A 144,179-nucleotide genomic window follows, 5' to 3' on the forward strand; every position below is an offset into this window, starting at 1 on the left:
TAGAAATAGAGCACGGCACAGTGGGCTCGTAAACACAGTCAAGATTACATGTAAAAGCTAACTATCAAGCGTATGATAACGCGTTATTTATAATTGAAGGTGCTATAACTGATTCCTAAATTCTACGCTGCCAAACAGACATGTAAATCTCCACGTCCTGAGATCTAGCAGTATGGTAATCATGACAAATAAATCTATGGAGTGGTGGCTATTCGATTTGGTTCACGGATTGATCCACAAGTGTTAGCACACCTCCGGAGATTGAGGATCTTGCCACGCAAAACTTCACGTGGGAAAAACAGAGACGTGCCACCGCAAAACTCTTGGTTTGACCACTCCTTTGACCGTCTTTGACCATGGCTGTTTGTGAGTGACTCGGCTGAACCAAGGGGACACGCTCCATGTACATGTCATTTGCAGCTTGCCCATGTGGCCGGATTCTCCATTGGACACCTGTAACATAGTCTTCAACAAAATGGTTGCGGAAACTTGAGCTGACTGCGGAAAGTGACAAGTTTTCACAGCTGATTGAACAAAAATCTAAATCAAACAGCAGTCACAAACATAGTTAGAAAACCATTTTATAAGCTCTTTTTAAACTAATATGCAATGATTTGACAGCTTGGTGGGTCAAGTAAATGGAAAAGAAGGTTGAAAAGGTATATAGGGAAGATGCAAGTTTGGGACTCAACATACCCCACTGTGAAGGTGTTGCATGTCCTCATGCAACCAAAATTTTAGTCACTCCCCTTTAATCCATATGTTCTGAAGCCTCTGTTAGGACATCTAGTCCTCTTTTCTTCTTTCTTGGTGCTACCACCATCCTGGGTTTCTTTATCAGACATCTGAATTTGAGATTGATCAATTCTCTACTCAACTTTCTGCACTTTTCCTTTAGTTTCTTGTTCTTCTTTTGCCATAGTCCCAAATGAAGCATAGTATTATCATGAATAATTTTATCTACTTTGCTCTGCCCCTTAAGTGCTTCATTTTCTTGCTTGATATGCATGTTTAGAACCTCTAATTCAAACACCTCTTGCTTTAAGGATTGAACTTGTGCATCTGGTGTCATGTGGGGCAGAGTGGTACTCGGGCCTGCAGCTGTCTTTTCTAAAGATTCAAGGTAGTCATACACCTCCTGTTGACTGGGATCTATTTCGGGTGTTTTTCTTGGACTAACTTCAAAGTGTTGTGGAGGAGGAGGACTGCTTTCTAGCTCTGGCCGAGAAGGGCTTTCATCAACATGTGGAGGACTAGTTTCAATACTTGGCTGAGGACGAGGTGGACTACGGCCAACTGGAGGTTTCTCGGGTGTTTCCCCACCCAATTCAATGAAGTGGGGCCGTTTTACTTGTGTTTTACTCCCCCTTACTCTAAGCCTGTTGCTTCTTCTCAAATACGGTGGACTAGTACTCCCTTCTTCTATGCCCTGTTTTCCTTTCTCCTTCTTCTTTGCTATATCAGCATGTTCTTGAAGATGCACTAATCTCTCAGACAATGTTTGATAGTCCTCTTCTATAGATGGCTCAGGTGATTGATAGACTTCTTCTATGTTTCTTTTGCCTTTCAATTTTCTCTGTTTCTTGTCCTTAGTTCTGTTCTCTTTTTCTTTTTGACCAACTTCTTGAGTTTCGTTAGTAGGAGAGTCTTGGACTATGGCACTCTTTTCTTTTCTCCTACTCCTTCTCGGTGTCTTTGGTGTACTACTTTCATATGCCTCAAATGGCTCTTGAAAGTAATTTCTTATTAAGAATTGTTCCCAGGTATCTTTGTTTTTCTTCAGTTGGTCTTCAATGAGAATCTTTACAAGTCCATGATGATATAGATGAGGTTCTATATTTCCTATGTGCTTTTGGACTGTGATACTCATCTTTTTCAAACTCAGCAATAAGAAATAAGGCAAATTAAGAGTTTGACTCTCTAAGAAGTTCATCAACAATCTAGCATGGTACATGTACATGGAACCAAAACGTCCTTCGCAAGTGATAAACTTTTGGATAACTAACAGCAGGCTGGCCCATTCTTCTTTCAATGCATGAACAGGAATTCCTTTTGTAAACACAGTGATGTCCATACCTGGGTTTCGTAGCATAATTCTCCATGCCTGTTTGTCCACGCTTTTTTTTTAAAACCATCACTCACCTTCCTGGGGTAAGCCTATGGCAGTTGCTACTGTTTTTTCAGCGACCGTGAGCTTTAAGTCTCTAATTTCCACCATCTGGCCATCAAAAGACCGTGCAAAGGCTTTGGTTACCTCTTTATCATGGCCCTTAAATTTTTGGATAAAGCATAACCATTTTGCTTTCTTTAGCAAATATTTTGCTTGAGGGTAACCTTCTAAATATTTAGGTCCTTCTGGTTCTACCCTTAGCAATCGTCCCATTCCTTCCTCTGTTTTGAATTTCAACTGAAAATTCAATTGCGGGTGAGGGTTTAGCAGAGGGAAGGTGGCTCAGTTGCAGGGTTTATGGCAAAATACAATGGCTGCACTCGGTAGATGGATAGCAGGTAACGGGAGTGCTTTGGAATTACAGGTGGAACAGAGGATGAGCAGTCATAGTGAGTTCACAAGATGAAGTGCAGACGTATGTGAAGAAGATGGTCTTAATAGAATGGTAAGGGAATGGAGTGAAGTCGAGATTTTGAATTAAATGGCTACGTACGAAATGTTACACGTTTTAATGAATCGCTACGGAGAATGTGGTGGAGAGGAGCCATAATGAGATAGGTCACATATCATGATTACATGTGGTGAATGAAAGTGCAGTCGACTATGAGTTTAAACCCGAAAATCAATCATGAGACCGTTAAGAAATGAATGCATGGTGTGCGGAATAATATCGTGGGATGGTAGTGGGTAATGGAGCTATCGTGATGATCATTGCACATAGTAGAGCTTTTATGGTTTGACAACTATGCATAATCGTGACTTTAATTGCTATTTGAAAAAAAAAATTGCTCATACCTTTGGAAACCTTGTCATTTGTTGCTCATTAGCTTTTAACCAACTGCTCTCCATTGATGTCTAGAGATGATCCATGTCTTCATAGCATATGCTCAATCACACCTGCATTTCCATGATTATTGCACTAACATTTTGACTGTGGATTTTAAAAACAGAGTGGTGGCTGCGAAAACTGCTTCTGGCTGCGGAAACTGCTACTAGCTGCGGAAACTGACACAACACCCACTTAGCTGAACAAAGATAGTTAGATAATAACTAACTGAGTGAAAATGGTCCTGAAAGGGACATTTATTGATGAAATGGAATGAAATGAATGAAATGGAGTGAGATGAAGTGGAGTGAAGTGAAATGAAAATGAGATGGAGATGGAGTGGAATGGCAAATGAGGTGGAGTGAAGATGGAAAAAGAAGGAGAGAAGATTTTTTTTTTTTGGAAAATATAGAGTGTCAGGTGTCCCTGATTTTCACTCTACATTTTCTGTATAAGACCGCCAATCTTTGATTGGTTTTCAGTCTTATACAATTATTATTATTATTATTATTATTATTTTATTTATTTTTAACTGAAAGAAACAAAGGCTAGGCTGGTGGGGAAGGATTCTTCTTCACCAGCCTTATTGCAAAATTCTCTTGAAACATTTTGACAAATTCCTCTTTTGAGACTGGCTTATGATAAATTTTCAATTGGTGGCCATTAACAATGAGAGGAGTTTGAAATTCATCAATGGTCTTGATTCTCACCACTCCATTGCTAAAGACTTTGTCAATCTCATATGGCCCAAGCCAATGGGTCTGAAATTTACCTTTGAAGTCTTTAAACTTGGAATCAAATAGTAGTGCCCAATCTCCCTCTTGAAACTTTTTCTCTTTGATGTATCTGTCATGCCACTTAGCTCTTTGATGTTGAACTAGATCAGTTCTTAAAATTGCTTCTTTCCTGATCTCATCTAGCTCATTCAGCTGCTCCATTTAGTGCTTTTGGGCTTCTGATAGATTCATCCCCAACTGAACTGCCATCTTGAAAGTCTTGACTTGAAATTCAATGGGGAGCAGGACTTATTTCCCATAAACAAGTTCATAGGGAGAATGTCCTGTTGTATTCCTCCATGTAGTTCTGTAGGCCCACAAGGCTTCAGGAAGCCTTTATGCCCAATCTCTTCTGTGTAGATGGACAGTTTTGGTGATGATGCTCTCAAGAACTTTGTTTGTAGACTCCACTTGGCCATTTTCTTGCGGATGGTAAGGAGTAGATTTTTTGTGCTTGATTTTGTATTCTTCCATCAGCTTCTCCATCAAGTTAGATGTAAATTGACTTCCCTGATCTGTCATAATTTCTCTTGAGACACCAAAACGAGTAAAAATATCCTCATAAAGAAAATTAACAACTGAATTTTCAGTGGCAGAAGGCAATGCTTTGGCTTCTACCCATTTAGTAACATAATCAGTGCATACCAATATATACTTCTTCTGTTTAGATGGCGGATTAATGGGTCCAATAAAATCTAAAGCCCATTTTTCAAAGGGTTCGATGAGTACCTGTGGTTGTAATGGCATTTCATTTGAAAGAGTCGGTCTCCCAACTCTTTGGCAGCTGTCACACCTTCTGACATATTGTTTTGTATCTTTGAAGAGGGAAGGCCAATAATATCCTAAAGAAAGGATTTTATAGGCCGTCCTTTTGTCAGCAAAGTGTCCACCGCATGGTTCATCATGACATGCCTTGAGGATGTCAGGCATTTCATCTTCTCGAACACATCTTCTGATCACACAATCTAGCCCTGTTTTAAACAATTCGTTAGAAATCCATGAATAATTCGAACTCTACTGAATAATTCTTCTTTTTTCACTAGGAAATAAATGTCGAGGTAGCTTCCCTGTAACCAAATAGTTAGCAATATCTGCATACCAAGGAGTCTTAGTAGTTACTGCAAATAAATATTCATCTGGAAACTTATCCTCTACAGGAGAATCTTCGTTAGTATTTTGGATCCTAGACAAGAAATCAGCTACTGTATTTTGTTTCCCTGGTCTATCCAACACAGTAATATTGAATTCTTGTAAAAGTAAGAGCCATCTTGTAACTCTGCCATTAGTAACAGGTTTTTTCATTAGATATCTAATTGCATAATGGTCAGTATGAACAAAAGTTTCATAGCCTGTTATATAATGTCTAAACTTATTGATTGCATGAACAATAGCTAAGAACTCTTTTTCAGTCACAATATAGTTCAACTCAGTGGGAGTCAAATTTTTACTGGTGTAGTAAATGGCATAAGGAACTAAATCCTTTTGACCCAACACAGCTCCTAGAGCTCTATCTGAAGCATCTGTAGAAATATGGAAAGGAAGTTTCCAATTTGGCCCTCTCAAAATGGGTGCTTCAGATATTTTTGTTTTCAAAGTTTCAAATGCAGATTGACAATCAGGATCCCATTTGAATTCACAGTCTTTTGTAAGTAATTTGAAGAGTGGAGATGCTATTTTGGTGAAGTTTTCGATAAATATTCTATAGTATCCAGTAAATCCAAGAAAACTTATAACATCCTTTTGACAATTTGGAATAGGCAACTTGGAGATGACTTCAACTTTTGATCTATCAACTTTAATCCCATCCCTTGGAATATGATGTCCCAAAACAATACCTTTAGTAAACATCATAAAGCATTTTTCATGACTCAATGAAAGGTTTGTTTCTTTACACCTTATAAGGACTTTTTCCAAATTCTCTAATGCCTCTTCAAATGAATTACCATAAACTATAAAATCATCCATATAAACCTCTACACAATCATGGATTAGATCAGAAAAGATTCCTAGTACTGCCCTTTGAAATGTTGCGGGTGCATTACATAATCCAAAAGGAAGTACTCGGTAAGAAAAAGTTCCCCATAGACAGGTAAATGTGGTATTATCTTGATCTTCAGGTGCTACCTGAATCTGATTATAGCCACTAAAACCATCCAAAAATGAAAAATACTTTTTGCCTGCTAAAGTATCTAATACCTGATCGATAAAGGGTAAAGGAAAGTGATCCTTCAAAGTTGTTTTGTTCAATTCCCTGTAATCAATGCATACCCTCCATTTACCATTCTTTTTAGGTACTATAACCAAAGGAGAAACCCATCGGCTATCTGAAATTGGATAAATGAAGTTGACATTGAGTAGTTTTTGAAGCTCTTCTTTCACTATCTCCCTAATGTTTGGATTCATCCTTCTCTGAGGTTGTCTGATTGGTCTACTGTTTTCCTCGATATAGATGTGATGAATGCAAGTCTTAGGGTCAATACCTTTCATATCGGTATACTCCCATGCAAATGCAGTAGAATGTTTTTGCAAAATTTTGGTTAGCTCTCCCTGTTGTGATTTTTCCAAGTTTTTGTTGATATTCAATGTTTTACCTGGAAAGATCTCAATGGCGGAACTACCAAACTCTTCCATAGAGAAAAGAGACATTTGTCTAGATGATAGATACTCAATGTCAGAATCTAACTGAAATTGTGTGTGGTCATATTCTGAAGATGTTTCAAATTTTTATAATGTCTTCAGAATTTGACTATCTTCACTGATTTCAGAAATGGTAAAGATAGGTTGTATAGTATCCTCATCATCAACCCACTCATTATCTCCTATTTCTGTAATTGCTTTTGCTGGATGATACAGATTGAATTTCTTTGTCGAATTACCATCAGAAATATACATATCCCCAGATCTACAACTGATAAAAGCATCAGCTGTGGCTATCCAAGGTCTTCCTAAGATGAGAGGGTGTCCTCCTAAATTACTCTTGGGAGTTAAAATCATGAAATCTACTGGATATTACCAAGAATCTAAGGAGACCGAAATGTCTTCTAATACACCATCTGGTTTGATAATTGATCGATCTGCAAGTTGCAGTAAAGTAGGTGTAAAAAGGAGATTAGGAAGTTTTAGTTGTTCCATAGTCTGTCTACTCATAATGTTGATAGCAGCCCCTAAATCAATCAAAGTATTTGGAATTTCTACCCCATTGATATGTGTTTTGACAATTGGACTACCGGGATCTACATACTTCTGCATAGTAATTTTTCCCATCATGATATCTGCAATTTTTCCTACCAGGTGGATTCTTCTTGTATCTCTCGGTTTCCTTCCTGGTATTTTAAGACTCAACTTCTTTATTGTTTTTGCTAGAATAGGAATCTCTCTAATGGCTTGTAACAAGGGAATCTTGATACAAACATTCTTTAATACATCTAGAAAATCATAGTCAGGCAACAAGATTTGTTTTTCCACCCCTTTGTCAATTTGTAATATTTCATGAAAATGAGGTGTGGATGAAGATGCAGATTTCTCAACTATAGGAGTTGTGGGGATTGACTCTTTTTCTTTTTCTTTTCGAGTGCTTGGGTTTTGAAGAGATGCTTCAGAACCTTTATTGGCTTCAAGAGAATCTTCCTCATAAATGCTTTGCTTTTGAGCATCTATAGAAGGCTTATCTAAAACTCTACCAGATCTGAGTTGTACATCATTGAGAGGAACAATCATATAGGTAGGAAATTGTTGTCCTTCTACCATGTAAACATTTTGAGGGTTTTTATTGTTGGGGTTCGGCAATGGCTGGGAAGGTAGTTGATTTGTCTTCTGTTGGAATGGAAGCAAGAGTTGAGAATTTGTATTCTGTTGAGAAGGTTGTTGTTGTTGTGGAAATGGCAATGATAGTTGTGGATTTTGATTTGGAAGTTGTGGAGCTTGTTGATTTTGAAAAGATGGAGGATATTGATAAAATTGAGCAAATCTCCCATGAGGATTTTGCATACCTTGTACCTATGATTGAAAAGGATTTTGAGGTTGGGACCAAGGTTGTTGCCAAGGATTCCAATTTGGTGGGGGTTGAAAGTTCATAGAGTTATTAAACCCTTGATTTTGTTGCCCCTGCCAAGGTCTCCTTGCAACAAAACAGAGAGACTCAATTGAATTTGGATCTTCTTGAAAGACAGCTTTGAGCCCAGGAATTGAAGGAAAATCCTTGGTCTCATGGTTTTCTGAACAAATCACACATGTTTCTACAACTTTTGCATCCAAGTGACATTCCCTTAGAGCATGTTTCTTTCTACATTTTGGGCAAAATATGGCCAAAGCTTCAGCTTCTGCTTTCTGCTTGTTTTGTATTTTAAGGGTGTCTAGTTGCTCACTAAGACTCCCTAAGATATCAGTTTTTAATTCATCAAGCATGTTGCCAATCTCAACCCTACTTACTGATCCAGTTGCAGATTTGTTTGCTCTAATGAGAGAAGGATCTCTAGGCCCTTTTCCAGTTTTAGATTTTCCCCTTGAGAGATGGACACATAGCTCTGCTATATCATGAAGTGGAAGTTGAGATATATCTCCTTTTCCCATCATGTTCAAAATATCTATCCATTCATCTCTAATGGCTTTTAATAGAAGGGCTTTCAAGGTTTCCTCATCTAAGTTATTCATTTTTTCTCTTTTCAGGTTGTATTGAAATCTTTCAAGTAAATCCTCCAAGTTTTCATCTTCTCTTTGCACCATTTTGAATACCTCATCCTTGTGATTGGTGGGCATACAATAGTCTAGGTATCTATCCAAAAATGTTTGTTTCATATCATTCCAAGTCCTAATGGATTGAGTGACTAATCCCATGAACCATTTCAAAGCAGCTCCTTTCAATGTTGAAGGAAACAATTTGAGTTTTTGAGAGTCTTCCAGATAATCATAAGTTCGACACACGACTTCAAACTCAAATAGAAATGTTTCAGGATCCTCATTTCTTAACCCGTGAAAGTTTGGGATGACAGATGGTGAGATGTTTTTCATCGTTTCTCGAGAATCCTCATCAACTATAGGAAATCCGAATGAGTTATCTCCATCCATATTTCCCCCATTGTTACCTCTACCTCCTCCATTGTTTCCTCCTCCTCCTCTACCTCTACCTCTACCAAATCCGTTTACTACTTCCTCTGTCATGATAGTTTCCTCAAAGACTTCAGAGTACTCTGGTTCCTCTACTAATGGCGAACGAGGAGGAATTTCCCCCTCTTCTTCTTCAAGTGATTCTACTTCTTCAATTACAATGTGTTTTCCTGTAGAAGTAAAGAAAGGGTCTTTTCCTATTCAGATTCGATGGATGGTGTGGGAGAGTCTCCTAATTCAACTACTGCCTCTTGAATTCCAGGAATCCTAAGGCTAGGAGTGTGAGTTGGAGATGATGGAGGTGTCTCTTGTCTATTACTTGAAAGTAGATGGAGTTGTCAAAATCAAACTCTTGACCCTAGCTAAAAACCTTCCCTTAAAATCTCTTGCTCTATGCATGTCATTTTTTTTATTATTTTTCTTCAAGTCGGGCTAATAATTCTCTTTCTGATCTTCCAGATCACTCTAGGTGAAAGAAGAGAGCATACTCAAGAAATTATTAAACTAATAACTCTCTCTTTTCTGATCCTCCAGATCACACTAGGTGCAAGAGGAGAGCATGCTTTGAGAAGTTATCAATTTTTCCTTCCTTGAAATTTTCTTGTCTTTTTTTTTTAATAAATTGGCTACCTAGTTTCACTTCCCCGGCAACAGCGCCAAAATGTTTGGTCAATTTAGTGTGTCATAAATTTCTATTTAAAATTTCAATCCGAGAGTCGTAAACTGTTGAAGTGAAGTGCACTGTATATGCAAGATAACCGATTTCTTAGTTCTTTGTCGTTTTTGAGTTTTTGGTTTGTTTTTGGGTTTATCTTCTGTGGATTCCCTAATGTGAGATGGCAGAATTGAAGGTCAAGTATGGATGGTAATGGTGATTTCTACAATGATTTTCCAAACTTTAATGTTCTCAAAAAGAAGGTTTCAAACTGGCTGTGATGAAATCAATTCTCAAAAGAAAATAAAAATGTACCAAAACAGTGAACTAGTGACAATGAAGCCCAGTATCCTTACTGCTGTATAAAAAGAAAATAAAAACTGAACTCAAAGCAATTCAAAAACTGAAAGCAAAGCAAACTAAATCACACTACTTCAACCCATATTCTGACCCTTCACCTTTCAACTCGCTCTGGCTATAGGAAGTAATCATAAACAAGTTGAGCAATATGATATCTAAATTGCAGGAAATGAAATTGCAAAAATGAAACTAAGATGTAACTACTCATTCATATTTCAATTCATGAAAATAACATAAGTAATTTAATCACTAACTTGCAGGAAAGTAAACTAAATCATATTACATCAAGTAATATTCTGATTCCTCACTATTTGAGTCGCTTGGCTATAGGAAGGAAAACATAAACAAATGAGTAATATGATATCTAAGTTGCAGAAAAGTAAATAAGCAAGGCAAAACTGAAAGAAATGACAATGTTGGAATTAAAACTCAGTAAATGAATCAGCAGAAAGGACAAGACGATCTCATGTCATTAGTCATTAAAACTATGTAATTTGCCCGGGCTGCCTACAAGAACCTGAAAGAAAAATACTGATCAGCTAGCAATCATGAGAAAGCATAAAAGAAAAGATGAATAGCAGTTAGTATAAATATCAGGACAGCGTAATATATACAAGCAAATGATTATAAAAGCAATAACATAATGAAAGCAAGTAAGAAACTATACAGTAAATACAGAGCCTTGGTGTACAGGGGCCCTCTGCAACCTCGGCCAATCAATACTCAGTCACAAATTGAACTTAAGAATGTTGTCTTCTCATATATTAAAGTGCAGTCAAAACATAGAAATAGAGCACGACACAGTGGGCTCGTAAACACAGTCAAGATTACATGTAAAAGCTAACTATCAAGCGTATGATAACGCGTTATTTATAACTGAAGGTGCTATAACTGATTCCTAAATTCTACGCTGCCAAACAGACACGTAAATCTCCACATCCTGAGATCTAACAGTATGGTAATCATTACAAATAAATCTATGGAGTGGTGGCTATTCGATTTGGTTCACGGATTGATCCACAGGTGTTAGCACACCTCCAAAGATTGAGGATCTTGCCACGCAAAACTTCACGTGGGAAAAACATAGCCAGTGCCACCACAAAACTCTTGGTTTGACCACTCCTTTGACCGTCTTTGACCATGGTTGTTTTTGAGTGATTCGGCTGAACCAAGGGGACACGCTCCATGTACATTTCATTTGCAGCTTGCCCATGTGGCCGGATTCTCCATTGGACACTTGTAACATAGTCTTCAACAAAATGGCTTCGGAAACTTGAGCTGGCTGCGAAAAGTGACAAGTTTCCGCAGCTGATTGAACAAAAATCTAAATCAAACAGCGGTCACAAACATAGTTAGGAAACCATTTTATAAGCTCTTTTTAAACTAATATGCAATGATTTGACAGCTTGGTGGGTCAAGTAAATGGAAAAGAAGGTTGAAAAGGTATATAGGGAAGATGCAAGTTTGGGACTCAACACATTGCATGCACATTAGACCACAAAGCAAAATATCCAAGTCTAACTCATCTCATAAGAAAACTATAATCAAAAGTATGTAATAAGTTGTGAGAATAGTTGGTTTGACTAAGCTAGGAGGTGAATTAAGGCCCATATAATTACCCAATGATGAGGCTCATCATCACCCCCGTACTGAAAGTGTTGCTCATCTTCTGAGCAACTTAGTCAATGTCCATGTCCTTCATCGCTCTGGTAGCCTCTTTGACATCCCATGCCTCTGTTGTGGTCTCTTCTTTTTGTGCATAGAAGCTTTCTTTCCTCTCTACTTCTTCCCATTGCCTCTTTTCCTCTTCTTCTTTTCTCCCTTCTAGCATTCCTAGTAGTAGTGGTGGACTTAGTTTTAGGCCTATCCAATTGACCTTCAACCTTTGCACTAATTGCTTATACATAGGTGTCCTATTGAGAGCCTCTCTCAACTTTTCAGGGGAGTGATATTCTCTGATCTTCAAGTTGTGTGGCAGTGTGTTCCGTCTCCTGAAGCAGGCATGTATACTATCATCTCCTAGCAGCCTAAACATATCCTCAAAATGTGAAATTGCTTGCTCTTGGGAAGCAAGATATTTAGGTGCGAGCTCAGGATCATTTGCAATTAGCTTATGGGTGTTGATTAGGGCCTTGGGATTTTATTGTTCAGCTGTGATGAAAAGAGGTTCATTTTGCTCTCTGGCCAATATTCTTTTCATCTCTGTAGCCCTTGACTCCTCATGGTTCATCCATGATGCCAAAGCCATTAATTGCATATCTCCTAGCTCGGCATTAGGATCCCAAACATTCTTGTCTGTGAGGGCCTTGTTGTGCAAGTAAAATTCAACCATTTTGGCCCTATCCTCTAGTGTACTTTGATCACAAATATCAATAAACTACCTGTAGTCCTGAAATGGCATGGTGCCCCTTTGTGCTAGTGTTTTAATCTGAAATTGCAGCCATTGTTCTCTGAGGTAAAGAGCATAGGATTTAGCTGGCATCCTACACTGGATGGCCTCCAAGGAGAGGCTGGCCATACATGCTAGTTGGTTTTCCCTTTCCTGCAGCTGTCCTCTCAGCCATGCATTTTCCCTCTCAAGTTGATCTCTCATTATTTCTTCTTTGTCTCTTAAGCCACTTAGTTCTTTGTTTTTCTTATCTTCTTACTCTTATTGTTCTTTCTCCTCTCCATCAGTTTCTTCCTTCGTTTCTTTCTTTGTTTCAACATCATCATCCTTCTCTTCTCCTCCTTCTTCTGTTACATCATGTTCCTCTGTATTAGTTTCTTCTTCTTTCATCTCATCCCCATCTAGCTCTGTATCTTCTTCTTTTTGTTTTGCCTCCTCCTTACTGACAGAAGGACTAACATCATGGGTGAGGGTTTTGTTGTCATTCTCTACTGGTAAGTCTCTGAAGACTGACCATGTTATAGGGATCCTGAGGTTTTGGAGGGCATCCTCAATGAGAATCGTGATCAACCCATGGTGAGCCAATTGTTGGGACTTTCCTTCCTTTACTTTGTTGCTGGAGTCTATGAGTGATTGCATCAAGAAATAGGGTATGTTGAGTCTTTGGTGAACTGGTGTTTCTACCCCAAATCTTAATTCTTCAGGCATTCTAAAATGGTAGCTATAAACAACACTGCACTGACCCTCACATGAGATATATTTGATGAGTTGGTAACCTACCTCACTCCATGGGTATGGCAGACTGTCCCTCCTTACTCCATTTTTATCCTTTGTGGGTTCTTCACCTTCTAAAAAGAATTTCCTTTTTGCCACCTCACTGTCTGCTTTGTCTTCTTTTCTCCATGGAATTCCTAGGGGAAGTGTGGTGACCCTACTGATGAGCTCTGGGGTGAGATCTATAGTGATCCCTCTAACTATAACAATGGCATGGATTTTGTTGTGTGGAGTGAGGGAATGAGCAAATTCTTGAGCCACCTCATCATCATACCTTGTGAATTTTTCGTAAAACCCCATCCATTAGTGTCTTATAAAGATTTCAAGCACTTGGGGGTGTTGTTGTATCCTCACAGTATTTGTGGGTTCTCTCCTATTAAACCCTCCTGTCATCTTACTTGTGAGGCTTGAGGAGGAAATGAGAGGTTTGACATAAAAAAAATTAATATTCAGGAGAAAACAGAGTTTCTTGTGTATGTAATGTTAGGACTCTGGACACCACATAGCTCCACAATGGTATGATATTGTCCACTTTGGGCCTAAGCCCTCATGGATTTGTTTTTGCGCTTTACCCCAAAAGGCCTCATACCAATGGATATATTTGTCCATCCTTGTATACCCATGATCCTCCCCACTTCTAGTCAATGTGGGACTTTGGTCGTATACCCAACAATCCTCCCCTCGAACAAAGGACCATCAAGCCTCCCCTAAAATGATTATCCATCCGTCCACTCTCTACCAACCAGGATTCTCCGCTCCAATGTGTTGGAAGCAGACGCCTTACATGGAAGCACCACCTGCCTCGAGAGCTGGCTCTATCCCAAGTCAACTCCTCTTCACCGTGTTGGGACCAGGACACATCCATGAAGAATCCGGAGCACACAGCCTTTCTAACCGAGCTCATCCACGGATCCCATCGTGATATTACCGAGGCCCACCACCTTCGTTCAGCATTCCGAGGATTCATCCACTTGGCTAACTTCAGGGCATGGCTCTGATACCACTTGTTAGGACTCTGGACACCACATATCTCCACAATGGTATGATATTGTCCACTTTGGGCCTAAGCCCTCATGGATTTGTTTTTGGGCTTTACCCCAAAAGGCCTCATACCAATGGAGATATTTGTCCATCCTTATATACCCATGATCCTCCCCACTTCTAGTCAATGTGGGACTTTGGTCGTATACCCGACATGTAATTCACCTCTCGCGATTGTTATACCCACTAGCTTTTAGAGCATTTCTAGTTCGTTTTCTTGTAAATGGGGATGGATTTTTAGATCCTACCTATTTAGAATGGTGGCAGTGGACAATTCTCGTGATATTCCCTCTTGAACCCTTCTCTACCTATCTTGTAGATTGCATTTGTGTATCTTGTAGACTACTCTTGTAGGAATTCTTGTGCATGCTCCTGTAGAAATTCTCTTGCAAAACAATGGATCCTTGCTTTCGGTGGGTGGCCAGAGTTATGAGAGCGACTTGCGTGAGGGAGTTTTGAGGAGGTGGAATGCATGAATGCATGCAAACGATGTTTTGTTTCCCTTTATGGCTTTTCAGGGTGAGGTTCCTCGTAATCAGCTCCCACCTCATAGATCCGTAGTTAACCACTTCTTGTCCTACTCCTCCTCTATCTTTGAGTTGACTGCGGCCACATGTGAGAGGACACTCGGTTTTGTATGTGATGACTGAACGAAAGTGGCCAAGTTAACTGGCCACCTTTTCACTTATAAACCAACTACCTCGTAACCTTTACAACTTTTGATCAAATTATGCATATGAGCGAGTGAGTGGGATATTTACCTGTGGTCTCGATGCCACACTGCAGTTGTCGAAGATCAGATATGTTGCATTGTTTATTTGTTGCATGGTAATTCTTCTTCCTCCTCTGCTGTCTAGAGCTCCTGGATCATCCTAGTGAAGACTTGTAGCTGATGATTGATATTCTGTGGGATAGGCTGCTATAGGAATACATGGGATCCTGTAGAAAACACAGTCTTCACCTAAATAGAAGCAATGGAGTGGAAAACGATAGAAATGATGGAGTGATGCATGGTAAGGAGTGGAGGAGATGGATATGTGTGAGGCAGGGTGCCCTTTAGATCCTCTTTTTTCTCCTTGACTATCTTTCTCGTCCACCTGCAAATAAAAATTACATCTTTTTATCACTTTTTTTATTTTTTTTCCCTTTTTTTTGAAAAACACCTAGGCTGCCTCAGAGAGGTTTTCACCCTAGATGTGTAGAAATTTTGAATAATATGACACTTATTCACTGAGATTATCCTGATTATACACTATTGCGGAATACATGCATAATACATAATCTCCTCTACGTTGATCATAAATTTTGCGGAATTAAAAACAATGGAACATCAATCGCATGTGCACATTAACACAGTATGTAACCCAGGGAAAGCATACAACTGAAAACCCCCAACTATCTATATATTATAATGATTGAGAACATGTAACAATACATAGTACAATACTCCTCGCAAGTACTCAGTACTATCTCCACATGTTACACACAAAACTAGCTCAGATCTGAATCAATAACAAGTTCAAATCTCCTTCGTTGCTTGCCTCCCTCCACTGCGCAATCCTGCTTGAGAATAGATGAGAATGGCTGATCCACACTCGTTATACCTTGTGTTGCACTGCGCAATCCTCATTGGCAATACTCAATCCATTTATTGTGCAAATCTCATGCACAACTATAGTCACAACTGACAGCTGTCTTTCCCTTTCACTCACCTCTAACACCTGTCTCCACTGAACTGTCCATGCACTGAGTTAACTGATGTATTCTTTAGTTGATTTATGAGTTAATAATTAGTGAATTAATTAATAATTAATTCACACAACTCATCACTAGTGTATTCTTTAGTTAGACTAAATACAACTAATTCAACCAAGTCAAACTGAACACAACTCCATCAACTCCTCAATCAACTCCACCAAAACTCAACCACTTGAGTTCTAACTAAATTCCATCATGCAATAGCTCAACTAACCCATAGGAAAAGCGTATTTCCTTCTGGCAGTTGCATGTGCCACATCCGTAGCTCGAACTGAAGTGCTCCAAGAGAATAAGATAATGTTTATAGTCCAAATATTATTAAGAGCTAATAATATTTGATTGTTCTATATTTAGACTGGTAGTCTAAAAACAGACTCCGCCCATATGTCTAAAAATAGAAGTCCATCTATTTTTACCAACATGACCAATCATCCACAAATAACATCCTACAACTCATAGACCATGATCCATATGTCTAAAAATAGACTTTGCGCCAAAAATAGCCTGCGGGCCCACTTAGTGAAGGCGACTCCTTTCCACTAAGCTCCATCATCTTGTTGCATTTTCAACGCTCCCTCTCAAAAAGATATGGATTATCTACAACCCCTATCCTGCCTCGGTGGTATTCGAATTTGCTCCTGGTGAGCGCCTTCGTCAAGATATTAGCATCCTGATCCTCCGTTGGAATGTATGAAAGTAACATGATTCTCCGCTACACACAATCTCTGATATGATGGTACCTGATGTCAATGTGCTTAGATCTATCATGAAATATTGGATTAGCCGAGAGTTTAATGCAACTCTGGTTATCACAATAAATCACAATAGGCTCCAAGTGTGACCCGAACAACCCAACCAGGATCTTCCTCATCCATATAGCCTCGCATGCAGCCAAACTTGTTGCCATATACTCGGCCTCTTCTGAACTGAGTGCCACGGATCTCTACTTCCTGTTGTAGCAAGAAACTGTTTTCAACCCGATACTGAAGATCCCTCTAGATGTGCTCTTTCTGTCCGTTGGGCTCCCTGCCCAATCTGCATCCGTGAAGCCACATAGCTTCACCTCATCCTCCTGTCTGTACCACAATCCATATCCCGATGTGCCTCTGAGATAACGCAATACATGCTTGCCTGCCTTCTAGAAGAGCTTGGTTGGCTTAACCATAGCTTGTGAAAGCTGGTTAACAGCATAGCATATATCGGGTCGTGTATTGACCAGATACATAAGCGACCCCACCAACTGTCGATAAACAGTGGCATCCACTACCTCCGCTGAAGTAGCATCCTCCTTCCTCCAACCTCCAGGAAGAGGAGTATTAACAGGCTTGCAGCCATGCATGTTGAACTTCTCCAGTATCTCCCGGGCATACTTACCCTGAGAAACAAATAGTCCATCACTGTGCTGCCAAATTTCCAATCCCAGAAATAATGAAGGAGGCCCATGTCCTTCATCTCAAACTCGTTAGCAAGATCATCCTTGCATGAAAGTATCAACAACTCATCTCCTGTCAAAATCAAATCATCTACATAAAGTACAATGATAAGCAACTTACCCTCCACCACAATCTGGTATAGGTTAGGATCTGCCTCACTCTTGGAGAATCCAAGTCCGGTGAAATAATTGTCTATCACTGTGTACCAAGCATGTGGTGCTTGTTTCAACCCATACAACGCTCTCTTGAGCCTGCACACATGCGACTCGCTACTGAAGATCTCAAAACCTTCAAGCTGCTCTATGTACGCCTCTCGACAATAACTTCGTTGAGGAACGCAGTCTTCACATCCATCTGATGAATGTGCCACCCCATCTGCGCTGAGAGAGCAAGAATCGTCCGTATGGAAGAATACCTTGTGACAGGTGCAAAGGTCTCCTCATAATCGATCCCCTCTATCTGTGAAAATCCTAGGGCAACAAATCTTGCCTTGTACTTTTCCACACTCCCGTCAGCTGCCTGCTTCACTTTGTAGATCCATCTCGAACCCACCACTGAATTCCACTCCGGTCTTGGGACAATCTCCCATGCACTGTTTCTGACAACCGAATCATACTCTTCCACCATGGCATCTACCCATGCGGGATCCTCCATAGCTTCCTCGAAAGAGGATGGCTCAGTCACGACACATTTGCTCACAAGAGCCATGTATCCAGTGTACCGATCAGAGGACTGTCTCTGTCTGCGTTGAGTTGTAGGTGGTCCTATAACCGTCTCTGCATCTTGAGCCAATCGCTCAGCTTTTGTAATGAGCCTTCGCCCTCTGATGGTTGGTGCTGCATGAGTGGTCTCTTCCACTCCATGAACTTCGTCCTGTGGCTGATCCACATCCTGAAGCTCATCCTTAGGAACTAATAGCTCCTCATCTGCATGCAAGTGTGGCTCCCTCTCAAGCGAACACTTCATAGCTTTCTCTTCTTGAAATTTGATATCTTGTCGCACAACAGTCTTGCGACTGTCTGGCAAATACACACGATAGTTGTGGGGCGTATTAGTGTACCCCACAAATATCCCAACCTCTGCGGTCGGTTCTAGCTTCTTCCTGGCATCCTTCGTCACATGCATGTAAACGTTAAAACCAAAAATCCTCAAATGAGAAAATATCAGGCCTCTTACCAGAATAAGTCTCCTCGGGTGTACTCATGCCAAGTATCCTGTGAGGACAATGGTTCTACACATATACTGCAGTATTGCATGCTTCTGCCCACAAGGGAAGGGGTAGGCCCTAATCATGCAACATCGCACGTGCAGCACCCACGATCGTTCTGTTCTTCCGCTCAGCAACCCCGTTCTGCTGTGGGTTATGGGGAGCTATGAGCTCTCTTCGAATCCCTTCTGCGCTGCAGAAGTCCTTGAACTCGCCAGAGATGAATTCACCACCATCGTCGCTCCTAAGAGCCTTCACCTTCCCTGATTCCTCCTCGACCTGTGCTTTGAACTCACAGAACTTTGAGTATGTCTCACTCTTCTTCTGCATGAAGAAGATCCAACACTTTCGAGAGAAATCATCAACAAAGATCACATAGTACCTGTGCTTTGCTGTTGAAGCTACTGAGAAAGGTCCACACACGTCTGTGTGAACTCTCTTAAGGATCGTCGTGGCGTGACTATCCTTCTCGTGAAAGGTGGCTTTCACAAATTTTCCCAAAGTACATCCCTTGCACTGATCTGAGTGCGCAAGAGTGCCTTTAGGAAGCCCAGTAGTAATCTGCTCCAGTATCTTCAAGGCTCCATGGTGAAGATGGCCCAATCTTCTGTGCCACAGCTCGCCATCATCCCGGCTCACCAATCCTTCTACCTTGCATGCCATTGCTGCGCAGCCATCTACATGCAACTGATAAAGGTTCCTGACTCGAACCCCTATCTTCCGGGTTTCTCCAGTTGTCTTACTGCGTAGGAAAGCCTTTCCCTCGCTGAAAACAACATCATATCCCTTGTCTTCTAACATCGCCATAGAGATAAGATTCTTCTTCAATCCTGGAACATGCATCACTTCCTTCAATACGAAGGGTTTACCAGACTCCCTCTCAAAGGAAATGGTACCGATACCGGTCGCACTGTATCTACCATCATCGCCCATCTCGATGTGCACTCCAAGATCTTTCTCCTCCAGATCAGAAAACAAATCTCGATCTCTTGTCATGTGAAAAGACGCACCATTGTCCAAGAACCATACCGATCCCATCACACTTGATACCAAGCATGCGATCGACGAAAAATCCAACTCAAATTGCGAGGATAAGGCCTCTCCCGCTGCAGATCCAGCAGCTTGCTTATTTTTCTTCTTCTATGGACAATTTGTGGCATAATGTTCATGCTGGTGACAGTGAAAGCACTTCACCTTGGACATGTCTTGCTTATTTCCTTTCACACCGGAATAAGAAGCTTTCTTGTTCTTCCCCTTCTTTTCTTTGGCAGCCAAGGCGCAATTTTCTTCATCAATTGCCTTTGATGAAGTTTCGTCCCTGGTATTCCGCCTGATCTCCTCTTGCACAAGATCTGACCAAAGTCTCTCCCATCCTGGCAATTTCTCCCGACCATTGACAGAGTCCTGATAGGAATGCCAACTCTTCCGAAGACCAAGGAGAGCCAAGCTCACCAAGTCCTCATCCTCGACAGTCACCCCCACACTTCCTAGCTCATCCTGGCATTGGGTGAACTTCGTGAGATACTTGGGTATACTATCGCCTTTCTCACACTTAATGTTTCTGAGTTTATCTTTGAGTGCCAACTTCCTCTGGTCACTCTTTCTTTGGAATAACTATGTCAACGCTTTCCACATCAAGTATGGAGAAGCCTTTCCATGCAGGTTGGACACAATGTGATCCTTCACGCCCTCCAACAGAATCCTTCGACACTTTGTCTTCTTTTGCCAAGCATCAACGTGAGCAGCATCAGTAGGCTTTGGGACCTCAACATCTATGAACTCCTTCAGCGCATTGTCATCTAACACCGCCTCCATCCTGTCTTTCCATGCAATATAATTCGAGTTGCCCTCAAGAGCATACTCCAATCGTAATCCGTTGAAAGACATTTCAACTTTGACACCAAGAAAACACTGCTGCAAATTCGAATTCCACCAGCTCAAAACTCAACCGCTTCTGATCTAAAATTCGTGAGAACAAAGTCTTTCTCGTACATAGATTGACTGTATGGGCATTCACCAGATATCTCACCTTCCAAAAGAAGGATGAATCCAGAGGCTACCTGGCCCGATTACAGACTCTGCCTGAAGAAATAAAATGTAAACACTTTCTGAATAATAGATTTGATGATCAACTCTGCTCTGATACCATATAGAAATTTTGAATAATATGACACTTATTCACAAAGATTATCCTGATTATACACTATTGCGGAATACATGCATAATACATAATCTCCTCTACGTTGATCATAAATTTTGCGGAATTAAAAACAATGAAACATCAATCGCATGCGCACATTAACACAGTATGTAACCCGGGGAAAGCATACAGCTGAAAACCCCCAACTATCTGTATATTATAATGATTGAGAACATGTAACAATACATAGTACAATACTCCTCGCAAGTACTCAGTACTATCTCCACCTGTTACACACAAAACTAGCTCAGATCTGAATCAATCACAGGTTCAAATCTCCTCCGCTGCTTGCCTGCCTCCACTGCGCAATCCTGCTTGAGAATAGATGAGAATGGCTGATCCAAACTTGTTATACCTTGTGTTGCACTGCACAATCCTCATTGGCAATACTCAATCCACTGATTGTGCAAATCTCATGCGCAACTATAGTCACAACTGATAGCTGTCTTGCCCTTTCACTCACCTCTAACACCTGTCTCCACTGAACTGTCCATGCACTAAGTTAACTGACGTATTCTTTAGTTGATTTATGAGTCAATAATTAGTGAATTAATTAATAATTAATTCACACAAATCATCACTAGTGTATTCTTTAGTTAGACTAAATACAACTAGTTCAACCAAGTCAAACTGAACACAACTCCATCAACTCTTCAATCAACTCCACCAAAACTCAACCACTTGAGTTCTAACTAAAGTCCATCATGCAATAGCTCAACTAACCCATTGGAAAAGCGTATTTCCTTCTGGCAGCTGCATGTGCCACATCCGTAGCTCGAACTGAAGTGCTCCAAGAGAATAAGATAATGTTTATAGTCCAAATATTATTAAGAGCTAATAATATTTGACTATTCTATATTTAGACTAGCAGTCTAAAAATAGACTCCGCCCATATGTCTAAAAATAGAAGTCCATCTATTTTTACCAACATGACCAATCATTCACAAATAGCATCCTGCAACTCATAGACCATGATCCATATGTCTAAAAATAGACTTTGCGCCAAAAATAGCCTGCGGGCCCACTTAGTGAATGCGACTCCTTTCCACTAAGCTCCATCATCTTGTTGCATTTTCAACAAGATGTTTGCCCTGGGCGCCTCAATGAAGGTTTTCACCCAGGGATATTCTTATTCTTTTCATTTTTTTCACATTGGGCCGCCTCACGAGGTTTTCAACCCAAATATGGGACCCTCTACTTTTGAGGAGGTGGGACCCTTTGGATGATTGCTATTTTGTTTGGGTTCACCTGTAGTCCTTGTTGGGATATTGAATGACCTAGCATGATCCCTTTAGTCATTAAGAATTCACATTTTTCTAGACTGAGAGACAGGTTCATTTCAATGCATTTGTGCAATACTTTGCCTAGGTTAGTTAGGGCTTCTTGAAAATCACAGCCATAAGGTGTAAAATCATCCATATAGATTTCCACTACATCATGTACTAATTCAACAAAAATACTCAAGACTGCTCTCTGGAAAGTGGCAGGAGCATTGCATAGGCCAAAAGGAAGGACCCTATAGGAAAAAGTACCCCAAGGACATGTGAATGTGGTCTTATCCTGGTCTTTTGGGCAGATTTGGATTTGGTTATACCCACTGAATCCATCTAGGAAAGAAAATAACTTCTTCCTTGCCAATCCATATAGCACTTGGTCAATGAAGGGCAGGCGAAAATGATCCTTCTTTGTGGCTTTGTTCAACTCCCTATAATCTACACAAATCCTCCACTTACCATTTTTCTTGGGAACTAACTCTAAAGGAGAGACCCACTCACTGTCAAAGATAGGGTAAATGAATTCTGCATCTAGTAGTTTTTGCAGTTCCTCTTTGACTATATCTTAAGAGTTGGATTCATCCTCCTTTGTGGTTTCCTGACTGGCTTGCAACCTTCTTTGATGTATATGTGGTGAGTACACGTTGAGGGGTGTACTCAGTGTGTACTCCCTTCATTTCTTTATAACTCCAAGCGAAGGCTTCTAGATTTTCTCTCAACATGTTGCATAACTTTTCCTCTTCAAGAGCAGAAAGAGATGGATTAATTTTTAAAGTTTTCTCTGGGCCAAATTCTATGGTTTTGACACAGATTGGGTTGGAATTGGCCAAGCATAAGTCAATTGGATGATTGTTTTGGGTTTCCTTTACTTCTTCTTCTAATGGTAACAAACTAGGAATTGGACTTTAGAGCAGGTGTTCAATTAAGTCATCGTCATCTTGTTGTCCTCCTCCTATGGTTGCTTCCAAAGCATAAAGTTGGGTTGAATAAGCCTCATCTTCTTCCTCCTCCTCCAACCATAAAGGTAAATCATGCTCTAGAGAAGGTTGAGCAAGAGGGTATAGGACTAACTGCTTGGACATGTGCCCATTCTTGATGGTCATATTCTAGCTCTACAGCTAATGTAAGCATCAGCTGTGGCCAACCATGGCCTCCCAAGGATGAGAAGGTAACCAATAAGCTTAGCCTTAGGCTGGAGAACTAGGAAATCTGCAGGGTACTCCTAGGAGTCAATGGAGACCATCACATCCTCCACAATTCCCTCAGGGGTGATTGTGGAACAGTCTGCAAGTTGCAACACTGTTGTGGTCTTCCTCAATGCCCCTTGGAGGTTGAACTTGAGCATGGTGTCCTTGGTCATCACATTAATTGCAGCCCCAAGATCAATTAGAGTGTGTGGAACAATGGTGCCATTGATGTGCACATCTACTACAAGGCTTCCAAGGTCCAAATATTTTGGACATATTACTTGCCCCAGCATTAAGTTAGACAGCTGCCCAATGAAATTAATGGTAGGGGCATCTCTTTTTCTCCTTCCTAGATGCTTGAAGCACTTCCCCTTAATAAATTTATTGTAAATGAGAACATCTTTTATTGCTTGGAGAAGGGGGATCTTTACACAGATTTTTCAATTCTCCCAAAAGTTCAAGTTCTTCTGGGTTAGGCTAGAGTGGTTGGGCTAATCTCTCAAGAAATGGTGGATTTACTTTAAGGTTGCTTTTCTTTCTTTCTTCCTCAACCTCCCTATGTGGAGAGGGAGGTTGGTTATCTAGGAGAATCTCCCAGATCTTAAGTTGATCTCCTGGATTTCTACAACATAAACTGGGTATGATGTCTCTCCATGGTATACTTGTTGAGCTCGCCTATTATTTGGGTTTGGATTTGGTTGGGCAGGCATTTGGGGTTCCTTGGGTGGAGCAGAGTGTAGGAGTTGTGGTTGGGTAAGTGGTGAAGGAAATAGAGCTGGGGCATTGTTGTATTGGGGCCTCCACCCCTAGTGTGGGGTATTCCACTGAGGTTGTGGCTGAACATAAGGTTGAAATGATTGGCTGGCTGGCTGGGAATGATACTGAGATGCATAGGACCAAGGAGGGGGTGTAGATCAAGAAGGATGAGCAGGGGGTCCCCAAGAAGGTATAATTGTGGTTTGGTTGGAGTTGTAATATGCATGGGATGACCCTTGCATACCCTACTGGTGTGGTCTAGGCCCAGGAGGTCTCCTTTGGTTGATGTAACAAAGCTGCTCAGTGACCCCTTTAGCTCCTTGATATACAACTTTGAGTCCAGGTAAAGAAGGGCACTTGTCTATGGAGTGGTTTTCTTCACAAATCGAACAAATCTTAATGCAGTTCAATGGACATTAGTTCTTAGGGTGCCTCCTGGTGCATCTAGGACAAATGATGGCCAAGGCTCTCTCTGCTTCCTCTTGCTTCCTTTTGATGTTCATGGTGTCCAACTCCAAGGCAAGGGTTTGCGGCATCTCACTTTTGAAATCTTCCAACATATTTCCAATTTCACCCTTGATGGATGAGTTGGAAGATGATGTATTGGCCATAGGTTGACTACCCCTACCCTTCTTCCTGGCTGCCCTAGAATGGTTTCTAAAGACAATCTTGATATCCTCATAGGGTAATTGGTATATATCCCCTCATGCTAACAGATGTAAGGTATTCGGAAGATCTTCCTTTACTCCTCTGAGCAGGACCAACTTTAGTGACTCAGGGTCAAGTGTGCACTTGGCCCTTTTGTAACTGAGCTGGAATCTTTCTTCATAGTCTTCTAAGGATTCATCCTAGCCCATGGTCATCATGAAAATCTCTTCTTTAGTATCCTTTGATCTACAATAGTCCCTATATTTGTTGTTAAAAGCCTGCTGCATCTGAGCCCAAGTTATGATGCTATCTCCAGGTAAACCAATGAACCAGCGCAATGCTACATCCTTGAGGGTAGATGGAAACAGTTTTAACTTTTGCTCATCATCTATATAGTCATAAGTTCGGCATATAACAACAAACTCAAATAGGAAAGTGTCAGGGTCCTCTGTGGTCATGCCATGGAAATGAGGTAGAGCAGAGGGGCTTATATGTTGGGTTGTGTTATATTCTTTCCACATAGTTAACAAGGGGTTTGAAGGGCACCCATAACCCCACTTTATGGGGTCCGGGACAACGGCCCGAAATTTTTTGGGTTTTGGACCCTATGTTAGGTTGGGCGGACCCACCTATGGTTTTGTGCATGATTTTCGCACATGCTTTTTGGACGCGATGGTTTTCGGTCCATGGTATTGGACGCAATGGTTTTCAGTCCATGTTATTGGATGCTTCGACATGTATAAATATGTATTGTAACATTGAAAGGAACATAATGAAAAATCACGCTAGTAGTTCCGGTTTTGGGATCCAGGGGAAAATCTCTGTGTATATGTGTTATGATCTCACATTGTTTATTTTCTGTGTTTTAGAATTTGTATGCAGGTAATTTCTGTACGGGGTTAAAACCTACATTTGGTATCAGAGTTGTTTTGGCTTCAAGGGGACGCTTTTGTTGCTGAGGGGTTTCGCTCGGGCCTGTGGTAGACCCTGTTTAGTGGGAGATCTATGAGATCGATTCTGGTGGTGAAAGAAGATGGCGAGCAGTGGAAAGATAGAGATTGAGAAATTTAATGGTCAGAGCTTTGAGTTATGGAGACTCAAAATGGAGGATCTATTGGTGGATAAAGATCAATGGATCGCGGTAGATCCAGGTACTAAACCAATGGGAGTGTCCGATGAAGAATGGAAGAAGTTGGATCGGAAGGCAAAGAGCACAATACGATTGTGTGTCTTAGATTCAGTATTGCTGAATGTATTAGGGGAAGCTACGGCGAAGGCTTTGTGGGATAAGTTAGGGACTTTGTACCAATCTAAGTCTCTGGTGAATAAACTGTTCCTGCAGAAAAAACTGTATAACCTGAGGATGAAAGATGGAGACTCGGTGACAAAGCATCTGAATGCATTTAATACTGTGGTAAGTCAATTAGCATCTATTGATATTAAAATTTCAGATGAAGATAAGTGCATCAGTTTGTTGTGTTGTCTACCAGATTCGTGGGATAGTCTGGTTATTGCAATAGGTAGCAATGCAACTGCCTTGCATTTTGATGAAATAGTCTCATCCTTGCTGACGGATGAGATGAGACGGAAAATTATGAAGAGATAAAATGGTGATGCCTTGTCTGTACGAGGGCGGACCCAGAACATAAACAAAAATAAGTCATCGAATGGGAGATCTAAATCTAAAGGGAGATCTAAATCTCCAGGAAAACCTGTAAAGGTGGTGTGCTGGAAATGTGGAAAGGAAGGGCACTACAAAAGGACTGTAAATCTAAAGCTCTTGACAAAGGAAAGGGATCTGATGAGGCTCCTTCTGCAAAGGCAAAAACCACCTCAGATAAAGGTGGGGATGTGTACTTGGCTTCTTCAAGTACACATGTAGATCACGAGGTATGGTTGATTGACTTAGGTGCATCCTTTCACTTCACTCCCCATAGAGAGTGGTTCTACGAGTATGAGAAATATGATGGTCGTGATGTCTTCTTGGGGGATGACAGGAAAGCTAGAATCGTTGGTTGCAGAAAAGTAAAGTTGAAATTGCAAGGTGGAAGGGTTAGAACGCTTCCAGGTGTTCTACATATTCCTGCATTAGCAAAAAATCTGATTTCTGTTAGCAAGCTGGATGATGCAGGTGTAAAAATAGTGTTCGAGAAGGATACCTGCAAGATGGTTCGAGGAGCACTGGTATTGATGCGGGGAGTTCGGATTGGAACTCTGTACAAGATGAAAGGTAGCACTGTTATTGATGGGTGCAATAGTTCTGTGGTTCCTGAAAGTGGAGCAGAAAATCTAGTGGTCTTTGGAGAGAAGACCATGTTATGGCATCAAAGGCTTGGACATATTGGAGAAAAAGACCTTCGTATACTTCATGGTAAAGGTATGGTAGAAGGTATGAGTAATAGCTCTCTGGATTTTGATTTCTATGAAAATTGTGTAAATGAGAAGCAGAATCGGGTGAGTTTCCTCTCTGGTAGTAAGAGAGCAAAACAAATATTAGAACTTGTGCACAGTGATGTGTTTGGACCTGTGAAGGTTCCATCACTAGGTAAGTCTGTGTACTATGTATCATTTATAGATGACTTCTCATGGAATACATGGATATATTTCCTTAAGAAGAAATTTGAAGTCTTTGACAGGTTTAAAGAATTTAAGGCTCCGGTGGAAAACCAAACAGAGAAGAAGATAAAGGTGTTGAGGATAGATAATGGTGGAGAGTTTTACATGAAGGAATTTGAAGAATTGTGTAAGAAGTGTGGTATAGCACGGCAAAATACTACTCCATATACACCTCAACAAAATGGAGTTGCAGAAAGAATGAATAAGACGTTGATGGAAAGGGTAAGAAGCATGCTCAATGGTGCCGGGTTAGGACAGGAATTCTGGGCAGAGGCGGTAGATACTGCATGTTACCTGGTCAACAGGTCACCTTCATCATCGTTGGAGGATAAGACTCCACAAGAGGTATGGACTGGTAAGAAACCCTCTCTTTCACATCTGAGGGTATTTGGATGTGAGGCATATGTACATGTTCCAAATGAGAAATGAACCAAGTTGGATAGTAAATCTGAAAAGTGCATCTTTATTGGGTATAAGGATGGTTTAAAGGGTTATAAGCTTTGGAACCCAGTCACACAAAAGGTTGTGTACAGCCGAGATGTGGTGTTCAGAGAGGTGAGAGATGTTATTAAACATGAAATCCAACAAAAGGAACCTGAGAAGATAGAGTTTGAGCTAAAGGAGGAAGAATCAGACTCTACAGCAGAGGAGAAATCAGAAGATGAAGAGCCACAAACTCCAAGTATGAGAAGATCAGTTCGAGAAAGAAGGCAGCTTGAAAGGTATAGTCCATCTGCTTTCTGTTCAAATTTTGCTTTATCTATTACTGACGATGATCCCAGAACTGTGAAGGAAGCAGTAGATTCAGAGGATGGAAAACTGTGGAAAGAGGCCATGTTTGATGAAATGGCATCTTTGCACAAAAATGAGGCTTGGGATCTGATGGAGTTGCCGGCTGGAAGAAAACCCATTGGCTGCAAATGGGTGTTCAGAAAGAAGACAAATGCAGAAGGAAAAGTGGAGAAATACAAAGCTCAGTTGGTAGCAAAAGGTTATTCCCAGGTGTCGGGAGTTGATTTTGGTGATATTTTTTCTCCTGTTGCCAAGGTAACTTCTATTAGATTACTTTTATCTGTTGTTGCTGCTTTTGATTTTGAGGTAGAACAAATGGATGTGAAGACAACATTTCTTCACAGGAATCTGGAAGAGGAAATCTACATGAAGCAACTTGAAGGCTTTGTAGCGAAGGGTAAGAAAGAACTGGTATGCAAGTTAAAGAAGTCTCTATATGGGTTAAAACAGTCACCAAGGATGTGGTATCAGAAATTTGATACATTTATACAGGGACTTGGCTTTACTAGAAGCAAAGCAGATCACAGTGTGTATTTTAAATTAATTGGTGACCGTGTTATTTATATGGTCTTGTATGTGGATGATATGTTGCTGGTTGGAAATGACAAAGAAATTATCCAGGATTTGAAGACCCAATTGTCCTCCAAATTCGACATGAAAAATCTTGGTGCTGCAAACTATATTTTGGGCATGGAAATTAAAAGAGATCGGGCAAAGAGGAAGCTCTGGTTAAACCAAAGGAAGTATGTCGAGACAATACTGCAAAGGTTTAATATGCAGGATAGTAAACCGGTGAAGGTTCCTATTCCTGTAGGTGTGAGGTTATCTGCTGAACAATGTCCCAAGACACAAGAAGAGGAAGAGGACATGTCCCGTGTTCCATATGCAAGTGCAATCGGTAGCCTGATGTATGCAATGGTCTGTACTAGACCAGACACTGCACATGCAGTGGGAGTATTGAGCAGGTTTATGTCAAAACCAGGTAAGGAGCATTGGACAACAATGAAGCGGGTTTTCAGGTATTTGCGTGGCACTAGTGATTATGGTTTGTGCTACCAAGGAAGACCAGGATTGGACAGAGTGTTAGATATTCGTGGCTTTGTTGATGCAGACTAGGCTGGAGATCTGGATCAGAGAAGATCTACAAGTGGGTATGTGTTTAACCTATTTGGAGGTGCAGTCAGTTGGACGAGTAAGAAACAATTTGTAGTGGCACTATCAACTATAGAGGCAGAATACATGGCAGCCACTCAAGCAAGCAAGGAAGCAGTTTGGTTGCAGAGAATGTGTTCAAGTATGGGGTTAGTACAGGAAGTTATAAGGATAGACTGTGACGGCCAAAGTGCAATTTTCTTGGCAAAGAACCCTGCATATCATTCAAAGACAAAGCACATTGATATTCAGTATCACTTTGTGAGGGATATTATAGAAGACAAAAAGGTGTTGCTGGTAAAGGTGGACACTTTGAAGAATACTGCAGATGCATTGACAAAATCTGTGAGCTCTGAGAAGTTCTCTTGGTGTAGAGAGACAATGGGCATTTTAGGGCTGGGAAAATGACTAAGCTCTCTTGTGGCCCCCTGTGGAAAGAAAACAAGTGGGAGAATGTTGGGTTGTGTTATATTCTTTCCACATAGTTAACAGGGGGTTTGAAGGGCACCCATAACCCCACTTTATGGCATCCGGGGCATCGCTCCGGAAAATTTTGGTTTTGGACCCTATGTTAGGTTGGGCAGACCCACCTATGGTTTTGTGCATGATTTTCGCACATGTTTTTTGGACACAATGGTTTTGGGTCCATGGTATTGGACGCGATGGTTTTCGGTCCATGGTATTGGATGCTTCGACATGTATAAATATGTATTGTAACATTGAAAGCAACATAATGAAAAATCAAGCTGGTAGTCCCAGTTTTGGGATCCAAGGGAAAATCTCTGTGTATATGTGTTTTATGTGTTATGATCTCGCATTGTTTATTTTCTGTGTTTTAGAATTTGTATGCAGGTAATTTCTGTATGGGGTTAAAACCTACATTATATTCTTCATCTTAGTGTCCCCATTGGTTCCCTGACGGGGAAGACACCTCAACTCTCTCTCTATTCTCTCTGTCATTTTGGTTTTCAACATTGGCTCAGTAGGGATGGGTTCTTCTTCTTCATCTTCCCCTATAGGTTCTTCAAATATGTCAGGTTGCTCACCTAAAGGTTCCTCTAGTTCACATCCACCGAAGAAGAGAGAAGGTTGGATGTTGGATGCAGTGGGGGTATTTGGCAAGAATTTTCCTAAATTGTCCCTATTCCTACGAGGTATGAAAGGAAATGTTTTTGGGTTGTTTTTTGGAAGTTTTTTTTAGCAAGAAAGTATTTTGCAGGAATGAAATTGCTGATTGAATGAAAACTACTGACAGAAAGAAACTACTTGCTAAATTGAAATTCTACTTGTAGAAAACAACTGATAGAAAGAAACTACTTGCATAAAACTACTGACAGAAAGAAATTACTTGCTGAATTGAAATTCTACTTGTAGAAAACAACTGATAGAAAGAAACTACTTGTAGAAAACTACTGACAGAAAGAAACTACTTGCTGAATTGAAATTCTACTTGCAGAATGGAAAGGAAAGCAAATAATGACAAATGAAAGAAAGGAAGCTACTAGATTACTTTTGCAAAAATAAACTAATGGAAGAAAGTTGAAGACTAGAAATAGAAAAAAAGAAAGCAGTCTAGGAATACAAGAAAAGAAAGCAGTACTCACATTCTACTCTGACACCCCCTCGACAACGACGCCAAAAAGTGATGAGCACTAATATTGCAACAAGGACACTGCAACTCCTGGGCTACCAGCGTTACTAATCAACTCGGGGTTCGTACAAACTTGGAGGTGACAATGCTATATGCATAAGTAGAATTGAAGGTCATGCCTGTTGTCACTTGTTCATCTGGTAAGAGACCCCAAGGGTTCCAAGTCAGACTTCTATAGAGTCAGAAGAAGCTTGATTCTTTGATGGAAGAAGAGCAAATCTATTCTAGGAGAGCTATTCTACTGCAGTGATGAAGAAAACAACATGTAATGCTAAATCACACCATATCTTAATTAACCATTTAAACAGCTAAACTAAGTAGAATTGCTAAATCAACACTAACCTAATGCTGCTATCTAAGTTATAGAAGTAAAGAGTATCAAACTAAACTAATGAATAAGCAAAGAAACTAAACGAAAGCTGTTTTTGCGTTTTTAGTTTTTTTGGTAAAATCAAGCATGCAAGGAGTTAAGCGGAAGAGCAAGCGAAGATTGAAATCAGTGAAAGGAGGACGTAACGAAGCAGAAGTGCAGCGGAACCGTTGGATTGATCGGGAACAATATTAATGGGAGATGAGCGACAAAGATCTTATCGCAGAAGATTACGTGAATAGATGGACGAATAAGACTAATCAGAAGATGAATGGCGGAGATCTTATCGTGGGAGGTTTAAGTCAAGAGATGAACGAACAAGACTAATCGGAAGATGAATGGCGGAGATCCTATCGCGGGAGGTTTAAGTCAAGAGATGAACGAACAAGACTAATTGGAAGATGAATGGCGGAGATCCTATCACATGAGATTGAGTGAATAGATGGATGGACAGGATTAACGAAATATGAGCGGCGTAGATCTTATCGTGTAGGTTAAGTGAATCGATGGACAACATGGTTAAATGAAAGATTGAGTCGCAGCAATCTTATTGCGGGGTTTAAGTGAATCGACAGGCAAACATGATTAAGTCACCTAGCGACAGAAGGAAAGAAAATGCGCGGAATGATGGAGCGGGTTTCCGTAGGAGTAAGCAGTTTCTCGTGTGCCCTCAAGGCTGTAAGCGGAATTCCAAATTTTTGCGCGATTAGCCTAACTCGGTGACACGTAGCACGAGAAAACCACTTTTCTCGCGTGCTCTCAGGCGGATAAAGGTCATGCAAGAATCCGTGCAAGATTACGCGATAACCGTTGGATCAAGCGAGGTTGATCAACGGTGGAAATCGGCCAAGCTGGTTAGCGATTGGGTGACGCGATAACCGTTGAATCAAGGGCGCGACAGATCAACGGTGAAGATTTGGAGCGCATAAAGTAGGTGGAAGAATTCATGATAGCTATTGGATCAAGTTAGATAGATCGATGATGGAGATCTGGAGAGCATAAAGTCAAGCGTTGAAATGAATCAGACGGTGATTTGTCAGGTTTGTTGTGGATCGGACAGTAAGGAGATCTATAGGTATAATCTGCTTAAGGCGTGATTTATTGGCTCGCACTTAAGTATTTCGTGCTGAAGGAAATGTGAATATGAGTGAGATCTATTACAGAAAGAGAGTGATTGAAGACGATAACGATGAAATGAACCAAATACTGAATTAAGACAACAAACTCCAAAGCTCATGCAATAACTAGAAATCTAAAACGCAACCAATCTACTCTACCCTGCTGTAATGAAAATGCAGCGACTTAAGCGAATGAACGTTTAAACCATGAATCTATGCGCTAGCATACATGTATAGTAAATAGGAGCCGTAGTTGCTAGGGTTAGGCCCTAACTCAAGAGCTTCAACCCTCTGAGTTAACTCAGTGTTGGCTCAAAACAGAACTCATTCTTATTATCAAAACAATGGATTACATAAAAAACTGTCACAAGTCTTGCAACTTGAAAATAAAAATAGAGTTTTACAATCAAAAGTCTGAATAAAAATTGAATCCTACTGAGGTCCTAGGCCTCTCTACTTATACTTATGAAGTCTCCAACGACTTCCTTAAAATTAGGGACGCTCGGCTCCCAAACTAGAGATAAACTGGTGCTTTGACTTCCACTTGCTCGACTGCCTTCTAGTCCTCATGATTTCGCTGGTTGCACTCTGAGCTGATGAAGGAATATTCGAATGGAGGGGTAGTAAATGAGGAGGATTTCCCTCCTATAATTCCTCTCCCTTGTCCCATTCGAGTTTTGACCAAGATCTTTGCCAAAATGCCTTGTTTTTACCCTTTAATCCTGCATTACATGCACATTAGACCACAAAGCAAAATATCCAACTCTAACTCATCTCATAAGCAAAATATAATCAAAAGTATGCAATAAGTTGTGAGAATAGTTGGTTTGACTAAGCTAGGAGGTGAATTAAGGCCCATATAATTACCCAATGATGAGGCTCATCAATATTATCTTTCCAAAATCAATTTTTTCATTTGTTCCAGGTGGCCTTACCTGCCCGAAAGAAACCAGGTAGCCACCTATCAACATTAAAAAATTTCCAAAATTTAAATAAATCCTTCTCTATCAGTGCAGCAACATTATTTATACTATCTATACTGCATTTCAAGTTTAACAAGTAAAAGCTATTCATCATAAAACTTCAACAAAATGTAGCTGGACCTTTGATTCAATCCTCATCCGAGGATATTACTAGGGCTGGCACTTTGGCACTGGAGCCCAGCATCTCGCTCCTCTTCATATCTTGCAGTGTTTGTTCAATTCTCCCCAGTGCTAAGTTGTTTCGATAAGTTTGGATCTGGACTGCCGCTATCTCCCTGAGGAGTTCTACTCTGATGGGATCCTTCTCCTTGGTGTCCTCCTTTGCCTCTGAACCTTTGCTTGTTGCTTGTTCCCTATTGAGAGTCATAGCCTGGGCCACCACGTTCTTCATGATCTAGTATTGATGGATCGTCTGTCCGAAGAGAGTGTGCCGTCGGTGGGAGTTCCCTAGGTCATGAACCATGTCCTCCTATTATTCCATGAGAATGTCTTGGTTCTTTATGTTGTCATTTAGTTCTCACTCCTAGCCAGCTATTTGACTCGGACCTCCGGTGGGTTCCCTGCCATGCAAGTATCGATGAGGGTTCTCATGTGTTCTCGTCCTGTCTTTCTCCCTCTCTTGCTTTGCTCTCTATTGGGGCCGCTCACCCCCTCAACAATCTTTTTGCCTGTGTCTCTCTTACCCTTCCTGGTCGCCTCTTTTCCATCTCTTGCCATGTTGTCTTCGTAGCTGCTACTGTTTGCTTCTTTATTTTTGCTAGCCTCCACTCTGTACTGGACGTAGTTTGTGGTGAGACCTATCACATAACCATAAAAAGTATCAGTTTGATGTTGTACAGACATCCAAACAATTTTCCATTTACCTGTGCCATGTTTGGTATCCCTTTCAAGGCCGGATTTGAGACTTTTTATGGTTCCTTTTAGCTTTCCCCAACTCGTCTCATGGTTTTGGGTTCTGCTGGCCCTTTCTTCTTTTACCTTCGGGTTATTCTCTCTTCGTCGTCTGTCACTCAGACAACGCGACAAAGGCATCCACACAAGACCGCCACCAGGGTAAACAAAATTACTATTCTGTACTTCGCAGGGAAGCTTGGCCATGGAGAATTTCTCTGAGGGTCTAAACAGCAGGACCCTGGCCCTGTTCTTCGCCGCACCAGGTAAATTTATTCTTCTTCCTCTTTATTCTATGTAACTCTCCATTTTTTCCCTCTGTTTTACCCGAGGAGTTCCCAGTAGGAATCGCAAGGGCCACACTCTCTCGCATTTCATTTCTTGAGGTTACCGTGGTGGAAACCTCTCCATTCCTAGTACCTGCACCATCCTCTCCTAGCCGTAGGCACCACTTGGCCATAGTGAGCTTCCCCATCCTAGTATCCTTACTAGGTTTGCTCGTCTTTCCTCTACTTGCTCCTTTCTCTCTAGGCTCCATCTTCGGCGCCAGGGTTTTCATTCTCTTATCTCTTCTTAAGAAATCTATAATCTTCACCCATCCAGGGTTCCAGGAGTTCCTGGATTCATCCCTACCAGAATCCCTACCTATCCTGGACACTTTTCCTAGTTTTATGAAGAAAGGCATCCTAATTCTTAAGAGGTTCAGGGCCAGAATAGCAACATATCGACTAACAGAGCTGGTTCCGCTGCTATCCCCGGGTGCGTCGTCGTTCCTCGGCCACCTTTCTTCTCTCTTGCTCTCGTTCTCTCCCTCTGCATGCAACTGCCTATTGACTCTTTTCCTTTATGTTTTATTCCCCTTCCCATTATGTCCTTGCACTTCTCTTCCACCTGTCTATCGAATTTACTCCCCGCACTGATCCCTACACCGTCACCTTGGAATGATGACCCTCCGTCCTTTCTCACACTAGCTCTCATTAACTCTCACTTGCTCCCGGTTGCTCTTGCCGCATGTCCTCTTCCCTCGTCCTGCCACTTGCTGGCGTCCTCCTACCCACAATCCCGTTGGCCCCCATGCCATCCTCGCTGTCTTCCTTTCCCATCATAACCGGCCTGCTTTTGGGGTTTGTTCCTTCCTTCCCTGTTTGTCCACCTGCCCTTCCCCTGTTCTTTCCCTCCACTTCTCACTCTTATACCTATCCTTGCACTCGCGTGGACTCTGCCTACCACTTCCCCGCAGGGTTGGAATTTGACGGGCATTTTGCCCGTCAGAGACCAGTTTACCCGTAAAATACGTTGAATTTTTTTAAATAACCGTCTGACCTGACGTGTTGGGAAGGATGCAGAACGTATTTTTGATGGTTAAAGTTTTTTTTTAAAACGTTATTAATATCATATCCTAAGAGTGATGCCTTTCCATTTCAACTTGGAACACTATAATAAATTGATATAATCTTATCAACAAATGAAGTTTAGAAAAAACCCAGATGCTTTAGAGGGCAGTTTCCTCGACTTTATTTTACAGAAATGGTCGGCTGAAATTAAAATTCGTTTGCATCATAAGTTTCGTGATTGTGGTTTCGACAAGACTCGCTGAAAGATATTATTCATGACGATCTTGCTATTCAGAGCTCGGTTATTATTAAGTATTTTAGCTTTTTATAGTTTTTTTGGATTGGAATCAAGTATGGTATCTTTTAAAGAAATTGTAGGAAATTGTAGATTTGTGTGGATTAAATATTTTTATTTTTTTAATGTATAAATTAATTAAGTATATTTAAAAACCTCTCCAATTTTAAATAATTAAAATTTGATAAATATAATTCTTTAAACGGTTTAGGTTTTTTTATGATGTTTTAATTAAAAATATACTTGAAATATATTAAGTGAATTTAGTGAATTGCTTTCTATAAAATTTTAATATTTTTTGTCTTTTTTTTTTTAAATATTGGGAAAAATGATTATAATTCACTGGTGAAATTCACATTGGGGACAATTATCATTGGCAGCTATCCATAATGCACGTTGAATCATCATGGTTTCACTGGCAGCTGTCCATAATTCAGGTTGACTCGTCACGGTTATTATAGAAAAACCACTCCTTAAAATTACCCTACTCCGAGTTCGAGTTTGACTTTCACCCTTACCAAATATCTCTTAGTCTTGGCCTATTAACCTATTTTCTTACATTCCATGAAATCAAACTCTTAGCCTAACAAAAGCAATTTTAAGACATACCATTGAACTAACAAAAATTGTCAACAATTCCAATTTATAAACACAATTTTGCTAAAAATTTGTAAGTGTTTGTATATTTAATGGTTTATGTTTTACTCTATCCATCACCAAAAAGGTGTGTTATTGAAACACATACTTGTTATACATTAAGCGGTTTCAAGTAAAACAAAACCTAATTTATTAATTGTACAATACCATCAGAATGAAACGAGTCTAAAACATCACTAAAAACTATTTTTAAATTTATTAGAATTAATAAATGTAGAAATGGTGTTGAAGAACTCAATTGTAAACATGATAATGTAGATATCTTACCTTGGAAACCTTTTTTGACAAAACCTTCTAGAAATGACCTTTGTTTGGCTCTTTTATAGTTTAGGAATTATTACAAATAGAAATTATAAACTTATAGATAACAATGTGCGTATTTTTATTCCTAGGCTTCACATTCTCAGTCTTTCTCTATTTTCTTTTGTGCCATTAATTTTGCAAGATTTCAATTTTCCATGGGTAAATCTATTTAGGCCCTGATTTCACCTTTCATTGATTTGCTTTCTTGTTGATGAGCTTGATGAGCATGTGAGTGGACCATGCCAATTGAAGAGAGCTTTCAAGTGAATTCGAATATGCACGCACATAGAAAGTGAAACATATTTTTATTAAAGTAGGAATTAGCACAAAAGCACCTAAAGCCTAAGGACACACAACTAGGAAAATGGATTTGAGACCATTCAACAAAGATTATTACCTAGTCTCCTTAAATATATGTCTACAAAACTAAGTGATCAATAAGCATCTAGTCTAATAAAGACTTTATATCAAATAATGTCATATATATATATATATATATATATATATATATATATGTCCACAACACAACAAATTTGGCTTGGTTTGAAATGTTTTGTTTATGATGAGATCTCTTCAGATGCTCAATCTTATTATGACTGAATACGCATACATGTCACCTAGAAGGTATAGGGGGAAGAAAACATATATATTTCGTACTCCTTAGAAGGAATGTCGTTCAATAACTCACAATTCGTTCATTTGATTAGGGTAAGTTGGATTAGAATCTAAGTCCAAATAGTTTCCTTGAAATCCAATGAATATGTATCTACCTCTTATGCAAACATCATTAAATTTCTCACTTGAATGAATCAAACAATCAATCCATGAGTGTGTTAGTGCATCATCGAACATACATAGCTAAAAGAACAAAACCTCTTCCTTGTCACAATAATTTTGGACCACAATCTTGCTTGTTCCCACTTACTCTCCCTCAGTGTATTGGCCACCCACCTTTATTGGATTGTTTGGGCCAGAGGTCTGTCACAGTGTCACCAACTCACCACTCTCTTATGAAAGTTATCCTATGTCACAATATCACCTATGGAACAGTGGAAGTGTTGCTTCGACTACAATCTGCACTAGATATCGAGTGTCTCAACATATCACTTAAAAGATATGAAAGATATGGCTCATGAAGCTTATGAAATACTAAAACACTTTTTATACATTATACTTACTTGACCACAATCTCTCCACGGTGGTCCATCACATTGATTCCATGTGATTATGATCATGGAGAGGATGCAGAGGATAGTCCATCTCATAGTTTTACTTTGTTGGTCATCTTATACGTCCCATAAGAACTCCTTAGTAATATCATGTTATGGCATGTTTGAGTCAAGGACATTTGATTTCAGAGTTGTGGAGATTTTATTGTGAGTGTTCCATATAATTTCAAACCAAATTTCAGAATTCAATAAGTCATTTATGTGTTATGGTAATTTTGTTTTTTCTTTTCATATGATAGATATGTGTTTTTAATGAAACCTTTATTAGTGAAGTATTAATTTATTATCAAAACATCATCTTTGGAAGGGCAAAATTTTAAACATAACGTTTCTTGAAGGACATCATAAAAACTTAAAACGTCAAAAAAAAATTATGCGATGGGTAAAGAGGAATCCAAATTCCAACCCTGCTTCCCCGTCCCATCTCCACTGACCCATGTCCTCCAGGTTGCTACACCTCGATGGGGGGTTAGCAAAGAAAACTAGTTTTTCTTATTTCCCATATGAAATTCAATTTAAATTCAAAAACTTCTCTATTGTGATAACGCTAAAATGTAAAATGCCTCTGTTAAATGTCAAATACCCCAAAAGCGGGCTGTTGGCATCAGTAGAAAGTTTGTAGTGGCAGCGACTTGTAAGTTCATCCAAGCGATCCCTGCGAAACACCAATTTCCTGAATCTTGAAAAACATGTGTAGATTCAGGGTATGATAGTGCGCTGAAGCGGGAAGTTTTCGTTTCTCTCGAAGTACAAACGTTAAAGGGACCTGCCAACACAATGGATTTCAAAGAAAATGCAAGCGAATGAATGACCCTGAAGGTTTTTGGAGAGGCCTTCACCAATGCGTTCAGCAGCGCATACTCTCCGAGCATCGATCAATATCAAGTCCATGGTATACACCACCAAAACCCGGAAAAACTTGTTGCAAGGTAATCCAGATTCCAAAACCCACCGTTTTCAAGTTCAGGCTACCTCGTGTATTACTCTCTCGAAGGAAAATTTGTCGGAGGGTCGAATCCCTGAGAAAGCTACCAATTTAGCATGTGAAAAATCAGATAAACACCGACTAAGGGATTTTGAAGGATCGACATGGAGGAATAATAAAAGGTTTAAGAAGCCCTCCCAGAAGGCCGATCATATCCTTTTAACCAGTCGTGTTCAAGGCTTTCGGGCCGAGATGCTTGAAAATTGCATGAACCCTAATGTTCCTAACCTGAATTCCCTCATCATTGGACTCTGTGACCAACGAAAAGCTGAAGACGCTATACTCTTGTTAGAAAATGTGGAAATTCGAGGGTGTTTTCCCAGTCAGGAGTGTTGTGCTGCGCTGATAAGGGAACTTTGCAGGGCAATGCAGGGTGACAGGGCTTATTGTATTGTGAGTAATGCCTTCAAGAGAAAGCGTAGAGATACTCGATATCTGAACGTTTGTGTCTATGCATTCTGCAAAGCTGGGCAGCTTGAAAAGGCTGAAATGCTTATAGAAGAGAGCATTTATTGGGGTTGTGTTCCGGATATGATAACATATAATTCATTGATTGCAGGGTTTTGTCAGGCTGATCGAGTAGAGGAAGCCCGCCTGATTTTGGATAGAATAAAGGAGGTCGGTTATGTTCCAGATGTTATTAGTTATAATACAGTGATATCTGGTTATAGTAGGAAAGCGATGTTGTCGCATTCGCTGAAAGTTTTCGAAGAAATGGTGCGGAATGGAATCTCTCCAGATGTTTGCAGTTACAATTCCATGATCCATGGTTTCTCCAAGGCTGGTAAATTGGAAGATGCGAACAAGCTTGTGCAAGACATGATGGCAAGAGATCTTGTTCCATGTGATATCACTTATAATATTATACTAAATGGACTCTGCAAGAGCGGTAAGGCATCAGACGCTCTCAGATTGTTCAGGAAATTGAAAGGTCTGGGGTTTTCTCCCAGAATTATCACTTACAATATACTTATTGATGGGCTTTGCAAGGCTGGAAAATCAAATGATTCGCGTAAACTTCTGAAGGAGGTTGAGGAGCGGGGATACGTCCCAACTATTATTACATACACGACAGTAATGAACTGCTGCTTTAGATCAGGAAAGATTGAACAGGGGCTCATGTTGTTTTCGGAGATAAAAAGCAAAGGTTATGCCTGTGATGCTTTTGCATATTGTACAGTAATCACTGGTTTGTCTAAGCTGGGTAAATTTCGAGAAGCTTCTGCTTGTATAGAGCATATGTTGAGCAGAGGCATTGCTTTGGATCTCGTGACATATAATTCCATAATTCACATTTTTTGCAAAGCAGGTGAACTAGAAAGAGCCTTGCGATTGCTATATGATATAGAGTCAAGTGGTTGGATTAGTGATGTTTACACCAACACCATACTCATTAATGGGCTTTGCAAAGCAGGTGATACCGATGCAGCCTATAGGCATTTTGAAGGAATGATAAGAAGGGGCTGTGTCCCAAACGTTGTAACATACAATGCATTGATTGCTGGTTTTTGTAAAGCTGGAAAAGTGGATATTGCAATTGATCTATTCAAAAGGATACAAAAGAAAGATCGTATTACATATACCTCCTTAGTGCACGGGCTTTGCAAAACAGGAAGAGTTCTCTACGCTTACAATGTTTTGCTTAGCTGTTTAAAAAATCATATTACCATTTGTGCTGCAGCACATGATGCAGTTGACGTTGCTCTCTATAAGTCCGGTTATTATCGCGAAGCACGGAAACTAAAATCTGTTATTCGAATGACTAAGATTTTGTAGGGGTAATTTTTTTACTTTGAGTTGGCAAAGCTCAGGGATTGCACATAATTCCGTCCTTGCGAGGCAACCACGTTGTTACAATGTTTGGGAGGTCTGTACTGACTGCTTATGAATTTTCGATAACCATGGTCTGGCTGTTACGATGACGCTCATAGCAGTCTATTAGGCAACCATAAGATGAAATGGTATGCAAGTATATTGCAAAATCCTTTGCTGGTTCCTTTTCCATATGGTACTTTGGATAGTGCCCTTATAAATGTCTTTTTTCACTGCCTTAGAAATTGTGATGTGTCTCTTGTATTAAATTACAAAGGTGAACAGCTTAACATTTTTGCAATATCAATGACAAAGTATGAATAACCAGATCATATTGTTGATATTTCAAACAAAATCAACACTAAACATATGGATTCTTTGCAGATCCATGTATCCCGAGGTGAAGACAATCATGCCAAAAGTTACTCGAGGAATGCTGACATGCTTCAAAACAAGTGGGAAGCTTCAGCCAAATTTAGTGTGGATGCTGACTTCTTTCCTTCAGACTTAATGCGGCATCTATTGAGTTTGCTGACCCTTTTGGGAGAAACTATATACCCAAATGGCTACTTTGTGAATACTGGCTCTGTCTTGCTGGACTTGCTTCTACCTCTGAAGGTGTACCAAATAATTAAATATGAAAGTGGAGTGTTCTATGCCTACTGTGATGTTAATTACCCCTTAACTAGGGAAAGGTGTTTTGCATTGTTGTCCATTCATAATGAAGCAGCGAAGTTTTGAGAAGCAATCAGCATATCTCTTGATTCTATTCAAGTATGGATTTACCTGGGAAATTTCGAATATTCTAGTGGTCAGCTCCACAATGTCATGAAAGCATATGAGGAGGTATGTGAAAATTAATTCTTATCTTGTATAGTCATATAATGGTCCTAGGCAATAAGAAGGTTCAATCATAAAAACTGTTAGGGAATATCATTTTTGGTAGCATGTCTATCATTAAACCTGTGATATATGAGATTGTAAAATTTTAAATAGCAATATCAGGTTAAAAGTGCTCAGTTACATATCATATAATGCTCTATTAAAGCCTCAAAATTGAGTGCTACAGCATGAATAAGAAAATATGACACAAACTTCCGTTTTCAAGACCATGCATATATGTAAGGGAATTATAGCAAGATGCTTCATAGCACTTTGACTGCTGAGTATCTGCGACCTATTAAGAAATTGGATGCCATGTTGCAGTTATGATCTGACTTAATGGCTATTATCGCTTCCTTTTGAGTGACAGCCCCCTTGCAGTGGCACATTGCCCTGCAAGGGCAGACATGTCACATAGGAGAATCAAAGTTTCGCGGGGGCATTACCAACACCTTGATTTCACCAACCAAGTGAGACCCCTTTGAGGAATTTTGAGTCAATAATACCCAGACCTAGAATCCAAAAATTTAGGCTACATGTAAAGTGTATAAAATCCTCCATTTTGGTTTGAGCAGAAAACACAGAAAGAGTGCAAGCAAACTAATACGATCCTGCTAGATATTTGTTTAGTCCAACCAGTCAAAGATTGGTGAGTGTAAATCAAATCCCAGATCATTGACCTCACCAACAAAGTCTCCAAACATCAATTCGATGCAATTTCTTGGAAGAGACAACAAATGCCCATAATTTCAAGATGCACAGAAAGATTGATTTTCGAATACCTTCAAAATTTTCACTGGTTAAAATAAAGGCAGGCAAGGAATCACAAGATAGTGATATATTAAAATAATCACAAGTTATCTGGATCCAAGGCCGCCCCTTAACTAGCTAGGTAGATAGAATTAACTGCAGCTTACAACAAAGCACACTACAGTAACAAGTACAATTGTATAGTAAACCAAGCTAACCTTTTTTTTTTTTCATTTTTTGAATTCTTTGAACATTACTGGGAATATTTGGCAAATGTAAATAAATATTTTGTAAGGATGTGTAGAAAGAATGATTTGGGGGCAAGATTCAATATTTTTAATAAATGATCAGCTGAAGACAAGGAATTATATGTTGGGGATACATTGAAATATTCACAAATGAGCTTTGATCCAGGACCAACCTTAAGTAGTTACCTAGAGAAGGAGTCCACTGTAGTGTACAACAAAAGAGACTAATGTACTAGGGACAATTACATAGAAAACCAAACTAACCTTCTTCATTTTCACTTTGAATTTGTAGAAAAATATAATTCATTTCTTTCACGTGTTTCTTATTTCAATGTTACCATAAAATTTGTTCTAGAACTATTGATTTTTTTAGGTTATAGAGGCAAAATCTTGTGTAGTGCAACAACACGGTGTTAACTTTTAATACCAACTCTAATATATTTTTCCTCAACAATTAATTTATACCCAGAAAATATTTTGCTCAATAAAATTTGGAAACTGTTGGAAAATAATTACACTGGTATTTTTAACTTCAGAAATAAAATTGCAGTGGAAATAAAATAGGAAAATTAACCACAGGAAGAACAAAAATTTCTGCCCAAACAATTTCTCCTTCACTTTATTAAATCTGGAAAATTAGAGCCTTGAACCACAAAGATTACAAAAAATATATGGCACAATTGGAACCTGGGATTCGGTCCACTGGAATTTCAGTCTCTAGAGAAATTCGGCCCTCTAAAGGTTCAGCCACACTAGAAAAGTTTGGCCCTGGAAAACTTTGCTCCTCCTGCAAATCGACCTTCTCCTTCTCCACCTTTGCAGCCCCTTGTGCACTAGGAAACTCGGCCTCTTTATATTTTTGGCCTCCTCTTCAAGCTCAACCTCCCTGAATTTCATTCCTGAAAATTCCTTGCTGCACACCTTTCACTTCTCTTCAGTCATTGAGTCTCTTACTCCTTGAGAAAATCACTCTTTCAATCACAATGTGTCTTTCACCTCTCCTTTAGGCTTATTTTATAATTTCATTAAGCCAAATCCCTAACCCTAATCTCCTAAGTGATGAATGGCTAGAATTAGATCCTAAGCCTCATTTGAGATCTAAGGTAGAGATTAGATCTAAGTCAATTAAATAATTTAATTATTTATTCTTAGAAACTTGGCTTAATTGTCAACATTAATTAAATAAATAATTAATGTACTTTTCATAAGTTTTATTTTTTTGGTTGGCTAACCCATGGAGGGGATTTGAACTGGTGACCTTTTCGCAAGGGGTGCCTTAACAATACTCCTGTTCTCCATCAATTTAAAGTCCCATGGGCAATGTACTAAGAAATTATAATAATCACTTTCTACTCTCAAGCAAGCACCTAAAGTGGCAATCTAACATCTTTTGCATGCTAGACTCCAAGACTATGCAGAAGCACCTGTCCTAGCTAATAACATCAACACATGTAGGGGTTGGATGACATGGATTCAACCATTAATGTACTTTTGTTTCTAGGAAATGTCAGGCAAATTGTTTTTTAGATGTTGAAGCTAGTGGTAGCTTCGAAAGGTCTTCTACATAGGTTTGGTGTCTTAGCATGCGGAAGACATTATTTGTCTCTTCTATGTGCTTGCTTGATGGAGTTAACAATTTATATCTTTTTTCCTAAGTCTAACTTAGGAAAAGTACAATAATTAAAGTCAATTAATTATTGTGGACTACTATTTAAGTGACTTAGAAACAATTTCAACCGTTGATCTCCAAGATTGTTCTAGAAGGGAGATTGGGGTTAGGGATTTGGATTCAATGAAGATTATAAAGGGAGCCTAGCGAGGAGGTGAAGACACAAGTTGTGTGAGTGAGTCATCATTCAGAGAAAGCGATTTTCTCTAAGTGCGAGTGGCTCTGTGGACCAGGAGTGTAGAGAAGGAGAAATGTGAGTGGATTGGATTGAATCCAGGAGGGCCGAGTTGCTAGAGGGAGATTGATTTTATCTGGAGGAGGTTGAGTTGTTGGAGGACCGAGTTTTCCCTAGTGCGCATTAGTGGCATGCAAGGAGGGCGCAGGTCGAGTTGCTGGCAGAGTATTTGGGCCAAGTTCTCCAGGCCGATTTCATCTAGAGGCTAATTTCCTAGAGGCCGAGTTCCTTGGGCCAAATTCATTCTGAGGGAGTTGTGTTACAGGTTCCAGGGTTTTGTATTTTTCCTTATATCTCTGTGGGTCGAAAAACCCGATTTTCCAGATAATTAAATGACGGAGAATTGTTGTGGGTGATTTTATTTTGCAATGTGTGATTGATCTCTTTGGTTTATTTTTCACTACATATATTTAATTCTAGAAGTTAAAAATACTAGTGATTTTATTTTTCAGTGATTCAGTAATTATTTGTGTAAATAAATAAATTGCTGGGGATAAATTAAATTGCCATGAGAAAAAAATTATGGCTGGTATTAGAAATTTAACATGGTATCAAAGCTATCTAGAAGACTTTGAGAGAGAGAGATTTGAGATCACAAGGGTTTGCAACAACGAGTTTTCCCTTTTGTGGTAGCAAAATTATTTTCAAATTTTGGAGCTAGGTTTTGTGGCCGCGGTCGATTTGTGGAGATGGCATCATTAAAATAGTTTGCGATATGAAGACAGGTTGGACGAGGTATCAAATTTTAGTACCTCAAAGGAGCAAATTACCACGATTATGAAGATGAATGGTCTCGGGATCTAGTAGGCAGAGATGTGCAGGTTCCTCCAAATATGAAACTTGCAGCGGAGCTACAAGCATAAGCTTAAAGACATGAAAGCGAGTTGCATAATTTTGGATGGTGCGAGGGATCATATAATTCCTCACATATAAGGGAAGGACATTGGAAGACAAATGTGGGTAGCTCTGATCAATCTTTATCAGAGTACAAATGAGAACAAAAAAATTGTGCAGCAGGAGAATTAAACATCATTAAAATGAATAGATTTGAGACTGTGACATCATATCTCACAAGGGTCCAGCAGTCTCATGATGAGTTTGTAGCTATTGGGGAAACTGTGCATGATTCAGAGCTAGTTAAAGTTCCTCTGAAGGGGTGCGTAAAGCACTTGTACACTTTTGTGTATGGGATTCTTTCTCATCAACAACATCCTGATTGGAGTCGATTATGGGATGAATTTGCCTAGAAGAATACTTGGGAAAACTCATGACCGAAGGATAGCGAAAGGGCGAAAAAGAGAAAAATGAGCTTGCTTTTGTTGCACAAGCGAAAATGGGCAAAGCAAAGGCTGAGCGGAACCAAGGTGGAGGAGGATCTTTATAGAACAAGAAGGAAAAGGACACGAGCAAAGTCAAGTGCTTTGCTTTTCATAAGTTCGGGCATTTTGCCAGTTAGTGTCCAAACAAAAAGAAGGGCAAGGGAAAAATCTGCTACAACAATTACTACGTAGATGGGGGAGATGGCTTAGAAGTTTGAGAAAATTTCTCCTTATTATCTTGCCTTTCTAGAATTGTCACAAGAGGTGTCTAGTTTGTGGATAGTGGAGCATCTCATCATATAACATGATCTTGAGACTTCTTCACCAACATGACCAGGAGGCCCAAAGATGTACATGTGAAGCTTGGTGACAAGGCCAAATATGCAGTCGAGGGAACTAGGAGTATTGAGTTCTAGATGGACTCAGGTGGCATCATGGAGGTGAACGAGGTGTCATATGTACTGGGTTTGGAGAAAAATATCCTTTTAGTTACAGCCATAGAAGACAAAGGACTGGAGGTCAGCTTTACGGGAGGTGTAGTGGCTGTTTGGTCGAAAGGGACTTATTTCAGCAAGAAGAGGGTGGTTGGTAGAAGGGAGAGAGATCTCTATCTATTGAGAGGGCTGTTGAGAAATCTAAGGCATAGTGATTAGGTGTTTTCTCTTTGATGATAACTGCTTGTGAATGCTTTTTACTTCTTTAGATTAGGATCTTTTCTTTCCTTAGATTATTATTGCGTTCTTCTTCATCAAACAACTACCAATGCATAGACAATAAAGAGACAAGAGACACAGAATGTAGGTGATCGACCAGGGCCAAAACCTCTCCCACTGGAGAGGAAAACCCAAACGAATTCTTCTTCTTATAGAGACTTCAATTGATGAATACCAAGACCAAGACCCTTGACCTATTTGCCTCTCTAAGACCAAGTCAACGTACTTCATGTCAAAGTTAACCCTTTGATGATTCAGCTACAATTTCTTCTTCAATGCTTTCACTTCTCCAACACAGATTTGAACTTTTTGGCTTCCTTGACTCTAATCTTCGATCTTCTGCAATGGGCTCTTCTTTCTCGCACGTGTGACAGATTTAGGGTAAATTTTGTCAACAACAATGCATGCATCTCTTAGATAACAATGGTATGTTCTATGCTAAAGACAATTTACTTCAATGTTCCTTTAGCAGCCCAATGACAAATCCAATTATATCCAATAGCAATCACATAAACTTATAAACATTGACAATAAATGTAGATAGAACATAAAATCATATGCATAAGACAAGCCAAGACAAGAGGACACAAGATGTGGCGGATGCCAGGGACAAACTCCAATGTGGGGAAACCCTTTGATCAAATCTTCTTATTATTCTTCAATAGTTCAGCAGAGAGAGAGAGTACAAATATAAGCCCAAAACAGATTTGCCAAATCAGCCCTAACCAGAAAGTCAACGGTGGTCAAAGCTGCCCCAAAACATCCTCCAATCAATAGTCCAATTTGGCATTCAAATCAGCTCAAACTCTTCGGTCAAACCTAGTCAAAGGAGAGAGAAAGTCTGTAGTAATTTTTTGCAGTCAAACCTGAAATCAACGCTGGTCAAACTGTCCCCAAATACCTTGATTTTTGTGCCAATAAATGTAGCCTAGAAAAATCAGAATTTTGGCCCAAAAGCTGAGGTCAACGCTGGTCAAAATCCCCCTTATTAACGCTTTGAAATTTTGGCCTGATCTGCCCAGAAAAACACGGCCTCCTACCACACATGTGAAGTAGAGAGAGAGGGAGCTGCCACACATGCGAAGAAGAGAGATGCCTCCAAATGCTGTACGACCCAATCAAGAGATAGAAGAAGATGTGACGAGATGATGATCAAATGAGGAAAAGGTCTCTCCTATTTATACACTTCGTTGAGGGTGAAAAGACACATCTGTTGGGCTTCATGAGCCTACATTTCACTGGAGCCAACCTTGACAATTTGTCCATAGGAGAAATAAATTCATAATTCAATTTTTGCTTGTTAGAATGAGATGATCTTTATATCAAAATTGTACCTATCTGAAAGAGGAATCCAATGCAATAATCATGTCCATCATATGAGTTTCCCTAAGGTGGAATTCGGCCCTAGTTGCTAATTTTAACACCCTCTCAACTAGGGAGAATTCCACCAGCCAATCCATGATCATGCCAACCAGTCATCCTGTACCTTCATGCCATCACTGCTCTCCTGAACCATGAAGAAATAATGAAGAAGAAGTGATCGAGAGTGTATCATACCACTCTCCATTGACTAAAGTCAGTCCTTAATCCTGGATCAAGTTGTTGAACACCATGCATCCTAGTCATAGGGAGTACAAGAATACATGTTGCGTCCATCGGTAGTGCTATGGTCCCTAACCAACTTTTTCCAACTCATTGACTAGATGAGAGGTACTTCCCATGAGTCCCAGATTCTATGGGTAGGATGTGTGTTGGGGCATCAACAGGAGAAGGTGAACCACTCATCCTGCTCATATGTTGTAGGAGAAGGTGAACCACTCATCCTATGCATATGTCAATTGTAGGGGAAGGACTCACCCTACATGCATGTGTTCGGCTAGGGGAAGGTGAACCACTCACCCTACACATACGTCAACCATAATGGGGTATCATAGGGGAAGGTGAACCACTCACCCGGTATCCAGCGCACCACTAGGGGAAGGTGAACGACTCACCCTATGGTCGCTCATAGCTAGCTCTAAGAAGTACCCCACGCCCCCAAGAGCTCCCAGAGCTCTGGTGTACGACTCATACGAGACCCTCATAAGAGGGTTGTTCCACAACTCCAAGTCTCTCTCGGAAGGTTAAGAATTTGACCTTCCTGAGAGGCTTCATGAGAATGTCAGCAACTTGCTCATCTGTCCTGATGTGTTGGAGCCTAACTGCTCCCTGTTGTACCATATCCCGGATAAAGTGGTACTTGATATCAATGTGCTTGGAGCGGTCGTGGAACACGAGATTCTTTGATAAACGAATCCCACTCTGGTTGTCACAGAAGATCACGGTCGTATCTAGCACGTGCTCAAATAGTTCATTGAAGAGCTTCCTCAACCAGACTGCTTCACAATAGGCCATACTCGCAACAATGTATTTGGCCTCAGTGGTGCTTAGTGCAACCAATTTCTGCTTCCTGCTCATCCAAGACATAGAAGCAGACCCCAAAGAGAAGAAACACCTAGACGTGTTCTTACGATCCACCACACTGCTAGCCCAGTCAACATCTGAATATCCATGTAGCCTCAAATCCCCGACAATGTATCTCAGTCCATAGTGGATAGTGCCCCAAAGATATTTCAAGAGATTCTTGGTAGCGATGCAATGAATGTGATGAGGCTTGACCATCTATTGACTCAATGTGTTCACGACCAAGCATATGTTAGGACATGAGTTGACCAAGAACATTAGTGCTCCCACAAGTTGACGATACTTGGTAGGGTTCGCCAATTCGGGCCCAACAACACGTCCACATAGATTCTTGAAGTTAAGTTCCATCGGAGTAGTCACTGTCAGACCAGGGTAACTCCACATTGAACGAGAGAAAACACTGATTGATTTTATTCATTAGCTAACACATTATTTATACATATACAAAACGGATCAGTTCATCTTCTAGATGACTGTCCAGCTTCACCTCATCCGTTTCAGATTAGGTGTCAACATTCCCCCCCTTAATCTGAAGGGATGTTGGTGAGTCCAAGCATCATTCTGAATCTTTCAAGCTTTTCTCTTCCAAGCGCTTTGGTGAAGATGTCTGCAATTTGCTCGTTTGTGGAACAATGACGGAGATGGATTGTTTTGGCCTCAACATGATGTCGGATCAGATGATATTTAGTATTGATGTGCTTAGTACGATCATGGAACTTTGGGTTCTTGGCCAACTTTATTGTAGATGTGTTATCAATCATGAGTGGAGTTGATTGTATTTGTTTTACCTGCAAATCTTCAAGAATTTTCTTGAGCCACACAATTTCTTTCGTTGCTTCAGCTGCTACCACATATTCTGCTTCTGTTGTGGAATCTGCTGGTACTGATTGTTTGCGTGATCTCCAGGAGACAGCTCCTGATCCAAGACTCATAGCATATCCTGAAGTAGATACCCCAGTTTCTTTGTCTCCATCGAAGTCTGAATCAGAGTATCCAATCAAGTTGAAGTCGTCCACCTGTGTATACTTGATTCCAAGGTCTTGAGTTCCCTTCAAGTACCTTAGAACTCTTTTTGCAGCAGACCAATGTCCTTCACAAGGCTTTTGCATAAACCTTGAGAGGATTCCAATAGCAAATGAAATGTCTGGTCTGGTAGTAGTGAGGTAGATGAGACTTCCTACAAGCTTTCTATACTTTGTTGCATCCTCAAATTCTTTTCCTTCAATAGATGTGAGCTTCAAATTTTGTTCCATTGGAGTAGAAAGGGGATTGCACTTTGTCATGCCAAATCTGTTTAACAAATCTCCAATGTATTTCTTTTGAGAAAGAAATATGGACTTTGGATGTTGGGTTACTTCAATGCCAAGATAGTAATGAACATAGCCCAAATCAGTCATTTCAAAATTTTTTCCTAATTCTTTCTTTATGGATGCAATATAACTTTCATTGTTCCCTGTCATTAAAAGATCATCTACATATACCACAAGATATACAACTGTTTTGCCAACTTTCTTGACAAATAAAGTTGCATCATCAAGATCAAAATGTTTGAAGTTGAGTTTCAGAAGATGCTCAGTTAGTTCTTCATACCAGGCTCGTGGTGCTTGTTTGAGGCCATACAAGGACTTCACAAGTTTGCATACTTTGTGTTCATGTCCTTTCACAACAAATCCTTCAGGCTGGGACATAAAAACATTCTCTTTTAGATCTCTATTCAAGAATGCAGTTTTTACATCCATTTGATGGACTTTCCAACCGTTCTGAGCAACTAGTGCAAAGAGTGTCCGGATGGTGGCCCATTTTGCTGTGGGAGCAAAAGTTTCCTCATAATCGACCCCTTCCTTCTGTGCAAAACCTTTTGCCACAAGCCTAGCTTTGTGCTTGTCAAGTGAGCCATCAGCTTTGTACTTGTTCTTGTAGACCCACTTGCAGCCAATTGGTTTGGTTCCAAATGGAGGATCAACCAGCTTCCAAGTGCCATTCTTTATGAGGGCATCATACTCCTTCTGCATCGCTTCTTTCCATTCATCATGAGAAGCAGCTTCTTTGAAGGAAGTTGGTTCAAAATCTGTAGACAAGTTCAATTCACAATCATAAGTAACATCCATATCAACAGGTGAATTAGAGTTATCTACATCACCTCCATCTTGTCGGTTTGAATTTCTGGTTCCTGTTTTTCCAATTTCATCAGGATGAACACTTTCAAGTGTCTTTGTCAGCCACTTTGGGGGACCTTTCTGAGATGGTCCAGGTTGTTCTGTTGATTGAGTTGGGTCTGAATCAAGATTGAGTCTCCCAATTCTATCAATTACATCACTTAAAGCATCATCCGTTGTTGGAGTGTCATGCAGGGGAGATTGTTCTTCAGAAGGAGATTCCACATGTTGATCTAGTATAGGAATCCCCCCTTCAAGATGTGGAATCTGATTATCAAACTCTTGGAATGATTTCGGTTTTGTGAATCTATCCAAGCGATCAAGTTGCCGCTCAACAACACTGTCTGATTTGGATGATTCAAGAAAAATGACATCTCTAGATAAAACAAACTTTTTATTTACTTCATCATAAAGGCAGTATGCTTTAGATGTGTTTGAATACCCCAGGAAGATACACTTACGACTTCTAGCACCAAGTTTGTTTCTATGTACCTTTGGTATTAAAGCATAACAGGTGGAACCAAATATCCTGAGATGTTTTACTGAAGGAACATGTCCATACCACAATTCATAAGGAGTCTTGTTTCTTATAGCACTAGTGGACATCTATTCTTTATATATGCAGCACATAGAACAGCATCAGCCCAAAACATTGTCTTTACATTTTTGAAGAAAAGCATGGATCGTACCATATTCAAAATTGTTCTGTTCATTCTTTCAGCTACACCATTCTGTTGAGGATTATAAGGCACAGTTGTTTGATGTTTAATCCCATGTTGGCGAAGATAGTGTTCAAATTCATTTGATGTATATTCTTTTCCATTATCAGTGCGAATAGACCCAATATGAGATTGTGCATCATTTTCAATCCACTTATGAAAATTCTTGAATGTTTGAAAAGCATCAGATTTGTTCTTCAATAAGTAAACCCAACACATTCTGGTGTAATCATCAATAAATGTCATGATATATTTATTTCCATTTGCAGAAGAAACAGGCATTGGACCACATAAATCTGAATGAATAAGTTCAAGCTTCCTATGTGCTCTTGAATGTGAATCATGAAAAGACTGTTTGCTGTGCTTTCCTAGAATGCAAGCATCACATTGTTTATGTTTTCTAGGAATTGTAGGCAAACCAGCAACACCATTTTTCTTCAACAAGCGGAGACTATCATAGTTTAAATGTCCAAATCTAGCATGCCATAATAAACTTGATGAAAGTGCACCTTCTTCATGATGAGAAATATATGAGAAATGTTGTGCATGAGCAGAGGTTCCTTGCAGTTTAAGGAGTCTTTCTTCTTCTATACCCCTCATGACAAGTGAGTGGTCAGATGCCTTTCTTACCTCAAGCTTGCCATCAAACATGTGAATGGAGTGACCTTGCTGGCGGATGTGGACCAAGGACAGCAAGTTTCTCTTCAGCTGTGGGAGATATAGAACATGATCCAGAAGAAAGTTTGGAAGACCAGGCAGTTTAAGCCTGATTGTGCCAAGCCCTGATGGCTTGATTTTTGACTGATCTGCAAAGTATACTGCTCCATCAACATTGTCAGTGAAATCTTCAAAGAAATCTCTCCTATGAGTCATATGACAGGTTGCTCCTGAATCAAGCAACCAGTCATTTTTCGAAGAAGCAAGTGAAGCATTAAACAAATCTTCATTTACTCCAATGTTACATTGTGCCTCAATATAGTGAGCGGATTTAGGTGCTTTACCTTTGTCTGTGTCATCAGTTTTACCTTTCTGCTGATTTCTTCTCTGCTCAACCTTGTCCCATGGTAGCTTGCATGTAGAAGCATCATGTGATCCATTTCGTTTGCAGCGAATGCAATGCAGATCTGCCTTTTCTGCTTGAGGATGTCTGCCCCCCCTGCCTCTGAAGTATCTTCCTCTTCCTCTTCGTCCACCTCTTCCTCTTGTAGAATCTTGAGCATGATGCTTTTCTTTATGAGCAAGGCAAACAGTCTCTTCAGAAGATTCAGGGACTGTTTTCTTTCCAAAGGCTTTCTCTCTTTCAGCAAACTTTTTCACAAGAGTGTCAAAGGTTATATCTTTAAGATTTCCATTTGCTTGTAAAGACTCAAGATAGTTAGAGTAGGTAGGATAGAGTGCTTTGAGAAAGGCAATAAGAGAGATATCCAGCTCAACCTTAGTGGATTTAATATCATGCACTATAGACTTTATTTCAGATGCAAGAGTAAGAGGATCATTATTTTTCAGTTCAAGAGTGAAGAGTTTAATCATGAGCTGAACAACTTCAAGTGCAGAATGTGTATCATAGAGTTCTTTCAGCTTTTGTAAAGCTTCAAAGGCAGTGGAATAGGATGAAATATGACGACTTACTTCCTCACTTACGGATGCTGCGATCAATGCAAAGGCTTTGCTGTTCTTGTTTTCCCAAATGGCGAGTTATTTGTCTGATGTGGGCTGCACAGGGTCTCTGTCTTCTTCTCCGACACACACACCTTTCCACAGCTCATTGTAGATGAGGGTGTGTTTTACCATCCGAGACCATTCATAATAGTTCTCCTTGCCAGTGAGAACTATTCCAACCATTGAAATGATTGAATGCATTCTGTAAAAAAAAATATCTCTGCCAAAAACACTTCTGTTGAGAGAAAAAAAATCCTTATATGATAGCATTATGCATTTTATTTTTCTTCTAACATTCCATCAGCATATATATATCACTGCTCACATATATATCACTGTTCAACAAAATGAGGGCGCTCAAATATATATCACTGCTTACATATATCACTGTTCAACAAAATGAGGGCGCTCAAATATATATCACTGCTTACATATATCACTGTTCAACAAAATGAGGGCGCTCAAATATATATCACTGTATCACATGAAAACGCTGCGGTGAGGCCGGATTACATTGATGTGCAGGAGTGGAGCCATGAAAACGCTGTCACCATACCAAGAGTCTTCAATAAAAAAAACCGCAGTCACCATTAAACGCAGTCAACCATATACTACTCTCAACAGCAGATACCATGTATCAGTCTTCAATAAAGAAAACGCAGTCACCATTAAAAAGCAACAATATATCAATACGCAGTCTTCTTGCATCAATACGCAGTCAACCATTAAAATACATCAACGCAGTCTTCTTGCATCAATACGCAGTCAACCATTAAAATACATCAACGCAGTCTTCTTGCATCAATACGCAGTCAACCATTAAAATACATCAACGTAGTCTTCTTGCATAAATACGCAGTCAACCATTAAAAACGCAGTCTTTCATTAGAAACACAGTCACCATTAACACACCATTAACGCAGTCATGAAGGCACCATTAACAGCGCAGTCTTTCATTAGAAACGCAGTCACCATTAACACACCATTAACGCAGTCATGAAGGCACCATTAACGCAGTCATGAAGAAGGCACGTGGAGGCACCATTAACGCAGTCATGAAGATGGCATCAAAACGCAGTGGTCATTAAAATAAGGATGCACGCAGCCAGCATTAAAAAAAACGCAGTCTTCATAAGAACTCAGCCACCATTACAAGGAACACAGTCGCATTTTTTTCTTTTTCTATACAAACGCAGTCTTTATTAAAATACAGTCATGGTTATGACAGCCTCAATACAACAACGCAGTCATAAGAAAAACGCAGTCACCATCAGTTTTGTTTGAATGGAATGAGATAGGTTTTTACCAACAGCAGAAAACGCATCAACGCATAGTTCCACGGACAGAGGGCGCAGTCTCCATGTCAGGACAGAGGGCACAGTCCTCAGCAGTGTCAGGAATCCCTCAGGATGATGCAACGCTCAGCAGGAGTTACACTATTTTGGGACCTGTGCTCTGATACCATGTCAGACCAGGGTAACTCCACATTGAACGAGAGAAAACACTGATTGATTTTATTCATTAGCTAACACATTATTTATACATATACAAAACGGATCAGTTCATCTTCTAGATGACTGTCCAGCTTCACCTCATCCGTTTCGGATTAGGTGTCAACAGTCACGGACTTGCAATCCACCATCCCACGTCTTTCAAGTAGCTTCACAATATATTTTCCTTGAGAAAGGAAAATATCACCTGGCTTTTGCCAGACCTCCAATCCTAGGAAATAATGTATCAGTCCTAGTCCTTCATCTCGAACTCGGAAGCCAACTCCCTCTTGCATTGATGAATGAGAGGGTCATCACCTGTCAGAAAAAGATCATCCACATAAAGGACCAGAATGAGAGATCTGTCCTTTTCAACCTTGAAGTATAGGTTCGGGTCCACATCGCTTCTTGTAAATCCCAGGTTCATAAGATAACTATCGATCCTCTCATACCAAGTCCTAGGGGCTTGCTTCAACCCATAAAGGGCTTTCTTCAACCTGCATATATGTGTCTTACGATCTTGAACCTCGAACCCCTTGGGTTGTTCCACATATACTTCTACCTTAAGTGAACCATGCAAGAAGGCAATTTTGACATCCATCTGATGAAGGTTCCATCCTTGCGATGCAGCAAGGGCTATGATCGAACAGATGGTGGTATATCAGGCAACCGGTGCAAATATCTCATCATAGTCTACTCCTTCCTTTTGAGAGAAGCCTCGAGCTACAAATTTGACCTTGAATTTCTCAGCACTCCCATCAGCTCCGTGTTTGATCTTATAGAGCCATTTCGAAGTGACCACAGACTTATTCTTGGGTCTAGGGACCACATCCTAGACATAATTCTTCATGATCGATTCATACTCTTCGTTCATCGCACCCTTCCAAACCTGTTGCTTCACGACTTCTTCGAATGTACAAGGCTCAGTGATGCAGGAGCATGAAACTTGGAGGGAAAATCTTCAAACTTATTCCAAAAATCCAAAAAAATTTACAAGCAAAGGAGTGGGGTCCTTTAGCCAACAATTTCCATGTTTTTTTAGTTTAAGATAAGGATAGAATTAAGAATAAATCATGCTGTAATAATTGCTTATGGATAAGCTGTAACAAGCTTTATGCATAATTGCTTTAAATCGATCTGTGTAAAAGGCATGCTTTTGGATGGATAAGGACCGAGAGGGCTTATCTATTATTTATAAAATGAAATAACGGGGCCCTCTGAGTTAGAGAGTGCCCGGAAGTATTATCATCTGAGAAAACCTCTCTCTGTGCATCTGAATTGATGGTTCTCTGTTTAGTGGTATTTTTATGCGTGTATCAGTTCGGTTCTTTTCTTCTAAACTTTGTTAATGTTGATTTGGCATTGGTTCTTCTATTATATACTTGATTTAAGCTTGTTGGTGAGTTTTCCTCTTGTATCGACACGCCTGGTTCTCTATTACATGCATGGTTGAGTTCCGTGGAAAAACTCTGTTTACACAAGAATTCTTTGGAAAAGACTTAATCTGGACGTAGTTCCGGACTTGAAATATTATTGTATCTGGTTCATACCTGTATCGGGTCCGAACCTTTATCTCATTGCCGAGTGGGAGTGGGACAGAGTTAAACTGCCGAAGTCCAAAACTCCAACAGTCGGACCCGAAACACTATAGAGAAGAGTTAAAAGGATATCGGGTCCGCAATTGTTATCGCATCGCCAGATCAGAGTGGAGGAGCCTTGCCTTGGGAGCACTGAAGCCGCCGATTGCGACCTCCGATAACACTACGTGTTATCGCGTCGAAAGTAGGAGCTTGGAAGGGCTGACTTAAAGTGCCGATAGTGTTAATTGCGTTCAAACACATAGTTTGAAATATAAAGCGCCGATAGTGTTAATTGCGTTCAAACACAGTTTGAAATATAAAGCGCCGATAGTTAATTCTTTAGAATTAACAATATAGTGATAATAAGGCGCCGATAGTGTATTTCCGTTCCTTTGGAACGAAAGCCCTCCGCCTGTGTGTATAGCGTTTTTAACACATTTTCACTTGTTTTACAGGAACGATAGTCTATTATTATAATTCCTATGGGATTATAATCCCGATAGAGGGAAACAGGCCTATGAAATGATTTGTGCCGATAATAATGGTTGGGATGATAAGAGGCAAACCTCATGAGATAGTCAGTCTAATATTAGATGACTGATACACCTGAAGAAGCAAAAAGAGGAATTCAGCTAGAAATTGAAGAAATTATATCAGGCTTCGGTTGTTTGTCCATATCGCCTGCACCCAGGCCACCATTAGTGGTATCAGAGCAACCAGCTGACATTGAATTGAATCTCAGAAGTAGGAGAAGGAAAGTTACTATGGCTTTCAGAGTTGGAAGAGGACGAGGACGTGGTGGAAGAGGACGGCCTGTTGCAAACGTTGAAGTAATGGAAGCTGTGCAACAGATGCAAGCTAGATTGGATGCATTAACAACAGGCAGAAACATAGATGATGGAGATGTTAGTGAACCTGAGGTTGAAGCTGCAGAGGAGGAAGCTGTAGTAGTTACCCCTGAGATGAGATTCTTCCAGTCAGTGTTGAGATCCATAGCTAGGCCAAAGACCGAGGTTCCAATATATGAAGGAGGACTGAATCCAGAAGAATTGATAGACTGGATTAATGGCATGGAGAAATTCTTCGACTATGAAGAAACAGAAGATGAGAAGAAAGTAAAGTTTGCTGTCACCAAGCTAAAAGGCCATGCAACACTTTGGTGGGATGGTGTGCAGGCAGAAAGAAAGAGACTTGGCAAGCAACCTATCAAGAATTGGAGCAGGATGGTAACAAAGCTAAGAGGTAAGTTTTTACCAAGTAATTATCAACAAACCTTGTTCAGACAAATGCAGAATCTTAGACAGAGGTCTTTGACAGTAAAAGAATACACAAAGGAATTCTACAAGGTAAGCATAAGAGCTGGAGAAGCCCAGGATACAGATGAGAAGGTGGCTAGATATGTGAATGGCCTTAGGATGGACATTCAAGATGAGATAAGTCTACTGTCTCCTAAAACAGTAGAGGAAGCTTATCAGATAGCACTGAAAGCTGAAGAAAAACTCATGAGGAAGCAGTCTGCCAGAGGGAGAGGTACTTTCCGAGGAAGGGGAAGTCAAGGTGGTAGAGGAAGATCTACAACACCTAAAGATGGAGCTAGCAGCAGCTCCACCCAACATGCCCCCACAGGAGGTGATGCAAGAGGCAGAGGGAGAGGAGGCAGAGGAAGAGGAAGAGAAATAAGATGTTACAAATGTAACAAGCTGGGACACAGAGCTTTTGAGTGCCCAGAGAATGTGGGAACAAGCCAGAGGAATGCAATTGTTGCTCCAGTTGAGGGAGAAGCACCAGCAACAATAGTGGCAGAAGAAGAAAATATACCAGAGAGAGGAGAATCTTTTGTAGTTAATAAAGTTTTGCTCAAGCCAGGAGATAGTTGAACCATCACAAAGAAAGACTTTATTCAGAACAGTGTCTAAAGTTCAAGGGAAATGTTGTGAGATGATCATTGATAGTGGCAGCACTGATAATTTGATCTCTACAGAAGTGGTGGAGAAATTGAAGCTGAAGACAATAAAACATCCAACACCTTACAAGGTGTCATGGTTGCAAAAGGGACATCAACTGTTAGTGAATGAACAGTGTGAAGTGGAATTTCAGGTGGGCAAGTATAACGATAAAATTGTATGTGATGTGATGCCAATGGATGTGTCACATATTGCTTGGAAGACCTTGGTAATATGACAGAAAAGCCATGCATGATGGGAAAAGAAACACCCACAAGTTTGGAAAGGATGGTGTCAATCATACGTTGTTGACTCTGCAAGAAGAAGATGTACCAGGAAAGCAGACTGATCCAAAAACTCTGTTATTAGGAGGAATTTGGAAAGGAATACTTGAAGTAGATTGAAGAGAATGAGGTAAATTTTGCTGTAATTTGCAAGCCTAAGGTAATAATGACTTCGACTAAAATTTCTGATTTACCCATTGAAATTCAAGAAATGTTGGAGAAATATTGTGATATTATTGTTAATGATTTGCCAAATGAGTTGCCATCCATTAGAAGAATTAGCCATCATATAGATTTGATTCCTGGAGCTAGTTTGCCTAACAAAGCAGCTTATAGAATGACTCCTACAGAAAATGAAGAGGTTAGGAAGCAGGTGCAAGAATTGCTTGACAAAGGACTGATCAGAGAAAGCTTGAGTCCTTGTGCAGTGCCAACAGTGTTGAGTCCAAAGAAAGATGGAGGCTGGAGAATGTGTATAGATTCAAGAGCCATCAATAAAATCACAATCAGGTATAGATTTCCTTTACCTAGAATTGAAGATTTAATGGATTGCTTGAGTGGAGCAAAGTATTTTTCAAAACTAGATCTTAAAAGTGGGTATCATCAGATAAGGATAAGAGAAGGGGATGAGTGGAAAACTGCTTTTAAGACAAATGAGGGATTGTATGAGTGGAGAGTAATGCCTTTTGGGTTGTCAAATGCACCAAGTATGTTTATGAGGCTCATGAATGAAGTTTTTAAAGATTTTATTGGTAAATTTGTAATAGTATATCTGGATGATATATTAGTTTACAGCAGGTCTAAGGAGGAGCATATGAGGTATTTGAATTATGTATTACAAAGGCTGCAACAGGAGAAATTATCGCTGAATTTGAAGAAGTGTTCATTAATGAAAGAAGAGCTAGTGTAATTGGGTTTTGTTATTTCTGCTGAAGGGCTGAAGATGGATCCAGAGAAGATCAAGGCAATCATGGAGTGGCCTTCACCCAAGAGTGTTTTTGAGGTAATAAGTTTTCATGGTCTGTTATGGGATGAATTCCCCTAGGGTTTTGGGTTGATACCCTAGCAGACCGGAGGTTGTCTATACAAAGAAACACACATTCCATACAGCCATAACGCTAATATAAGCAAACTATGCGATAGAGGGCGTACCTGGGGGTCCTTCGTTTGAGAAGATCCAATTAGGGTCCAAACCCTCTTTGAGTCCCTTTTGCTCCTTTAACCTGCAAAACCATCAATTCAAGAAAGTACAACAGTATATGGACTAAACATCATCAAGAAATCATTTTCATAATATATTGAAAGGTAGTTAGTTATGCAATTAAACAACCATTCATACATGAATCATAACATGGATATCATAAACATGAAGAAGATTTATATCAGGAACAAGGACAAGTGTTTCTTTTATTATAGACAAATAAAGTATAGAAAGGAGTAATTTCACCTGATTCATCATTTCGCAGGCTCCAAGCGGAACCGTCCTCTGGATTCGCCCAATCTCAAGCCTTTAACAAACTCCTTCCATGACTTCATGATATCTCAAATGGTAGATAGACATCAACACACAAGGAAACAAGGGTTTCCTATAAATGGGGGAAGTGCAGGAGGCACAAGGATCTTCAGACCTGGTCAGGGAAATTTCAGCATAATAATCTTTCTCTCTCTTCTCTCCTCCCTTAGGCCTTCCCATTGAAGCCTTTTTATACTTCTCCCAAGGTAGTTGTTTAGTTGGAAATTCGTTGGGAACAGTTGGGCCACGGGCACTAACAGGTAATCAGCAGGTAAAACCCGCGATCTCCGCTCGAAATTAAGGAGTTTTTATTTTTTTTAAGTGTTTTAATACATATATGTGGGTTGGGTATACACCTACCCGCGTATACACGAGTTTAGCTCAGGGCAATGTCGCGTCTAGGGAATAAAACACTGTTTTTTAAATTTTGGACCAGGTCTGGAAGGATGGGTTGCCCTAGGCCATGAGTGCAACATCACAAACATCAAGAGTGATATTTGGAGCTATAACATGGTCTTGCTAGCTTTTATTGAAAATTCATCAAGAATTTTAGTAAGATTAATGCACCTCTTAGTGAGACCATAAAGAAGGACAAACAACCATTTAGATGGACTGCTGAAGCAGAAATTTGTTTTCAGCTGTTAAAGAAGAAAATCACTGAAAAGCCTATTTTGGTTCTACTTGATTTTAGTAAGCCTTTCCAAGTGAAGTGTGATGCCAGCAGAGAAGAAATTGGAGGTGTTTTAAGCCAGGAATATAGACCTATAACCTACTTTAGTGAAAAGCTAAATGATTCCAAAAAGAAGTATTCTTCTTATGACAAGGAGTTCTATGCAAATGTGCAGTCATTGATGAAATGGAGGCATTATCTAATGTCAAAGGAGTTCATACTTTATTCAGATAAGCATGCACTACAATATATTATGCAGCAGCCAAAGCTTAGCCAGAAACATGCCAAATGGGTAGAGTATCTTCAAGGTTTCCATTTTGTTTTGAAGCATATAAATGGCCAATCAAACAAAGTTGCAGATGCCTTAAGTAGGAGGAATGTATTATTTCAAGAGAGTCAAATCCAAGTGTTGGGTTTTGATTTTCTTAAAGAATTGTATGAAACAGATCCAGATTTTAAAGAGGCATTTGAAGCTTGTAAAAATCCTATTTTGATGGATAGGAGTAAATGGTTGGATTACTTCTTATAAGATGGACTGTCGTTTAAGAAAAATCAGCTGTGCATACCACACTGTTATATGAGGGAGAACTTAATCAAAGAGAAACATAGTGGAGGACTTGCAGGACATTTTGGTGTAGAGAAGACTTATGAGCAGTTAAACAGATTTTATTTCTGTTCGAAAATGAAATCTGAAGTGGAGAAGTATGTGAAAACTTGCAAAGTCTGTCAACATGCAAAGGGAAGGAGCCAAAACACAGGTTTGTATATCCCATTACCAATTCCAGATAGGCCTTGGGATATGGTAAGTATGGATTTTGTTTTGGGTTTACCAAAGACTCAAAGAGGCAATGATTCAATTTTTGTTGTAGTGGACAAATTTTCAAAAAATGGCACACTTTATTCCATGTTATAAGATTAGTGATGCTTCTCACATTGCTAATTTGTTTTTTAAGGAGGTTGTACGATTGCATGGGTTGCCTAAGAGTATTGTCTCAGACAGGGATTCCAAATTTGTTGGACATTTCTGGAGGACACTATGGAAGAAGCTGGGAACTAAATTAAGTTTCAGTTCTGCCTATCATCCACAAACTGATGGATAGACTGAAGTTGTGAATAGGAGTTTGGGCAATCTTTTAAGGAGCCTTACTACAGAACATCCAAAGCAATGGGATCAAGTGTTGGCACAAGCTGAATATGCATATAATGACTCACCTAACAGGAGTACAAGATAGAGTCCATTCCATATTGTTTATGGAATGCATCCAAGAGGAGTATCTGAGTTGAGAAATTTGGGAAAAGAAGAGATGAGAAGTGTAGAGGGTGAAGATTTTGCTTCAGAAATGCAAGCAATACATGAACAAGTGAAACAATAGCTGCAGGATAGCAACATCAAGTACAAAACCAGAGCATACATGAGAAGAAGAGAGGTGAACTTTGAAGTTGGAGATCTGGTTTTAGCACATCTCAGAAAGGAGAGGTTTCCAAAGAGGGAGTATAACAAATTGAAGTTGAAAAAAATTGGACAGTGCAGAGTGTTGAGGAAATTTCCTACTAATGCCTATGAGATTGAGTTACCCCCTCATGTTGGAATATCACCAATTTTTAATGTTGCAGACCTATACAAGTATGAAGGTGAAACTGCAGATGATACAACACAAGATCAAGAGACCCAAGAGATTGACTGGGTAAAACAGTTACCCACAACAAAGAATTTGCAGCCAGAAAGAATTCTGGACAAGAAGGTGTTTAAGAAAACAAGGGGACAAGAGTACTTCCAGTGTTTGGTAAAGTGGAAGGATTAGCCAACTGCTGAAGCTACTTGGGTTACAGAAGACATGCTACAGAAACTGGGCAATTCTGTAGATGAACTCATGGACAGGAGCCCATGAAGAATTTTGTCCTCAGGAGTCTGATGCAGGAGCATGAGACTTAGAGGGAAAATCTTCAAACTAATTCCAAAAATTCAAAAAAATCTACATGCAAAGGAGTGGGGTGCTTTAGCTAGAAATTTCCATGTTTTTTTAGTTTAAGATAAGGATAGGATTAATAATAAATCATGCTGTAATAATCGCTTATGGATAAGCTGTAACAAGCTTTATGCATAATTGCTTTAAATCGATCTATGCAAGAGGCATGCTTTTGGATGGATAAGGACCGAGAGGGCTTATCTATTATTTATAAAATGAAATAACGAGACCCTCTGAGTTAGAGAGTGCCCGAAAGTATTATCATCTGAGAAAACCTCTCTCTGTGCATCTGAATTGATGGTTCTCTGTTTACTGGTATTTTTATGCGTGTATTAGTTTGGTTCTTTTCTTCTAAACTTTGTTAATGTTGATTCAACATTGGTTCTTCTATTATATACTTGATTTAAGCTTGTTGGTGAGTTTTCCTCTTGTATCGGCACGCCTGGTTCTCTATTACATGCATTGTTGAGTTCCGCGGTAAAACTCTGTTTACACAGGAATTCTTTGAAAAAGACTTAATCTGGACGTAGTTCCGGACTTGAAATATTATTGAATCTGGTTCATACTCGTATCGGGTCTGAACCTTTATCGCATCGCTGAGTGGGAGTGGGATAGAGTTAAACCGCCGAAGTCCAAAACTCCGACAGCCGGACCCGAAACACTATAGAGAAGAGTTAAAAGGATATCGGGTCTGCGATTGTTATCGCATCGCCAGATCGGAGCAGAGGAGCCTTGCCTTGGGAGCACTGAAGTCGCCGATTGCGACCTCCGATAACACTACGTGTTATCGCGTCAGAAGTAGGAGCTTGGAAGGGCCGATTTAAAGCGCTGATAGTGTTAATTGCGTTCAAATGCATAGTTTGAAATATAAAGCGTCGATAGTTAATTCTTTAGAATTAACAATATAGTGATAATAAAGCCCTCCGCCTATGTGTATAGCGTTTTTAATGCATTTTCATTTGTTTTACAGGAACGATAGTTTATTTTTATAATTCCAATGGGATTATAATCCCGATAGAGGGAAATAGGCCTATGAGATGATTTGTGCCGATAACAAGGGTTGGGGTGATAAGAGGCAAACCTCATGAGACAATGAGTCTAATATTAGATCACTGATACACCTGAAGAAGAAGAAAGAGGAATTCAGCCAGAAATTGAAGAAATTATATCAGGCTTCGGCCGTTTGTCCATATCGCCTGCACCCAGGCCACCACTCAGATTGTACAATAGTACTCATGGCAAATAAGTACCCTTGGTACCTATTCGACTTCTTGCTTTCACGGAATGTCCCTCTCGGTGCAATGTGTTTCTCGGCATCTTCAAGAGTATCTTTAAGCCACAAAGGCCTCTTTCTTGTAGTAGAGGGCTCACAAGGAGGTGGATCAATGGGATCCATCGGTCCTTCAACATTGGGCGTTGGTTCATCAAACGAAGATTCATCTTGCTTTTCTGCATCAGCACCATCATTGGCCTTCCTAGGATAGGAAGATGTTGAATCTTTCTAAGTGCAGAAACTTCATCGAAAGTGACATCATGACTTAATTCCACTTCCCTTTGACTAGGCACATAGATTTTGTATGCCTTCGAAGTTTCACTGTAGCCCACAAATGTTCCTTTCTTCCCAAATGCATCTAGTTTGTTTCTTTTCTCTTTCGGCACATGAAAGTATACGGAACAACCAAAAATTCTAAAATGAGAAACATCAGGTTTCTTACCAATGAATACTTCTTTGGTTGTCTTGAAGTCCAAAGCTTGATGTGGGCATCGGTTTTGGACATACACAATGGTGTTGGCAACTTCTCCCCATAAAAACTTTGGAAGACCTTGATCATGAAGCATAGCCTGGGAAGTTTCAATGATAGTACGATTTTTCCTTTCGGTAACACCATTTTGTTCAGGAGTATATGCGGTGGTAGTCTCCCTCTTAATGCCAACTTCTCTACAATAGTCTTTGAATTCATTAGACTCATATTCGACTCATATTCGGTCCCATTATCGGTTCTCAATATTTTGATCTTCTTCCCTGTTTGATTCTCGACCAAGGCTTTGAAGGAGAGGAACCATTTGAATACTTCGTTCTTCTTCTTTAAGAAATAGATCCATGTCTTGCGAGAGAAGTCATCCACAAAAATAGCATAATACAAATATCCACCCAAAGATGTAACGGGCATCATACTTGATTGATTAGAATGGACCAATTGAAGAATATCAATGGTTTGAGTCTCACTTGAGGAGAATGGTCCCCTTATATGTTTTCCAACTTCACATCCATGACAAACACCTTCACAATTCAAGTTGAATTCGGGCATCCCTGTGACCATCTTCCTTACATTGGGTAAGGCTTTGAAATGAAGGTGAGCAAATCTTCGGTACCATAATTCAGATTGAAGAGAGGTGTCACAAATCATTGTTCCCAATGGACTTCCTCCACCCTGATAGTGACCTTCAACCCTGAATCCTAGAGGGAATGCATCTCTTAGATTCCTTTGCCAAGGACGAACCATCCCATTAGTGAATGACACCTTAAAACCTTTGTTATTGAACCTGTTGTTCCTTCGATTGCCATTTCCCTTGAAGTTGTTGTTGTTATTGTTGTCATCATCTCGTGGAGCATCCTTCTTGTGAGGACACTCTCTAGCGAAGTGGCCAAACTTTTTACAATTTAAGCACCTCCCTTTTCTTCCTTCTATGGATCCCGACTTGAAGCCTTGTCCTTGATTCCTTGGATCAACATTGTTCCTTCTTCTAGAATGAGCGAAGAAGGCAGTAGGATTGTTTCCATTTGAGGGCTTGTCTCGTTCCATCATCCTTATTTCTTCTTGAGTGCATTTGGCCAATAGTTCCTCATATCCCAAAATCTTGTCATTGTTAAGAATGGTAGTGTTGAACACATCCCAATCTCTTGTAAGGCCCCCAAGTGCAATAAGAGAGAGTTCCCGGTCACCAGTGACTTCTCCAATAGATAGAGATCATTCTTGATCTCGGTGATCCTCATGAAGTAGGATTGGATGGATTCTCCTCTATCCATCTTGATGTCTTTCAACTTGTTCTTGAGAAAGAGAATTTGATTTGCATTGTTCACTTTGAACATCCCAACCAGTCTTTCATACATCTCCTTAGATGTTTCCAAATCAGAAATATATGCAACCAAAGGCTTATGAATAGAATCAACAATAATCTTCTTAGCTTTTGTCTCACCTTTCTTGTACTTGGTTTGAACAACAACGGATGCACTTGAAGGAGGCTCAATTATTCTTCCTTTGACATAGTCCATGGCATCATTTTCTTCCAAAGTCAAATCCAAAATCATCTTCCATGCATGATAGTCAAATTTGTCAATGAGCTTGTCCTCGGTTTTGAAGAAAGATGTAGATGTCATTGGCACTAATTCCAAGTCCTTGTCCAACGGCTTCCTTAGTGATTGCTTTGCCACTCTTGTTTGGGCTTTGTCTTCACCTCAACTCTGATACCATGTTAATTTTTGGATAACAATGGTATGTTCTATGCTAAAGACAATTTACTTCAATGTTCCTTTAGCAACCCAATGACAAATCCAATTATATCTAGTAGCAATCACATAAACTTATAAACATTGACAATTAATGTAGATAGAACATAAAATCATATGCATAAGACATGCCAAGACAAGAGGACATAAGATGTGGCAGATGCCAGGGATAAACCCCAATGTGGGGAAACCCTTTGATAAAATCTTCTTATTATTCTTCAATGGTTCAGCAAAGAGAGAGTACAAATATAAGCCCAAAATAGATCTGCCAAATCAGCAGTCAAATCAGCCCTAACCAAAAAGTCAACGGTGGTCAAAGCTGCCCCAAAACATCCTCAAATCAATAGTCCAATTCGACCTTCAAATCAGCTCAAACTCTTCGTTCAAACCCAGTCAAAGGAGAGAAAGTGTGCTATAATTTTCTGTAGTCAAACCTGAAGTCAATGTTGGTCAAATTGTCCCAAATACCTTGATTTTTGTGCCAATAAATGCAGCCTAGAAAAATCAAAATTCTGGCCCAAAAACTGAGGTCAACGCTGGTCAAACTCTCCTTGGTCAACACTCTGAAATTTCGGCCTAATCTGCCCAAAAAAAACTCTGCGTCGTGCCACACGTGTGAAGTAGAGAGAGAAAGGGAGCTGCCACACGTGCGAAGAAGAGAGATGCCTCCAAATGTTGTACGACCCAATCAAGAGAGAGAAGAAGATGTGATGAGATGATGATCAAATGAGGAAAAGGTCTCTCCTATTTATACACTTTGTTGAGGGTGAAAAGACATCTATTGGGCTTCATGAACCTACATTTGACTGGAGCTGACCTTGACAATTTGTCCATAGGAGAAATAAATTCATAATTCCATTCTGCTTGTCAGAATGAGATGATCTTTATATCAATATGTTGAAGAAAATGCAATGAGGTTCGGTCTTCATAATAACATGATCTTTGTAAATGATGTAATAAAAGAAAATAAATTATTTTTGTATGCCTTGCTACATGGGTTTCATGAGCAAGATGTGTCATAGGTCAAAAGACGTCTTCTTGACGTCTTTAGGATTTTATTATTATGTCAAAGAGTCATGTCATGTGTAAAGGAGCTCTTTAAGAGCCTATGTAAAATGTATTCAAGTCAAAGCAGCCCTCCAAGACCAAGACCAATCCTCCATTGGCATGATCAAGAAGTCTGCAAGCAAAACGAAATAGAGATCATCATTGTCGGCTTCAATGAATAAATCAAATATATATTTAAATGGCAGTGGGCTCAACACAAGATCACGTCGGTTCAAAGGATCATGTCGGCTTGCATATATTATGACACAACCACTATAAATACCCATCTAGGGTATCCGCAATTGCAATGGACAGAACTTGCAAACTCTCTCTGAAATTTCGGATATATTAGAAGGAGCAGAGCCGCAGGCATTTTCGGTGAAGGGCTTGACCGCACCTCGGATGGGTATAAGGTGCAGTCAAGCTAGATCTCGGTTGGATAGAGCAGAAGGAACCTCAGATGGATAGATAGTGTCAGCATAAAGATATCTCTGCTCTTTTGGAGGTACAATATTGACATAATAGCTAGCTGCAGTAACAACAGTGATCCTACAGTTGCTATGACAATCTCGGCATACATATATATATCTATTATCTCAGTCACTGTCTCGGTATACATTCTTGGCATAATCTTGACAACCTCGGCATTACAGTGAAGGGTATTCAATCTCAGAAGCAGCCTCGGATAAGGGTTTGGATCTGCCTCTAGTAACCTCGACATTCTCTCCAAGCATAACTTCAGCCTCAACATATCATTGATGGAGTGGATCTAGGTGATATTCCTGTAGCAGTCTCGGCATAATTAACAACAATGAGGTAGGGCTACATTCTTAGCATCACTATATAGAAGATCTTTTCATATACCATCTCGACATTCAGATCTATAATGATATTAATGTTCAAGTTAGACGTAGCATATGATCACTGTATATATTGATATCAAGGAATGATCTCTGTGATATATAGTCTTATGATAGTTATAGGATCATGAGTCTTGATCTCGATATAACTCTCTGAATGGTGGTATAAAAGATGATCTCACAAATTTGATCTCAGTGGCACTGATGTGAATATACATCAATGATGATCTCAGCGAAAGGAACAACAAGTGAAGATGCAACAGTAGGGTGTTGACATAAGCCTGGTAGCAGTGATGATGATGATCTCAACATTGGCAGAGTAAGGGATTGATGTCTTGGTCTTGGAGAGGCAGAATGTGTCAAGGGTCATGGTCTTGGTATTCTTCAATTGGAATCTCTATAAGAAGAATTTTGTGCGGGTTTTCCTCTCCAAGAGGGAGAGGTTTTGGCCCTGGCAGAAAGCCAAATATTTGTGTTCTTGTCTCTTTTGTTTTTGGTAGCAGTTTGATGAAGTAAACACTCACACTAATAATGAATGGAAGATCAAGTTAAGATTATTTTTTTTAAATACTTCAGAAATTGTTATCAAGATAAGAAGAATCCACTTAACTCTGTATGCCCTAGATTCTTCAACATGGTATCAGAGCGATTGGTTAAACAGTCAAGGAAAAGGGAAAAAAAGAGACATGTAGGGATCAAGTTTTGAAGCAGAGCATCAAAGCAAGAAAGATCTAAACCCTAGATCAAAGGATCAACCTACAACAACAGTAACAAGGGTTACTGTCTATATCAACAAGAGACTTTGTCTCAAGTAATCATCATCTAATTGCCTCAAGATCAAGGCAGCCTGGAGGATCTTAAAATTGAAGCCTACACCTTCTTGAAACCCTAGGAAGCAGTTTACAATAGCAAGGGTTTTTGGATATCAATGGTAACACACTTGCAATCACAAGTCGATGTTGCATTCTACCCAATTATATCAGTAGTTTGTTGATATATCAATGAAGATGGCTCGAAGGGAAGGAAGGCAGTCTGCCTATCACAGATCTCAACCAAAGGAAGCATCAACACACCTACTCCAACATGATCAAGGTGAACATTTTATCTTCACATCTCAAGTAAGTATTTTTTCATTAATTATTTTTGAAATGACTTCATTGCAAGAAGATCTATATGTTGTATGGGTCGCTAAAGGTTCTTGCATAGAATAAGGAGGATTATCATTATCCTTAGAGAAGTCAGAACATCAAGGTCTCCTTTGAAGTCATAAGAACTAGTAGGGTTCTATGAAACAAGAAAGGAGACATAGGTAGAATTCAAGAAGTACTATAGGACATACTCTCTGAAATAAAGTACAGAAGGAATGAAGGAACATCTTCAAGAGGTCTCAATTAAGAGATCTAGAAAAATGATGGATAGATGATCATCATTAATAAGCAAGGTGACAAATGTCCATAAACAAGAAAGTTACCTCAATCAGTAGTCTTTGTTCCCTATGTCAGATAGAGAAAGGCAAGCTAATAGGTCACATATAAGTGCAGATAAGTAAAAGGTTGTTAAGACTAAACAATACTATGGAAGAGAAGCTCATATCGTTGGAAGGATGGAGAAAGTTGAAGAAAGGATCAGGGAAAGAGGGAATAATAGATCTCCATTATGAATGAGATGCTGTCCCTCTCAAAGGGATCCTATTAGAAGTCCTTGCAGATATGAACATAGTAAGAAGATGCATCATGGCATCTTGGAAGTAAGAGCTCGTATGAAATCATGAAGAACATAGATCTTGGGAATCTCGTTGTACATGGTAGGAGAGGAAAAGTTCATCCAGGTCAAAGGAAACATTTTCCAGATGGGGATATACTAGATCATGAAGGATCTCTGATAGAGATTTCAATGGAGGATCTCCGAGTCGGAAAGGCAACAAATGTTTCAGCAGAAATTCCAACTCTTGGATCTCATGAGATGGTGGTTCAATGACATGAAGAATGAAGCAGATCAAGGGATTGAAGAACTGTTCAATCAAGGAAGCTGTTGAAAGATACCTAAAGAAAAATAAGGTATGTATGATTATAATTGTATTTGTATTTGATGTTGTGATGTCATGTTCTGTGGTTGCAGATAAAATGGATCAAGCATGATCAAGAAGAAAAAGATCTCTCCCTCTGAAAGGATGCAGAAAGACAGACTAGATGAAATCAACATAATATGTCCTCATAATGTAGTATGAGGTAGTTGATGACCATTGAAGAACTATGAGAGTTCCTGGGAATAAAAGACATGAGGATGAAAGAGATCGTGAGACATGCAACAATGACGAAGGCAATCAACGTCTAGAGGATCAAGAAGACTTGACTAGGAAACCTCCCAGAATGATGAGTAGAATTTGATGGTGTTAAAATTGGCAACTAGGGCCAAACTCCATGCGGGTCATCTTATTTATGGCCGCTGATATTTTTCGTGGATTCCTCTCGTCGAGAGGTGTAGGATTGATCTAAAGATCATGCGATTTTGACATGTATTCCTGGAGATATGAATTTATTTGTGTTATGGGACAATTCATCAAGGTCGGCCAGCAACCAAATTGCCCCCACTTGTGCTCAACGTTTTAGTATAAAAAGAGGTGGCTTGCAAGTCATTTGTACACACACTTCTTGTGATCTCTTCCTCTCCACTTGTCTTTGGGTTTTGGTGGGAGGAGAGATCCTAAGAGACAACGCTGCCCTAATGGAGAAGGCTCTACGCTATCATAGGAGATGCCCTAGAAGGCTCTACGTTGTCATGGAGGACAACCCTTATCTCAGCCACAAAGAAGCCCTAACGCTGCCCTATGGAGAAGCCCTAACATAACCTATGAAGAGGTATACGCAGTCAAGAAGGGCAGCGATGTAAGCCCTCAACACAGCCTAGAAAAGGGTCTCTACCCTAGATGGATGCCCTAGAACCTTAACGCAGTCTATGGAAGAATGAAAGCTCTGAAATTGCCCTAACCGCAGCAAGAGAGGGAGGCTCTAAGATAGCGTGGAGGAGGCCTGAGTTCCTCAATGGAGGTCGAGTTAATTGCTGGAGCAGTAGCTTGTTTTTGGGTCACTTTGGTGGAGGCCTAGAGGCTGTCTTGGATGTCGCAGACTGTTCTTGAGGGCCGAAGACATGAGGAACTATTTCGTGGGGTTAGAACCCTTGGAAAGGGCTACCGCAACAAGGGATAGGCTTGTTGTAGCAAGCCGTCGTCCCTTATACACCTACAGGTCTACGCAAAGGCTAATAAGGAGGGCATAAGGGCTAGTTGTAATTGCTGGGGTATAACAAGCCAACGTGTGGTTTAGAAACGCTGGAGAAGGGTGATCGTAGCCTTGGGACAGATGTTTGAAGGCTGTCCAAACAATTGTTAGAATGCCCTTACTAGTCCAGCAGTGTGGCAATCAGAGAATCCCTTAATAGTGAACTGATGTAAGTGTAGCAACATGATATAATAAGGTGCAACATGTTGAATGTTGCAGCATGATGAAGGGCATAATGATGAAATGATGAGTGCAACACAAATGTAACAAAGTGCAACACAGTAATGATGAATGCTGCAATGAGATGCAGCATGAGGTGTAGTAGTATGATGTATTGCAACAACAACAAGGTGCAACAAGCACATTGGGACAACAATATGGTACTTGGTGCAGCAAGTACACAAAGCAGCAATGGTGCAGCAAGCACATGGGTGACAACATGGTGCAACAGTGGCGCAAGGTACAACAATGCAAAACACTAGGACAATAGTGCAACATAAGATGCAGCAGTATGATGTGTACAGCATGGTCATAAGGTCCAACATTGTGATGATGGGTGCAGCATGGTGCAACATGGTGAGGTGCAGCATGATGATGAGATGTAGCACTATGATAGGTGAAGGAGTCACCTTGGAGAATTAGTTGAAGCAACATGTCTTCAATTGATCTCATGTATCATATTCTTAGAGATGATCTATGCTCTTATCTAGATAAGTGAAAGTGTTGACTTCTGTTGTATATGTATTATCTCTCTCTCTCTCTCTACTAAACTATTGAAGAACATACAAGAAGAATTGATCAAGGGTTTCCCCACATTGGGGTTTGTCCCTGGCTAGCACCACATCTTGCGTCCTCTTGTCTTGGCTTGTCTTCTGCGATTTATATTTATGTTCTATCTACAATTTACTTTAATGCTGATTGCTAATTTGGAAAAGATATTGAGCTAACTGTGAAAATTGAAATAAATTGCTCTAAGCATAGAACATACCTAAAATTAACAGATGGAAGTCTGAAAAGATGAGGACCCTTGACAACAGATATCATTGGGAGATGTGTCAACATAGATGCAGGATAATTGATGCCTGCAAAAAGATGTCACTGAAAGAAGGCCATCACCAAAAAGCTATGTTACACAAGTTTTCGGTACGTGGGTACTTCTGATACACAGGAACGAGTATCTGGCACGACTAGAAGTATTGCCCAAATTTACAGGAAACGTCAAGTTGGGAGCGATAATAATATAATATATTAAAATTTAATATATATTTAAAATAAAAATAAAATAATTAATTTATTTCCATCCAAAACTTGCCAATCAAATTCCATCTTGCAAAGAAATATGTAAACGATTAAACTTTGAAAAACTGCCAAAAAAAATCAAAATATTAATCCATCAACAATTTCTCAATCAAATTCCTTCCGAGCAAAGAAACATGAAAAACTCCCAAACCGGAAAAAGGTTTGTTATTACTTCATTACTAGGTGATTTCATGCAACCCTATATGTTAAGTCACTGGTTCAATTCTTCGCCCTTGATGCAATGTTACCAATATTATATATATGACATCTAATTATAATAGAGATAAGAAAAAATAAAATATATATAATAGTAATTAAAAAAATTAAAACAATAGAGTTTAAATCCAATGTTATTTTAAAAAGAGTTTGTATAATAAAATTATAAATTTCCAAGTTAATATATATTTTATACTTAAATAAATATGAAAATTAAATTAAAAAATGTTTTTTTAATAATATTTATATTTCATAATTTCAACTATTTTTCTTTTCTTTAGTATTCCATCTTTTGTCCATTCAGCTCGAGCGATAATGATGGTTTTGCCAGTGGCCGACAATCTTCCTAAATTCTTTTATATCCATCCGCCATCCGCGTATATGAGGAGAATGAATAGCTTTCCAATGACAAAGATCAGGATTGGCCAGGCGCCTCATCTTCATTTGGATAGAAGGGATTTCCATAAACGGGTTGTTTCTCTTAGTTCCAGACCCATATCCAGATCTAAACCCAGCGACATACCCTTCCCTTTGCACAGTTCCATCAGTTTAAGCAGCACCCAAGCTGGTAACATCAAATACACCTAAGTTTGCACTTATTCATTGCAGTGAAGCTCCCAAAACATCAAAAATTGGTTGCAGTGAAGCTCCCGAAAAGCTCCAAAGTACCCGTTGAAGCTCCCGACAGTTTTGGAGCGTTTCCGATCAGCGCCAAAGCTCCCAGGAGCGGGGGAGCTTCGGGTACGTACTCTCCAATGCCTGGGAGCGGTACCTGTGCAACTATGCCAAAAAGGTAATATGTGATTTGTTTTTGGTGTCTGACCTCTTGGAAAAGTCTGGGTATGTGTGCAGGATCTTGGAATGGAGAGTTGTGAAGGATGCCACAACTATGTGATCTAGAGCAATCATTGTTAAAGAAAAGTGGAGACAAATTAGCTTATGAAGGAAGCCACAGATGTAAAGCCAAGGAGGACACTTTCCGAGAAAGAAGGAATGACATGATGGATAGCTGAACCCTACACGTGAAGAAATCGATGACATCGATATCGTGGATCGTCAGTCAACTTGAAGACCCTATAAAGTACTGATGATAGGGTCCCTATGTAAGAGGGAGCTCTGGGAAGTTCCTATGAGCAAATGAACTCAAGCAAGTTTTTAAGTAAAGAGAAACTCAAAACTCGTCCCTAATTAAGAGGGAGAGTCAGACACGACATTCTTGTCTTCAGTTTGGAAGAAAGAATGGAGGATTGTGTAATCATTTGGCATCCGACACTCTTTGAAGATGTGGTAGGGCATCCAAGACAAGAGTGGGCAAGAGGACCGATATTCTTGAGGGCTGGGAACCCAAGATGAGAATAGTCCTAGTAGGGCATACTCGGAGAACACCCGGGTGGGTATGACCCTAAGAGAGACAATGATGATCTGTGTCTATTAGTCATTGGTCTCGCCAACATTATGCTCTGATCTGAGTGAGAGATGGAGGTGTTAGTCAAGGCCTTGCTATATAGAAACAATGTTGGTTGAAATGATGCTATAACATTTGGATTGCAATTTCGATTCTTCTTATGAGAAATTCTTCAGATTGAGAATGACCAAGTACCATTATGAATACCTCCTTAGTTAAGAGGGAATGTTGAAGAAAATGTAACTAGGTTCGGTCTTCATACTAACATGATCTTTGTAAATGATGTAATAAAAGAGAATAAATTATTTTTGTATGCCTTGCTACATGGGTTTCATGAGCAAGATATGTCATAGGTCAAAAGACTTCTTCTTGACGTCTTTAGGATTTTATTATTATGTCAAAGGGTCATCTCATGTGTAAAGGAGCTCTTTAAGAGCTTATGTAAAATGTATTTAAGTCAAAGCAGCCCTCCAAGACCAAGAACAATCCTCTATTGGCATGATCAAGAAGTCTGCAAGAAAAATGAAATAGAGATCATCATTGTTGGCTTCAATGAATAAATTAAATATATATTTAAATGGCACATCGGCTCAACACAAGGTCATGTCGGTTCAGAGGTTCACGTTGGCCTGCATATATGACACAACCACTATGAATACCCGTCTAGGGTATCCATAATTGCAATGGACAGAACTCGCAAACTCTCTTTGAAATTTTGCATATACTAGAAGGAGCAGAGCCGCAAGCATTTTTGGTGAAGGGCTTGACTGCACCTCGGATGGGTATAAGGTGCAGTCAAGCTAGATCTCGGTTGGATAGAGCAGAAGGAACCTCAAATGGATAGATAGTCTCAGCATAAAGATATCTCTGCTCTTCCGGAGGTACAATATTGACATAATAACTAGCCGCAGTAACAACAATGATCCTACAGTTGCTATGACAATTTCGGCATACATACATATATCTATTATCTCAGTCATTGTCTTGGTATACATTCTCGACATAATCATGACAACCTCGGCATTACAGTGAAGGGTATTCAATCTCAGAAGAAACCTCGGATAAGGGTTTGGATCTGCCTCTAGTAACCTCGCCATTCTCTCCAAGCATAACTTCAATCTCGACATATCATTGATGGAGTGGATCTAGGTGATATTCTTGTAGCAGTCTCGACATAATGAACAACAGTGAAGTAGGGCTACATTCTTAGCATCACTGTATAGAAGATCTTTTCATATACCATCTCGACATTCAGATCTGTAATGATATTAACGTTCAAGTTAGACGTAGCATATGATCACTGTATATATTGATATCAAGGAATGATCTCTGTGATATACAGTCTTATGATATTTATAGGATCATGAGTCCTGATCTTGATATAAAAGATGATCTCACAAATTTGATCTCAGTGGCATTGATGTGAATATACATCAATGATGATCTCAACGAAAGGAACAAGAAGTGAAGATGCAACAGTAGGGTGTTGACATAAGCCCGGTAGCAGTGATGATGATGATCTCAACATTGGTAGAGTAAGGGATTGATATCTTGGTCTTGGAGAGGCAGAATGTGTCAAGGGTCATGGCCTTGGTATTCTTCAATTGGAATCTCTATAAGAATAATTTTGTGCGGGTTTTCCTATCCAAGAGGGAGAGGTTTTGGCCCTGGTAGAAAGCCAAATATTTGTGTTCTTGTCTCTTTGTGTTTGGTAGCAGTTTGATGAAGTAAACACACACACTAATAATGAATGGAAGATCAAGCTAAGATTAATTGTTTAAATACTTCACAAATTGTTTTCAAGATAAGAAGAATCCACTTAATTCTGTATGCTCTAGATTCTTCAACACAATATTGTACCTCTCCAAAAGAGGAATCCAATGCAATAATCATATCCATCATATGAGCTATCCTAAGGTGGAATTTGGCCCTAGTTGCTAATTTTAATAGACTTCAATTAACGAATACCAAGACCAAGATCCTTGACCTATTTGCCTCTCTGAGACCAAGTCAACTTACTTCAAGTCAAAGTTAACCCTTTGATGATTCAACTGCAATTCTTCTTCAATGCTTTCACTTCTCCAACACAGATCTGAACTTTTCGGCCCCCTTGACTATAATCTTTTGCCTTCTGCAGTGGACTCTTCTTTCTCGCACGTGTGACAGAGTTAGGGTAAATTCTATCCTTTATTTGTTTGCTTAACTAGAGAGGATCTCTATGTTTACTTTGCATGAAGTATAGATAAGTTTCTTGCCTTAACTCGGATTCTTGAGGTTCTGCGATTTTGGCTTCTATGCAATGTGTATGCCCTAACTCTTCCTCACACGTGTGACAGACTTTGCCCAAAACAGACCTGTGATTTCTTCGATTTCCCTTCGATCTTGATCTCTTCTTTGCTTGGATATATGGCTTCTATTGACCCTTTGATCGAACTCTTTGCACCTTTCTTATTCAGATTGCCTTTATCGACAAACTTGTTCTCAAATGGAGGTTGAGCTGCCTATTTATAGTGGTTTCCCATGAAATCAGCTGACTTGATTTGGAGACTAGGTGACATGCCTTTTGGAGATCATCTTGAGGTCGACTTCTTGGAGGAGCTTGAGCTTGGTCTTGACTCATATACAAATGTAACATGCCCAAGAAGTGTCCTTTATACATTACATTGACTTAATTTGACTTTTATGACTTGATGACAAAACCTAAAGGCTCACGAGTCACAATGGAAACCTTAACTAAAATAAAATTTCTTGATCATGAAACCCATGTTTTTGTTAGAAAATGTAACTATGTTATGTCTTCAATAATGTACTTGAGTCATTATGTAACGTGCTTGTCAAAAGAATAAAGAAGATTTTTTATTATTGTAACAATGACTTATTAAAGCATGGGTTTCATGTTTGGGTCATCATTATATTAGTCAAATTCCGCATTGTGGACTCCTAGGATTAATATTGAGTTTATAGAGTCATTGTACATTCGAAGAGACCCTTCTTGGGCTTTCGGATCATGTAAAATATTTTGTATCAAGTCAAATATGAATTATGTACCCTCCACATCATGTCAGTCTAAGAGAGATCAAGTCGGCCTAAGGACCCTCATTCGACCCACAAGAAGCCTATATATACAAGGAGGTCAAAGTCATTTGAAGCATTCACTCTCAAGCAAGTTCGATATCTCAAGAAGAGCTGGAGAAGTGCGAATTTTGTTGCCGGGAGGTCGAAAGAAGTGCAAGTTTGGGGAAGTCTATAGAGAGGAAGAAAATTGAACTTTTGGTGCCTCTCTCTCTCTTTTTCGTGGTTTGGGTTGGGAGATCAAAGTCTCCTAAATTTTCGCTGTTGCTGGAAGTTGCATGTTGCCGGAAGCTGCTGGAAGGGGTCGAAGATTTGGGCGGCTGACATAGTGTGGAGGGAAAGTCTGGTCTCGGTCTAGGGTAAGGCATCTCAAAGAATACTATTGAAAGGAAGGATTATCTTGACTGGGTTTTCCCATTGAGGGAGGTTTTGCCCTGGCATGTGCCTATATCTCGTGTCTCTTGTTTTTGATCTTCATACACATATAATATGGTAATTGCTTGAGGAAAGATAAGATAATAAAGAAGTAAAAGAAGCCAACACACTCATGAGTAATTATCAAGAAAGGAGAATCAAACCCTAATATAATATCTTTGATTTTCCAACAGGTTCAAGCATTACAAAAATATTATCTTCTTTACATCAATTACATAAAATCACAATTACACATGTCATTATGAACACTGAACCTAGTTACACTTTTCAACACTCCCTCTGAATTAGGGAGGTATTCATAATCCATACAAGGTACTTGGACATTATCAATATGAATAATTCTCATAAGAAGAGTTGGATTGGTAACCTATCTGTATAACATCATATCAACTAACATTGTCACATAGCAAGGCCTTGACTAACAACTCTATATCTCTACAAGATCTGAGCTCAATGCTGGTGAGACCAATGATGTATAGACACCCTCATCATTGTCTCTCTCGGAACATACACTACTAGGGTTCTCAAGGTGTGTTCCACTAGGACTATTCTTATCTTGGATTCCTAGTCCTCGAAGAATATTGGTCCTCTACGACTACTCTTATCTTTGATGCCCTAACTCATCCTCAAAGTGCATTGGATGCCAGATGTTTACCCAATCCTCCATTCTGTCTTCCCAAGTGAAGACAAGAATGATGCCTCTATCTCTCCCCCTTAACTAGGGAGGATATATCTATTCCAATGAAGGAATGTACTCATTCCTACGGAAGGAATGTACCTAAGCGCCCTCTTGGCTTAGGAATTTGCTTCCAAGTTTTTACCAAGTTAGAAACTTGTTTTCCAGGCTCACCCTTAGCTGGGGACCTACAACTGTTCCTTAGGTGGAGATGATGGGACAACCAATTGCTTGAAGAACTCCTCAGGATGTCATGAACTTCTTTTCTTTATTCAAGAGTCTTCATGTTTTGGGACTTCTTCGTAGGGCACAAACCATCCATCACTTTCATCCATGAGTTAGTCATGTCATTATTCATTTCATCGGAAAGTGATCCATCAGTTCATATTTGGCCTTCCTTCATGCCATGCTGCCTTCTTCATGCCATGTTTCCTTAAGGATCTTTCATCCTACTACATTGAAATCAATGGTGGAAGATATCCATAGATCTTCCCTTGGAAGCCCTGCATAAGCCCATCCAGATATCATTCAAAAATAAAGGAATGAACATTAAATCAAAATTACCTTTGTGATGGTCTTTCATCATGACATCTTCTAGTTTGCATCAACATCCTGCATACACATTGACACATCTCCAAAAGATATATATTGTCAAGGGTCTCTTTCTTTTTCAGACTTCATTAAAGTCTTCATATCTTGCATGGAGATACCTAGTCAAATCTCTCAGTCCTCAGATGTTGATTGCCTTTTTCCATAGTTGCATATTTCATGATCTCTTGCTTTCTTCTTCACATATTTCCTTCTAGGAACTTTCAGTCATAGTTTGTCCAATTTTGTCAACCTCATATTATATGAGGACATATCATGTTGATTTCATCTAAACAATATGTGACCCATGCCTTCCTGCATCCTTTCAAGGGAGGAGATCCTTTCTTTTGATTGTGCTTTCTAGATAGAGAATTGATCCATGTTACTTGCTGCCACGTGACATGACTCTACAGTATTGAATACAAGCATACCTACCTCATTTTCCTTTAGCTCATCTTAGACTTCCCTTCAGCAACTTCCTTGATTGAAGGAACTCCAATCCCTTGATCTGCTTCACCTCTTTTGTCATCATACAATCATCTCATGAATGCCACAAGTTGGAATTCTTGGTGAAACCCTTTCTTCCTTTTGATTGGTGAACCTTCATACGAAGATTTCAATAGAGGATCTTGAGTATCCTTATCCAACAAATGTTTCCTTTTGACTGATGTATGATGAGATTTGTACTAGATGACTTTTTCTTCCTTTTCCCATAAGTACCACTTATGTTATTAATGAGGTTTCCAAGAGCTATATCCTTCCATGGGTGACTGCCTTAGACTTCAACTATCTTTCATGCTTCTCTATGATGATGTCACGAGCTCTTGCTTTTAATGCTTTTATGATGCCATGATGCATCTTATCATTTTCCTTAGTGATTCATGATAGCCATATCTTACAACAGAAAACTTGAAAACAAGAACTTGAAAAGAACTAGGCGAGGAAAACTATCTCAATCATAGTAGAGATCTCCTACTTCCTCTTTCTTGAACTTCTTCTTTTCAGCTTCCTCCACTTCTTTGGTGATATGGGCTTCTTCTATACCTATTTTGTTATTGTCCTTCTTGAGCTTAGGACAATCTCTTTTATAATGCCTTTTTTCTTGACATCCATAGCATTGAATCTTAGCCATGTTCCTTCTCTTTTTCAGAGGACCAGATTTCCCAGATTTTCCTCTTCTTTTTGTCATAATAGCATATGCTTGATTTTGATCACTTGATCCCACATCAATTTTAGCCTTCAACCTAGTTTCTTCAATCTTACATAATGACCATAGATCTTGGAATGGAGTAGCTTCTTTCTTCCCATAGATGCTTGAAGTAAAGTTACCCCATTCCTCTGGTAGTGCATTTAGTACTACAGTGGTCATCTCCTTATCAGACATTACTTCTCCCAGATCTTGAAGTTGATCCCTTATTTCAGATATCCTCATAAAGTATGAGGCTATTCCTTCTTCTTTTGATATCCTTAGCTTGTAGAGTTATTGCCTTAGAGAGATAACTTCTCCTGCAGTGCTTACAGAAAATAACTCTACCAATTTGTCATATATTTCTTTTGAGGTGTCAAGTTTAGATACATATGGAATGAGGGGATCCTTGATGGATTCTATGAGAATCCTTTGAGCCCTCACTTCCCCTTTCATAAACTTTGCAAGTGCTTGAGCATATTCTTTTGCTGGTTTGGTGATAGATCCTTTGACATGATCCATAACCTCATTTTCAATGAGATTCAAATCTGTCCTCTTCTTCCATGCAAGATAGTTTGAAGCCCCAACCAATTTGTTGCTTTCCTTGCAAAAAGACATTTTGACAGATTCAGACATAAATATACTTACTTGAGAAGATGCTTCTTCCACTTGATGCCTCCTTGAATTTGATGATAATATAGATGATAGAGAATTTCTCCTTGATGAAGATAAATCTCTTCAAGAGTGATCCTTGACTCCACAAAGAAGGAGATCACTTTAGATCCTTTGATGGTGATGTCCTTGTTGATGATGATCAATGATGACTTCTTGATGATGTCTTCAATGGTAAGGACCTTGCTTCAACGAGAGGGAGATCGCCTTAGAATCTTGATGACAATGTCCTTGGTCTTGCTTCTCTAGAAAGGAACTTGATGAATAAGTCCTTGAGCTTGAGTAGGGTCTTTGAGGTCTCTTGAGATGACTTGAGGATTCCAAGACTTCTTTCTGGTGTAGACTTCTTCTTTGATCTAGGGTTTTGATACTTCTTTTGTAGATCTTGACTACAAAATGATCTTCTAGATTCGCTTTGATGCCTTCCTCGAGATTTGATCCTTGAGTGTCCCTTGATAAGATGCCCTTCCTTGACTTGTCACTTTAGCTCTGATACCATGTTGAGAAATCTAGGGCATAACAATAAGGTGATTTCACTTTGATGATAATTGCTTGTGAATGCTTTTTACTTCTTTAGATTAAGATCTTTTCTTTCCTTAGATTATTATTGCGTTCTTCTTCATCAAACAACTACCAATGCATAAACAATAAAGAGACAAGAGATACAGAATGTAGGCTATCAACCAGGGCCAAAACCTCTCCCACTTGAGAGGAAAACCCAAATGAATTCTTCTTCTTATAGAGACTTCAATTGACGAATACCAAGACCAAGACCCTTGACCTATTTGCCTCTCCAAGACCAAGTCGACATACTTCAAGTCAAAGTTAACCCTTTTATGATTTAGCTACAATTTCTTCTTCAATGCTTTTACTTCTCCAACACAGATCTAAACTTTTCGGCCTCCTTGACTGTAATCTTCGGCCTTTTGCAGTGGACTCTTCTTTCTCGCACATGTGACAAATTTAGAGTAAATTCTGTCCTTTATTTCTTTGCTTAACTAGAGAGGATCTCTATGTTAACTTGGCATGAAGTATACATTAGTTCTTGCCTTAACTCAGATTCTCGAATTTATGCCATTTTGGCTTCTTTGCAATATGTGTATGCCCTAACTCTTCCCTGCACGTGTGACAAACTTTGCCCAGAATAGACCCGTAATTTCTTCGATTTTCCCTTCGATCTTGATCTCTTTCCTTCGCTTGGATATATGGCTTCTATTGACCCTTTGATCGATCTTCTTCGCACCTTTCTTACTCAGATTGCCTTGACCGAAAAACTTGTTCTCAAATGGAGGCCGAGCTGCCTATTTATAGTGGTTTCCCATGAAATAAGCCGACTTGATTTGGAGACTAGGCCGACGTGCCTTTTGGAGATCATCTTGAGGCCGACTTCTTGGAGGAGCTTGAGCTTGGTCTTGGAGGGCCTTTTTACTTTTTCATTGACTCATATACAGATGTAACATGCCCAAGAAGGGTCCTTCATACATGACATTGACTCAATTTGACTTTTATGACGATGACAAAAACTAAAGGCTTACAATGGGAACCTTAACTAAAATAAAATTTCTTGATCATGAAACCCATGATTCAAGCATTACAAAAATAATTTTATTTTCTTCTTTACATCAATCACATTAAATCACAATCACACATGTCATTATGAAGACTGAACCCAGTTACACTTTTCAACAAGGGCAGTCGATGAAAGCTGTCATTCATGATAGTGACAACCAAAGCGAGATTTCCCATAGAAGGATGGGACATTGACATTGCAAAGCTCTTCCTATGATGTAGAGGATGGTGATTGGGTTTCTAGAGATCTAGGTGGAGCAGGATGGAGTGTGTAAAGGGTGTGTGCTTGGCAAGTAGGCCAAGGCTGCGTATCATCATAGCGAGACTAGGTCTAAGGGAGTGCTATACATGGTGCATTCAGATATTTGTGGTCCTATGTCTGTGACGTCGATCACAGAGTCCTTATACTTTGCAATGTTCATAGATGATTATTCCAGGGAAACGTGGATCTACTTCTGGAAGACCAAGGATGAGGTCTTCGATTGATTTCAGGAGTTCAAAGCTCTTGTGAATAACCAAATTGGAAGGAAGATTAAGGTGTTGAGATCAAATAATGGTGGTGAGTAGATTGTTGAAGAATCTAGGGCAAACATAATTAAAGAGATTCTTCTTAACATGATAAAAATTTGAGAAGTGTTTTTACAATTTATCTTAGCTTGATCTTCTTTTCATTATCAGTGTGTGTGTTTACTTCATCAAACTGCTACCAAAAACAAAGAGACAAGAACACAAGATATTTGGCTTTTTGCCAGGGCCAAAACCTCTCCCTCTTGGAGAGGAAAACCCGCACACAATTCTTCTTATAGAGTTTCCAATTGACGAATACCAAGACCATGACCCTTGACCTGCTACGCCACTCCAAGACCAAGACACCAATCCTCTTCTTCGTCATTGCTGAGATCATCATCTTCGCTGCACCTCTAAGGTCATCACTATTGCACCACCAAAAATTTCATTACTGCTGCAACACTATTGCTGCACCTTCACCTAGGTCTTCAACATAGCAACGAGCTCTTCTTAGGCATGAATAAGAGCTGTACTGAGGTCACTGTTACATCACTGTTATATCACTGATATCTTTATTGGAACACCATTGAAACCATGATTGCATCTGTGCTGAGATCATGACTGTATCTAGAATGTAAGAGTGTCACTATGAGATTCTTTCATTATCATTGTGATGATCCTTCCTTCTTATTATGCCGAGACTGTAATAGTCACTGCTTCTTATTATGCCGAGACTGTGATGGTTACTGCCCCTTCTCATTATACCAAGACTGTGATGGTTACTGCCCCTTCTCATTATACCAAGACTGTGATTTTCTTCTTGCATTGAGGTCTTCATGATGCCTTCGAGTATGCTGGGACAGAGTATTCTCTATACCGAGATCCTTATCATTCTATTTGTGTCGAGACTGCAATCTTCGATTCACAGGTATGCCAAGAATGTAACTAACACAGAACTCATTGCATCCTTCTATCATGCGTACTTTAGATCCCTGTGATCATGCGTATTACCATGTGATAGAGTTAGACTAGCCCGAGTTTCTATCTGCACCTTATACCCATCCAAGGTTGCAGTCAAACCCGAGTTCTGTCCTCCTTTGATGCAGATCTCTGCCCTTATACCCATCCGAAATTTCAGAGGAAAAATGCGAGTTCTGTCTTATATTGCGGATATCCTAGCCACCTATTTATAGTGGTGTGTCCTCCCAAAATAAGTCGACTTGAACACATGAACCGACATGTCTATTAATTGGGCCGACATGACATTTAAATATATATTTAATTCAATTTTGAGGTCGACATGATGATCTCTTTGTCGATTTGCTTGCAGACTTCTTGTGCTTGCTTTTGGAGGCTTGAGCTTGGTCTTGGAGGGCTGCTTTTAGGCTTGAATACATTTTACATAGGCTCATGAAGAGCTCCTTCATACATGACTTGACTCTTTGACATATTAATAAATCCTAAAGACATCAAGAAGAAGTCTTTTGACTTATGACACTTCTTGCTCATGAAACCCATGTAGCAAGGCATACAAAATAAATTTATTCTCTTTTATTACATCATTTACATCAGTCATAATTACAAGTCATTATGAAGACCGAAACTAGTTACACTTTTCTTCAACATATATCTCCAAGGAGTTCCTGGAGTTTTGCAGGGAAGCAGGGATTAAGAAGGAGCTCATAGTACCTTACAACCCTCAGCAAAATGGGGTTGCTGAGAGGAAAAATAGGACCATCATGGAGGCAATGAGGGCAATGATCTATGATCAAGAGTTGCCTATGTTTTTGTTGGTGGAGGCATGCAATACAACTGTGTACTTGCAAAATAGTAGTCCTCATAGGGTGTTGGAGGACGTGACTCCTGAGGAGCTGTTTACGCTGTACAAGAGTGAAACCTAATGTGAGTCATTTGCGCATATTCGATAGGCTAGTTTATGTCCTATAAAGAAGAGGACTAAGCTAGAGCCCTTGTCTGAGAGGGGCATATTTATGGGATATAGTGAGGTCTCAAAGGCCTATCGAGTCTACATTCTAGGACAGAGGAAGGTGATGTTTAGTCGGGATGTTAGATTTGATGAGGGCAGGACTCTTAGGAGATCTCATGAGAAGGAGCCAACACAGTAGAGGATCGGGGGTCAGATGCTCCTAAGGATGAGCAGGGACCAACAACACTAGCAGCATGGACACAGTTAATAGATATGGGGGAGTCAGATATTACTTCAAGCTCTACTAGGAGGAGGTCGAAATGGGCCGAGCAGACTTTGAGGGACGTTGAGGAGCATGTGGAGGCTCCTAGTAGCACCTTCAAGCAGAGTAGACCATTGATGAGATTTTTGAGTTATTAACTTATTTGGCAGTGACAAGCAGAGTCAACGAGTCTGAGCCTTTCACTTTTGAGGAGGCTATTAATGAGCAGGTTTGGAGAGATGCCATGGTAAAGGAGTACAGCTCCATCATGAGCAATGATGTATGGGATATAGTGATGAGATTCGAAGGGAAGTCTGTGGTCACTTCTCTATGGATCTATAAGATCAAACATGTAGCTGAGGGCAGTATCGAGAAATATAAAGCAAGGTTCGTGGTGAGAGGGTTCTCCCAGGAGGAGGGAGCGGACTACGAGGAGGCATCCGTACCTGTCGCCAAATATGCATCCAATAGAGTAGTTATGTCCATTGCTTCAGAGATGGGGTAGAGGATACATTAGATGGATGTGAAGATTGCTTTCTTCAATGGGGTGATTGAGGAGGAGGTGTATATTGAGCAGCCTCAAGGCTTTGAGGTGCATGGGAGAGAGTCTCATGTATGCAGGTTGAAGAAGGCCCTTTATGGGTTGAAGCAAGTTTGCGCTCATGATCAGCCAAGATCGATGGACATCTTCTTGGCTTGGGCTTCACCAAGAGTGAGGTGGATCCCAACTTGTACTATGTACTTGTTGAGGGTGAACCGCTCATCTTGGTATTGTACGTGGACAATCTCTTCTTGACAGTGTTAGAGAAGCTCATAGAGATGTGCAAGAAGGATCTTGCTTTAAAGTTTAACATGAAGGACATTGGCTTGATGCATTTCTTTTGGGATTGGAGGTGTGGCAACAACCAGGAGAGATTTTCCTTGGGCAGGGCAAGTACGCAGTTGAGATCTTGAGGAGGTTCAGGATGGAGGAGTGCAGGGCTATGTCTACACCAATGATCACTAACTTAAATAAGCTGAGCGCTTCTAAAGGTGAATTAGTGGATCCCACACTGTACAAGTAGTTGATAGGTTCCTTGATGTATTTGGTCAACACTAGGCTAGGTAAATGTTTTGTTGTGAACACCCTCAGTCAGTTCATGGTGGAGCTGAGACAGGTTCATTGGGTGGTAGCGAAGCATGTGCTAAGATACTTGCATGGCATAATAGACTTTGGATTGAGATATGTCAGAGCTAGAGGAGTGGAGTTGCAGGGGTACACAAATTCTGATTGGGTTGTGAGTGTAGTGGACAGAAAATCCACTTAAGGATGTTGTTTCATGGTATCAAGGCTATAGTCTTTGACTACGAAACCATTGGCATTTGACACAGGTACTATTTCAAGAAATTGCAAGTGTTTAAGGGTTTAGTTAATAATGGCTACCAATGCTCATTGTGAAGACAAATTGAAAGGGTCCTCAAATTATCTTCAATGGAGGGTTTAAATTGCAGTCATCCTCAAGGAAAATAAATTGTGGAGCATCGTAAATACCATAGTTGTTCCACTAGTCTCAGATCCTATTTCCCTAGATTTGCATGAGGTGAAAGAAGCAGGGGCGCAAAGGATAATTCTTAATGGAGTTAAAGACCATCTTATTCCACATCTATTCAAGAAGAAGATATTGAAAGAAATGTGAGATGCGCTCACTAAGCTATACCAGAGTGACTATCAGAGTCGAAAGATGGTATTGAGCGACCAACTACACAACACATGGATGTCCAAGGGTGAGGGCATAACTTCCTAGTTGACCAAATTCATTCAATTACGGGATGAGATGGTGACTATAGGAGAAATAATACCTGAACCATAACTAGTGCGTATAGCCTTGATGGCTTTACGAAATAGTGAGATGTGTTTGTGAAATGCATCATGGGTCAAGAGCACCTTCCCACCTAGGAAAGAATGTGGGATGATTTCATACAGGAAGATTTCAAAGAAGGGGCTCAGTGTGGTGACCAGAAGAAGAAATTTGAGGAGGAAGAGAATCTCGCTGTAGTTGGTAAGGGTAAGATGACGACAAAGAAAGGGCCAAATAATGGGTCAACTTCTAAAGGAGAGAAGAAGGACCCTAGTAAGATAAAGTGTTTTGCTTGTTATCAGCACAGACACTTCGCTAGCTAATGCCCTAACAAGAAAAAGGGAAAGCTAAAGAAGAAGGTTGCTACTATAGTTGAAGTGGATGAATTTGCAACCAAATTCGAAAATGTGTTTTCACTCATTGCCTATCTCTCGATTTCAATAGCCACCAGCATGTGGTATATTAACAATGGGGCTTCTTGCCACATGATGGGAGTGGAGTATTTCACCAGCCCGAAGGAGAAAGAAATGGACTTTCACATAGAACTTGGGGACAATGCTAATTACAGGGCAACTAGAGTTGCCATTGTCAAGTTTCAAAGGGAGTTTGTTAAACCCTTGTTGGTGGAAGATGTGCTGTATGTTCTGGGAATGACCAAAAATATGATTTCTATTGCAACCCTAGAAGACAAGGGTTACATTGTGATATTTGAGGATGGCAAGGTATACATTTGGCCTAAAGATTCTAGGAAAATCAAGGTGATAGGAGTTAGAAAAGGTAACCTATTGAGACTTCAGTTGGAGCCTTAGCAAGCATTGGTAAGTTGTGGTTGAGAGTTGGGCGAGTTGTGGCATAAGAGGATGGCTTAATTGCACCACAGAGCACTCAATGTGCTTAAGGAGATTGTGACAGGTTTGCTAGAGTTCAGGGTTGAGAAACATTATGTGTGTAAGGACTGCGCACTAGGCAAGTATGCCAAGACCACCTTTCCGAGCAATGATACTAGGGCCAAGGGCATTTTGGACCTAATTCACTCAAATGTGTGTGGGCCCATGTCAATAATATCCTTAAGTGGATACCATTATTATGTGACCTTCATAGATGACTTCTCTAGGAAGACCTAGATATACTTCATGAAGAATAAGGATGAGGTTTTCTATTGATTTAAGGAGTTCAAAGCCCTTGTAGAAAACCAAACAAGGAGAAAGATCAAGACACTCAAGTTCGACAATGGAGGTGAGTACACCTCGAATGCCTTAAAGGACCTCTGTGCGCATGAGGTTATCTTAAAAGAGATGACAGGTCCATACAACCATTAGTAGAATGGGGTTGCAGAGCAAAAGAGAAAGGTATTATTGGAGCAACCATGACTATGCTACACGACCAGGAGTTGCCTATGTTTTTATGGGCATAAGCTTGGAACATTGTTGTTTATTTGCAGAACCAGAGTCCAATAAGGTGTTGGGTAGATTGACACCTGAGGAAGCTTTCACAGGAAAGAAACCAAATTTGGCACACATCTGCATCTTTGGGTGTTTGGTATACTGCCATGTTCCATCAGAAAAGAGAACAAAGTTAGAACCTACTGCAGAGAAGGGGATTCTTGTGGGGTACAATGATACCTCAAAAGCCTACAGAGTTTACTTTCATGCACTTAGGAAAACTGTGATATGCAGGGATGTGAGATTTGTGGAGGAGAGGGATCTTAGGAGGTCTTGCAACACAAATCCTTCCATAGTGGAGCTTTAGGAGTAGGAGACACTAAAGATAGAAGCAGTGAAAACGCCTTAGGATAGTATGACAAAGTGGTGAGTAGAATGAGTAGGCCAAGTAGGAGTAACAGGACGAGGGGCAGAAGGCTCCTCTTGAGTAGGCCAAGTAGGAGGAATAGGACGAGGGGCACATGGCTCCTCTTGAGTAGGCTAAGTAAGAGGAATAGGACGAGGGGCAGAGGGCTCCTCTCGCCCATACCCACACTCCCATCATAGGGAGGAAGAGGGCCAAGTGGGATGAGTAGACACTAAGAGATGCCCAGGAGTACGTGGGTACTCCTAGATATTTAGTTAGACAGAGCAAGGCGCCACAATGCTATTCCAACTATATATGGCGTTGATGAGTGAGCTAATTGAGGCTGAGCCTTCCAACTTTTAGGAAGCATTAGAGCATCATGCGTGGATGGATGCTATGGTGGAAGAGTATTCTTCCATCATGAAGAACAATGTCTGGAAGGTTGTGCCACGACCAGAGGGAAAATCTATGGTTGGCTCTAGATGGGTGTATAAGATTAAGCACACTGCAAATGGTAGTGTGGATAAGTTCAAAGCTTGATTTGTGGCTAAGGGGTTCTCTTGGCAGGAGTGGATTGACTACAATGAGACCTTCGCCCCAGTAGCTAGAAACTCATCCATTAGAGCAACGTTTTTATTACAGTACATATGGGTTGTGTTAGTGTCAGTCTTATCTGCCTTCCACCAATGATCAAATATGCTTTTACCAAGTTTGTTAGGAGTCTCAAGGTCAAATTTTATCATGTCACTAGGTTTACAGAGTAAAATTTGGTCACTGGCTAGTTGGTCTAGGAATGATTTTATTCTTTTGGGAAAGTCACACATGCTGGTCACCTACCTCATTCAGATGAAGGTGTCATAATAAAAAGAAGGTTTTCATTATATCAGTCATCATCATCATTCCATTCAGTTTCAGGTCTTCAGTAAGTCATTAGGGTTTCAAGGTCCATCATCATCATGTGTAAATCCAGCATTAAATAAATCATGACAAGCAACTCTTTGACATTAACTTGATGAATTTCCACAAGTTCTTCATGATTTTAGTTTCAAAGGTTCTAGGAGAAGAAGTTTCAGTGTTCAAAAAGTAAAAATGCAGCTCAGGTTTCAGCTCTCCAAGGTGACTCAGTCTTAAAGGTGAAAAATAAGTTTTTTAAAAGGTTTGTGGGGCCCATTTCTTTTCAAAAGGGAAACTAACTTGCCTATATAAACCCAAAAAGCCCCAAACTCACTTCATTTGCCTTTTATTCCCCTTTGTGCATCGAGCTCTCTCTTCCATTGGCAAGAAAAACTCGGGTTTTAGGCAAATTTAGCAAAAAATTGAAGGCGCTGCGCTTCCAGAGACTGCATTGCGCTTCTGAGGCCGGCGTTGCGCTTCTGGACACTGCGCTGCGCTTCTAGACACTGCATTGTGCTTGTGCTAGAGCAACCCAAAACCATCTAGAAATCACCCAAATTGAAAATTGAAGCTTGCAATTTGTTTTCTTGCTAATCTAGACTTCTCTACAAGTAAGTACATCACTTCACTTACCTTTTTCTTTAGCAAGATGGATTCAAGTTTAAGATTTCTTCATCTAGGGTTTTTAGTGAAATTATCATGAAATGAGCTAGGGTTGATGATGGCTAGTCTAGTTTTCATATGCTAAACATGTAAATCTTTCATCCTACACCTCTACACATGTTTAAATTACATTTTGATCCATTGAACCAACTACAAATCATCATATTACTTCACCAAAAACTAAACCCTAGCTCATTCCTAAGCAGTTTGGACAGTTTTCCTAGAAACTCTGTTTTCCATTTTTCACAAACACTCCTTTCCTTCATTTCACCTCATTTGAGTTTTATGAGTTGCTCACAATCCATATCTACCTCCTAGAATTTCCCTTGCCATTTTTTCCACTCCACCTATCCATCATTTCATTTTTCACTCATCCCTCACTGTTTTTTCTCATTTTCCTGCTGCTAGGGTTTTTGTCATCATGGAAGGAGATTCTTCACCAGAAAGGAAGAAACATCATAAAGGAGGCAAAATTCTCAGATATGAACCTGCCAACTGTAATGAAATTAATACATCACCCTTCATCAAGCAGTGTTTTGAAGATGTGAATTGTCTAGATTTTTGCAAAAGGGTGTGTGAAGTAGGTTTCCATGAACAATTGACAGATTGGGTTGCTACTCATTTGAAAGGAGAAAGTGCCATTATTGCTGGGGTTGAGTTCACATTTTCAGTGGCTTCTATTTCACTTGCTATAGGGATACCAGATCATGGAGAATATTGGTTTAAGGGCATGAACTTAGATCTTGTGCATTACAGGTCCTTCTTGAAAACACCATACAGGGAAACCCATACACATATCATACCTTTTAGGTACCTGTTGGAGAAGTATGCTCCATTGATGAAAGTTGTCATGAAATTTTTCACATGTGAAGGAAGGTTTTCTAGATTATATGCCTATCACATCCGGCTTCTAATGCACTTTACAGCTCATAAACCTCTCAACATGTGCAACTATCTGTGTAGAAGCCTTGCCAAGATGTCCGAGAAGGTACAGGTGAAGAACAAAGAACACTATCCTAGTCTCTTTCATCATAGTTTGATCAAGATTGTAGTGCTCCATCAACTTGCAGAGAACATGACATGGGATTCTTTCTTGGAGACAACTTTGAAATGGCATGAATCCAATGTTTCAGTTCAGCATTCAAGCATGCCAACACAGCAAATGGAGATTGGGTCCTCAAGCAAATCAGTGGAGATTCCTAAAGCACCTAGACTTGAGGTGACTAGGATGTACAAAAGAGGAAAAAGGCTTGTGTTTACTTCTCATGATGAGAAAGGGGCCAAGCCTTCTACATCAGCAAAATAGGGGTCACCAGTACAGGATAAAGATTTGATTGAGCATGAGTTTGAGTTGGTAGACTTGGAAGCAGAAAATGAGCCCTCAAGCATGTAGCAGATTATCAAAGACAAAGACTCTCAGATCAGAGAACTCATGGACAACATGGCAAGGGCAAGGTTTGTCATTTCATTCCTAGAACAAGAAAACAATTAGCTAAAGGAAAAACAACTTATCATGGAAAAGGAGCAAGCTAAACTATTGCAGCAAGCAGGCAAGGGCAAAGCAGTCTTGGAGATCAATGAGCCTGAAGGAACTAAAGGACAAGGTAAGAAAAAGAGGCCAAGAACTAAAGGGCTTAAGAAGGCATTGAAAGAGGAGAAAAAACACATCTTGCTGGATGAAGAACTAGAGTTAGAGGACAGAATCGCCTTAGAGGTTAATGAAGATAGGGAGTATTGGCTAGACAAGGTCAATGACCACTTGGAGAAGCTTCTGGACAAGGCCAATAGAGACAACCAGCTACTAAGGCACATGGCACATCACTACCAGGCCAAGAATATGATTTGCAATGTCAAGGTCAAACAGCTGGAAAACAAGCTCAAAGAAACCCTAAAGGACCAAAATGAGAAGGGTAACTTAGAGATGCTTGCTGAAGCATCCATGAGGGCTTAACATACCTTATTTTATAGCTCATGACTAATTTTGGAGGAATTCTGAACATTTTTGGTTTTTTGGCTATTTTGGTGCCTTATTCAGAAATTTGGCTAGTCACAGAGGCGCTGCGCTTTTTCCTCAGGCACTCAAATCACAAATGGCTTGCAGTTTTGGAAAGCCCTTGGCATCCTCTCAAAACCCATTTCTTCAGATTTTCCAGAGAGGGCCTAAATTTTGAGAAAAAGAGGAAAAAGTGGTCAAAAATCAGCTTTCTAGACCTCTTTTTGACAGGCGCTGTGCTTCTGGAGTGACCTTGGGAGATTGGATTTTTGAAGGCCTTCCCATGGGTCATTTTAAAAAATTCAAGGTGTTCTAGAAACTAGACTTGAAAAGCTAGTTGACCGTTCTTTCAGATCTTCATTTGGACCTCAAGAAGGCACCTTAAAATGGGCTCAAAGTCGGTGCTGTGCTTCTGCAAATTTCTGTGTTTTTCATTTAAATTTCACTATGTAAATTTCCTAGCTTTCAGTTTGACTTGGTCAAAGTCAAAACCAGTGTTGTTAAAATCGCGATAAAATCACGATTTTTTCATCTTGCCGATCAAATCGCGATTTTTATACGAAAAAATCGCCTACTTTTTTTTTGCCGATTTTTAATGAAAAAATCGTGGGGGCTCAGGACAGCATAGTTTTATAACTTTTTTTGGGTTTTTTCATGCAATGTTTTTTGAAAGAAACAAATAATTTTTGAGTGGGGTAGCTTAATGATCAAGTCTAGGCCCTAGTATGGATATGCTATTCATGGTAATGTTAAATTCTTAAAGTAAAAGTGACATTCTCCTTAATCTTCATTTTCATCCTTTTACTTAAATTTTTAACATTACCATGAAATGACTCAGGATGTTTGAGAGTGGTTCCAGCCTCATTGGATTTCATATGGAGAAAGTAGAATTTTAGATTTCATTTAAAATCCAGCAGACTTATCAGTTTTTCAGGATTTCAGGATTGGGAAATTGTAATGTTTCCAGGTGACACCACCTGCCCGGGCTACCCCTGCCACCAGTAGAGGACGTGGTCTACCTCCTATAGCTCCTACTTCTAGTTCTTCAACGTCTAGAGCACATCAGACTCCACTGCCATTTCCACCTGCACGGGCACCAGCATCTACATCTAGAGGGAAAGGGAAAGCTGTGGCATTTTCTCGCAAGAGGGGCAGAGGAAATCAATAGGATTAGACTTTCATTTTATTGTATATGACATTATGACATGATGAGATACATTATCATATTTTTTGTTGATATTTTGAGGCTGAGTTGGGACTCAGGAGTCAGGACTTACTATTCAGGACATGATTCAATGTTATGTGTGATTTTAGCGCTAGAAATGATATTAAACAGCTTATATGTTAGTTTTTTTATCATATTTATGTGTCAATGTATTTATTTTATGTTGTAGATGGTTTGGATATTAAAAAAATTGAAAAAAAATGAAAAAAAATGAATATTTTTGTGCCAAACGCTTTTTTCCCGCTTTTTTCCGCTTTTTTCCCGCTTTTGCCGATTTTTTCCGCTTTTTTCCCGGCGCCGATTTAATCCCGATCGCGCTTTTAACAACATTGGTCAAAACTCTTGATGTAATTGAAGTTAGTTTGAGGTTAGATGATGTAATCATAAATAAATGGACATGATAGGTTGTTTTTGTTGTTTAATAGGCCTCATTAAGGAAGCAAAATCCAAAACAAAGTCTACAAGAAGTGTTTGTGTTTGACCTTCTCACTCTCACCTATTGGTTGAAAGAATCTTGGAATCAGTTCCACCACCTAGGAATTTGACTCTTGAAGGTGGGGAAGTGGTCTAATTGAGTCTATATGTATCATTTCTCTTTCAGAGAGAGAGTTTGGACTTTTGTGGAGGAGGCTTGTATGTTTATGTTCTCTTCAGCTAATATAGGAGCAGTTGCAGCTATTTTTCAGGAACTCTAGTTCAGTGAGTCTATGGTGTTTGTTTACTCTTTCTATCAGTTTCTAATGGATAAATCATCTTTCTTCACATGCTTTGTCTTCTTTCTATGAATTGCCTTGCAGTTATATAGACATGATTCTTGATTTCAAGCTCTGTTTATGTGGAATTCATAGTTGTGTTTATTTTCTTCTAAAGCTAATGAATTCATACTTTCATATGCTCATTAGTCTCTTCAAAACTCTCTAATATATGCTACATTGACAACATTTCAAGTATACCATAGCCCATTGATACCTAGCTCCTTTCTATACTTGTCTCTGCATTCCTAGAGCCTAGACCTAATCACTTGCTCTAAACCCTAGTCTAGCAAACCTTAAAATCCTAAATTCATAAATACACAAACAAACATGCATATCTAGCCTAAAAACTTTGTTCTTTAAAGCTATTCATTGATAAATACTGTGAGAGATCCCTCTTTGGTTCAGTAGGGCTAGCTACTGAGTTGAAAGTGGTTCAAGGTTATCTCTTTTGATCTCCTCCTCAGCTTAGGAAATTATAGAGGATAACAGGTTGGAGGATTCACCAGATGGACATGAAGACGACTTTCCTCAATGGTGTGGTTGAGGAATAGATTTACATTGAGCAACCAAAGGTCATTTGAGGTGCATGGGAGGGACTCCAATGTGTGTAGATTGAAGAGAGCATTGTATGGGCTCAAGCTGGCTCCCAGGGTGTGGTATTCCAGGATTGACAACTACTTGTAGGGCATGGGATTCACCAAGTGTGAGGCAGACCTAAACTTGTATTACATTTAAGTCAAGGGAAAGCATCTCATTTTGGTGCTTTATGTAGATGACCTGTTTCTTACAAGTTGTGAGAAGCCCATAGCAGAATGCAAGAGGGACCTAGTTGTAGAGTTCGAGATGAAATATTTGGGGTTGATTCACTACTTTCTCGGTTTAGAGGCATGGCAGAGAGATGGGGAGATGTTCCTGGGATAGGGGAAGTCCACAGTTGAGATCCTGAAGCGATTTAGGATGCAGGACTGCAGACCCATGTCTACGCCACTAGTGACTAACTAGAAGAAGATTGATGCTTCTAGATTAGAAGTAGTGGACCCTACATTATATAGATAACTAATTGGCTCTCTCATGTGTCTGGTCAACACCATACCATATATATTTTTTATAGTTAATGCATTTAGTCAGTTCATGGTAGAGCCAAAACAAGTTCACTGGGTGGCTGCAAAGCATGTGTTGAGATACCTTCGAGGCACAATTGAGTATGGGTTGAGATATACTCAGGTGGACGGAGTGAAGTTAGAGGGGTACTCCGATGTTGATTGGGTAGGCAGCACAACTGACAGGAAAAACACTTCAAGATGCTGTTTTAGTTTGGGATCAAGAGCAGTTTCTTGGTTCAGCAAGAAGCAGATCTCAGTTGTTTTGAGTTATGTTGAGGCTATGTACATGGTTGCTAGCTTGGCATCTTGTGAGGCAATCTGGCTTTGGAAGCTTCTCATGGGGCTATGTGATAAGGAAATGGAGCCGACTATGATTCACTGTGACAATCAGAGCTATACTAAGCTCTCAGATAATCCAGTTTTTCATGACAAGTTGAAACACATTCAAATCAGGTACCACTTCATTCGAGATTGTGTGCAGAAGGGATAGTAAAACTACAGTATGTACCGACAGATGAGTAGGTAGCAGACATCCTGACCAAGGCTTTGATGAAGGGAAAAATTGTATTCTTCAGAGACAAGTTGGGGGTGGTGCAAAACACCTTCCTCGCTAAGAGGGAGTGTTGAAAATGTAGCTTAGAAGGTGATTCTGCATTGGTCAAGTGCCATGACATGCAGAAAATCACCAGAAATTCTCTCACAACAATTATTTAATTATTTCCTAAGTTTGGACTTTAGGCATAAAGTCATTAATTTAATTTTTGACTTTATTTGCCAATTTTTATAAAGTTAAAAAACTCAACGAAAGATTATATTCTGACCCTAGATCTCAGGTGTGGAGATGCATTCTTAGCCCTTCATCACTTTGGAAATTAGGTCAGAAATTGTAAAGGGGAAATAGGCTGTTGGATAGGCAGTTCGATTGGCAGTAGAGAGTCGAGACTGGGCTTTCAGTTGAAGATCAAAAGCAAGAACTGACAGCAAGAGAGTATTGGCAAACAGGGCAGCAACAGGGCATGAAGACCAAGTTATACAGGCTGAAATTTGTTGGGCCGCACAGGCCATGTTTGCTGGGATATACAGACCGACTTTGCTGGGTCGTACAGACCACATAAGCCAGACTGTAACAGCATAAAGGCTGAGAAATTGCTGCTGTAATTTTCTGAGCGAATACTTTTGCTGTAATCGAGATTTGTGAAGCTGAATAAAGGCCCAAAGTTTGTTGGTTTTCTTCACGCTGGGTTTTCTAGGGTAAAACTGTGTCAAACAATTTATGTGCTTGGTTTTATGGTTGATTTACTTCTGCTGTGCATGCTAAGTTAGGAACCCAGAGTATTTTGTGTTATAAAATTCAGAAATGAAAGTAATTTTGTTTTTGTACTGAGTATATATATTTTATTGAACATAAATTCTGATGTGGGTTCAAAAAACTAACTGTAATTTCCTTCCTTTCAGATTTTTCATTTCATGCAAGTAGGTGATTATGTCACCAAAGCGAAGGAGGTGAATTAATCAATAATCATAGTTAAATTTGATTTCCTTGTCAAAAAATAATTTGTTTGTTATTTATTTCCTGCCCTTAATTAACCCTCACAAACTCATCACATAATCCCTATCTTATATAAATAGGTCACTAAACAAGATTAAGATCCCAATAAATTTACTGACTTTACTCATCCCTCCTTGTTTACCTAATTTCTCCCAAAAACCCGGGTGGTGGCTCTATTTCCTTTCGAGCAATCAAGATTGGATCCGCCCTTTCTTGTGGTAACTACCATGTTGTAGAATGAAGAGTTTTGCTTATAAGTGCCATCTATTTTCCTCTAATGCTACTCTAATATTACATTGAAGTGGTTACACTTGGGATCACTTTTGTCTATTTCTATCTTGTTCCCTGATTGTGGTGGTGATGCGGAATTATACACGTCAACTAAAAGTACATTAAAAAATCTGTTTAATTGATGACGATGATGACTATTATCACCCACTAAGACCAACTTCCATCTATCAAACCTTGAGAAAACTGATAAGGGTTAAATGATTTGCTTTAACCTTTTGTTACAATGATCAAAAAGATGAGAAGTAAACTTTCCTTGGTTTCTGTGGTTTCACTGAGTTAACAAGTTATGATTTTTTCCCCGAGGAAAACTTCAAGGGGAAACCTAACAAATGCTTCCCCACATTTGTGGATGGCATCCCTAGTAAACCTGTTGGCAAAACTAGTGCGCCTCATCCAGGGGCATTGAATTGGGCACCTATATGCATAAAACTAGTGAAGTGGCCAGCAACTTTGGCAACCACTAGTTGAGCTAACTCCTCAGGCCATTATGACAGTTATTATATAGAACAATAAAATATATTAATTACTTGTCACTTTTGATGGTCCAACCGTCCACCATCAAAAGCTGTTGGCCGAATTAAGTTGTTGCATACTAGTCCTATTTGACAAGCAATTTGCTTAAAATGTTAAGTGCAATAAAACGATTGGGAAACAACCTAAGAATATTATGCAACAAAATTCCATGGTTGTTTTTATCAAGTTTGGTTGAACCAACCATTGTAGGTTGATCTAACCTAACGTTAGTTGTGCCATTTTTGTGTTCACCCTTGCTAGTCTGATGTTCTTGAAAGGTGGGTTCATAAATTTATACCCAAGTTATTCATGGAGTTACCTTTGACACTTTAAAGATGGCTTGTGCCCTTCAATAATTTGGTGCTTATTTTGATATTTTGACTGTATGCCTTTTGGGCTTGCCATAAAATCTTTCGTTGTGGAAATTTTGGCTTGAGTGAGATCTTTGCCTTCGTAAAATGCAATAGATTCCAAAGGCCCTTCCTCTCTAGTCAATGTAAGTGCTCTGATGAGTACTTGGTTTCTTTATTTGAAAGTTTCTTTTCTCATATTATGAATGATTCTAATCAGGTCACATGCTACTTGCTGCCTTTCTTGAGCATATTGCATTGGTTATGCCAGAAAAAAATGTTACCTGCATTGCCCAACATATATAATTATAGCATTTAAAGTGTATATTATCAGATATCTTTATTAGTTACCCTTCCACCATTTTAGTGGGTGTCACATATTTTCCACATTGTTGCCTAGATATAAACTTAGAGGGGTTATGCCATGGCATTCCTTTGCAAACAAAACGTTACCAGTTGGTTTAGTCCAAGTGAAGTTGATTGGCAATTTGGCATATGTGTCAGTATCTTGAACTAATGATTTTAGACCTAGTCTAATAGCTTACAGCAATCTGGCCATGTTGACAGCACAATGAAAACCTGGAACACCAAAGAGGGGTTGGTCGTATGCAAACAATCTATCAGCATTATACTACAGGTACAGCAAAATAGGCAATTTGAACAAAGGAAGCAAACAAAAGAGAAATCAAAACAAATCTGGCATACTTATCATCCGTATACTCAGGTATGTGCACATACTCCATAGTAATATTGTGTATAATACCTTTCAAAATCAATTTCAATGATATATAGGAAAGTTCCATGTTAATGAAATTTTTTTTGTTCCTTTTATGAGTCTATTTTAAACATATACCAGGTTCTCAAAATTCACGGAGATAAGGAATTTTATCCTTATTTCTTGAATCAAATTTGGAAACTGCTATTTGCACATGCAATATTCTGATAGAGCATTGGACCTATCTCTCAATTGTTCTGTCAGAAACTGGAATAACATATATCTTGGTATTGGCATTGCATTCTATGATACCAGCTAAGGGATGTGGTAAATGATTAAGCCGCACTATTCAAAGTTAATGGTATGGATCCCTTGAGATACAAAATTTGGGCTTTAAGTATACTGGTCTGTTTGGCAACCAAGAGGACAGATGAAGTCTGTATTGCGTTCAAGAAAACATTATAGACTTGTGCTAGCTTGTCCTTAAGGAGCATACATATTCTTTTGCTCCAAAGGGGGGTGGTATATGTATCTCTTGTTGAAAAGCTACTAGGTTTGGTCTTCATAATGACTTGTGTAATTGTGATTTTATGTAATTGATGAAAAGAAGAAAAATAAAATTATTATTATGCTTGTCTCATGGGTTTCATGAGCAAGGAATTTTATTTTAGTATGACTCCCATTGTGAGTCCTTAGGATTGGTCATAAAATCAATTTGAGTCTATGTCATGTATGAAGGACCCTTCTTGGGCATATTACACTTATGTATGAGTCAATAGTATTGTCAAGTAGCCCTCCAAGACAAGCATAAGTCATCCCTCTTCAAGTCAGCTTCCATAAGTGAACTCATGTCGGCATATATGGAGACAACCTTTCAGCAAAGTCATGTCGGCTTATTTATTGTGGGAAACAACTATATATACCAGTCTAAGGTCTTCGCATTACTACACCACAGCAGCTCGGATTGGTCTCTGAAATAAGGTGCGGATATCACAGTAAAACAGTTTGATGATCTCTGAGATATAGCTCGCAGAATTTCAGAAGATAAGTTTGGTATACAGTGACAGGAGTTCGGATAAATCACAGAAAAGATCACAGTGAAGAAGATTTCGGATAATCTCAGAGGGAAGGTCTCGGTGATATCTCAGTATCACTATCTCACAGTCTCGGTGCTATCTCACAGTCAAGGTCTCGGTGCAATCTCTGTTTCGGTGTCACCACAGTAAGAAGAATTCGGTGCCACCTCAGTAAGAAGGTTCCGGTGTCATCACAATAGAGGATCTCAGTACTACCACAGAAAGAAGATCTCAGAAAGAAGGTCTCGGTGTTGTAACATCTCGGTGATGATACAGTAAGGAGATCTCGGTGTTATGACAGTGATTAGATCTCGGTGCTAAGAAGTGAGAAGTGGAAGAGGAGTCAAGAAGAGGAAAGGAGCAAAAGGTTGACTGTCAAGAGAACTTGTGTCTTGGTCTTGGAGTGGCAAATAGGTCAAGGGTTGTGGTCTTGGTATACATCAATTGGAATCTCTATAAGAAGAATTTGTTCGGGTTTTCCTCTCAAAGAGTGAGGGGTTTTGGCCCTGGGTGATAGCCTATATTCCGTCTCTTGTCCCTTTATGGTTTATGCATTGGTAGCTGTTTGATGAGGAAGAACACTAATAACTTAAGTAAAGGAAGATCCTAATCTAAAGAAGTAAAAAGCACTCACAAGCAGTTACTAATAGAAGAGAAATCACTTAATCTCTATGCCCTAGATTTCTTAACATCTCTTTCATCTCCTGTTTTTTCTGAATTGCCACTTTCTTTTTGATGTCTCCATATGTTTGTAATTTTGAGATGTGGAACTCTATACTGATTGCTGTCCTATTTGATTTATAATACATAAACGCACACGGCCATATGTATAAGTGTATTTGTGTGTTCATGGTTTAACTTTAGAGTTTTACATTTTAATATTTCTTTTTTCAGAATCTTCAGTTCAATGCATTTCTTACATAAATTATCTTTCAGTTTGTATCACTGTCCTTGAGAAATATTTATTTCCTTAACAGAAATGCAGAGATTGCTCTTCATGAAGCTTGAAAAACATGAAGAAAGCATGCCAACTCGTGTTCAATTATAGTTAACATGGTTTACCATCAAGGTGAAACAGATCTTGCTAAAACAGAATTTCTGAAGATTCTCCGGCAAGAAGATACTCTGAATGAGGTTGAGAGCTTGTTATTCCTGCCCTTATTAGTTATGTTCTATGTAGAAGCAAGTTCAGAGGATTCAAATTAAGTGCAGTGTCTCCTGGTGCTATGAATTTGAAGTCTTGTAGTCATTGGTACCCCCTCCCAACTGTTGATGACACGCTTGGAACATGCATAAGAATTTTGAGTTGGTGCCTTTCTTACACATGGGTATTGAATGGCACAAAATGGGTTTGGTCTAGTTGAAATAGCGTTGGTGGCATCGTACTAAACATTTTTCATTTCTATTAGTTGTATACAGAAGTCTGTACCCATTGAGTGAATCTATTTATTTAGTGAAACAGTTGCAGGTCTTTGATCTCTATGAATTTTCCTTTTGGAATTATAGGGTATTAATCTAAGAATAATGGTTGGTAAGTGCAAATGTATTTTCAGTATGATGTAGCAACAAAAGCTGTCCACCTGTACTATTCCCATTTACTGATCATCTTTTCTTGCAGTTTTATAGAGTTACAGGGTTCCAGTAAGATTTTAGTCCATTTTTGTTCAAAGGGACTATTGCCATTTACTGCTCGTCCTTTTCTTCAGATTTAGAGTTACATGATTCCAATAAAATTTTAGTTCATTTTTTTCCCCAAAGGGGAGAAGTCACATATTTTTAAAAGGACTGGGTGTCTTTTGCATAATTGGCACAAAAGCGAAACACACAGAAAAAACTGAGCAATAACACCAGAAAGAACTTGAAAGAGAAAGATACTTAGATATATTATTGAGAGATCGATCATCTCTTTATAAGGGTGAAATAGCATTAACCTCAATTCATAATTTGTATAAACCCTAAAACCTAAAATGGTTTGAACGGATATTAAGTTTGTATTACATTATTTTATTGAATCAAACTAAGTCATTATGTGAGTTTATTATGAAGCTCATCACTAAATGTAGTATGATCATTATTAACGCTAACATCCTCCCTTAATGGCCATTCTAGAAAATGCACCAAGTCTATCTCTAAATTGCCCAAATTTATTTAGCCCAAGGGACTTAGTGAGGATGTCTGCAGTCCAGCCCTAAACTAGACAATGTTGCAGCTCAACTTCTCCATATTCTTTTACATTCTGTAGAATTGAGTGACAATGTACATCAACATGTTTTGTTTGCTTATGAAAGATGAGATTCTTTGCCAGCATGAGAACTCCTTGGTTATCACAAAAGAGTACTATAGGCTCACTCTGATTAACTTGCAAATCTGCAAACATTCTACTAAGCCAAATTGCTTCACATGCCCCATTTATAGTTGCTTTGTATTATGCTTTAGTAGAGGAAAGTGAAACTGCATGTTGTTTCTTGCTGATGCAAGACATTGCTCTTGCTCCAAGATTGAAAGTGTAACTTGTTGTAAACTTCTATCCATGGATCCTGTGCAATCCAGGTGTAGCCACACAACCAAAGCTCCCTGCATTTACCATATATAATGCCAAAATCTAATGTTGCTTTTTACTTATCACAGCACCCTCTTTGTTGCTGTCCAATGTTCTACTTTGGAGTTATCATAAATCATGAAATGTAGTTGATTGTATAGTTCAAGTCAGGCCCAGTCGTTGTAACATATATGATATTGTGTGCTGGTTGCTTGCATACTGATTCATTTGCTGTTTTTGAATTAGTCTTGGTTGAAAGTTTCAGCCCTTTCTCCATAGGTGTAGATGGGATTTTACAGTCAATCATCTTGAACCTGTCTAACGAACCTTTTGCATATTTTGTTTTTGAAGCAAAAATATGTTTATTACTTAGTCAAAAATTATACCTAAGCAGTAAGGTAGGAGACCTAGATTTGTCACATCAAAAGCATGTTGGGGAGTGAACTCGAGAACAATGAACATAAAACAAAATCTAAAAGAAATGAACAAAAGAATAGTTATGCTCCAAGATGATGGGTGGCGTTTAAAGACACTGTTACAACACTTAAGCACAACACATTCTGATCATAACATCACAATGCATGATAATGAATCAACAATTTGAAACTTGATACTTCCACACATATTCGACCCATAGGGTCTTTTTTAGTGTCCAAATCTAACCAACTTCCTTAAATTGTGGAAGATTCGGTCTACAAATGAGTGTCAACAGTTTCAACCATTTTTGTGAAATTTGCATTGTTTTGTTAGCTAGTTGACCCAATTCTCATTGGTCAACTGTTCTCCAGTCAGTTACTCGACCAACTTGTTGACCAATCAGTTGACTATTTTGCTAGTCTATCATTCAAGTGAATGTCTTGTTAGTTGATCCTCGACTAAAACTTTAGTGCTTTGATGAGCCAACATAACCTTAGGTTCCAACACCCCCCTCCCCCCCATCAGTGCAACGCTCTGGAGGTTCAAGAGGTAAAATTATGCCATCATGGCAATCCCCATAATTGCAACTACTTGAAGCTTGATCATGTCACATAGCTTGATGAACTTGGCTTCAGACAACAAAATCGTAAAATATCAACGATTTGATCATCTGTACTGCAATAGACAAGAGTGACAACATTCTCTTGAACCATCATAAGTAATGAGCATATAGTTCAACATGCTTCATCTTACTATGTGCAACATGATTGTCAACAACCTGAATTGCACTTTGATTATCACAACAAATAGTGGTCGAGGCTTCAAACCAATATTGCATATAGTAGAGCAGCGAGACCTCAAATCTCCCTTCAACGCCCCCCCTTTGAGAGGCCAAGCAGCGAGACCTCAAATCTCCCTTCAGCGCCCCCCCTTTGAGAGGCCAAGCAGCGAGACCTCAAATCTCCCTTCAGCGCCCCCCCTTTGGGAGGCCAAGCAGTGAGACCTCAAATCTCCCTTCATCTCCTCCTTTGGGTTGGGAGGCCAAGCAACGAGACCTCAAATCTCCCTTCATCTCCTCCTTTGGGTTGGGAGGCCAACTGATACCCTTGAGATCGTTTCAAAGGCGTCGAACAACACATTAGTTTGTTCACACCCAAAGCGTCAGAGGGTTTAGTACCAGATGGTTCCCGAGTAGGGCACCCTCCCACCCGACAAGTTCCTCCCTAGCCCTAGAGAAGTGGTTGGAGACTTATCCAAAGCTTCTTTCCTTTGGTATCAAATGTTGGGAGTATCTTAGATCAAATGAAAAATCCAACACTAAAGCGAAACATACCCATAAGTGGATTTTCTGTCATCATCATCACTTTCTCAAACGGAGTCAGTGAAGTTAACCAATGAATTTGAACTTAAAGAGTCTTCAATATAAAATGAGAGGTACCCTCAATATAATGAACAATTCTCTTTGTAGCTTTCTAGTGGCATTCTCGTATATCTTGCATAAACCAGGAAGCCACATTAGCAACAAAGAAAATGTCAGGTCGATTGTGACTTAATTAAATAAGGCTACCAACTAGCTGTTGATAAAGGGAAGCATCGACTTTTGAAGATTGGCACTCTTTAATATCCCATTGAAAGGGTGTAGCACAGGTCTTACAACCGTCCATCTTAAATCATTTCAATAACTCCAAAACGTATTTGGATTGAGAGAGAGAGATCGCGTGACAGTAAGACTTGAAGACCAAGAAAGAAATGCAAAAGATCAAGATCTGTCATCTCAAAAGGTGCCAATGACTCGACTCTTCAATCTAAGAATGTGATCAATATTATTGCTAGTTATGACCAAATCATCAACATATACAACAATCAAAGTATCACGATTTTTGTGTATTACATAAAGGTTGTGATCAATTTCACAACATTTGAACCCAAGGTTGAGAAAGAATTGATCAATCTTAGCACACCAAGCCCAGGAAACCCGCTTCAAACCATACAATGACTTTTGTAGTCGACAAACAAAATTGGGCTTTGTCACAAAACTAAGGGGTTGCTCCATGTAGAATTCTTTAGATAATTCACCATGAAGAAAGACACTCTCAACATCCATTTGATGAATTTTCCATCCAAGATAAGCAACCACAAAAAGAATCAATTGAACAAAGTTCATCTTCGCAATAGGAGCACAGGTTTTGATGTAGTAGATGCCTTCTTGCTATGAAAAACCTTTTGCAACCAAACGAACCTTTTGACTCTCAACAACACCTTCAAAAGTGAATTTGGTCTTATACACCTATTAACACTTCATGATTTTCTTCCCTTTTAGTCGAGGAACTAAGTCCCAAGTATGATTCTTCAAAATAGAATCCATCTTAACCCGCATAGCCTATTTCCATTTACATTGTCCTTGTTCATCAACATAGGACTTTGGATCACAAGTCTCATGAACATGACCCATTAGAGAAATATTGGTACGCTGCTTCTAACTGCGAGTCTGTCGGCTCGAGGAAACATCACCATCATCAAGTCCAACAACATCAATTGTTTTAACAACTCATCAAAGTAAACAAGAAGTCGATGAACTAATAATTACTTCAAAAAGTCGATTAAGAGATGACTATCGATCAGTTGATGAAGCAGTTGAGATACTGAAATAAAAAAAGATAGTTGATCCATTGTTTATAAAAATATCAAAGGGATGACCATGCAACAATCTAGTGTAAAAATTCAACAACTTAGAGCCAAAAATTTATCATCAAATATTACATTTCTCCTGACTACGATTTGTTGTTTGATTGGATCAAATAGTTAATAGCTTTCGACTCTTCAGATCCCATCATGATGCAAGCATGACTCTTTGCATCCAATTTCTTTTTGAAATAGTTAGAAATATGCACCTAAATAATAGATCTGAAAACCCTGAGGTGACGGATTGAGGGCTTCTTACTCGTTAGAGAAATTTTGAGGTAAAAAATGGGTCTAAAAAAATGTACAACAAAAATCAAGTTTATAAGAACCCATAGGATTCAATATGATGATGTCAACCATGGGGGATGATTCACAATTTTTGGAGGAAAAAGGTAAAAATATAAAAAGACAAAAAATAAAAAAAACTATTTTTTCAACTCGTATTTTCAACTTATCTCCCTACGATTTTATTCAAATTTCAAGTGGGAGCACTCGTCGGATGAAAAATTTAATTTTGCATTCAAAGAGTACCCATATGTTGCATACTTAAGACGAACCCTACTACACGAAAAATGTGAAATACATGAAAAACATGATTGCAATCACATTTTTTCATGTATTTCACATTTTTCGTGTAGTAGGGTCTATCAAAAGTATGCAACATGGGTACTCCTTGGATGCAAGATTAAATTTCGCATCCAACAAGTGATTTTACTCTAAATTTGAGTAAAAACGTAGGGAGATAAGTTGAAAAAATAATTTTCTATTTTTTCCCTCTAAAACTTGATGAGGTAATCTACTATTGTTATTATTTTTTTTTGTTTGTCAAGTGGTATGAGTTCATCAGAGATTACATCAGGTTTGACCTGTGGCTTGAGAAATTGCGACCCAAGGGCATCTAAGCCGTCAAAATCCCCTGGGGATCACACCCGACTTGGGCCACACCAACCCTTTACATGACAAAATTTTTGCCCACGGAGTTTCGAATCAGTGATCTTCACATCACGAATTGACTTAACAATACACCCCATCACCATCTATTATACACCCTGTGGGCAATCTAATATTATTTTATTATTTCCACTATTATTTTATAATATTCATTAGGAGACCCATTTTAGACTTCAACATTTCTCTAATGACATCATCTCTCCATCAGAGTCATAGAACTAATAGCTCTAGTTGGAATAAGATTCAGGAGATAGTTGGCACATTAGATAGTTTGAGCCCAAAACTTAGTTGACAAGTCTTTGGCCTATAGGAGACATCTAGCCATCTTTACTAGGGTTTGATTCTTTTGTTCTGCCACACTATTATGTGGATGAATATGAAGGATTGACCTTTACCAAGGGATACCTGACTAAACAAGGTAATATTCAAATGATTGATTCATGTACTCTCCTCCATTACTAGATCTCATGGATTTAATAGATTGATCACATTGTTTTTCAACCAATGCGGTAAATTCCTTGAATCTTTCTAATACACGACTTTTATTCTTCAAGAAATAAACCCAAGTAAACCTTGCGAAATCATCAATAAAGGTTAAAATATACTTCAGGGTTTGCTTAAGAAAGCTTATTAATGCAACAAAGGTCACTATCAACAAGCTCCAGTGCTTTCTGTGCATGCCATGTTTTTCTAGAGATAAAAGGTGCTTGACAATGCTCACCGGATGTTCCAAGATTAAACCTAGAAGGACATTACTACTTAGACTCGTTGAGAAATCAGGACGCTTGCAAATTAGATTAAATTTCTTTATTTGATAAATGCTTGTGAAATTTGTTCGCTTCTTATTAATTTAATTATGTTCTTCTTCATCAAACAATTATCAAACGTACAAAACATGAAGATCACAAGAAAAACAATGAACACAAAATATAGGCTCCAAGCCAGGAAAAAAACCCCTCCAATGGGAAAACCAAAAAAATTCTCTTCTTATAGAATTAAATCAAAGTGAGGTGTCCAAGACTCATGACCACAAAAAGACTTCAACCTTCTAGATGCTAAGTCAAACGCTCCTTTCTGCATAGCAAATTTATCAAAAGAGAGCAACAACAAATCTTCAACAAGAAATGTGATAAGGCAACACTTCCACAAATCAGAGTTCAAGAGAAACCCTTCTATTTTAGACTTCGTCTCTTCCCTTATTTGCTATTTCTCTCTGCGATATTTTAGATCCATTCGTGCGTATTGTGTGTGTCCAAATGAGCTCAACTCACCCTTTATTTATAATGTCCATAGGGGTTCAAATAGACATGTCCTTTGGGGCAGGGCCAACTTGACAGGCTGGGACTACTTGGCATCTAGAGGTAATTTTGACCAAAATATATATTCAAAAATTCTTTTTCCTCTTTCTTTTCAAAGTCCAAATGGGATTTGACTCTAGTACAATAATTTGACTCAAGGAAAATAAACCCTAGAAGCAAGAAGAATATGTTCGACCTAATTAACAAATTGATTTGAGTATGAAATCCATGCTTGAAAAAATAATTTTTTTCCTTTTTTTCTTTTCTTTTTGCTTTTACATAAAATATATAGTTACATGAGTACAATGACAATTATGAAGACCGAACCTAGTTAAAATTTTCAACACTCTCTCTTAATTGGGAAGGTATTCTTAATTGCACAACAGGGTACAAGGAAACTCTCAAATTGAAATATTCTCATAAGAAGAGCCAGATTGACATGCCATTTTTAACATCATGACCAACATTGTCAACATAACAAGGCATTGACTAACAAGCTCTATCTCTTCATTAGATTAGAGCATAATGTTGGGGAGGCAATGACTATAGACACCATCATCATTGCCTCACAAGGCACATACCCCATCTAGATGTTCACCAGGTATGTCCTTAGGACTATTCTTATCTTGGATTTTCAATCCTCAAAGAATATTGGTCCTCTTCGACCACTCTTATCTTGGATACCCTGTCAGATCCTCAAAGAGTGTTGGTCATAGATGCTTATCCAATCCTCCATTCTCCTTACCAGTGCCTTCACTAAGACTTATGACTGTTAGTTCTGGTCTAGTGCATGACACATGAAGAATGTTGTGTCCCTCATCACTCCCTCTTAATTAGGGAGGTAATCCTTACTCCCTTTTAACAAGGGAGACTTCAACCATAAGCTTTGTTTGTTTTGTTCATTAGATGCATGTTCTGTTGTAGAGATCTTAAAGCAGCAGTTACAGGGCTCCTTCTTCTTGCATCATCATATTGTTCCTAAGCTTCAAACTTATTGGATGTTGTAGAGTCAAACTTCTTCATAATCTATCTTGGTGACAAAGTTCTCATTATCTTACTTAACACTTTCCATCAACGATCATTTGTAGTATCTTCATCATCATAAGTATCTTGTGAAACCAACTAATGTAGTATTTCATTGTAGCTCTTTCTATTCAACTGGGAAAGTGAACTTCTTCTAGATCAACATCAAAACCATCATGATCAACCATCTCATGTCTACCTTTTCCGCCTTTGTAGTGTAAATATTTTTGCCATATATTATTTTAAGCCACTACTAGTGCAAATCATGATGGAATTTCTCGTCAAGATGTCAAATTCTTATGCTTGTTCCTTTTGATGTGAACATCCTTCTACATGGTTTGTCTTCATATAGTACCGGGGTTCTTCATGCTGTTCGGATTTCAATCATCAATCTGGAATGAAGCAATCAACAAGCTTCAATATCATAATCATTATGATCTTTACAACTCCTTTACATTTGCGGTTAGTAATCTTCTTTCCATCTGATCGTCTTCTTTGACGCATACATCAAACTGCTCCTTCCTTCTTGGTCTTCATGCTATGCCACGTTCCTTAAAGTCTTTTGTCCACTTAGTCAAACTTTAGATAGAACTAGCCTCACCCTGTAATTTTGGTTGGAAGACTCATGAAAGAACAAGGAGATAAAATATAAAGATTGTAGTGCAAGTAATAATCAGAAAGATGTTAAATACTCATCTTTGGAGGAAGGTTGACTCCCTCTTAATCTTGGACCCCTTTTCATCAAACCTTGTCTTCAGATCATCATGATATAATACCCGTCGTTCTAAAGAACTAGGTTCCTTTTCTTTTCACAGTGAAAACAATAAGTTAGGGTTTCTATCTCTAGGGTTTCTCCTTTTATTACATACGTTGCTAGGGTTTATAAACCCTAGATGTCAAGACTTGTCACTTACAAATTGTAGAGTTCTATGAACACCCAAGAGAATTAGTTGCAAAACCCTAGATTCTTCAAGATCTTGTTACATTAGAAAACTCTATGCAAACCCTATAACTTTCATAATCATGCTACAAAATCTTAATGATATCTTTTGACATGCCTTTTATTTTATTAAATTACAAAGCCTAATCAACATAGCAACAATCTCTAATTCATTTTTATGCATATCTCTTTCCATGATCATTACCATGACCTAAAGAACAAAAACTATATGTACCTATTAGATATCGTTTTTGGGATTCAACTGCGTTAAGTAAGTCATTAACGTATGACCATTTCCATGAGAGTTAGTCGTAACTGACTAATTTCTCATGATCTTTGAATTGTTCACTTAGCACTCATTGCATCGGGTGATGCTCACAGGGGTGAAGAAGTGGGATTGAAACTAGTGAAATGAATCACATAGCGTCAATCGTCACTTTCGGGGCTTGCACCCGATAACCAGGACTTCCCGGGAGGTCACCCATCCCAGATCTCCTCTGGCTCAAGCGCGCTTATATGTACCTATTTTGAATTTTACCTGTCCTTCTTTGCAGAGATATGATCTTGACCAACTTCATTCAACATTATTTCTTCCAAATTTCAAGTCGGCCTCATTGATGTCACTCTATCTTTTATTATGTAAAAGGAGGAGATCTAAATAGCGTGACTGCCTTAAGTACTATCCATAGAATTTTAATGATTCGTTCTTCAAACTAAGATATGAACCAAGTCATCATACTTCTTTTATCTAGATTTATTGTTCACTTTAGAGATGATTTACACTTCATTTCATCGATCATTATTATTAGATGTTGTCATGCCATACATCGTTGTTTGCAATAACATGCCACATTCGGTTATTGCCATAAATATGAGGACATACTTTCATATGTCAAACATCCATCTATAGGTCAATATCTGCCATATGAATTATAGTTTCACTGTTGTTGTGAAAACAAGCTCACTAGGAAGTCATATACAATCACTTGAAAATGGTTATCATAATTATTTATAAACCAAGGTAATTGATTATGTAGATTATTATATGATCTCTGAAATTCAAAAAAATCCACTGTATTCTATGCGAGTCATCAACAACGAGGCACAAATATGAGCCTTTATAAATGTGGTCTATTTCATATTCAATCCGTCACAGATGCAAGATAATTTTTTTAGCATTAGAGCCATTACCGAACCACAACATTGTAGTGAATTCGATCTATTGTCAGTGTGAGCCGCAAGCAATAAAACGAGCCATTGTAATAGTGATGTCAATGTGAGCAATAGATCCACATTGCAAACACAGAGTGCGTGCCACTTGAAAGAGCAAAATCATTGTAAAAGCAATCATAGTGAAGGCGATCTATGAGCCATTCAAAATTTCGTTTTTGCACCCTAGTTGGTCCTTAGAAATATATTTGAACTATAGAAAGATAATAGATATGCAAGTCACTGTGTGTATCTATCATATTCCTCTTAAACTGAGAAAGTATAAAATTTGAATCCCTTGAATGTTGTAGACTTTGGACCTTTGACAATGATCTTCAAATGCCAACAAAAATGTGACCTTCAAGCCTCCTTATTCAAACCTTAGCTCTGATACCATGTTGAGAAATCAAGAGGCTTGCAAATTAGATTAGATTTCTCTTTCTTTGATAACTGTTTGGGAGATTTGTTGGCTCCTTATTGATTTAATTTGTTTTTCTTCATCAAACAATTATCAAACGTACAAAACATGAAGATCACAAGAAAAACAGTGAACACAAGATATAGGCCCCAAGCTAGGGAAAAACCCCTCCAAGGGGAAAACCCAGAAAAATTCTCTTCTTATAGAATCAGATCAAAGTGAAATGTCCAAGACCCATGACCATAGAAAGACTTCAACCCTCTGGATGCCAAGTCAAACCCTCCTTTATGCGTAGCAAATTCATCAACAAGAGATAAACAACAAATCTTCAACAAGATATATGATAAGGTAGAACTTCCACAAATCAGACTTCAAGAGAAACCCTTCTTCTATTTCAGGCTTCATCCCTTCTCTTCTTTGCTATTCCTCTCTGCGATATTTTAGACCCAACACAGAGTGCGTGCCACTTGAAAGAGCAAAATCATTGTAAAAGCAATCATAGTGAAGGCGATCTATGAGCCATTCAAAATTTCGTTTTTGCACCCTAGTTGGTCCTTAGAAATATATTTGAACTATAGAAAGATAATAGATATGCAAGTCACTGTGTGTATCTATCATATTCCTCTTAAACTGAGAAAGTATAAAATTTGAATCCCTTGAATGTTGTAGACTTTGGACCTTTGACAATGATCTTCAAATGCCAACAAAAATGTGACCTTCAAGCCTCCTTATTCAAACCTTAGCTCTGATACCATGTTGAGAAATCAAGAGGCTTGCAAATTAGATTAGATTTCTCTTTATTTGATAACTGTTTGGGAGATTTGTTGGCTCCTTATTGATTTAATTTGTTTTTCTTCATCAAACAATTATCAAACGTACAAAACATGAAGATCACAAGAAAAACAGTGAACACAAGATATAGGCCCCAAGCTAGGGAAAAACCCCTCCAAGGGGAAAACCCAGAAAAATTCTCTTCTTATAGAATTAGATCAAAGTGAAATGTCCAAGACCCATGACCATAGAAAGAATTCAACCCTCTGGATGCCAAGTCAAACCCTCCTTTATGCGTAGCAAATTCATCAACAAGAGATAAACAACAAATCTTCAACAAGATATATGATAAGGTAGAACTTCCACAAATCAGACTTCAAGAGAAACCCTTCTTCTATTTCAGGCTTCATCCCTTCTCTTATTTGCTATTCCTCTCTGCGATATTTTAGACCCATTCATGCAAATTGTGTGTGTCCAAATGAACTCAACTTACCCTTTATTTACAATGTCTAGAGGGGTTTGGATAGACATGTCCTTTGGGGCAGGGCTGACTTGACAAGTTGGGACGACTTGGCATCTAGAGGTAATTTTGATCAAAACACATTCAAAAATTAATTTTCCTCTTTCTTTTCAAAGTCCAAATGGGATGTGACTCTAGTACAATAATATGACTCAAAACAAATATTTTTTTAACTCAATAAACTCTAGAAGCATGAAGAACATGCTCAACCTAATTAGCCAATTGACTTGAGCATGAAACCCATGCTTGAAAAAATAATTTTCTTTTTCTTTCTTTTTGCTTTTACATAAAATATATAATTACACGAGTGCAATGACAATTATGAAGACCAAACTTAGTTACAATTTTCAACAAGGCTAGTATTCCATTGTAATCTCTACATCAATTTCTGTATGTGTAAGTATGTGATTATGTAAGTTAGGAATATCAAGTAAAGTACTAATCATTCAATATATCTCATTCAAAATGCACTTAAGGAAATAAACCATAACCATAAATATCAAGTAAGGTACCGAATTATGATTTTATGAGTTATACATTATGAATACTTTGAGATAATATCACAACTCACAAGTAAGAATCCATCATGTGGAAGAAACTTCAGTAAAACAACAATCATGTTTTGTGTTTCCATTATACTTAGAATTCAAAAATTTAGATGTTCAAGTTATTCGCGTCAGAGTCTCCTCCAATCATTGGTATGTGCAAATGAGAGTAGACAATTTAACATCTAGTTGAGACAAGTCATAGAACTTATATAGTGCATATTTGAAGTGGAAAACTCTTTTAGCGATGTTTAATTGATCTTTTTCAAATCTTTAACAAGGAACTGTTCCGACCAAAATTCAACAATTTTACTAGTTTGTGTTAGTTGAGAAACTGACAATAGATTCACACTTTGACTAGGCACACAATAAACTTTCACAATTTTTCCATATCGGCAAGGTACATCACTGTGACCAATAATGTTAAGAGCAAAATCAGTTGCTGGATAAATCTTTTGCTTAGTAGCCTTATCTAAGGAGGAAAACAGAGAAGCATCTTTTGTCATATGATGAGTGCATCCATAATCGACTACACATTCATTTTACACAATGAGAGTTCAACCACTGAGTTTTGATTGTGAAGGTGAAGTTGTTAGTCAACTTATTGGTTGATTTCTCGACCAACACATTTCCTTTAGGTTGCTTAACCTTCTCTTCTAGGTCATCACTCTTCTTCCAACAAGTTTTCTTAGCATGTCCCAATTTACCAAAGTAGTGACTGTCTTCTTATTTTGATTCTTCTCGATCGATATCGATTCATCACTCCTCCCTTTGGATTTTTGGTTGAGGTATTCAAGTTTGCTTCCTCTCTCCTTTTAATTCGACATGCCTTTTAAGAAGCCGTGTTCTAGTCTCTATGGTGTCTATGAGGCTAAGGAACACATTTTCTTCAATACCTAAAAGAGGTTTCATAAGAAACACCTCAATTAGGTTAATTAGCCAATTATTTATTATTTTCCTAAGTCTAACATAGGAAAACTAGTTAATTAAAACATATTAATTAAGGAAAATTGATTTTGCTCTAGAGACTTCTAGAAAAGTCAATTGATGTGGTCAAGATGATCTTAGCCATTGATTGTGATTAGATCGTGGCTGTTGGTTGCTCAACGAGAGATTATAAGAGAAAGTTGACAGGGCCTTGGAGAATACACATCAAAGACTCAGTGGTGTGATTTGTAGTGAAAACAAAGGGCATAGAGGGAGACACCAACAATGGGGTTTATTGACCATTACGTGTCAATGACCCATAGCAATATACCCCCTTTTTTGCAAAAGGGATAACGCTTGATCGATGTGTCCGTGCTGTTCAACTATCATCATCAGCTTAATTTTCAAGATGTTATAATGTAAACCCATTCTGCATGTATATAATGTAAATAATCTCAGAATATCCATGCCATGTATATAATGGTCTAGGTAAACCTACTTTTCTGGTGACGATCTACATTTTGGGAGGTCTTTTGTCTTACCGATCCATTCTCAGATGGTTGGCAGAGTTTTCCTTCAGTGTTACCCCAAAGCCGGAATATATTTTGTCATTGGGATCTTAGGCTAGTCCTAGTGTTCTAGATCAAGTCTATGTAAAAGTGATTTGAGAATGATCCTAACTATTTAATTAGGTTATTTTATTACAAATTGCTTGGTCTACTGGATTATATTTGTGTCGCAGAAATGGGTAATCTGTGAGGGGCTATTACAAATGGGTTTTCCCCCTTATGATGTAAAAAATATGAAAATCATGATGTAAAGTGTCTTGAGGTTTGGAAAAATAATTTATCTCCTCATAGGTTAATTAATTAGAATTTATGGAAAAAATTAATTAATATCCTAAGCAAAAATTTAATTAATTTTAGGTCCTAGGTGAATTTAAATTCTCCAAAGGCAAAATTTGTCGGGCAAAATTTGTTAGATGTTGCCAATCCTATCAACTATTCACTGGGAAATAGAAGCTAGCTGCCCTGCCCCTTCAACCTGTGGTTGTTGAGGCTCCTTTTCAGCATTAGGGTCTGGATTTCATAGGGAAATTCCATGAAAATTCTAGCAATGGCTACTCATGGATTTTGACTGCTACTAATTATTTTACAAAATGGGTAGAAGCCATTCCAGCTAAGAATGCCACTGAAAATGTTATTATGGACTTTCTTGAAAATCAAATAATTACTAGATTTGGTGTCCCTACCAAGGTCACTACTGATAATGCTGAGGCTTTCAGTTCTATGAAACTTTCATCATTTTGTTTTAAGTACAACATTGTGTTATGTCATTCATCTAACTATTATCCTCAAGGTAATGGCTTGGCTGAATCAAGTAATAAAAATCTTATAACCATTATCAAGAAAATAGTGGGAGATAACAAACGATCTTGGGAAAGTAAAATCAAGTATGCTTTATGGGCAGATAGGATTAAAAAAAAGAAAGCTACCGGTAAAATTCTCTTTGAATTAGTTTATGGCTTGGATGCAACTTTTCCAGTGCACCTTAAATTGTTAGCTTACCGACTCCTTCAACACTTTACTAACGATAAAAATGCTGTCCAAAATAGAATTGATCAACTTGTAGAGTTGGATGAAACTCGTAGGAAGGCTTTTGATAATATGTATAAGAATCAATATAACATCAAGAAAAGATTTGACAAAAAATCTTGTCTTAGATCTTTGCAGGTTGGAGATATGGTATTTTGTGGGATCGAAAAATTGAAAAACCAGGAAACCATAACAAATTTGACAGTTTGTGGTTGGGACCATACATCATTTGAGGCATTGTTGGACCCAACTCATTCCATTTGAGGACGTTGAAAGGCGAACCACTAGATTTACCCGCGAATGGCCAAATGATCAAATTGTACTTCAGAGAGGACATCTGATGCCTCTGGGCATCCTTTGTATTGTATTCCTAACCTTACACCCTTTCATTTCAGCGTTTCATTTTGTAGTTATGTCAGATTTATGTTTTTCATGTTATTAGAATAGTTAATAAATGAAGAAAATATATCTTTCTTGTGATTAATATTATATGATGATTTTTGGATGGATGCTACTTATGTTATCTTGTGTGTTGCGTGGATGCAGATTCTGGATTCTCACATTCCTTCGGTGCAACAATGTGTCTCCAAGTAGAGCTAGATGTTGCCACTACGTGTCAATGGCATAGCAATACACCCCATTTTTTCGCAAAAGGGATAGCGCCTGATCGATGTGTCTATGTTGTTCAACTATCATCCTCAGTATGATTTTCAAGATGTTATAATGTAAACCCATTCTGCATATATATGATGTAAATAATCTCAGCAGATCCGTATCATGTATGTAATGGCCTGGGTAAACCTACTTTTCTGGTGACGATCTACATTTTAGGAGGTTTTTTGTCTCATCGATCTATTCTCAGATGGATGACATAGTTTTCTTTCAGTCTTACCCCAAATCCAGAATGGATTTTGTCACTAATATCTTAGGTGAGTTTTAGTGTTCTAGATCGAGTCTCTGTAAAAGTGATTTGAGAATAATCCTAACTATTTGGTTAGGTTATTTTATTACAAATTGCTTGGTCTGTTGGATTATATTTGTGTCGTAGGAATAGGTAGTCTGTGATGGTATATTACAAATGGGTTTTCCCCCTTATGATGTAAAAAATATGAAAATCATGATGTAAAGTGTCTTGAGGGTTGGAAGAATAATTTATCTTCTGATAAGTTAATTAATTAAATTTTCCTAAGCCAGATATTTATTTGATTCTAGGTCCTAGGTGAATTTAAATTCTCCAAAGGCGAAATTCGTTGGTCTTAAAAAATTAAATTTTAAGAGGCCTAGAGACTAAAGTAAATTAATTATTTTGATAAATTTTAAATCTTTGATTCCTAGGGTTAAGTCAAAGTCAAATTTTTTGGGGAAATTAACTCAAAATTTTATTTTTTTGAGTTAATTAAAATACATTTAAGTGAAGGTTTCGAATTTCCTCAAGACTTAAATATTTCGACGGATGAGATTAAAAGAAATTTTAATCTTCATCAACGGTCAAGATTGCTTTGACGATGATCACTCGAACTAGCTGTTGGAGGATTTATTTTTAAATAGGAAGCCATTTGTGAGTCGATCTATACGATCTCTGAGTGGTGTGCTAAGCAAAAAACTATTGTGTAATCTTTTTCTAGATAATAAAGAAAGACTTGGTCAAATTTCACTGGTGTTACTTTACATGGGAATACTGTAAGATGTATTGTTTTCATGCATAAATATTTTTCTAAAGCCATTGATGATAGCTTCTGAAGAGTGATTTGAGTACATGTATCTTGCTTAGTCGCTAGGGTTTAAATGATAATTTAAATTTTGAATGTAATAGCAGATATCTCTATTTGTTTGAATTTTATTATCATTTTCTTGCTCTATTTTAATGGCTGGATTGAGTTTTGCAGGAAAATTTTGATTTTTAGATCCTCAGGCATTAGGGGAAGTTTTTAGATGAACCATCCAACTCTCGTTCTGTGTTTTTTTAAGAGCCCAACTAAATTATCTCCAGGGTTATCATAAGATTTTATGTGATATACAAAGAGTTTTGAGTTCAGCATCTTCTTTAAAATTAAAAAAAAAATATTTTTTGTGGGCTGTTGAAAGCCTTAAATTATCAGATTTAGGAGCGGAGTTGGATTTATAATCCTCATATCTGATAGATCTACCATTCTTGTGTATAGATCTGTAATTTTTTTTTTTGTTTTTTTTCTGACTTGGGTTTTATTTTATTTTTTGTATATTTGGGCTTTGGGTGTTTTTGTTTTCAGGTTGCAGATATGAAAGAGAAGTTTGATTTAAAGCCAAATATAGGTCCAGGAAGGTAAGATCTAGCCTCAAAATCATTTTTTGCAGGGATATCATCCAATTTTTTTGCAGTGCAAAGGTTTTAAAATTTTAATCTCGAAATTTTACAAGGGTTTCACTACAAATATGAAGCATAAAACATGTATTGATGTAATATTTGTTTTTCTGGGTTTATTTTGGGTTTTTAAAGCTACCATTGGCTGCTTGGAACTACTGTTTGGGTTTTTCTTCTTGCTATAAAAAATTTCAAATTTTTTTTGTGAGAGAATCCTTCTGCAGCTCCTTGTCTTTGCTGCATTCTCTCCATCATTTCCTGGGATTTTCCATTTCTCTCCTCCATTGCTGCCTTATCTGAACCGCAACCTCATTTCCTCTCCTTGCTCTTCTTTTCTCCTTATCCCTCCAATCTCCCTTTGTTTTTTGTGTTTTTCCTTTTCTCTAACCCTTGCATTTTCCTATCAGCTGCTTCAAATCCACGACCTCTTCTCCCTCAACTTGTAGAAAACCTCATAGCTCCCTCTCCAACATCTCGAATCTGCAATAGATACATCTTCTTTTATTTCCCGCTGCTCCATTCCTCAAACACTACTTGCTACCTCTCCTTCACTTGCGTGTCTCCTCTCTTGCACCCACTCCATTCACAAACTGCTATGAGTTCCTTCTCCCGTCGGCCTGTCCACAACCCTCCTTTCCATACACAAATTGCTCTGAGCTCTTGCAGTTGTCTCCCTCGACTTGCCGCGTCCAACTCTCCTCTGCTGTCGCTGCCTTCTCCAAACCTGCATGCACAAACACAAACAAAACATTTCGATTTCTTTTTTTATTTTATTTTTGTTTTGTCTTGACCTTAGGGTTTTAGTTAGTTCTTTTTTTTAATAATCCGATTTCATTTTTAATAAAACTTTAGGTTAAATTCATTTTAGTTTAAAATTCTTTTGGTTATTGGTTTTCAAATTTATTTATTTATTTTTTGATTTGATTTTACTTTTGTTTTACATTTTATCATTTTTTATTTTAATTTATGATTTTGATTTTCATTTAAAAAACATTTAAAAAACATTTAGAAAAACATAAAAATTTCTAAAATTTAAAAATAAAAAAATAAAAAAATTATTTGGTGACTTTAGAATTAATAGAGAAATAAATCAAAGGAGGACTTTCGCTTTCACATTAATTTTTTTAAAGTGGCCGATGACCTATTAAAAAATTAATTTATTAACCCTTTGATTTGTTTTACTTCTTCATTTACCGCATTAAAGAAAAAACCTAAAGAATAATTAAAATTCTAATTTAATGTTCCTTGGTGTCTTCGCTGTTAAGTGCAAAATCTTATTTTTTGTGATTTCTCTATTTTTAAGGTGTGATAAATGTTTTAAAAAATCATATTGACTATTGGAGAATTTTTTTTTTCTAGATTATCCTGCATGCTAAAGTTTTGAGCATTTTACATTTAGTTTTTCATGATCGTCGTTTTCCACATTTATAAATTTTTTCTAGATAACTTGCTTTTATTTAATCTACGGTTAATTCAAATTAAAGGCGCTGGTATATAATCAATTTTATCTTATGGTTGTGTTTTATTTTAATCTTTCTATCTCAATTGACCACGTCTTGTTCTAAAATCATGAAGTTGTTCATCCTAAAGTCTCTTAGAGCCTGTGTTCCACAGACTCTCCTCATCCATTCACCTTAGGGACTACCCCCTTAACATGTCTAAGAGAGATTCTAAATGGAGTGAGTAAGGATTAAAGTGACAACCCTTACTCTGAGCGTTTTCGTGGTGCTTAGGCACTTTGTGCGACAATAGGGCTTCAATAGAGAGATTGAGGAGAATATTTCTGGAGAAGTTCTCCATAGTGATTCCAACATTCCAGTGATAGGAAGGGAGGCTAAATTTATTTGCAGAGAGGCTGTACCAGGAAGTGTGAGTTAGCCAATGCGCATAATTGGGTAGCAAATTGTTTTCTAGTTATCGAAGGAAGAGCGAGTTGTTTAGTCGAGTTGCAACTGGAAGAAAGGGTTGCAGGAACGATTTTCCTGTGGTAGTGCGAGTTCCAGATTGGGCCGTATATTGGGTGGGGAGCCTGATTATCTTCTTTGTTTAGAGGTATCACCACATTGGATTCCAGTTTGTAATGTGGCGGCAACGCTGCCCATAAATGTGTGCCGCCAGGGGGGTCCGGGGCGACGACGATTCTTTGGAGCCCCCTCTGGCAGGGGTTTGGGGCCAGCGCCCCCGAAGCTAAAAATAGATGTAAAATTGCCTTGTAAAATGTTGTAATTTTGTAGTCAATTTGGACTGTTCATTAGGCGAAGATCTAACGATAGAAGTTATGTTTAGTTTAGGGTTTTTTGCCCTAGAAGACAACCCCTCGCTATATACGAGAGAATTGTATTGCGTCTATGTAGATCTGTATTCTAAGCGAGACAGAGAGAGGAGATTGAGAATGAAGAGGGAATTACAACGAATTTGCTCTAGGTTGTATCTCTTCTTTTTGCTGGATAATATAAAAGGAAGGACTAGTTGTTTCTCTGTGGACGTAGCCCAAGTTGGGTTAACCATGTATATCTGTGTTTCTCTTGTTTTATGTGTTTATATTTCTGCAATATTTTATGTGTTCCATTTCTCTGTAATATATAATTTTCTAACAACTGGTATGAGAGCCGAAGGTCTCTTTGGCTGATAAACTCACAGGAGAGAAGGGTTCCTGGTTCGAGTGGGAGTAATGGCGGAAGATGGTAGGTTTAGGGTTGCAAAATTTAATGATCAAAACTACCAGCTATGGAAGATGTAGATGGAAGATTATTGTTGTGGAGGTAAATCCCCTCTGCGGACAGAGGCGATCCCTACTAGCCCAAATGGGGTCTAGCAACAATCAAACAACGCTAACACGCAGGTTCCTAATTGAAAATCAAAGACCGATGATGAGGGCCTACCTGGATTCCAACGCTAGTATTTGTAGAAGAGTCGCCGCTCTCGTTCCTTTGCTCCGACCGGTCACAATCCCCACGATCCTCGTGAACAGACACCTGCACATGCAAAGAACGACACAAATACAAACATAAAATCCAATAGATGCAACTATATATCAGTCAGAAAGGATATAACTCAATCATCATTACAAAGACAATAAGAGTGGAACCATAATGATAGTTGTCTATTATTGATAAACAAAGAAGAATACAACCATAGTTCTGATGTCAAATCCTCCTTTGGCTGGGTGATCAGCAGCACATGCCTTGCAAAGCTTGTTGGGAATGGGGAACACGCCTCTCTCTCCTTGGTCACTTGGATAAGAATCTCCTCACTTAAGATTTAGTCTCATGGGAATGAATAATGCTCCTTGTAGCATGAACTTGGCAATTCTCAGACTTTGAGACTTAGAATTTGGAACTTGGAGACTAACTTGTCAAAGGCAAAACGACAAGCTTTTATAGATAGAGGAGAAGGAGTTAGGGTCATCCACAAGATTCATGGGATTGGATTTATCACTAAGAAGCTTCCATGAGAGGTGGAGAACTACTTCCCTTCTATGGAGATTCGAAGCCCAACTGAACTAACTCAAGATGGAATGAGTTCATGAATAGGTTAGGAAGAACCTTCATAAGTTTGTTTGTTAAAAACTTTACCCAACTGGGCTGGCGTGAGTGCGACTCTGAGACAGAGCGTCAGCTGGCACGCCCTCTTTGGAGGATTTCCCCCATTGGCGCGAGTGATACACAGTGGAACCACGCCAATGAAAAAGGGCTATTTTTATGGGTATTTTGCAGAAGGTGTCTTCAGGGCATATGAAGTACATACTCAAGGGGATACAATGCAAGTGTTTTCAGGTTATATCACTTCTCACAGGTCCCAGAATAAGTCCTCCAACGTGCGGGAGAAGGGGTAATAGGGACGGTGACAAATTACTGTGTAACAGATGCCCCCTAAAGCATGAAGCCTGAGAGAGAGAGAGGCGTGAAATGCTTTACAAGAACATGGGCAACTGAAAAAACTGCCACCGAAGAACCTGCATGAAGAAGTACAACTGATATCTCAAGTACATGACGTATGTGGTATGGGCGCAACCATCCATAGCAGAGTACATAAAAATCTGGATCCAAGGTATGGGCGCAGCCATCCAGTAAGGATCTATAAGTAGACTCAGGCATGGTCGCAGCCATCCAGTGAATGAGTCATGTAATGATCATAATAATCCACAAAATCGCAACCTGGATCTTAACAGACAAAATCCAGGGTCTTGCGGTCCATCTCGACCCGAAAAAAGTACAAGTTCAAGCATGTGCATATGGGAGTCGAAGTCGAACATGCAAGAACAATGTCTGATTACCAGTCAATGATGAACACTGTTAACAGACGCGAGAGGTACCACCAATAATGACAATGGTCCTCAAGTTACTATAGGTACAATCTACAGCGTGGGAATCAGTGAGCCAGCGTCGAACACCCGTAGAATCATTCGATCGGAGGTCAATAATGAAAACCTCGCGTCGAACACGAAGAACCTGCCATTGAGGCATGCAGGCTCCGAGGCACCTGAAAGGAGTCTCTGGGTCAATTTCCTGGATAAGGGGCTGAAGTCGATAGGGAGTGACCTTAATCGAAGGTGGGCCATAATGTTTCCCACATCATCGACACGAGACAAAGAAAGATAATTTTTTTTTGTGAATCAGGATTATGTGAGGCATCAGAGGGAGGTTGAGTATTCTGTAGAGGTCAACTTCTCTTGAACATATTGGCGGCACGACAGTGGACTTGGCAGTATTTGACATCAAATGATCAGGGGTGATGGTGACAAGGCAATGAGCAAATGAGAGGTCAAACAGGATAACCCAAACCCTGGGAGGCAAGTGTAAAAACAGGATGAGATGTCCCCACCCAGACCCGAATGCAGACAAGTGCCATGTTCAAGAGCAACATACTGCCGACACGACAATAATTGTGGTTCCATTTTCCCCACCATTGCTAGCGAGTACCCTGGTTATTTTTTGATGACAAGCTTGACGGGGATAGCATATGCTTGTAAGGCGTCATTTCGACGGAATCCAATGTCATCAAGTTTTAACAAGCCTGACAGAGGAAAAACTCGGCGTCTTTTCATGTTTAGAGAGTTTGAAAAGACAGCAGAAAAGTAAACTCCAGGGGGGCCCTTTTTCCTAAAGTTGTGTCTCTCGAGCCCGAAAAAGTATAAAACAATGCTCGAAAGAGCCGCCCGACCATTACAATCGAGGAGTACTTTTCATGACTAGTGACTTCGACCTGAAAAAGTAAAAAAAGCGATCGAAACCACGTCGCTTCGTAACCGATAACGAACCTGAAATGACAAGGGTCCGACGATCTTTTCGTCTTTACACGGTCGGAAAAGAGTTTAAAGACGACCGCCTCTTATTTATGTTTAACGAGTAAAGAGGAATAACTCAGAAATCTTTTCATATTTAGACAGTCAGAAAAGAGCTGAAATTAGACCTCCATTTTTATTCTCTTTAACGAGTCAAAAAAGGGAAAAAATACTCAGCAATCTTTTCATATTTTACGAGTCAGAAAAGAGCTTAAAGGTGACTCGTCCTAGAGGAACAAGTGGTATAAAGGGTAGCAACTGGTTCCAACAATGGTGGAACTGCTCAAAACATATAATGGTCAAGAGGCTGGCAAACAAAACCACTCATAACTGCGGTCCCTCGGGAAAGGATAAACAACCAAGTGAGAGCATATGATCGGCCAAAGAGATGGTAGCAATGGAATGAAACAACCAAGGCTCATCTAGCATAATTTAGCGGATAAAGCGGCAATCACGAGATGTAAATCGGGTATGGGTTCATTTTTACACAAGCTTGAACCATGGAGAACTTTGCTTGGATTCGGTTTCAAGTTTACACAAGCTTGAAACAAAAACTATGCTTGTTATAAGTTCGCATGCCCCCAACATAATGACGCAAAACGAGTTATATGCCCCCCAAGCTTCATTGCATTCAACACAGTGGATGGAATGAAGGTTCACTCTCGAGATCTATGAAAGACTCGACTTGTATTTTACGAGATCTTAATCAAAGACTCGATTTGAAAAGGGAGTTGTTTCATTTTTTAATGAGGTTGACACAGTAAAAGAACTATCCTCATAACCCTTGTTTCATTTTTTTAACGAGCTTGACACAAGATCAGGAACTATGCTCGACCAGATCCAGTTTCATTTTTTAAGGAGCTTGACATAGGAAAGCGAACTATGCTCCGACCAAACCTAGTTTCATTTTTTAAGGAGCTTGACATAGGAAAGCGAACTATGCTCCGACCAAACCTAGTTTCATTTTTTAAGGAGCTTGACATAGGAAAGCGAACTATGCTCCGAACGAGCTTCATCATAATGAACAGGAAGTCGTTGCTTCCAAGAATGCCACTCCCGGTGGAAGGAAAACCTCTTGGAAGTCAGGGCCCAATGCCCCCAGGACATCATGCATGACGACATCACTGGATACGGGCACGGGATAAGTATCCACGTAGTTGACCTGCGGTGGGGCAGACACAACCGGTGGATAAAAACCAGGAGGGGGTGGCAGCTGCGCAGGATGCACCGGGGGACTAAAGAACGATAATTGATCTATAGTCACGATTCTTCCGTTGTGTGGAAAGCAAACCACATGGAAAAACGAAGAGACAAGAGCCCCCATGGCATAAACATAGTCACGACCAAGGAGAAGATTGAAATCTAAAGCACCTTGGACAACCAGCACGTCCATATAGACGGTTTTGCCTCCCAAAGTAATAGGAAATTTTGGGAGGACCCCTAGAGGTTGACTGGTTCCCCCATCAAATGCTAACAGATTCTGTGCGACCGGCCCAAGCTGCGGGGAACCTAAATCTTGCCAAGTAGTGGACGGCATAAGACTGACAGACGCACCTTCATCCAAAACAGTGCCAGGTACTGCCTTATCATAGGCAAGTATTGTAATCTGGAAAGGCACATGGGATGGAAGGCGGAAAGCAGTCAGGTGACTCCAGTCGAAGGAGATGACCAAACTACTTGGTGGGGGAATCGTATGATTGCCCCCATGCTCTATAGGAACCGAAGAAGGACTTTCGGGAGCAGCTGGGATAGGAGTCATTTATGGACTCAGAAGAATCTGAGGAGACGAGAAGAACATGGGAATGATGCTCTTTCGGAACAGAGTAATCAACAGGTGATGAACCCAAGTCAACACTCTCTCCGACCAATGGTTGGTCTGGAGCAGGCTTGGCACAGCCAGGTTCGGAAGGAGGAGGACAGACAAGAGAAGAATCTAAGTTGATCTCTTTGTCTACAAGGAGGGGGTCAGAAGAGAGCCTATGATAACCAACAGGAATTTGGGGTGAAGAAGCTGTAAGACTTTCCAAAACAATAGAAGATTTATCCATGAGCGGACAAAGGTGAAGGGGATGATTGCCTTGACATAGTCTACAGGGGATTCGAATCTTCCCTTTCTTCTGAATGTTTTCAGTTGATAGGGTGGCATCACCATGAGCTTCAGAGGACGATGAGAGACGAGCTAGATCACGAGACCATACTTCAAGGATCCTGGGAATGCCAGGACAATCACGAAGAAGGTGGTCATTCTTGCACAATCTACAAGGAAATTTGACCTTCCGCGGAGGAGCAGAAGGTGGCTCGACTTGAGTTGTACTTTTAACCTCTCGCTTAGGAGACTTCTTTTCTTCGTCTTATTCTTCTTCTCCTTAGCCACCTGGTTACTTGAATCCAAACTTTCACCAGGTGAAGTAGAAGATGAGAATGCAGAAACAGGCGAAGAAGGGGAGAGGTCCACCTTAGAATCAACATGATGTTGTTTGGGTGGAGGAACTGATTGACCAGCAGTTGAGACGTAGGGACCAGAGAGGTTGAGAACAACCAAACAGGAAACCCAACAGTTAACCCAGGAAGGGACAACGTTGCCATGTAAGGAGCACCAACATTTCCAAAAGGAAGGAAATGACCAGGATTCCCATCAGAGGGGATGCCTGGGTTGGTAAACTCCGGAAAAGTTGCCATCACAAACGAGAAAGAACCCTACTCAAACTAGCGCAAACAAGATCTAACCGGGTAAATGTGAATCGTGGCTGAATAAATTTTAAGACACAAGAACAAAACTTGACCTTTTCATTTTTAAAGAGTCGAGAAAAGGACAAAAGATGACTCTAGTCGCCTTTTAATGTTTAATGAGCCTGAAGTGACAAGTGCTCAGATGGACCTTTTCTTTTAGGGAGTCCGAAAAGGAAAGAAAGTGACTATTCTGGAGAGCTAGGCAAAAGGGTTTACCAAACAAATCCGTAAAACTGCATATACACCTTGGCAGTCATATGAAAACCAAGGATTTTCCGTACGACAGTCAATCTTCCCGAATGCTGTGTTCGGTGCATTACGGCTTGTAAGGCAGTAGACACGGCTTCCTATGGATAAAGGATGATAACCTAGTGGGGTCTCCCCATATACTCGACGGTAAGTGGGAGCTCAAATCCGTACTAGACCACTATTGCGTCACGGAAGGAGGAATCACCCAACCTTGAGTGAAACAAAAGTGACTAGGTTTAACGACGCCGGAGCACGTCTCTATCCTAGACCTCTAAATGTGTGCGTTATGTTCCAATGCGTTGTTAGATTCATTCAGTTCATTTTAAAGTTGATCTTGTATTAGGTTTCAATTTTCAGGCCTTACCATATGTAATCTCTCAAAATTCCCTAAATGCAAACTATATGCCAAAATATGTCATTTCATTCGATGAATGCTATTTACGAGAGGGTTTGAGAGCTTTCACTCAAACGAAATGATCACAAAACAACAAAGCACTTTCCTAATGCAACTAATGGAAATTAACAAACTTTTCTTTAAGATCACTAATCACTAATCACTAATCAAAATGAAAAGTTCTAATTCTCATTAACTAATACAAAGCAAAAGAGATTTTTCCTTTTGTTGATGGCAAAGTGCATTAAAAAAACCTTGAGAAATAATAACAAAAGAGTAAAAACACAAATTTCACTCAATGCAAACACATTCAGTTCCCTAAATCACAAATCAAAACTCCAAAGAACAAGAAAGATCCCAAAGACACCAATGAGCAGTGTAATCTAGGCTCAAAGTGAAACGAAGCGGAATTCAAGTGAAGACAAAGCAAGTCACCCAAATAACGCAACAAAACGATTTACAACCACCAAACAAGTGCAAGGGAGTAATCAAAGAATCGACTAGACCAATAGAAGACCAAAACTCCTAAGGAAGGCTCGACACACAAAGCCACTAGATGCCCTAGGGCTAGAAATGTGAAATCGATAGAAAATGGCAAACATCCAAAGGGTAAAGGTAATCTATGCACAATTCACTTGAAAAGTATGCAAATGTAATTTATGCACATTCTGAGAATGAGAATTCTAATTATGCAAGTGTTATCTATGCAAGAGAATTCTCAAACACAAGATAATTCTAATGTAATCCAAGAACCAATCAAGTGCAAATCAAGAAAATTTGGGTGATAGTTCCAAAGATCAAAAAATAAAAACGCTCAAAGGCGATTAACACTCATAAACAAAAGCAAAAAGATGCAAAATTGTGAAAAGACTGGAACAAACCTCCAAGTAATGACCAAAGGAAATCAAATTAAGAATTTCTCAAAAAAGATACTCAAAACCAGTCAAACAGGACTCCAACACACTCAAGTAGTCGAAAAAAGGTACTCAGAACAAAAACCAAGCTCAGGAGGCTCAGAAACAAGCAAACTTCAAAAGTTCCCAGGCCTGGCGCGACTGTCAGGCTGAAAATGGCGCCTTTCAGGGATTGGCGTGGGTTGTCAATGTGCAACTGGCGCCAACTGGTGTGACTGTAACGCTATAAAAAAGCACCAGCCGAGTTTGCTATGGAAAAACAAAAAAAAAACGAGCCAAAGCTAAGTCAACAGTACCCAGGTACACCAAAGAGCAAGAAGCAACATAGGGACTCAACCCAGAAAGCTAATCAAGCAGGAGAAACCAAGAAACGACCAAGAAACAAGGCAAGTTCCAAGCCGTTCAACTCGTAAACCAAACCGGAGATGGACTGAAGTGGCGTTGATCTACTTTTCTAATGCAGAGCAATAGCGTTTCGAAGGCTATCTGGTTGTACTTCAGGCTCCGTCTAAAGTTTACAACAAGACAAAACAAACAACAAGGCAAAAAGCGAACTCCCCAGCGGAGTCGCCAAATTGTTGTGGAGGTAAATCCCCTCTGCGGAAAGAGGCAATCCCTACTAGCCCAAATGGGGTCTAGCAACAATCAAACAACGCTAACACGCAGGTTCCTAATTGCAAATCAAAGACTGATGATGAGGGCCTACCTGGATTCCAACGCTAGTATTTGTAGAAGAGTCGTCGCTCTCGTTCTTTTGCTTCGGCCGGTCACAATCCCCATGATCCTCGTGAACGGACACCTGCACATGCAAAGACCGACACAAATACAAGCATAAAATCCAATAGATGCAACTATATATCAGTCAGAAAGGATATAACTCAATCATCATTACAAAGACAATAAGAGTGGAACCATAATGATAGTCGTCTATTATTGATAAACAAAGAAGAATACAACCATAGTTTTGACGTCAAATCCTCCTTTGGCTGGGTGATCAACAACACATGCCTTGAAAAGCTTGTTGGGAATGGGGAACAAGCCTCTCTCTCCTTGGTCACTTGGATAAGAATCTCCTCACTTAAGATTTAGCCTCATGGGAATGAATAATGCTCCTTGTAGCATGAACTTGGCAATTCTCAGACTTTGAGACTTAGAATTTGGAACTTGGAGACTAACTTGTCAAAGGCAAAAGGACAAGCTTTTATAGATAGAGGAGAAGGAGTTAGGGTCATCCACAAGATTCATGGGATTGGCTTTATCACTAAGAAGCTTCCATGAGAGGTGGAGAACTACTTCCCTTCTATGGAGATTTGAAACCCAACTGAACTAACTCAAGATGGAATCAGTTCATGAATAGGTTATGAAGAACCTTCGTAAGTTTGTTTGTTAAAAACTTTACCCAATTGGGCTGGCGCGAGTGCGACTCTGAGACAGAGCGCTAGCTGGCGCGCCCTCTTTGGAGGATTCCCCCATTGGCATGAGTGATACACAGTGGAATCGCGCCAATGAAGAAAGGGATATTTTTATGGGTATTTTGCAGAATGTGTCTTCAGGGCATATGAAGTACATACTCAAGGGGATACAATGCAAGTGTTTTCAGGTTATGTCACTTCTTACAGGTCCCGGAATAAGTCCTCCAATGTGCGGGAGAAGGGGTAATAGGGACGGTGACAAATTACTGTGTAACAATTATCTGTATCAGAAATATTTGTACCTACCATTAAGCAGAAAGACAAAGAAGCCGACAAGTATGACAAACATAGAATGGGATATTCTCGACAGAAAGGCACTTGGAACAATACGGCTATGCCTAGCGACGTCAGTAGCATTTAATATTTCAAAGGAAATAGCAATAGAGGGTTTAATGTCGACATTGGCGAAATTATATGAAAAACCCTTGGCCTGAAATAAGGTATTTCTTATGAAGCGTTTATTTAATATAAAGATGTCAGAATGTGGATCTGTTGCTGATCATTTAAATGAATTTAATATAGTTATCAGTCAATTAAGTTCTATAATGGTTACTTTTGATGATGAAGTTAGGGCTCTGTTATTTCTATGATCATTGCCAGAAAGTTGGAATGGTTTAATTATGGCCATTAGTAACTTCGCCTCTGGATCTAGTACTTTAAAGTTTGATGATGTTGTCAGTGAAATCTTTAGTGAAGAAATGCGACAGAAAAGCTTCGGTGAGACATCAGGTAATGCTTTGACTGCAGAGATAAGGGGAAGAAAAATGGAAAGAGGAAAGAACCCAAGATATCGCAATAAGTCAAGGAAAGGTAGATCCAAGTCTAGATCGGGGATAGTGTGCTAGAAATGCAGGGAGAAAGGACACTTGAAGAAATACTGCAAGTCTCGGAAGGGAAAAAAAGGAGACGCGCAACAAGAAAACAATCATGAAGCGAATGTGACAGGTGATGTGTTGCAAGATGCCTTGATTCTTTCATTAGAAAATATTATTGATGTCTGGGTGGTAGATTCCATGCCACACCTGATAGGAAACATTTTCATGATTATGTTCAAGGAGATTTTGGATAGGTTCGATTCGGTGTTGATAAACCTTGTAAAATCATTGAAATGGGTACAATTTTCATAAAACAGTAGAATGTGAATCAATGGCTATTTAAAGAGGTAAGGCATGTTCCAGATCTAAAGAAAAATCTGATTTCAACAGGGAAGTTGGGTGGTGAAGGTTGTGTAACCACTTTTACGGATAAAACCTGGAATGTCACTAAAGGAGCCCTAGTAATAGCAAAAGGAGAAAAGGTTGGTACATTGTATTTATGCAATGATATTTCTAATTCTGTTAAGCTTTAACCTCTACAGGAGAAGATACGACATTGTGGCATCATAGGCTCGGGCACATGAGTGAGAAGGGGATGCAAATTCTTCACTCAAGAAATTCGTTGCCAGGTTTGAAGCATGTTGATTTAAAATTTTGTGAGAATTGTGTTTATGAAAAACAAAAGAGAATCAAATTCCTTAGAGTTGGGAAATAAAAGAATAGAAAAAAATTAGAGCTTGTGCATACAGATGTATTGGGACTTGCTCAGGTATCATCTCTGGGTTGCTCTCATTATTATGTTACTTAGATTGATGATGCAACCAGAAAAACCTGGATTTATTGTGTTGAAATAAATCTGATGTATTTGATACTTTCAAGAAATGGAAAGCTTTGGTTGAAAATGAGACAGATAAAAGGTTGAAGTGTCTCAGATTAGACAATGGAGGTGAATATTGTAGCAAAGAGTTTGATAGGTGCTATTCAGAGAATGGAATTCGTAGAGAGAAGACAGTTCCAGGAACACCACAAGAAAATGGTGTGTCAAAAAGGATGAATAGGACAATCATGGGGTGTGCAAGGTGCATGAGATTGCATACAAAATTACCTTTACAATTTTGGGGAGATGCTGTAGATACTGCTGTTTATCTAATAAACAGAGAGCCTTCAAGTTCCTTAGATGGTGTTATTCTAGAGGAGGCATGGACAAGTAAAAAGGTAAACTACTCATTTTTAAAGACTTTTGGTTGTGAAGCCTTTGTCCACATTAATAAAGAAAATAGAACAAAGCTTGAGGCAAAATCAAAGAAATGTACCTTTATTGGATATGGTGTTAATGATTTTGGTTATCGCTTTTATGATTATGAAAAACACAAAATCATTAGAAGCAGAGATGTCATATTCAATGAAAAGGTTTTGTATAAGGATCATATGCAGGAAAAGAAACAGGAAAAAGAAAACAGAGAATAGACAGTGCTTGATGATATCACAAAAAAAGTGAAGGTGCTTGAAAATCATAATGATCAACAGCCAGAGCAACAACAACAACCACAATAGCAACAAGCACTTAAAACACCTGAAAGTGGTGTTAGAAGATCTATCAGGATAAGTAGACCCGCTTAACGATACTCTCCTTCATTATATTATGTATTGTTGACTGATTCTGGTGAACCATAATGTTATGAAGAAGCAGTGCAGGTAAAAACCAGGAAGAAGTGGGAGCAAGCCATGAAAGACGAGATGGACTCCTTAGCACATAACCAGACTTGGGACTTAGTCAGGTTGCCTGCAGGTAAAACAACATTGCATAATAAATGGGTTTACAGGTTGAAGGAAGAAGATGGAGGTAGAAAAAGGTATAAAGGTAGACTTGTGGTGAAGGGGTTTGCACAGAAAAAGGGTATAGACTCTGATGAGATATTTTCTCCTATTGTTAAAATGAATTCAATCAAAACTATTTTAAGTCTAGCAGCAACTGAAGATTTGCATCTTGAGCAATTAGAAGTAAAGACAACATTTCTCCATGGGGATTTGGAGGAAGATATATATATGCAACAACCACAAGGATATGAGGTAAAAGGGAAGGAGAAATTAGTCTGCAGTTTGAAGAAGAGCTTTTATGGCTTAAAAAATGCTCCAAGGAAGTGGTATCTAAAATTTGACAGGTTTATGTCTGAATAAGGTTATACTAGATGTCACTTTGATCATTGTGTTTATCTCAAAAGGCAAAATGATGGCAACTATATTATACTGTTATTGTATGTAGATGACATGTTTGTTGCAGGTTCTAACATGCAGGAAAAAAATGTGCTAAAAATAAAATTGGCGAACTCATTTGCAATGAAGGATTTGGGTGCTACAAAACAAATCCTTGGTATGAGAATAACTAGAGACAATAAGAATCGAAAATTAACATTATCTCAGAGTGAGTACATAGAAAAGGTGTTGAAAAGAATTAATATGCAGAATGCAAAACTAGTTAGTATACCTTTGGCTAGCCATTTCAATCTAAGGAAGGAGGTGTATCCCAAGACTCAAGAAGAAATGGCTTATATGTCTAAAGTTCCATATGCATCAGTAGTTAGAAGCTTAATGTATGCAATGTTCTTCACAATGCTTGATATTGCACATGCAGTGGGAGTTGTAAGCAGGCACATGAACAATCCAGGAAAAGAACATTGGATGGCGATGAAGTGGATTCTTAGGTATTTGAGAGGTACCACAAATTAAGCATTATGCTTTGGTGGTTCAAACATTGCTCTACATGGATATGTTGATGCAGATATGGCAGGTGATAGAGATAACAGGAGGAGCACAACAGGGTATGTGTTTATTGTAGGTGGAACGACTATCAATTGGGTTTCAAAAATGCAAAGTGTTGTTGCACTCTCAACAATGGAAGTAGAATATGTTGTTGCTACAGAGGCTAGTAAAGAAATGATTTGGTTACAAAGGTTTTTGGGTGAACTGGGTAAGAAGCAGGAGTTGGGCAAGTTATACAGTGATAGCTAGAGTGCCATACATCTTGCAAATAACTCTGTGTTTCATTCCAAGACTAAACATATACAACTCAGGTACCATTTCATACGGTCAACGTTGGAAGATGGACAGTTGAAGCTGGAAAAGATACAAACTAGCTAGAATCCTGCAGATATGTTAACACAATTTGTAACCAAGGAGAGACTAAGATTTTTCTCAATTTCAATTGGTCTTCAAGTATGATGAAGAAGATGAGAAACATCCAGGTCCAAAGTGGAGTCATTGTCCAACAAATGGAGCAACGGTGGAGTTTTTATAATCAGTCTCCAAGTGGGAGATTGTTGGGTGTGGAGCCTGATTATCTTCTTTATTTATAGGTATAACCACATTGGACCCCAGTTTGTAATGTGGCGGCAACGCCGCCCGTAAATGTGCGCCGCCAGAAGGGTCCAGGGGGGGTGACAATGATTCTTTGGAGCCCCCCCTTGGTGTGGGATCAGGGGCAGCGCCCCCGAAGCTAAAAATAGATGTAAAATTGCCTTGTAAAATGTTGTAATTTCGTAGTCAATCTGGGCCCTTCATTAGGCAGAGATCTGACATTAGAAGTTATGTTTAGTTTAGGTTTTTTTCCCTAGAAGGCAACCCCTTGCTATATATGAGGGAATTGTATTGCGTCTATGTATATCTGTATTCTGAGCGAGGCAGAGAGAGGAGATTGAGAGCGAGGAGGGAATTACAACAGATCTGCTGTAGGTTGTATCTCTTCATTTTACTGGATAATATGAAAGGAAGGACTAGCTGTTTCTCCGTGGACGTAGCCCAAATTGGGTGAACCACGTATATCTGTGTCTCTCTTGTTTTATGTGTTTATATGTCTGCAATATTTTATGTGTTCCATTGCTCTATAATATAAAATTTTCTAACACCGTACACATTTCCAGTTGCCAATGCGTGTTACAAGCAAGAGTGCGAATTGTACTGAGGAGGCCATTTTGATTTTGCAGAGAAAACTTGGTTTCCAGATTGATTTACTAGTGGAGAAAATTGTATGTCTAATATTTGCTAGTGAAAGGCAAGAAGTTTTTGTATTTCTCAATTTCACTGAAGATTTAATAACAATATAAACCATCATTTGCAAAATTGGTTTTCCCCACAATTAAGTTTTTCTAGGGACTATTGTCCAAAAATCTCGGTGTCAATAATTTTGTGTGTGCACATTATTTCTTAGTTCTTGTATTTATTTGTGAAGATTGTAGTAGTGAATTAATCATTATTTATCGAATTATTTTTTGAAGACAAATAAAATGCATAAGTTAGAATATTAAATTTCCAGTTATTGCAATTAATGAAATTTCACATGGTATCAGAGAAAATGTAAGCGCAAAAGGTTTGTAGGAGTAAATCAACGCATGACACAACAAGAGAAATCCCAGGGTTTTAACCCAATTTGATTTATTCAATTATTCTCCAGTTTATTTGAGTTTAATAGATTTCTAGAGATGACCACATCATGATTGAGAGATCATGACAGGTTGGTTGGAGCCTTCAACTTTGGAGTTTGGAAGGCCAAATTGTCATTCCTTTTGGGTGAGTATGGTTTGAAGGAATATGTGGAGAATTTAATTTTTATTCCAATAGATCAACAACGACTGGCTACCTATAAAAACAATAATTCCAAAATGATTGAAGGATGATCCTTGATGGATTCAAGGACAACATTGTTCCATACACTGTAGAGAAAGACACAAGGAAGGATGGGTTGCCATCATAAAACTATACCAAGATCCTTTAGAAAATAGGAAGATGATTCTCAAAGAGAGGTTGAGGACCATCAAACAACATAAGGGTGAAGACATGACTTCCTATCTCACTAGAATGCGACTTGTTAGAGATGAATTGGCTGCAGTGGGATACAAGCCAAGTGACGACGAGCTAGTGCAATGGAGTATATTCGTCCAAGTAATTTCTGGATGAGACAAACTTCTAGATTAGGATTGCCTATGGAGTGACTTCACTCAGGAGGAGATAAGGCTCAACTTGGTCAGTGGAACTAGTAGCAACGACAAGGCACCAAAGGTGGAGAAATAGCAGGAAAATGTTTCCCTAGCAGGAGAGGGAAAGGAGAAGAAGGGCCAGTAAGGGACAAAGCTAAAAAGGAGAGAAGAAGAAGGACCTATCAAAGGTCAAGTGTTTTGGTTACGGTTGACACTATGTCAACCAATGTCCTAATCGAAAGAAGGATAAGAAGAGGAAGTAGACTGTTGATTTATGGTAGCATTGGATGTGCTATATGTCTCACATTTTGCAGGGAGGCTTAAACACATGTATTCTCCAATACCCAGAAATAATTTCGAGAAATTACACTTGGAGACAGTTTTATTAAAATAATTAATTATTTTTAATGGGACCCTAAGTTTAAACTTAGGAAATTAAAATAATTAAAGGGTATTAATCTAAACTGTGGGTGAAACTTCTAGAAGAAGAGGGAGATCAAGTCAATATGATCCTAGCCATTGATTAGAATCTAATTTGGGCCGTTGATTGATCAACGAGAGGATTATAAGAGAAGGCTTGATGGACACTTGGAGAATAGACACAAAGAGAGTTTAAAAGATCAAATTTATGAAGAAGAGCAGCCGCCGGTGAGAAATTCGAAGTAAGATTTTGCAGTGAGGGGAAGGGATAGTTCCAGTTGGAGACTTCTCCTGATCCGAGAATACTCCACAGAGGAGGCAGAGAGAGATCTAGAAGAGGCAATGCTGAGATAGAACAGGTTGATGTAGAGCTATGCAGGCCCATGCAGAGGCAATACAGAAGCCTTGAGGGAGTCCAAAATTTGCTAGAGGGATCGATTTCTGTAGCTGGAAGTTGGGGTGTGAGACCGGGAGAGCAGAAGTCTAAATCTTAGAAGAAAATATATCAGTCGGGAAGAGTAACGTAGATCCTAGACAATGTAAAGTTGGGTTGACGTAGACAGTATGTAGAGGCAACATAGAGGAAACCAGGGGTTGTTCATTCAAGGGCTGGATCAGCCAGGACTTCCACTGATAGTGTGAGGTAATCTCATAGATCTCTCTGTTAGTGATATTCTCTGTAACTGGATTGCCGGGAAGGCATCTAGAAGTTGTATTCAAAAATTACTACTGCATAATAATAAAACACTCAGAGTTGTTGCACTGGTTTTTCCGGGGACATTTGTCCAAAAATAACTGTGTAGATGTGTGTTGTATATCTTTTTTGTTCAGTTTCTTGTTTTGACATATTATTTTTAAATAGTGAATGCTGTAATTGTATTTACTTCGATATTTACCGTAGAACAGAGTAAATAACTTGTATAGATTGATAAGTAGTATAAGTAACATCAGTTTGCTGTAGAAGGGATTCTGGGTTTAGGATTTTTCACATGGTATCAAAGCTGCAGGTGAAACAAGAGAGTAGTACCAAAGGAGGAAGGGAGTTCGAAATTCTCTCAGAGGCAATAATTTGAATCGCTAGAAGGTTTACACAATTGAGGTTAGGAAGGCAAGATTTTCATGGTAAATCTCTCTCTGAGTGAGTCGAGAGAGAGGTAAGATTTCCAGATCGAAATTAGTCAGCGGAAAAGGGAGTAGCGCAGAAGAAGCTTCAGAAAAGAGGGGTTTTCTGGTGGGATGCAATTTTATGTAGGCAATTGCTGGGCAGAAAGACGTCAGAGGGAAGAGAGAGACATAGTTGAGGGAATTCTTCCTTAGAGGACTTCTAGCCAAGGAGTTCGAATTCTTACTTGTTGAGTAGCAACAGAGAAGGGAAGATCTACAAGCTGCAATAGGGAGTGCGTAGGCCAGTCTAGTGCTGCACAAAGGAGAGAGGAGGCTATTCAAATTTTTCGATTGGTAGAGATGGCATCTAGTGGACTAAGAGATTAGGATAGGTTGGATGGGGCATCCAACTATGTGATTTGGAAGGCAAGAATGTCATGCCTTTCGGATGAGCATTTTATCAAAGTCTATGTCGACAGCGTGGTAGTTGAGCCCGCAGATATAGATCCGCTTAAGAAGAACAAGGGAGAAATGGCGAAGAAAAGAAGAATGATCCTCGACGGAGTGAAGGATCATATAGGCTGTCACATTGCTGGCAGAAACACTACCAAGGAGATGTGGGATGCATTGTCGATGCTGTATCAGGGATCTTCCCAGCAAAAAAAGATGTACTTATAGCAGAAGATGAGATCCATGCAGATGCATAAGGGGGAATGCATTGATCCATTCCTCACGAAGTTTCAAGAGACTCAAGATGAACTAGCAGCTGTGGGGTCAACACCTCAAGGTTCCGAGATGGTAAGACTGGCCCTAAATTTAGTATCTGAGGAGTGGAAAGTCTTTGTCCAGAGCATCTTGGGCAGGGTGACTTTGCCAAACTGGGATGAGATGTGGGAAAATATTAAGCAAGAGGAGCTGAGGAGGGACTTGGTCAAGTGTAAACTTGAAGAAAGAAACAACAGTGGATCGAATACCAAGGAGGAGGATGTGAATGCAACCCTCGCATTCAAGGGGCAACATGAGCAATGTAAAAATAAGAAAGATGTTTCGAAGATCAAATGCTTCAAGTGTGGTGAACTTGGTCACTACACAACAAAGTGTCCTCTCAGGAAGAAGGACAAAGATGAGAAGCATGATCTAAAAGTTGTAGCTGCGAATATTGAGGAGGACGAGTTTGCCATGATAGTCGAGATACCTCTAGGAGGTAGGTGGGCTGATTTAGAGTTGTAGTTTGAAAGAGCTACAGAAGGGTAGGATCCTTGAGGAGCCCACCCCTTGGATCAATTCCTTGCTACGAGAGCCCATATCAGTAGTAGCAGGATGGACCAATGTCAGTTGGTGTAGAGGAGTTCCAGAGTGACAGTTGCAGTGGATAGGAGTGCCAGAGATTGAGCAACACATAACAGAGTTGGAAGGAGTGCAGATGGCACAAAGCAGAGGTCAACATCAACGCAGAGGTTTTAGAGGATCATCGTAGAGACTAGTAGCAATCAGAATCTGGTAGCGAGATGCATCATACTGAACACCACTTCAGTAATTTTGGGTGCTTTTTCATTGCTGATGCATTAGCAACAACAATTGGAGAAGGTTGCAGTGCAAATGTAGTTGGCAGTGGCAGTACCAACAACAACACAAATGAAAAATTAAGAGGGAGTCGCAGTGCTAATAGTGGTAGGGTCAACAACAATACATATGCATAATTTGCGCAGTAGTTGGTGGACAGGATGTCAGACATTAGTAGCGCGGAAGGAGATGTTATAGAACATAATGGTGCTTTAGCAGGTTTCATTCCCTGAGCACATTTCGTGCTAAGAGGGAGTGTTGATTTATGGTAGCATAGAATGTTCTCCAAGTCTCAAATTTTGCAGGGAGGCTTAGACACATGTATTCTCCAATATCCAAAAATAGTTTTGGGAAATTCCACCCGAAGACAGTTTTATTAAAATAATTAATTATTTTTAATGGGACCCGTTGTAACATGTATTTTGTTGTTTGTTTCATTTATTATTTCATTCAAAATTGCTGGACACCTAATCCTCTAAGGGTTGGTGTGGAAGCTGAATAGCCAAAAGGAGTCCAAGAAAGCACTTGGAATATGAATTCAAGGGTCACACCATGTACTATAAATGTATATCATTTGTTAATAATAAATATACTCTCCTGCTTATCTTTCCTATTTTGTTTTTGTCATGTGTGTGTTTAACATGGTATCAGGCAGGCGATCTTCTGCCCTGCGCGAGTGTGAGCCACCTGTTTTTGTGGCCTTTGTAAACCAATTCTCTCCTCCTGATTATGCCTTTATAAACATTTTCTAGAATAGAGGTTGTTACCTCTATCATCTCTGCCATTCCTCTGTTGTGAGTAGACCTGCCCCTGCAACTGCAAAGAGGAATATTGCCAAACCTGTCCCTCTCTACCAATGCAACGCTCTAAAACTCTCTGTCAGTTTCATGCTCTCACTCAGACCTGTTTGTGCAAACCAACGGACGCTGTGCGCTCTTTCTCCATTCCTCGTTCAAATGTTACCTCTGCATTTTAACTGTGTAGTAATTCCGCCTGTTTTTCCATGTTTGCCTCCGCTTACACCTTTGGCTCTCAAAAGGATTTTTCTTTGAAATTTGAATTCCAAGTCCATACTCTTGGTGCTTTTTCTGTGATTTTATTTGAATTCCTGAGAAATGAATTGAAGCCCTTCCCATTCTCAAAACACACTCCACTCCAATTGGAAGCTTTAGACTCACAGAAAAATAGGCATGACCAATGTATCATGATTTCAAGAAATTTATACTGGACTACTCAGGCCCAAATAATATGACATTCCTATATGCGATTAATGAATAGCTGCCTATTCTTTTACCCTAGTTTATCTTGCGATGGTTTTACAAGATTACGCCCATTTCTAGGGAGTCCTTGCAGATCCATTACTTGAACAATTCGTTGCCTCTTTGCAGTTTCTGCTTGTTGGTATCGTTCCTGAAGCTTTCTTTTAGAAGCTTCAACCCTTACAGATATATCAACTGAAGATGTTGGCTTATTTCGAGGTGGAAGAGAAGCATCCCTTATTTGATTCTTCATTGGATCACTGCAATGACGAATATTGTCCCTAAGTTTATTCCTCTGAGGCATTCCACTTGTATTCTTAACACGCATAGAAGTGGCAGCTCCATCATTTGGAATACTAATTGAATGTCTATGATCAGTATTCTTCTGCTTTTGAATATGTGACTTTGTGTCTCCCGTTGCCTTTTTATCTCCTGGGGTTCCTTGTTTACCACTGATTGCACCTTCCCTTACAACATTGCTCCGTTGAATAGACTGCTTGCCATTACTCGAAGGTGCCACTGTGCATTGTTTTTCAAAATAACTAGCATCTCCATCTTTGTCATGTCCATTGGTATTTCGAAGATTTCCATCCTCATCCATTCCATCAAAGAACTGAGACATTTCTATTGATGTGGTCTGAGCTGTTAAAAAGGCACCCTCATCAAGTGGAGGAGAAGGTAGACCATCATCATCTTTGAAAGCTTCTGGTGAAACTGAGTTTGGAGAGGTGCCTATAGCCATCGCAACAACATCATCAACAGTCTTTAACCATACATCCATAAGATCTTTCCAACCACTGATTAGCTGCTTTGCGATGGACTGAATTCTCGTTGAACTGTGTTTCTTTAATCTATTCACTGTCCTGCCAATAGCAGTTTCCTTTAGAATGTCGACAGAAAGTTGCATTAACTCCAATATTCTCAATGACTCATATAGTTGTTTTTCTGACTCATCTGGGTTTGAAAGAGTGTCTTTAATTCTATCAACTTCTTTGATGAATGGCAATGCAAAAGTTGCATGGAACTACAGTTCAAGTCTAGCTATCGTGCTATAACAAAATACTGAAACTGGACATGCTCTAGTGTGGAAAGTACTCAAAAAGGGAAAGAAAAGGGTGGCACTGTGGAGCTAAACCATATACAAAACCATAACAGCTGCCATGCCATTTTTTGGAAACCAAAACCAAAGAACTCATTGCTACAAAAACCATTTAAACTCGGTCATGTTTTCTGTGGTTGCTAGAGTGAGCCACATCAAATTTCTTTGAGTTTGCAAGCCAAAGTGACAACGAGGGCGCTCTCACCAAAATCTCTATGCCCATAGAAGGACACCCATAATCACTACTATTTGAGGACCTGCCATGGCTGAGACTGGATTTTCTGGTCCTATTGCTTGATGGCCAGAAGAGCTTCACTAGGTACATCCACGCTTCACTGCTTTGATTCCTTATTACTTCGACTACTGCATAAGTGTTTGGTGGGCTGTATGAAGGAAATGATTGTTTTGGCAATTAAAAGTAGTCTTTTGTGGAGGAAAGTTTAGTCGTTTGTATTGTCGGAACATATTGCATTCTATATGCTGGTCACGAGTGAAATCTTATTTTTATGTAATGGATTGTGAATGCATTACAATAATTGGTGCTTGTTGGTTGCACAATGGTCAATTGGTGCAAATTTATAAAGGATATTGCTGTGTCTTTGTACTGTGAGTGGGTGTTACTTTTCTACATTGGGTCATAGTTGTGATCAGTTTTTAAAAGGTGTAATTTTGGCAATGGAGAATATGGCTCAAATTACTAAAGTATTAGAATTCTTGAAAACTTTGATGCATTCTACTGATCATGATACAATGAAAATCAGCAAGAACACTCTCTGTGATATTAAAACCTATCTGCAGTGTACACAAGAAAAGGTATAATTTTTGGAGCTTGAATCTCATCTTCAGCAAGAAGAATTAAAACAAAGGAGTCATCATTCTGAACCTGTTTCTATTCAGAATGTTGAAATAGACTCCCATAAGCAGCAACTTCATTCAGATTTAATACCTAATGAAGTAACAACTGTACATGCAGATGCAGAAATTCAGTTTTCACTTCCCAAGACCATCATCAGACCTTAGGAAGAGCTTGTCCACAACAAGCAAAGAATTGGTCTTGGATATGACAAGGACGTGTTCTTTCATATTCCAGATTACTCAAAGCCCATCCAGTTTCAGAGTGTTGGATTTCTTCATGACAATTCATCTTCAGCTGTTCCAGATTCTACCCCTCTTCCATAGCAACAACAACAGATTGTCAAATGCCAACACTGTGATAGAGTTGGCCATATGAATGATCATTTTTTTGATCTTCATCCATGTAAGCACTATCATAAAACCAGTCGTTCTTCAAATAGATGCTTCAGAAATAAACATCCTGCAAGAACAATGATTTATCTTGGATGGATCGCTTCTTGGAAATGGGCTTCAACAACCAAGAAGATATTTCGCTCATACAACAGGAATTGTTCTCGAATATTGAAAAGTCTTGCTTGTATTTGACAAGGGGGAAATGATGGTCATCTACAAGCTTCAAAGCCACATCAAGCGAGCCTGAGCCACAACTTGCCATACCATATTCAGAGTTGTAGCCAGAGAGAAAGATGCCCCTAAGAATGCCTTCAGTTGGTGATACCTCTTCAGAGAATTGGGGACACTTCTCTAGCAGAAGACTTCAACTTCTTGCCAGTTTCAGAAGAGTTCCGGGAATTGCATTAAGCATTCTAGAGTTGTTGGTCATCCTTAAACTATCACACGTTGAGACTTCCCTTTTCAGGTTGAAGTTCTTCCTTTTATGTGGGGTGAGACCTCTCTTTCATGGTTGAAGATTTCCCTCTTCAAAATATCAGGAGCACTTCCTCTAGCAGAAGACCTGAGCTTCATGTGAGAGTTGGAAGAGTTCTGGGAAATGCACTAAGCATTCCAGTGTTGGTGGTGATCCTTAAACCACCCCCCTTATACCAACATTTCAGAGAACACATTCAGCCTAGTGCTGCCATGCATTTTTGCACATTTTTTATTATAGCTCTCTTCTTGGACTCATACATAACCCTTCGGATTAGGGGGGGGAATGTTGGACACCTAATCCTCTAAGGGTTGGTGTGGAAGATGAACAACCAAAAGGAGTCCAAGAAACCACTTGGAATATGAATCCAAAGGTCACACCATGTACTATAAATGTATATCATTTGTTAATAATAAATATACTCTCCTGCTTATCTTTCCTATTTTGTCTCTGTCATGTGTGTGTTTAACAAAAATCACTTGAAAAATATTTTGAAAAAATATAAGGCAAGTATATCGAAAATCAAAATATAAAAGAAATGGAGAAATATATCGGATTTTACAAAGGAAAACAAAGGAACAAGTGTTAAAACATTAACACCGGACCCAACAATATATATGCCATATTTTATAATGATGGCGGGTCTGAAACAACGTAAAGCGCTTATATTACATGTATACGACCCCGCCGATTGCGATATGGGTGGGCCGGACCCGAAATAATATATACAACGTGTTTAAAAGTTCGGCGGGTCTGCTGTATCGAAAATCCTTTATATACATACATATGGGTTCCGCCGATCGCGATTTGCGATGACGGACCCGAAATGATATATATTATGTTTTATAATTGCGGCGGGTCTGTCGTATCGCACAACATATTATATATATATATATATATATATATATATATATATATATATATATGGAAAGTGTCGATTGCGATGAGCGATTGGATTCCGGACCCGATAAGTTTATGTGCTATATTTTATAAGTCAGCGCGTCCGCCTTATCGCGATTTTTATTGATATTCATATATATTTGTTGTTTACGTTGTTTTATATGAATTTCTATTACAAAGCATTATAATAGAAAGGCCAGACTTTAAAGCATATATATATTATAATTAAAAGTTTCGGTGGGTTTTCAAGGCGTATTAAAACGTAGATGTCAAGCTATAAGGCATGATTTTAGGCAGAATGAAAATGGTAAGTGGTTTTTAGTGGAGATCACCTGATCCCACTTATCATTCAACACGTAGTAGTCGGGTGGAGAGAGGAAACAACCCATTTTGGGTAGGTATTCTCTGGGCTTATGTCCCACCCGAAACCTGTACAGACCATCTGATCTGAAAAGCTTAGATCAACGATGGAGATGAATTGGTGGGAAGTATGCCTTGGGAATTGTGTTGAGCCTGTATTGGAAGCAAAAAAGCATGTTTTATCATATATTTTCATTATAAAATTTTTACGCATAATTCCAATATTTTCATAGTTATTGCGGCCGGGTGCATAAGTTAAGTTTTACAGGGATTTTTGGGCCGATTGCGATTTGCGATGGAAGTCAACAAAGCATTGAATGGGCGGATTTGACAGGTTTATAAAGCAGGATTTACTCTTTTGAGTTCCAGATTAATCAGAAGTTCGTGTTAATTTCGTTGTGTAATGTGGAAAATCAGGGTTAGAGCCGAAGCTTAAGAGGAAGACAATCCGATATATTTCTTGGCATTTTGGCCAATCAGAA

General features: G+C 39.2%; 1 protein-coding gene and 1 pseudogene across 3 annotated transcripts; one reads left to right on the forward strand and one right to left on the reverse strand.

The window, feature by feature from the left end:
* Positions 1-38,511: 38,511 nt before the first annotated feature.
* Positions 38,512-101,451, forward strand: LOC149203346 (uncharacterized). 3 transcript variants are annotated; one of them, XM_089403417.1, is made up of 4 exons: positions 38,512-40,894; positions 41,130-41,591; positions 99,042-99,198; positions 101,243-101,451. In XM_089403417.1, the coding sequence occupies exon 1, from the start codon at positions 38,790-38,792 to the stop codon at positions 40,707-40,709; it is 1,920 nt and encodes a 639-aa protein (XP_089259543.1). In that variant the 5' UTR covers positions 38,512-38,789; the 3' UTR covers positions 40,710-40,894; positions 41,130-41,591; positions 99,042-99,198; positions 101,243-101,451. The 3 variants fall into 3 exon arrangements, with proteins under 3 accessions (XP_089259543.1, XP_089259545.1, XP_089259544.1); XM_089403419.1 differs by lacking the exon at positions 101,243-101,451 and having other exon boundaries at positions 38,512-40,941; positions 99,042-99,068; XM_089403418.1 differs by lacking the exon at positions 101,243-101,451 and having other exon boundaries at positions 99,022-99,068.
* A 38,162-nt stretch (positions 101,452-139,613) lies between these two features.
* LOC149203347 (putative mediator of RNA polymerase II transcription subunit 26b) lies at positions 139,614-140,546 on the reverse strand (annotated as a pseudogene).
* Between the last annotated feature and the right edge of the window lie 3,633 nt (positions 140,547-144,179).

Source organism: Pinus tabuliformis, chromosome 2_1 (genome assembly GCF_031772625.1).
Source record: "Pinus tabuliformis cultivar Carrire ecotype Pingquan chromosome 2_1, CPIR1, whole genome shotgun sequence".
NCBI classification, from domain to species: domain Eukaryota; kingdom Viridiplantae; phylum Streptophyta; class Pinopsida; order Pinales; family Pinaceae; genus Pinus; species Pinus tabuliformis.

Excerpts from the sequence above, each read along its gene's own strand:
- LOC149203346 (XM_089403417.1), top strand. The coding sequence starts at position 38,790 with ATGCGTTCAGCAGCGCATACTCTCCGAGCATCGATCAATATCAAGTCC.